This window comes from Hypanus sabinus, chromosome 5, assembly GCF_030144855.1.
Source record: "Hypanus sabinus isolate sHypSab1 chromosome 5, sHypSab1.hap1, whole genome shotgun sequence".
NCBI lineage: Eukaryota > Metazoa > Chordata > Chondrichthyes > Myliobatiformes > Dasyatidae > Hypanus > Hypanus sabinus.
The window spans coordinates 112,750,235-112,894,413 of record NC_082710.1 but is presented as its reverse complement, the minus strand read 5'-3'; the positions used below and the strand labels follow the sequence as shown (position 1 = coordinate 112,894,413).

Sequence of the window (144,179 nt, the reverse complement as noted above, 5' to 3'; positions counted from 1 at the left end):
TACCAGCCCCAAGGGGCAAGAGGAAGAACCCGCAGCAGTCCTGGGCAGACTACGCGAGAGGCTCGGTAACCGGCCCCCATACCCACTTCGCAGCATGGGCAGAACCCGACCTGCGTACCCAAAGACCTGCAAAACTGTAAGTTCGTTTTTGTACGACGGGGCGGACATCGAGCACCGCTACAGAGGCCCTACGAGGGGCCGTTTACGGTGATCAGAAACAACGGGTCCACATTCATGCTGGACATTGGGGGGAAAGAGGAGGTTTTCACGGTGGACCAACTCAAGCTCATATGGACGTGGCACAGCCTGTCGAGATTCCAGCACCGCGGTGCAGAGGCAGACCTCCCAAACAGAGTCCGACCCAGACTGTGGACATTGAGGGGTGTATCGCTGGTTCTTGGGGGGGGGTTATGTGGCGACCCACTTCCCAGCGCACTCGAACTGGCTCACAAAGCGGCGCGCGCCGGCATTGAGGCCGGTCCCAAAAAGGGCGCCAAGCCTGCTTCACCAGCAAGGGGAAAAGCCCGCGCGCGGGACGGGACTGTGAATACATGGCCCCTACAGCATTCCCGCCCGGGGAGGGCGGGATCAGGAAGGCTTTAAAGCGAGGCCGCGAAGTTCGAATAAATCTCTTTTGCAAATGCAGCTCATCGACTATGTGTCGTTATTTCAGCGCTGCGTGTAGCACACCGCTACAGGGGAACGATTTCAGAGATACCCCACAAGCTAGTTAATAATCAACATCCACATAAAACAACATAAAACAAGAATTCAATGCTCATGGACAGACAGTTGGAATGCTGCAAGTCCACTTAGCTACACAGAATCCTGCCACGTAGAATTGTGAAGAAAGAGCACAATGATTAAACAAGTCATCAAAAAAGATGGGGAAGGATAAAGCTGGACATGGACAATTTGATAGATAGGATTCAGTATTGTCCCAGGGATAGGAGTAGAGGCTGATGTGTTGCTTCTGTGATTGGAAACCCATGACCAGTGATGTACAACAGGGATCAATGCTGGGGCCGCTCATGAATGTTAATGATCTGGATCCAAATTAAGAAGACATGATCCTTAGTTTGCAAAGCAGATGAAATTTAGTGCAACACATTGAAGTCTAGAGGAACTCCAATAGGTCAGGCAGCATCTGTGGAGGGAAATGAACAGCCAATGCTTCAGGTCGAGAGTTTTCAGCAGGATTTGAAAGAAAGTGGTATAAAAAGGTCAATAGTGTTGTTGATAAAGTGAATAGTTTTTGGCAACAAAACAACAGTGATCAGTACATCACTGGACCGGTTATTCAGCCCATCGTGTTGTGGCAATCTTGATGCCAATTTATACTAAACGATCTCTTCTTGTGATCACCCATATCCCTCCATTCCCTTCCTGTTCATGCGTCTATCTGAAAACCTCTTAAACTCCACCAAACTGCCTGCTTTCACTACCACCCATGGTAACCCATTGAAGACACTTACCACTCTCTGCAAAAAAATACTTGCCCCTCACAATGTCTTTAAATTTCCCCCTTCTAACATTAAAAGCATACCCTCTGGTATTTTCTAGCAAAAAGATTCTGCCTACCCTATCTATATTACTCTTAATTTTAAAAAACCTCTGACAAGCCCCCCTTGTCGTCCAGCACTCTAGGAAGAACAACCATGTTTGTCCAAACCTTGTTTTACACCTCATACACTTTAATCCAGGCAGCCTCCTGGTAATTCTCTTCTGCATCCCCTCCACTCCACCGTCTCCATATCCTTCCTATAATAAGGCGACCAGATCTGCACACAATATTGTAAGTGTGGCCTGACTGCCTTACTCATACACTCAACACCCTTAACAACGAAGTCAACACCCTTAACAACGAAGGCAAGCATTCCACACACCTTCTTCACCAGTTCATCCACTTACGTAGCTTCTTAAGGGGCTGACTAACAGCAGCAATTCTTGCAGAGTACCACTGGTCACAGACATCTAGCCAGTAAAGCAACCTTCCATCCTACTCTGTCTTCTGTGGGTATGACAGTTCTAAATACAAACTTGCTATTCACCTTGAACCCATTTGTCTTTATCCACTGAATCAATCTGCCATGAGGGACCTTATCAAATGCCTTACTAAAATTCATGTAGATAACGTCTGCTGCCTTACCCTCATCAAGCACTTTAGTCACCTTTTCAAATAACTTGATGAAGTTTGTAAGGCCTGATCTACACTGCACAAAGTCATGCTGATTGTCCCTAAGCAAGAAGTACCTTTCCATATGCTCATAAATCCCATCCCTTGGTATCCTTCCCAATAGCTTCCCTCCCAATGATGTGAGGCTCACTAGCTAACGTTTACCTGGATAATCCATGTGGGAATTTAAACTGGAGGTGGCAGTGTCTTTTTTTTATGAGGTTGAGTTGTGAGCTCAACATTAACAAGGCACAGATGGTACGGGAGTCACTGGATCAACATCAACCCGTCACAGGAGCAGTCTCTCACTGGATCGAGCTCGGGAACCTCCGTTCTCCAGCCCGGCGCTGATCTCACTGTGCCATCAGCAGACCAGAATGGGGGGAGGGGTGGCGGGGCCAGGGTGAATCTTACTAAGAAAAATTTAAGCCAAATACAAAGCTAAACACTCAACATAGTGTCAACGGCAACGACTTAAAATGGCGGGCAATGTCGCGATCCGACTTAAAATGATGGATGGCATTCACCTTCCTCGGTTCGTAAGTACGAATTGTCTGTAAGTCGGACTTTCGTAACTCGGGGACTACCCGTATGCATGTAGTGATCTTCCGATTCTGTTTGTACATTTCCTCTTTAAGAAAACTGTGTATGTCTTCATAAAATTGTGTGCTTAGTATCCTGGGTGTCAGTTAGAAAAAACAGCTGTCCTATATTGTGGCATGCAATGTGCCTGACAAATTAATAACAGATGCAAGGACTACACTGCCATTGGCTACAAGAATTAGAATTCAGAGTTATCATTTTGGTTCCAGAAATAAAGAATGATGGATTAATTTCTCCATTTTTCCTCATGCATCTCATTTATGGAAACAACATCATTTAGTTTTTGAGAGATGTTTAATGAGAACAGAAGCAAGTCTCGGAAGCTGTGCCACTAACCTGAAATTCTCGTTTCTAACTTCATAAGGTCAGCATTTTGAAACATTTCGATTTGTTTAATATTGCAGGTTTTTCAAGGATGTGGGCAGCCCAAGTCAGTGGCAAGTGGACGTATGACCCGTTCCGTTTCAGAAAATTTTAATGCAAGGTTCAGGCCCTACAGCCCAGAGGAACGACCAACCACGGCGGCTGGTACAAGCTTGGACAGACTAGTGAGTATTTACACATTTTTACTAACTCTTCCCCCATGCAGCTTGCATTTTCTAAAAAAAAATATACTATATATATGCATCTCTCGTATAATTTATTTAAAGCAGGTCCATCAAAAAATCTAATTTTAGCAAGTACAAGTTTGAAAATAGACAACATACAAGATGTCATTTCCACACTTGCAATATGAATTTGAACATTAAAACAGTAGGGATTAGAGTAGAATAACACAACGACATGATGTCTTAGTTTTCAACGTTTGCAGGTAGTTCTCAGTTTACTGCTGCTGAGCAGTTATGTTTCATGTATAATTGTTACTCAAATGATATAATCACTTTCATCTGAGCCCCATATCACTAAACAAAAATCACTGCTCTTTGCAACAAACTTGGATGGTTGAAGAGCTTCAGATGCTTATTTCACACAGCATTTTTCAAGACGTTTATGAATCTTGAAGCTTACAAATTTCCTCTTCCATTCACTCTGGCGATTCCACACTAGGTGGCCACCATGCCACCTGATCTTGGTGTTGCTAAGAAAACAATTTAAGGTTGAACTAGAGGTTTTTCAATATCCACCGCACTATAAGAAACATTTTTTTTTGCACTGGCAATTCATTGAATGCAAGTAAACTACAGGCGTAAAAACAAGTCTCCTAGAGGACACTACTCCCAAGACATGGTCTTCACAGTTATGCAGTTTGGGAGAAAATATCAAATGCAGAACTCAGTTTGTCACGACGAATGTGCTTTCTCTGGAAGCAGCTCAAGGATTTGTAAGTTTTTACTGTTATTTATAATATAAATAATCTCAAATATATAGTCTGAACTGTTGGTGATGTAAGCATTCTCCCTACTTAGCAAATTTACAAACTTCATCTCTTCAGTATATTCCCACAGGCATTTTTTTTTTTGATTTTCTTAATGGTACTTTTAAAATAACAGAAGAAGAATGTGATGTTAATTATCTCCCATATATTAATCATCAACATATTAAACTGTCAACTGAGTTAGTCCCTGTATGAACTCAGTTGCCACATATGATATCCATTACCTTCTGTACATGTTATCTTTGCTAAGTTTTGTTCAATAGTTATGTGACCTAGTTTAAGGTAGTTTTGTACTGCAGGTAATTTCTGTCTTACCTGTGGGATCATGGGGCTACATCATCATGTCATTATGTGAAAATCCAGTGGGAGCAGAAGAATTAATCTGGCTAAATTGTAAAAACTATTTTTTACTCATAATGCATGTTAGAGCAAGGTTATGGTGATCATAAAATATTACAAGGATTATTGATTAAAAGAAAAGCATTGACATCTTTGATTTCTAATTATACTTCTATAAGTTAGACTTCTAACTGAATTAAATGATAGTAATTGAACAGTGAATACCTTATGATGTCAAGTGCTTATTGAAAACTTTTGGCAATGCCTGGTGCTTTATTGAAGCCATTTGCTGTGATTATTTCGTCATAATGAATTGTGAAGTAATTTTGAGTATTTTAATGGCACCATCTATTCACATATGTTCATCTATTTGCTTAAGAGTTGAATTGAGTCACTTTGGGTGCACTAAAACATAACTGTGCGTTCAAAGGTTCAAAGGTACAATTTGAAGTCAGAGAAATGTATACAACATACATCCTGAAACGCTTTTTCTGCGCAAACATCCACAAAAACAGAGAAGTGCTCCAAAAATGAATGACAGCCAAACGTGAGAACCCCAAAGTCCCCCCTAGCTTCCCACTCCCACGCGTAAGTGGCAGAAAGCAACAATTCCCCACTCCCCCCACCAGCCAAAAAAAAGCAAGCATCACACTCAAGCAGGAGTAAAGCAATAGCAAAGGCACAGACTTGCAGTTACCCCAAGCCTTCACGTTTCACACTGGCATTCGACATACCATTGGTTCTCTCTTTTCCTAATAAGTGAGAGGGAGTTATCTCCATTTTCCCGGCGAGCGGGCAGACATAACAAACAACTCGCTGGTTTACAATTTTAAAAGTCCATTACGTCGCTTTTCTCAAGCTCTGTGCCTGAAGATCACAAAGATCTCGGGTCTTGGTGATGGAATACACTCCACTTGTCTGAATGAGTTCAACACCTGCAACTTTTAAGAAATTCACTGCTCCAAACAAAAGAACTATCCTGATCATCCGTTCCTTCCAGAAACCGCACAATATTTATGCAGTATGAGCCATACATGAAATGCACAGCAGTTAGTCGTACTGTTTAATTTACTAAGATACATTGAAAAACTTTGTGTGCCATTCAGGCAGATCAAGCCGTTTGTAAATACATTTAGTCAGTAGAAAGAAAGTGGAATACTATTGCAGCTATACAGAAAGTGCAGTCCAGGCAAATTAAATCTGATGGCTGTGGTAAGGTAGATGGGAGAATTTATCTTCAAAATCAGAATGAGGTTTTTTTGGTCATTGACTTATATGATGTGATATCTTGGGGCTGTGTGAATGCCGCATCTTGAACGTCTTTGAATAAAGGTCTGCTCAACGATCTGTTAACAGCGAGATAGAAACTGTCCTTGAGCTTGGCTTGAGAGTATTACCATCAAGAAAGAGAGGGGTATTATCACAGGTTCCCCAGCAAGCTTCACAGCATCTTGATTTGGATACATTGTTCTTCGGTGTTCCTGGGTCTAAACTTGCAACCTGCTATGAAATAGCAGTGTCAGGGTACCTTCACTGGATGACTCATCTTCTTGGGGATAAGCAATAAATGATTGTTTTGCAAACAATGCCTTAAGCTTTGAAAACAATTAAATACAAAAAAAAGTGCCAAGTGGAGTTGCACTACTTTAAGCCCGTCACCCCTTCTTGGGGCAGAGGCTGATGAGAGCAGCTCACCAGAGTCCTATGTCCTGAGCCAGTCTTCCAAGTTGTTCCCAGGTGTAGCACACCTAAGAGAAGATCCTTCCTCTCCCAGGAACAATGTCTTTGGAGCTTCTGTAGCTCCAGGTTTTTACAGGATAGGGTTGCTAGCTCCAGGCCAACCCTCCTCCTTTCGCAGCCATCCATGGCGGAGTGGAGTTGCGCTAAGAGATGCTGAAATTTGTTTAAAGTTAAGTGTTACTATTGTTTCCAGCTCAGAAATACATTGAATTGTATCTTTATGTTCTAATGGCACAAGTCCCTGTGGGAGCCATATCACTGTAACACAAATTCTACCTCTTTGGTGAGGTGTACTGACAAAAAAAATGACGCCCATTGAAGGCATGTTCCCAATGGTGGCCAAATAATAGCATCACACAGTCAATCCTGGGAAAATAAGAGGTTGTAGAAAGAGGGTCTTCATAACTGTTCATTTCTGTGTTACCTCGTTTGGAAAGTTAATAGGTTATTGTACCTACTAGTTAGTAGGTTAATAGGTTATTGTAAATTGTCCCGTGATTAGGTTCCGGTTAAATAGGCCATTTGCTGGGCAGCGCGGCTTGTTGAGCTGGAAGGGTCTGTTCCTCACTTTATCTCTAAATAAAACGAAAACACATAAGTAATTTCTAGGCATTTATATCTTGGCAAGAAAAAGAGATATATTTTTTTGGCAACTTTATAGTTACTTCATGATGCACCATCAATAACTCTCGGAGACGGGAGGCAAACGATAGGCTTTTATTAGCTGCAAGAGACCACGATTAGTAGCAAGAGACCATCACACAACATCCTGGAGACTAAAGGAGGAACAGTGCCCCAATCGCCTTTATACAGGGGTCTGTGGGAGGAGCCACAGGAGCAGTCAGCAGAGGGATGTGTCCAGACAGGTATATGTAGTTCACCACACTTCATTAACACCTAAAATTGGAATGATGGTGAGAGTTTAGATTGACAGGCCTTAGGGTTAGGACATTCCCGTCACTATCTTACTGATTTTAGTTGTGCTTTATTATTCAGCTCTTATTAAGGAAAATGTATAAAACATTTTTTTGTTTTTTTCATCTCAATCTGTATTGTATTTTCATTTATTTGATAGCACATTTGACTTCTATTTGTATAGAATGCTTTCTGAAAATAGGGACTGAGGTAATAATGCCAATGAGCAATGCATGGAGCATGTTGCAAAATGTCAAGTGGAAGCAGAAAGATGGTGAGCCACTAACGTTTTTCATTAGCGGGGTAAAACTGCCAATGCCAGTATTTATTGTCCATCTCCAATTGCCTTTGAGAAAGTGGCGAAGAGCTGCAGTCCTTTGGGTAAGGGTGCTGCCGGAATACCAGTGGGAAGAGTATTCCAGGATTGCAAGTCAGTGAGGATTAAAGAGTGGTGATAAATTTCCAAGTCAGGAGATGGTCAGGGTTTGAGTGAAATCTGCAGGTGGTAAAGTAACAAATGCATATTGCTGATGTTCTTTTTTGTAGAAGTTGTAGTTTGTGTTATGTTGTCAGAATAATCTAGGTTCATAGAAGTAGTGAACTTTGAAATGGGAGGATGGGTACACTGCAGCCACTATACTCTGAGGGTGGGGCCGTTGAGCGTTCAGGGAGGTGGAGAGGAAAATCAGGCAGAACATTATCTTGGTGGGACGACTGAATGGATACAGAGAGGAATCATGGCCATGTAGAATAATGTGGGTAATGGATTCTTTATGGATGATAAACTTGATTCTGGTATGGTATTGTGGACTGAGAGTAGGAAGAAGAAAGGGAGAGGGGAATCATAGTTAAGAAAAGGGGAAGGGGGAAGGGAGAGAGCAGGAACACCAGCAAGGCATTTTGTAATGATCAATAAACCAACTGTTTGTAATTAAATTACCTTGCCTGGTGTCTCAGAGTTGGGTGTGTCTGCACCCACACCACCCCTGCCCCTGCCACTCCTTCTCTGCCACCTCTCCCACAACCTCGTCATTCTCAACATCCTTTGTTCCTGCCAGATTTACAAACTCGCTCCCAAGCCATGTTGACAAATACAGTACTTGACGAAAGATTTAGGCACAGTAGCTATATATATGTGTGTATATATATAATGTGCAAACAAGCAGCAAACAAGCAGTCCCGACACCAACCCCCTGCAGAACACCACTTGTCACTGGCAGTCAACCCGAGGAGGCCCTCATTTTTCCCACTCTTTGCCTCCTGCAAGTCAACCATTCCTCTAGTATCTTTTGTGTAATACCATGGGCACTTACCATATTCAGCAGTCTCGTGCAATACCTTGTGGCGCCTTCTGAAAACTCAAGCAAACAACATCCATTGACCCTCTGTCTATCCTGCCTGTTTTTTCCTCCAAAAGTTCCAACAGATTTGTCGGGCAAGATTTTACCTGAAGGAACCATGCTGATTTTGGCCTGCTTTATCATCTGCCTCTCATCCTTAATAATGGACTCCAATGTCTTCCCAAACCACTGAAGTCGGGCTATATGGCTTACAATTTCCTGTCTTTTTGCTCCATCCCTTTTTAAACAGTGGAGTGACATCTGTAATTATCAAATACTCTGAACTATTCCAGAATCTATTGATTCTTGAGAGAACACTATAAATGGCTCCACAATTTCTTCAGCTACCTCTTTCAGAGCCCTGTGGTATAGTCCATCTGGTCCAGGTGACTCATCTACCTTCAGACCTTTCAGCTTCCCAAGAACGTTCTGCTTAGTAATAGCAACTACACTCACTTCTGTCCCCTGACACTTGAATTTTTGGCATGCTGTTGCTGTCTTCCACTGTGAAGACTGATACTGAATACTTATTTAGTTCATCTGTCATTTCCTTGTCCCCCGTCATAACCTGTCCAGAGCCATTTTCCAGTGATTTGAAGTCCTCTTTCACCTCTCATTTACTCTTTATATATCTGAAATAAACTTCTGGTATCCTCTTTTATATTATTAGCTAGTTTGATCTTTCTTCTCTGGTTGCTTTTTTAGATGCTTTCTGTTGGTTTTTAAAAGCTTCTCACATCTCCAGCTTCCCGCTAGTTTTTACTATATTATGTGTCCTTTCTTATGCTTTTATGCTGTCTTTGACTTCCCTTGTCAGCCACCATCGCCTCAATTTCCCTTTAGAATGCTGCTTCCTGCTTTGGATGAATATACCCTGCGCCTTTCAAAATACGCCCAGAAACTGCAGCCAACAGAGCTACCACACCCACTCTGCCTACCTGCCTGTCTTTTCAATGCAATGTGTATCCTTTGATGTTAAGCTTCCAACTGTGAACTTCTATCGAGCATCACTCAGTAATGTTCACAGTGTCATTACTCCAGTTGTCTACTGCGCTACAAGATCATGTACCTTATTCTGTATAATGCTTGCATTCAATTATTACACTCTCAGTCCTGATTTCATCATCCTTTCAATGTTGCTTCCATATTACTGGAAGTTCAATTCTTACCCCTTTCCAAACATTTTATCTTTTTATTTATTTTGGAGACTTTTGTAACCTCTCCTACACTCTCTTTCCCTTTTACTTCATGCTGCCTTTTCCAGTCTGTTGAAACAACCCTCCCCGCTCTATTATTTAAGTTTAAGGACATATTCCAACCCATCCCATTGACTGCAATTTTGCCCTATTAACCACCAATCCTTCCTTGTAATCCTTCTATCCACTGTATCTACTTGATTCCCACTGCCTCATCCTCCACCTATCACTTTGGTTCCCATCCCTCTGCCAAATTAGTTTAAACTCTCCCCAGCGGCACTAGTAAACCTGTGTTAGACCCTCTCAAGTTCAGGTGTAATACATCGCAACTAATTGAAATAACTAGTTTTATGAGCTAATCTACAGAATTGTTGCATTTGGTGTATAATTAATGAAATTTATGTCCTTATATTTATTGGTTTACATCCTATTTATCATAACTCAGTTGTAATACTAGACTAAATATCAAATCCCGAACAAGAGGAAATCTGCAGATGCTAGAAGTCAAAGCAACACAGACAAAATGCTGGAAGAACTCAGCAGGCCAGGCAGCATCTGTGGAAAAGAGTGAACAGTCAACGTTTGAGACCATGTAGAGAAAAGGTTTAAACCAATGACGTTTCAGCATCAGGATACCAGTAGTATTCCACTGATCTCAACATGTCAGTGTAGTGTGTTAAGCAGCATGGTTTCAACTCCCCTTAGGAAGTTGTCTTACTTTTTAACATGCTAAAATTGCAGAATAGACAAGGATTTTCAATTTTAATGGGTTGTAGAACTTGACAGTGAACTTGTGGTAACAGCAGGTGATGTCAATGAAATATTCCTGTTGGAAACGTATTAACAGTGACTGTCAAAGATGGAGCTCGTCAGCCTGGGAAGGCAGTCCATCTAAGAGAGGGAAAACTCTGATTTCAAACCTCCGCTGCCTTGCGGCCATACCCACTCATGGGAAAGGCTTCGGGAGTAAACCATGAGGACAAATCCGGAGCTGGAGTCCTTAAGGCAGTCCGACGTTGTTTTCAACCTCGTTCTGGCAACTCCTGCGATGATGCTGGTGCCAAGCTGTATTGGCGTTTGCCCTTCCCTTGGACAATATTGGTGTCATGGAGAGGGGAGACTTGCAGCATGGGCAACTGTCGGTCTTCCATACAACCCTGCCCAGGCCTGCGCCCAGGAGACGGCACTCCAGCAGACTTTGCAGGCGCAGATCCATGGTCTCGCGAGACTAATGGATGCCACCACCAAAGATATTACAGCTTCTTGCATCTACATTCTTTTGATGTTGTTGCTTTTGTTAGCAGTTAAATGCATAAACTGAAAACGAACTGCTAGGAGAACACAGTGGGTATTTCCCATTCCAGATCCCAGTATCTGCAGTCTCCAAATGTTTAAGAAAGTTGGTGGAATTTTTCTTTTGCACAACCTACATTAATGTCAGCTTTATCTGCAGCAGTGGTAGTCAAGAGGAATTGAGGCTTGGGTTTCTGAGTCTGGCTGGTTTATGATGAGCGTAGGATATGACTGACTGTGAACTTGTGGCCAAGAGTGCTCATCACAATGAAGATTTCCACTCCATTACTATGTAGCCAGTGTGTGGCCACAGATGAAGAGCCTAAACCATGAATACACAAATGAAGTTCACTGTTAAACAATTAAATATAAAACAAGATAAGCGTGCTTTATGTATACCATTGAATGCCATTGATGCCATATAGATGCCATTGAAATTGTTTCAGTTTATACCAGTCAGGATTTCCAAAATGGATCTTGTATGTTGCGTTCTGTAGAGCTTAACCCAGCAGTGGAACAAAAACATCAGAGTCATTGTCAGAGAGTCAGATAGCATGGGAACAGACTACTCTGCCCACCGTGTTCCCATTGATCAGTTGGGGATCTTTCCATAATGAATCCATCTTCCAACACTTGGCCCATAGCCTTCATTCCTCTGCAGTTCAAGTGCTTGGCTAGGTACTCCTTAAATACTGTCAACAAAATACTCTCAAGTTGTTCATCTCACTGTCTGGGGGGGTAAAAAAGTTCACTCTCAGGTACCAATTGTTACCCTTATCTAAATCTTTGTCCCCTAGCTTTATCTCCCTCTGATACAGGAATAGCCTTGATGACTCCATCACCCCTAGCTGTCATAGGTTTATATGCCTCAATTATGTCACATACCCCCTCCCAATCTACTCTGCTCCAGAGAAATCAGACCCATTGTCCCCAATCCCTCCTCATAACTGAAACCATCCATCCCAAACAACGTACTGTCAGCATCCCCTACACTCACTCTGGCTGTCTTCTGGAGAAAGGGGGAAGAAGAGGAGGACAAGGTGGAAACTTAGAAACATAGAAAACCTACAGCACAATACAGGCCCTTCGGCCCAAGAAGTTGTGCCGAACATGTCCCAACCTTAGAAATTACTAGGCTTACCCAAAGCCCTCTATTTTTCTAAGCTCCATGTACCTATCCAAAAGTCTCTTAAAAGACCCTATCGTATCCGCCTCCACCACCGTTGCCGGCAGCCCATTCCACGCACTCACCACTCTGAGTAAAAACACTTAGCCTTGACATCTCCTCTGTACCTACTCCCCAGCACCTTAAACCTGTGCCCCCTTGTGGCAGCCATTTCAGCCCTGGGAAAAAGCCTCTGACTCTCCTCTGACTTATGCTAATAGTTCTCTGCATGAGTGCTTATTGTTGCTTGAATCTTTAATCAGTTTTAAGGTAACATTGATATACTCATCTACCAACCACATAAAAACCAGTTTTGCCAATCACCAACATCTCATATAAGTCATTAGGCAGCTAAATGCCCAGAGTGGGTATAACTGTGCCAATAGAAAGGGGTGTGTCGCATTTGGCCTTCAGCAGCACAGCTGCAGTATTGGCTCAAGGTCAAAGTCAGGTTTTTGTTTGTCATATGCACAGATGCAATGAAAACCTTATAGCAGCATCAACGGTACATGATATTGTATCAGCAGTACTCACAGAAAAACAGTGGCTAACTTGCACTGTTTAGGATTTTGCCAGTTGGTGCAAGAACGAAATGGATGAAGGGAAATAAGTGTTCATGAATTTAGTTTATGGGACCTCAGGCTTCTGTACCTCCTGCAGGACTAAAGCCTTTATATATTCTGTGTACAGAACTACTTGGTATCACATCAAGGGACCAAGGTTGCTTGGTTTTAAACAAAATATAAGAGACCTCAGAGAATATTGAGTTGACTATTCATTCTGTATTTCAACAAAGGTCGTTGTATATGAAGTTTTTTTCCACCTGTTGTTTGTGTTCATATTTGCTTCAGCTGTGTTTGAGGAAAGGTATGTCATGCAACATCCCACTCTGTTTTGCTCGCATTGTGAAGTAAATGTTGGAATACTGAACAATTTCCCTCCCATTTTTGTAATCATTCAGATAGTGTTACTGCAACTATCTCGTGATAAAGATCTTTTGAGTTTTAGAATGTTTCACAGATTGGAGCAAGTTTTGCTATTTGAAAAGTAATCTTGAAGTTGACTTTCGGATTAATTCTTCAGATGTTCCAGCATGGTCTTGCTGGATGGTGCAGCAATATTGGTTTATATTGAATTGAGTTTACTTTATTTCTTACATCCTTTACATACATGAGGAGTAAAAATCTTTGTGTTACGTCTCCATCTGAATGTCCAATGCACAATTTTTAGTAATTTATAATAAATAGTATATACAACAGGACAGTCAATATAGCATAGAAATACAATTGTGTCAGTGTGAATTAATCAGTCTGACGGCCTGGTGGAAGAAGCTGTCCCAGAGCACGTTGGTCCTGGCTTTAATGCTGCAGTAACACTTCCCAGATGGTAGCAACTGGAAAAGTTTGTGATTGGGGTGACTCGGGTGCACAATGATCCTTCAGGTCATCCAGATTTTTTTCTCCTAATATAAAACCTCTGAATTTAACATTCTCTTGGAGGAAAACACTTGTTCTTGGACCAGAGAATTCAAATAGGTCATAGCACACAGATGAGAGTGCTTAGTAAACTCATATCTGTTGGCAAAGAGATAGAAAATGCCCCAGAATGTCTGCGTTCGAAAATAATGCACATCAGAAAGTAAGACCAGGTTCAGAAGGAACTGCAGGATATTCAGTACAAGAGGCAGCATATTCAGGATATAAATTTACTAATAATGATTCAAAGAGTAACGTTGTTTATCATGTTCACTAATAATATGAAATGTTTAGTAATGAAAGCTGATGAGAGTGCAGAGCATTTGAAAGAGATATAATCACTGAATTCTTTCTATCTTTTAGGGTCAGATGTAAAAAGTTTTATCTTGAAAGAAAAGAAGTACTAGTCAATATTTCAAAAGAGGTTTATTTAAAACATAAACAAGAGAAAATCTGCAGATGCTGAAAATCAAAGTAATGCACACAAAATGCTGGAAGAATTCAGCAGGCCAGGCAGCATCCGTGGAAAAGCGTGAACAGCCGATGTTTTGGGCCGAGATCCTCGATCAGAACTGCAGCAAAAGATGAGGTCAGAGTAAGAAGGTGGGGGAAGTGGAGGAAGAAGTAGGTGACAGGTGAAACTGGGAGAGGGGGAGGGGTGAAGTAAAGAGCCAGGAAGTCAATTGGTGAAAGAGACACAGGACTGGAGAAGAGGGAATGTGCTAGGTGCAGACAAAGCCCATGAAAGAAGGGGACAGGGAGAGCACTTGAGGGAGGTGATAGGCAGGTAAGGAGATAAGGTGAGAAAGGGAAGTGGGAATCGGGAATGGGGTGCAATTACCGGAAGTATTTAATCTAATTTATTACTTGGTGAATTATTTTCTGGAGGTTGATTTGATCTGTGGCACCAAGTGGATCATGTACAGTATATGCATTGCTCAAAGCAAGGCTGGGGGACATGCTGTTGTCAGTCAAATGAGGAAAACTCTCTGCCGAAGTGATATCAGGCAGAAATGGCGAATTTTGATATTGGAAGAAGGAAAGCACAAGTTAGCTGAAGTTAGAGAAATTGATATTGTGTCCTGGAGACAGTAACATGGCTGGATAGCTTGTTCTTGAAGCGTGCATTTAGCCACAGTGCAACAATGCAGAAAGTCATCGACAGAAACGTCAAGCTGAGAGTGGGATGGTGAATTACAGTGACAGACAAACAGAAGCTCAGGCCACCCCTGAGGATTGAACACAATCTATGTTTGGTGTCTCCATTATAGAAAACCGCTACATAGTGAACACTGATTGCCGTACACTAGATTAGAATATTTGCAAGTGAATCGCTGCTTCTCCTGGTAGAATTGTTTAGGTTACTGGACTGTGGGAAGGGAAGTAGCGAAGTGTTGCTTGGGAAAGTGCCACAAGAGAAGCGATAGGTGGGGACAGAACAGTGGACCAGAGAGTCTGACAGGGTGATCCCTCTGAATTGCTGAAATAGGAGGCGAGAGGAATATGTGAGTGAAACATTGATGGAAAGCAGGTGTGAAGGCAAGTGTAAGGGGTTAAGTGGGATCCAGGATCAGCCATGATGGAACGGAAGAGCAGACTCGATGGGCTGAATGCTTAATTGTGCTCCTATGGAACAATAAATGTTTGTCTGCCACCTCCTGAAATACCCCCAGTGAGCTCACTTTCCAGAATCTTTCAAGGTGGAGAATTTCAGACCAATTCCTCTAGACTTCTGTTTTAAATGACTGCCTCTTCTCTTGTGACAGTGTTTCCTTGTTCAGGACTCTCCAAATAATACACATGTAAAAAATAATTTTATGGCTGAAAAGCACGAGATTTGGAAGTAGCTGAGAGTTTAATTCTGAGGCTAGAAATGGAGCAAACAAGTAATTGTTCCCAGTAATTGGGTTGGCACGTTATATATGCTAAATTGTCCAAAAGCCTATGATATAATTTGCAATGCAAATTTTACTGAAAGCAGAAGAGTTTCCAAGGTCTTGACAAAATATGTGTTTATTGCAGGCTGAGAACAACTTCAGAGAGTTGGTAAATGTTTTCACAGCATTCCTTATAGATGAGGAAGAGTGGGAGGGTCTACCTATGATTCCCCAGACACCCCCACCATCACCATATTTGCTACATACATTGCCTCACCCACTCACTAACAATTCTCCCCCATCCTAGAAATGGTCTCCACATCATTCTGTCTTGGAAAGAAGGTCATCCTGCTCCTTGAAGTCAGTGCGTATATTAGACCTACCCAATCCTCTGTCCTCTTTGATTAAAGTGAAGTAAAGACAAATGATGTTTTATTCCAGACAAGGAATTTGGCTGCTCACAAGACACATGCAATAGGTTCGATTAAGCTCCTTATCCTTTGAGATAAACCAACTTAAAGGCTTCATGCCTGAATCTCCATCTGTCCCTCTCCTTCACCTCACTTCTCATTTCAGGAAATACCTTGGGCAATATCTCTGGAAATTGAATGCTGATTACCATAATGTTTTCATTTGGAATTTCATTAATCATTTGAACCAGTCAAGTGATGGGTGATTGTTATTTGGACATTGTGTGTAAGAATCAGATTTCCTGATTAACTCAGGCACAGATTGTCACACAAACACAATCCATCAGCAGAATGCAAACTTGAATGAATATTTTTTCTAGCTTCCTTCCATCATGGATGGTGATTCCTGAGTGTATGTGTCATTACATTCCATTTCTAGCAGAGTCCTCAGCATTGACAAGGGCCACCCCCCAACATCTTCGACCTCCTACAGTCAGGCAGAAGGTACTGCAGTATAAGAACAGGCAGTGTTAGGCTGAGTAACAGTTTCTTTCTCCAGGTTGTGAGGCTTCTGAACATCTTGCTGTCACCCAGTACATAGTATTTATGACAGTTCCAATAGCATTATACAGCTGTATATATAACTATATGTTGTATATGCACTTTTTGTCAACTTGCACATCTACAGAATTTTTTATTATATGTAAAAAGTATTGTGTTAATACCATTTTATGTGCTCTATGTAATTTATGTACTGTGTTGTGCCCCTTGCTCCCGGGGAAATGTTGTTTTATTTAGCTGTATACATGTGTACGGTTCAATGACAATAAAATCAAGCTTGAGAGAAGGTCAGGTAGCTTAAGTACCAGGATTAAGAAAGAAACTTTTCTGTTTCTTTGCTGTTTCACAAATATAATGACTTTGTTTCTTTTTTAAATCCAGAATGACAGAAATATTGGTGCCATAAACTCCAACTAATAATAATGTGTTGCAAAAAAGTTGAGTATACGAGAATAATAATATAACAGAAGTATGATTTTGCTAAGGCACTATGTAGAAATGCCAAAGGAAGTTTTGTACCACTACAATTTATTTTTCTTTCTGTTCCATGCATCTCCTTCATCTGGCCCTCCAGAGGACTGTCTGGAAAAAAACATCCCAATTCATCATTGCCTCTGCATTTATCTTTGAGTTTTGGTGCCAATCTGTGAACTATTGAAATTCCACCTACTCCTCTATGTTCAAGGATCATACATTCCATCTATTTTAAAGCAATGTTATTCATACATATTCATTGCAGATATTTGATGCTGATATATTTTATCCCTTTTATTATTTTGAGTCTTGAATAACTGATTTTAACAATGCTCTGTAATTATCCCATACTCTTGCATCATTTTCTCATAATTCATTCTCTGGTAAGATGAACTAAGGAGCAGAGGAGAGTTTGTTTGGTTTCCATTATCTTCTCTCAGGTTACATGTTGTTTTTATCAACCTTCACTTTGTGAAAAAGGGGATGGAGAATACTAAAATGAGCTTAGAAAATTTTCTTTAACAGATTTTGGGGCAGCATTTTGTGTGTATTACTTTGATTTCCAGCATCTGCAAACTTTCTCTTGTTTGTGACTTAGATGACATTAGAATAAACGATAAGTGGCAGTAAAATTTATGGAGGAAATTTGTTGTTAAATTACATTTTTGCAGCAATTTTGTTGAAGATTCAATTATCCTACAGTGAGCCAATAGATAGGTGCTTATAAAATCATAGGACTTTTTTACTAAATTATCTTCTGCCTTTTGTAGACCCCTGTTGCTGTGGATTGTTATAGATTGTTTTGCCAATCAGTGAATTTTGTACAAACAGCTTTGGAGAGCATTAGCACCACTGACTCACACTAACATCAATGCGTTGCCAGAAACATTGTGAAAATGTCCTGCCAGGGATCAATGTAAAATTACTAATCATTTCAAAGTGAAGATGTTTTTTCAAGAACAATTTAGGCAAGGCTGTAAAATGCATTTTGTGAGTAAATATACTTGCACACGTGTAGCCGGCTGAATTGTATGGGTTTTCCTGCAACAGCACCAAACCTATTTGGTTAGTCTTCAGTATTTTATAGTTCGTGCAGTGGTTGTTGGTTATGCAATTGCTGGAGGTAGATACAATTACAGCTTTTAAGTCATTTAGACAGGTATTTAGGTGGGGAAGAGCAGAGCGTACGGGCCTGTCTAGGCAAATGGGATTTGTATAGATAAGCATCATGGTCACAGAAACATAGAAAACCTACAACACAATACAGACCCTTCGGCCCACAAAGCTGCACCAAACATGTCCCTACCTTAGAAATTATTAGGCTTACCTATAGCTCTCTATTTTACTAAGCTCCATGTACCTATCTAAAAGACTCTTAAAAGACCCTATCGTATTCGCCTCCACCACCGTTGCTGGCAGCCCATTCCACACAATCACCACTCTTTGAGTAAAAAACTTACCCCTGACATTTCCTCTTTACCTACTCCCCAGCACCTTAAACCTGTGTCCTTTTGTGGCAACCATTTCCGCCCTGGGAAACAGTCTTTGACTATCCATACAATCAATACCTCTCATCATCTTGTACACCTCTATCAGGTCACCTCGCATCCTCCGTCGCTCCGAGGAAAAGAGGCCGAGTTCACTCAATCTATTCTCATAAGGCATGCTCCCCAATCCAGGCACACATCCTTGTAAATCTCCGCTGCACCTTTTCTATGGCTTCCACATCTTTCCTGTAGCGAGGTGACCAGAACTGAGCACAGTACTAAGTGGGGTCTGACCATGGTTCTATATAGCTGCAACATTACCACTTGGCTCCTGAATTCAGTTCCATGATTGATGGAGGCCAATACACCATATGCCTTCTTAACCACATGGTCAACCTGCGCAGCTGCTTTGAACGTCCTGTGGACTCGGATCCCAAGATCCCTCTGATCCTCCACACTGCCAAGAGTCTTACCATTAATACTATATTCTGCCATCATCTTTGACCTACCAAAATGAACCACTTCACATTTATCTGGGTTGAACTCCATCTGCCACTTCTCAACTCAGTTTTGCATCCTATCAATATCCCGCTGTAACCTCTGACAGCCCTCCACACTATCCACAACACCTCCAACCTTTGTGTCATCAGCAAACTTGCTAACCCATCCCTCCACTTCCTCATCCAGGTCATTTATAAAAATCACCAAGAGTAAGGGTCCCAGAACAGATCCCTGAGGCTCTCTACAGGTGACCGACCACCATGCAGAATATAACCCATCTCCAACCAGTCTTTGCCTTCTATGGGCAAGCCAGTTCTGGTTCCACAAAGCAATGTCCCCTTGGATCCCATGCCTCCTTAATTTCTCAGTAAGCCTTGCATGGGGTTCCTTAATTAATGCCTTGCTGAAATCCATATACACTACTTCTCTTCCTTCATCAATGTGTTTAGTCACATCCTCAAAAAATTCAATCAGGCTTGTAAGGCACAACCTGCCCTTTCCAAAGCCATGCTGACTACTCCTAATCATATTATACCTCTCCAAATGTTCATTAATCCTGCCTCTCTAGATCTTCTCCATCAACTTACCAACCACTGAGGTAAGACTCACTGGTCTATAATTTCCTGGTCTATCTCTACTCCCTTTCTTGAATAAAGGAACAACATCCACAACCCTCCAATCCTCCAGAACCTCTCCCGTCTCCATTGATGATGCAAAGATCATTGCCAGAGGCTCAGCAATCTCCAACCTCACCTCCCACAGTAGCCCGGGGTACATTTCGTCCGGTCCTGGTGACTTATCCAACCTGATGCATTCCAAAAGCATCTACATGCTCAAGCTTATCAGTCTGCTGCAAGTCATCACTACAATCACTAAGGTCCCTTTCCATAGTGAATACTGAAGTAAAGTATTCTTTAAGTACCTGTCATTATAGACAGGTTGGCCAATGAACCTGTCTTTGAACATATTTTTATGATGTATTCAGCAACTATGACTCAGCTAATAGGCCCTTCAGCAGCAACTCATCCTAACTGAGCTTATCCCATTTGCCATATCTTTGTATTGTCTAAATGTTGTAATTGTACCATCCCCTACCATTTCTTCAGGCAACTCACTCCATATATCCACTGCACATTGTGTGAAAAACTTGCTCATCTTGTCCACCTTATATCCTTCCCATCTCAGCTGAAACCTGTGCTTCTAGTTTTAGACTCACCTACCCTCTGACCATTCACCTTATCTATGCCCCTCATGACCTTGTTGATGTTATAATGTCACCCTTTGCCTCCTGCGCTCCAGGGTGAAAAAGCCATGCTCTAACCAATTTCTCCTTCTAACTCATACCCTCCAGTCCCAGTAACATCCTTGTGAACCTTTCCTGCTCCTTTTACAGCATAATGACATCCTTCCTGTAGCTGGTAACCAGAAATGGACGCACTATGTTCCAGGTGGCCCTACCACTTACTATGTATGTCCTGCCATAGCTTAACTTGCCAAATTGCAACAATTCACAGTTGTCCACTTTAAATTCCTTCTGAAATTCTGTTGTAGTCTTAGATCACATTTTTCACTGTCCACTAGACCATCAAATTTATTATTATCAGCAAACTTAGTAATTGCACTGCCTACATTCTCATCCAAATTGTTAATGTGAATAACAAACAAGAGGGGCCCCAGCATCAATCCCTGCAGTACACCACTGATCAAACACTTCCAACCTGAAAAACAATCTCCCACTACTACATTCTGAATCCTACAGCCAAGCCAATTTTATATGCAATTGGCTAACTCACCCTCGATCCCCCGTGATCTAACTTTACAGATAAACTTATTGTGCCAGCCATTGTCAAAGGTCTTGCTAATGTCCATGACAATTCCATAAAAACACTATTTATGTAGAACCTAGAAATTTACAGCACATTACAGGCCCTTCAGCCCAGAATGTTGTGCCGACCATGTAACCTACCCTAGAAACTGCCTAGAATTTCCCTAATGCATAGCCCTCTATTTTTCTGTACCTATCTACGAGGCTCTTAAAAGACCCTAATGTATCCGCTTCCACCATTGCCGCCGGCAGTGCATTCCATGCACCCAACACTCTCTGTGTGGAAAAACTTACCCCGACAACCCTCGGTACCTATTTCCAAGCACCTTAAAACTATGCCCCCTGGTGTAGCCATTTCAGCCCTGCGAAAAATCCTCTGGCTATCCACTCAATCAATGCCCCTCATTATCTTACACACTTCTGTCAGGTGACCTCTAATCCTCCGTCACTCCAAGGAGAAAAGGCCAAGTACACGCATAAGGTACACCCTCCAATCCAGGCAACATCCTTGTAAATCTCCTCTGCACTCTCTCAATTGTATCCACATCCTTCCTGTAGTAAGGTGACCAGAACTGAACCGTAGTACTCCAAGTGGGGTCTGACCAAGGTCTTATATAACTGCAACATTACCTCATGGCTCTTGAACCCATTCCCACAATTGATGAAGGCCAACACACCATATGCCTTCTTAACAACACTGTCAACCCGCACAGCAGCTTTGAGTGTCCTATGGACACAGTCCCCAAGATCCTCCAAACTGCCAAGAGTCTTACCATTTATATTATATTCTGTCTTCAAATTGGACCTTCCAAAATAAACCACTTCACATTTATCTAGGTTGAAGTCCATCTGCCACTTCTCAGCCCAGTTCTGCATCCTATCAATTTCCGCTGTAATCTCTGACAACCCTCCAGCCTATCCACAACCCCCCCGACCTTTGTTTCATCAGCAAACTTACTAACCCATCCTAATTCCTTATCCAGGTTATTTATAAAAATCACTAACAGGAGGAGTCCCAGAACAGATCCCTGCAGAGTACCACTAGTCACCGACCCCCATGCAGAATACAAACCATAAACATTTTTATTTATGATTTTCCAGTAGTAATTTTTTTTGCAATTGTCTTATGTTCTTTTTTTGGAAATCTTGCAAGCAATTCCTTCCTTGTAATTAATTCAGGCTCTAGTTCCTCAGACAGCCCTCCGGTTGTAATAATTGGTCAATTCATCCTGACCTTTTGTTTTCAGTTTATTGCCGAATCCTCTTTCTATAATATGTACCTACTCTCCCTCAATCTCTGCTCTTGAGGGTGTAGTATTGCCTTGTGTGGTCGCCTTTGGTGTAGTACCTGATTGAATGCCTTTTTTTAACCAATAGTTCCCTTTTATGTTCTCCACTAGTTGCACATTCAAACATTATTTTTATATACAGTAAAACAATTCTTGACTCTGCTTAATAATGTTATGATTTTCTAAATGCTCTGAACTTAGTCCCCTCAAGGATTCCAGCATTTTAGTGACAGCTGATGTGAGGCTAATTGGCCTTTTACTCTGTTCACTCTCTCCCTGGAGGTATTACAAAAGCCATTTTCAATTCACTGGAATGTTTCCAGAACCCAGGGAATTTTAGAAGATAACAACAGATGTCCTACCATTATCTGAAAATAAAATACTGCCGATTATGGGAACCTGAAATCAGAAAGAAAACGTAATTACTCACCAGATCATATAATGTCTGTGAAGAGGGCAAAGAAATTAGCATTTATGATCAATGACCTCATAAATATTCTGGAGCCACCTCTTCTCGTCATATAATGTCAATGTATAATTAGAATATTATATTTTAATTTAACAACGGTCATATTGGTTAGTTTGTTTTTTTCTCTCTTATGAATTTAATAGTTCTATACCCCTTGCTCTATTTGCCCCTAGTTACCTATCACTTCTGTTATACTCTATATGTGATAAGAAGACAAAAACAAAATATTTAACATCTCCAGCTGTTTCTTACCCCATTACTTTGCATCAAAGAGACTAACCTGACTTTCATTGTACGTCCCCTTTTAGTTAACTAGTTGAACCTTCTATAATCTGTGTTGTATTTTCTGCATCCATCGATATCTTTGTTTAAAGACAAGAGATTCTGCAGATGTTGGAAATCCAATGCAACACAAACAAAATGCTCAAGGAGCGCAGCATCAATGGAAATGAATAAACAGTCAATGTTTCAGGCCAAGACCCTTCATCAAGATAAATATTAAGATTACTAATATTTTTAATTGTCCTTGGCTGGTTTCTAAAGTTCTATCGATCCTTAGACCAGCTGCATGTCTTTACAATTTTATCAGCTTTCTGTTTCAATCTTGCTTCCCTCATTTAGTTAGCTAGAGTTGGATTGCTTGTACTATAGTCATTATTTCTTGATTGAGAAATAATGACTGTATGTGATAAGTGATTTCAGTATCAAAGAGAGCTAAGCGCAGAAAAAGGTCCATCAAACAGACCAGCTAGTACATGTCGTCTGTTACGAACATATTTATTTTACAGAAATTCAACCCTAACCAAATTTATTCTCCTGACATTCCCATTAATTCCCTCAAAAGTCTACACTCACCTTCATACTAGGGGCAATTTGTAGTGGCCTGTTAACCACCTGACCTGCGTATTTTTGGGACGTGAGAGGAAACCAGAGAACCTGGAGGACCAGACGGTTATAGGGAGAATGTGCAAATTCCACACAGACTACATCGGAGGTCAGGACTGGCAGCTGGATCTCTGAAGAGGCAGTTTTATTAGCTATGCCTTTCTTTAAAGATCTGTCGTTGCTTATCTACTATCAAATGGTCCCTCATAGCTTACAGTCCAATGCACTAGTTTTAGACTTAAATTTGACACTGGATGTCAAATTCAAATTTGCACCAATTGCCCCAGAAGATCCTTTACCAAGAGATTACTAATTAATCCTCCCTCTTCACATGTGACTAAACTTTAAATACCATAGTGTGGTTAGGTCCAATGTCTATAGGCATCCTCAAGCACAGAAGAAAACAATGCCAGTGCTGCTCCCACTGAATCCTCCAGCTGCATTGACAGGAGAGGTGAACTTATGTCTGTGATTTTACTCAGTCCAGAAACTAGGAGACTTTAATTGCACACAGCCTGTTTGTTGTTCATGTTGTCCACATGCCTGACAGGAGACCCTAGCACTACTGAATAGATAGTTCTGATGAGATGCTGTTGAACTATTATTATCTATTTCTGTCTGTCCAGAGTTGCTGCCCAACTGGCTGAGTATTGCCAACTTTTTCTATTCTTATTTCAGATTTCCAGCAGCTACAGTTTCAAAGTTTTCAATTAGCTGGATGCCATCTGGCAAGAGGTGAAGGAAATCCAATGTCTAGGCCTCCTGAAAGAGTACCCATGTGCAAGCATTGCCCAGAGGACACAGATGAGGAATAATAATAGGAGAGCATGGAGAAGGCTGGTATAGATGGATAGTGAAATGTCTGGCCTATCACACTGAATGATTATTATAATTAGGAAATGGAGATGTCTCTTCGCATCTTTAAGCCAATCCCAAAGAGCAGCACTCCCTCTTTGCAAGGTGTCTGCTTTTCTGTGGAGACCACCATCAAAAATTCCTGGTTACAAGTTCGACATGAATTTCTTTTCAGCTGTCGTGGACACATAAGCAAAAGTTGTTCAAAGTGTATATGTCTCTGGAAACTCAGCCAGCTATTAAACCAAAGTTTCTGGAGTTACTCGGCAGGCAAGGCAGCAGCTGTAGAGACTGAAGCAAAATTAACATGTCATGCCGATGATCTTTCATCAGAATTGAGTGAAATTAGAAGTAATCTTTAAAAGAAAAGAAAGCAGTGAAGAAGAGAACAATGAATATCTGTGTTAATTAAAATGTCTCTTTAATCTGATTACAGATACATTGGCAATTTTCCACTGATGTAATGTATCCATCCACTTTCTGTAGCCTTTATTATTACAGTTCATTTCTTGCATTGTTGTTTTGTTTCCTGTATAGAGTTCAAAATCCTCTATCACATTTTTTTCTTTTACCACTCCTTTTGAAACTTAATCTTTGCTGTGTTTGGACCTTGTCCAGACGCATCTCTTTTTTTCCCTTTTCCTTTTATTTCTTCTGGCCTTCTTGCCTTATCCTCTTCCTTCTTGAGCTCTTCGTCCTCTTCCTTTTGCCAGAGGACTCAGGCAATGGCCTCTTTGTCATTTAGCTTTATTGTATAGGGCGCAGCAGATATTAATGAAATTTGAAATCCCTGAAATATGAAGTATGTTTGGGAGGGCAGACTGCTTAAGAATGTGAACTTCTTAGACACTTGTTATTGCCCATGACATGAATATTGAGGCAATGGCTCTCTTTGCAATTAGTGAAGACCTTTGGTTTGTAAAGGAGAATTTGAAATGCTGTACAAGTGAATCTGTTGTCAGCTGAACATTAGGAAAGCCACATAATACTGAAAGCCTATACATCAGCGCTATTTCGTTGTCACTGCTGAAGGTACAATAAAGACCCTTTCCTCAAATATAGAGCATTAGGAGCTTTTGTAATACTGTCAAGACCAGAACATTTTAAGAGAAGATATGGATCGGTAATTGGGGGTTGTTGTTTAGGAAGATGGAATTGACCTTGATGGGCAGTAATCCAGGTACGGGTGCAGAATAGAAAGTTTACTTACAGAAGAAAATAACACACTCTGTAGCATGAAGTGTGAAAAGTGACCGGGAGCCTATTTTTATCATATCCTACTCCAGGAAACTGCAATTTTTCCGTGCAGGGCACTGAGAGAAGTAAGCAGTGTACTGTATTTTATAGGCCAATGCTGTTATATACTGGGTGAAGAAAAAATATTTTTGCCAAGTACAAACTTAAGTAAGACCTTTCTCCAAACTTGAGGGGTGGCCGTGGGCACGCACATGGGCCCCAGCTATGCCCGCTTCTTCATCAGCTATGTAGAACAATCTGTTCAAAGCCTTCCCAGGTTATACTACCCAACGCTTGCTCTGCTACATTGACATCTGCATTGGTGTTGTTTCATGCATCCATGCTCAGCCCGTCAATTTTGATCAACTTTGCCTTTGAATACTACCCTGCCCTTAAATTCTCCTGGTCCATCTCTGACACCTTCCTCCCCTTTCTTGATCTCTCTGTATCCATCTCTGGAGATAAGCTGTCAACTGACATCTTTTATAAACCTGCTGATTCTCACAGTTATCTTTCCACCCTGTCTCCTGTAAACATGCTATTCCCTTATCTCAGTTTCTTTGCATCTGCTACATCTGTTCCCAGGATGAAACTTTTCATTCCAGGACATCAGAGATGTCCTCCTCCTCTAAAGAATGGGGTTCCCCTCCCTCTACTATTGATGCTGCCCTCACCCACATCTCCTCCATTTCCCATACATCCGCATTCACCCCATTTTCCTACTGCCTTAATAGTGACAGAGCCCTCTTTTCAGAAGTCCAGTGTAAAGAAAGCATGAGTCTCCCCATGGAAACTCATATTGTTTCCTGTCTCATTCACAGGTGTAAAATTTCAACTCCATTCCTAGTAATGTCATTGCAAGCCTTCTCGAGGGTGCCTTATGCACCACTGTAAAAGGAGGATTTCAAGTCCAGTCAAGTCACTTTTTATTGTCATTTTGACTATAACTGCTGGTACAGTACACAGTAAAAACGTGTCAATGTTTTTCAGGACCATGCTGCTACATGAAACAATACAAAAACTACACTGAACTACGTAAAACAACACAAAAACTACACTAGACTACAGATCTACCCAGGACTGCATAAAGAGCACAAAATAGTTCACATTCAGAGACTGGTTGTTGGCTCTGCACCAGTCCGTTAGCTGCTGCACCTCCTCTCTGTAAGCTGACTCGTCGTTCTTGTTGATGAGACCCACCACGGTCGTGTCTACGGCGAACTTGATAATGTGGTTCGTGCTGGGTGCTTGCGAGGCTTTAGGGATTAAAGGGGGTAAAAAAACACATCCCATATTTTAGCTTTGCTTTGCTTTGCTTTCTTTTGCCAGAGAGAATTAAAACCAGACTAAGCTAAAAGATAAAATGCAGCCGATGAGTGTTTGTGATTCAACAGTAAGACAGAGGAATAATTTTAAACAGTTGATCAACAAAACAATGCAGATAAATACAAATGAGGGTGTTTATTTTTAAGAAAAATTGTAAAACATGAAAATGAAGTTTGCCAAAGTCTTTAATAGATCCACAAGAGAGTCATGATTGACATATACCACTCCTGTTACTCCTGCTTGTGCTTCATCCAGTGCTTGGTATTCCATGTACGTCTCTGGTAACCTAACACACACAGGACTCTGATGGTGCCAACCTGGCAGGTTTTCCAGGTTATTACATGTCACTCCTGTTGATATCTCACACATTTGATAGGTGTTGTACTGCAGTGAGTACGGGTGAAAGTGGAGATGCGTCTCCACCAAAGGAGGTGCAAGGCGTGTCTTCGCTCCGCTGTCCTGAAGGTCAAGGTGAAACAGCTGCTTAGTCCCCCGATCGGAGACATGTTAGACCATGGATGATTATATGAGTAGCTGCTGCAAATCACGTCCATAGGACCATAAGGTATCGAGCAGAGTTAGGTCATTTAGCCCATCCGGTCTGTTCCACCATTTCATCATGGCCGATTCACTTTTCCTCTCAGTTCCAATCTCCTGCCTCCCAACCCCATCCCGTCATGCCGAGACCAATCAGGAATCTATCGATTTCTGCTTTAAATATACATTAAGACTTGGCCTCCACAGCTGCCTGCGGCAATAAATTCCATAGTTTCACCACTCTCTCCTCATTTCTGTTCTAAAAGGACTCCCTTCTATTGTGAGGCTGTGTCTTCTAGTCTTAGACTCTCCCGTCATAAGCAACATTCGATAGGTTTCAATAGGGTCACCCATCATTCTTCTGAATACCAATGAATACAGGTCAGAGCTGTCAAATATTTCATATGACAAGCCATTCAATCTGGAATGCAACCATTCACTGACACCAGGAGATGATCCCTGAAGAGTATTGATAATGGCTGGGGTCATCTGTCTTGTAAAGACACTGCCTGGAGGAAGGCAATGGCAAACCATACCTGTAGAAAAATTTGCCATGAGCAAAGATGATGATGGAAGGACCATGATTGCCCATGTCATATGACACAGCACATAATGGCGATTCTGATGACAGTAATGAATATAAAGAAAGTGCAGTAAGCATCAGCCGTGAGCCTGGTGGTGAACTAATGCGATCTCCAAATAATTGATTAGGGGATTGTAAGGACATGCTTAATAATCACTTATTTGAATCCAAGCAAGGATGAATTTCCGATGCTTTTAAGTCATGGAAAATCCGACATCAGTAATGGGCTGGGCCTGAGTCAACACGGCAATGATTCAGTATCCCACTATTGTACACAGGTGACATGTTCTGTTCCCTCACTTTTTCAGTTTGTTCTGTACCCCTCATTTCCCTTTGTCTCACCTCTCAGCTGCTCACATGGGTCCTGCTTCTTTCACTGGGGGATACCGAGGAAGCAGCTCTTTCACTCTCTCTTCACGGCTGATGCCAGAGGTCAATTTAGAGCAGAGAACCCAACAAAATCATGGTGAAAAAGTGCTGTATAATTCTCGTCCTGCTCATATCAATTAAACAAAATTAAATTCTTCTTATACCTTATAGAAATAAACAGTTTATTATGAGTATTGGAATATAATAATTTCTTCTCTGTTGCTGTAAAGAAGGTGCAGAATTCAAACCAAATCCTTTAATACATTTTCAATGCCAATAAAGCTTCGGTAGAGTCATTGTGGCATCCCATGTAATTATTAATATGTCTGTAGCTTTTGACACAGTTTACCACACTGTTGTCCTAATATGCCTGCACCCCCAACATCTGGCTGGAAGGTGTGTCCTTGTTTCTGTTCTTGCCTCTCTAGTCATAGGGTAATCCAGCGTTGGGACAAACCCTTTTGCCCAACTGGTCCTCACCAATCACAACACCCTCCATGCTAGTCCCAGCCCATAACCCTCCAAATCTTTCCTGTCCATGTACTAATTCAAATATCTGTTAAATGTTGCAATTGTACCTACTTCAACCACTTCCTTTGGCAGTTTATTCCAGGTGCTCACTACCCTCTGTGTAAAGGTGTTATCTCTTGGTTCCTTTTAAATCTCTCATCTTTTATCTTGTATCTGGACCCTCTAGTTTTGTACTCCCCAACCCTAGAGTAAAGACAATGACTGCCCTCCTTATCCATCCTCTCAGGATGTTATGAACTTCAATGAGGTCACTCTCTATTCTCCTGCGCCCCAGGGAATGGGGATCCATCTTCTCCCTGTAACACAGGCCGTTTTGTCCAGGCTGTGTCCTCATAAACCTTTCTGCACCATCTCCAGCTTGACAATGCCTCTCCTATAACAGGATGACCAAAAATGTTCACAATACTTCAAGTGCTGTCTCACCAGCAAGTTACAAAACTGCAACGTAATGACACTACTCCTGAGTGAAGATGGCCAACTTCATCACCCTGTCTACTTGTACGACTGCTTACAACGAACTGTGCATTAATGCTCCCAGGTCCCTCTGTTCTGTAATGCTTGCCGGTGCCTTGCCATTCCCTGTATAAGTCCTCCCCTGGGCTGACTGTACAAAATATATCACTTCACACTTATCTAATTTGAAATCCATTTACCACTCCTCAGCCAATCTCCCTAACTGATCAATGTCACTTTGTAATTCATTGTAACCTGCTTCGGTATCAACCAAACCCCCTGTGTAGTATCATCAGAACTTGCTGACTGCTTCATGTACATTCAAATACAAATCATTCACAGAGATAAAGGATAACAGAAGTCCCAACATTGTGCCCGGGATAGCCTGTCAGTTGCAGTCCTGTAGTCAAAGAATTGACCTTCAACCACCACCCCCTTCTTCCTATTATCAAAACAATTCTGAATCATCCTCAGTAGCTCCCCCTGAATCCCATGTGATCTAACCTTTCAGATCAGTCTACCATGTGGACATTTGGACAGCATCCACTGCCTATCTCTTCAGAAAAAGTCCAAAAGAATCATCAGACATCACATCCCACAGACAAAACTATGTTGACTATTCCTTATCAGGCCTTGAATTTCCAAGTGATGATAGACTTTGTCCATGAGAATTCTGCCCAGTAACTTCCCTACAAATGAATTCAGGCTCACCACTCTGTGGTTCCCTGGCCTGTCCTTGCTACCCTTCTTAAGCAGTAGAATATCATAAACCACCCTGCAGTCTTCAGGAACCTTGCCAGTGGCTGACAACAGAGAAAATATCTCGGTAGTGACCTTCATGATGTTATTCTCTGGCCTCCCATAAGATCTAAGGATGTACATGTTGACCAGCTATTGAGCTTTAAGGCTGCGAAGACCTCTTTCCTTATCACTTGCACATGGTCCAGCAGCTCGCAACTTATTGCCTTATTTCATTGGCATCCAGAGAATTAGCCTCAGCTGCTTTGCCTCCCATTCCTGCACTGTTACCTCTGCTTTCCCAAGTGATCTCCCCCTCTCCTAATTGTTATCAATGTTCTGCCATCCAACATCATTTAAAAAACAGTTTCAACATGTACATTAATTATTCTCAACTCAACCTGACTGCATCTCTTCACCTCTGCAACATCTCTCGATTTGTCAGACTGCTCAACCAGCAGCTAAAACTGAATCTGTATTAACTTCCTGCTAATATTGTGGAGATTGAATTTTTAGGTTGCTTGTGTCTGTCAAAATTGAGTACTGTGATGTCAAACCTAAAGTAATAACCTAGAGGAAATAATAACAAGGAGACAATCAATCTGCTAGTGAGAAGTGAATTCATAAATTCTCTTCAACAGTTACTCTCTTTAGTCACAGATTATTGTGTTTCCCCTTAGAATTCCTTCCTCTCACTACTCAGGCCTCACCTCTCATTCCTTTTTTTGAACATTTTCTTTTGGACCTCGGCCTTTCAAGAATTTTTGGTCATCTCTCTGAGGATCTCCTTTCATAGCTTGGTTTTGTTTGATAGTGCACTTGTCAAGGGCAATGGAAAGTTCTGTCAGGTCCCAACTTGAAATGTTGTCAGTCATACATCGCTCCTACTCCCCCTCCCACCCACCCAACCCCTGACAGACATAGACATGAAACTCAGAGACAATGAATTCAACATTGCCATTCTGAGTGTGACCTGGCAGGCTGGAGGCCACAGTTTTGAAGGGGAAAACAGGAAGAGCATTTCTGTCTTTATGGAGTGAGCTTTACCAATAAGAATGAGCTAGACAAACATCTCAGCAACTCACCTTGCAGAAATAGTAAGTGTCTGATGATGAAAGAGAAACAGCACACTGTGGTCATCAGAGTACAAACTGCAACTTAAGAGCAGAGCAAGGAGGATTTGAACCTCACCTTAAAGTATACCCTACTCCACATCCCAAAGATGGATAAACTGATCTTTGCAGGTGTCTTCAACACCAGGTGAAACAAGGTATGATTAGCAAGGAAGGAGTTAGGAAGGCTAACTCCAATGGGATCATTTTCTTGACAACATGCTCAGAAATAACTTCATCTGACTAACAAGCACATGAAGTGATGGCAATACCTTCGGTCCAACACTTGCATCTATTAGATTATATCACTGAATCATGGAAACTGTGACAATATCTGTACCGTCATCGGCACCAATGACTACTGGATTCAATGCCACTTAGTCCTGTTCACTATCTAACCTGGCCCCAGGCAGAAACATTACCTCAGGAAGAATACCATTGAGGCTTTCAAGCACCACGCAAAGTTGCTCTTCCCAGACAGCACCTCAAAAACCCTGTCAATTCCCAGCCTGCTGGAGCCACAGGGTGTTCTCAGCTATAGCAAAAATAACAAAGCTTTGGGTGCTGTTGATATCTCTGCTGAAATGCTGGAATTTGATGGTGAAAAAATTCAGTCGCAAATCCACAGCCTCATCCTCCACATTTGGGAAGAAGAGGATATTCTGAAGGCATCAAAAATACGCCATAATTGTGACCATCTTCACAAAGGGATACAAGTCTAACTTCAGGAAGGGTCTTCCGGCTGTCTGCAGGAAAAACAAATCTATGACAGGGCCCCCACAACTACTTTCTCCCAGGGACCAAAGACCTGCTTCCCAAATCATAATGTGGACTCTATTCATCTGGGGGTACATTTCATCGAACGGCAATGCCAAAAAATTGCAGGAAGCAGGATCAGCCATCTTGAATGACCTTTACTCATCTCACATAGCCTTTGATTTCATCCATCAGAAGGGACTGTGTGTGTGACATTCTCCTCAAATTTTGCTGTAAGCAGAAATTATAGTGGCGTACAAGGCATGAAAGTAACCAAGACATCCACAACAAAACCATAATGTCAAACAAGGCTGTATCGTTGCCCCAAAACTTTTCTTATCTTGCCACAATATTATAGCTCATTTCCAATTGACTTCTCTGTGAAGTGGATCTAATATTTGGAACCAATGAGAAGTTGTTTGACCTACAGCGACTACATTGTAGGCCCAAAGGCTACCTGGTTCTCAACAGTCAATCTGCAGCATTCAGATGTAGTTTACATACAAACATAGAAAATAGGTGCAGGAGTAGGCCATTTGGCCCTTCGAGCCTGCACCGCCATTCAGTATGATCATGGCTGATCATCCAACTCAGAACCCTGTACCTGCTTTCTCTCCATACCCCCAATCCCTTTAGCCACAAGGGCCATATCTAACTCCCTCTTAAATATAGCCAATGAACCAGCCTGAACTGTTTCCTGTGGCAGAGAATACCACAGATTCACCACTCTCTGTGTGAAGAAATTTTTCCTCATCTCAGTCCTAAAAGGCTTCCCTATGTAGTTCACGTTTGGAGGCGAAGCTCTTAACTCCCATTATTGCTTTTACTTAAGTACTCAAGGGCCTTGGATCAGAGCCAGATTGGTAATGAAACTAACCACTCACTTCACTGTGTCTGTACAGACATTCGCCATTGGGAAAGAGGGTATCAAGACCTCAGACCTGGCACAAAACTCATGGTCTACCAGGCAACAGTGATCACTTCCCTCCTCTGAGCTCCAGACTATCTCAGCAGGCAACTCGAGGCACAAGAGAAACAACTCTAACACTGTCTTTACAAGCTTCTCTAGATTCTACTTCCAGGACAAACTTCCAGGCAAACATACCATCACTGAGGCTCTGGTTACACTGAGTCAGCTACGTTGTGCAGAGCATGTCATTTGCATGCACTATACCGACCTTTCAAACCATAGATCAATCTAGGGGATTATTATCAGGCAGACAGAAGAAATGATTCAAGGATGTGCTATGAGCTTTCTTAAAGTAATACAACATCTCCACAGAATCCAGGGAATTTGTGCTGGAAAAGCACGTGGAGTTGTGCTCAGAGTCATGAATCAGGAAGAAGGTGGCCCCATGGATGTGTCCCACCTCACAAGCTATACCCCCATTCTCAACGTGATGTATCAGCCACTGCCTACTTCATCTGCATTTCCACAATCCGTACATCAGATCTATGCAAGTGTCATCTGAGAAGAGGTTATTGTGGGAGAGACAAAATGAATACAGATAAACAGTAGTTCTTATGTACAATTGAGAGGACTGGGGCATTGATAGTTGTGAGCAGATGTTAAAGATTGGGTAATGCTGCCCCCTACTGACTATAATCATAAAATTCTTCGCAACTGGAAACTGAATAGAAAACTGAAGTCATCAAAGTCTTTCTATTGAATTGAATTGACTTTATTTCTTAAATCCTTCACATACATGAGGAGTAAAAATCTTTGTTACGACTCCATCTAAATGTACCACATGCAATCATAGAAATTTATAATAAGTAGAAGAGTCAATGTAATATAGAGTACACGCAAATCAGTGTGAGTTAATCTGTCTGATGGCCTGGTGGAAGAAGCTGTCCCGGACTCTGTTGGTCCTGGCTTTTATGCTGTGGTACCACTTCCCGGATGGTAGCAGCTGGAATAGATTGTGATTGGTATGACTTGGGTCCCAGTGATCCTACTGGCTCTTTTTACATACTTGTCCTTGTAAATGTCCTGAGTCGTGGGAAGTTCACAACTATAGATGCGCTGAACTGTCTCTGCACTCTCTGCAGACTCCTGCGATTAAGGGAGCTGCAGTTCCCATACCAGGCAAGGATACAGCATGTCTGGATGCTCTCAAATGTGCCCCTGTAGAAAGTTCTTAGGATTTGGGGGCCCATACCAAACTTCCTCAGCCATCTGAGGTGAAAGAGGCTGTTGTGCCTCTTTCATGTGTGTACAGACCACATGAGGTCCTCTGTGATGTGGATCCTGAGGAACTTGAAGTTGTTTACCCTCTCAACCCCAGATCCATTGATGTCAATAGGGGTTAGCCCATCTCCATTCCTCCTGTAGTCTACAACCAGCTCCTTTGTTTTTGCAACATTGAGGGAGAGGTTATTTTCTTGACACCACTGTGTCAGAGAGATGACTTCTTCCCTGTAGGACACCTCGTTATCGTTTGAGATAAGGCCAATCAGTGTAGTGTCATCAGCGAATTTAATTAGCAGATTGGAGCTGTGGGTGGCGACACAGTCATGGGTATACAGAGAGTACAGGAGGGGCCTCAGTACGCAGCCTTGAGGGGTGGAGGTGAGGGAGCCCATTCTTACAGCCTGCTGGCAATCTGACAGGAAGTCCAGGATCCAGCTGCACAAGGCATGGTCAAGGCCAAGGTCGAGCCTGGATGGAACTATGGTGTTGAATGCTGAACTGTAGTCCAAGAACAGCATTCTCACATAAGCATCCTTCTTATCCAGATGTGTAAGGACAATATGTAGAGCAGAGGCTATTGCGTCATCTGTCAATCGGGTTGTGTCCCAGGTGAATTGTAGGGGGTCCAGTGTGTGTGATATCAAGCTGCAGATGTAATCCTTGTCCAGCCTCTCAAAGCATTTGCTTATTATTGAGGTGAGTGTGACAGGACGCCAGTCGTTCAGGCATGTTAACTTGGTCTTTTTTGGTACAGGGACAATGGTGGATAATTTATATATTTTATTTAGATATACAACTCAGTAACAGACCCTTCTGGCACAATGGCCCGCACCACCCAATTACAGCCATGTCTTTTTTTACGTTGTAGAGTAACAATCTTTATAAAGATGTATTAAAATGTTTCCTTAGAGAGATAAATTACTCCAGTTGCCAAAGCAAATTTGAAGAGAATTACAGCAGTAGGAAGAATGTGAACCTATCATTCAGTTACACTTCAGACAGGTTTTAGCATCTGCTGTGTACAAGCTGTGAGGCCAGATTGTAATCAAGGGGAATCTTTGGGGTTTTTGATTTGCGTCATGGTGAAGGAATGAATCAGATTAGACATGCATTGGATTGCTGTTGCAGATGGAGATTCCAAGACACAATGGGCAGGAATGCATCTTACAAAATTACCAAATCATTTTAATGCAAAATGGATATCTGAATAATGCATTGCTTGTTGCTATTAACCTCTACGAAGTCTATTTCAAGATGTTTCATTCTGCTTACAAGTACCTTGTTCCCGGTGTTGCATTCAGCTATTCAGTTTCCATGGCAGTTGTCACGTTGTTCTCTCTTGTCACCCATTCAGCTTCATGACACACAAGGTAATAATAATTCATGGGTGGAAACATTTCTGGAAAGGTCAAGTTCTAGACAATACAGTACCCGAGCTTCCTGATAAACTTGATCTTCAGTGTTAAATTAATTGACCTTCTGGGAAAATTTACTTATGTAGTGTTCCCTTCAGAAATCATACCTGCTGATCTGTAACTGTGCTATTAGTTCATCTACCTTATTCTATACACTGTGTACATTCAACTATAACATTTAGATGTAATTGTATCAAGAACGGCAAACTTTGGGGATGGGGCGGGTTAGGCACATGACCAAATCCCTGTTTGAATCTCTGCACTAAGTTTAAGTTAAAGATTTAGCCAGCAACGATTTATTAAGGAATCCCAATATGGGAGGAATTCTCACTACTTTCTACATTTTCAGCTCACAGTCTGTAGTATTAGGGAAGTGAAATGACTACAAATGAAGGTGGTGAAGAAAGCTTTTAGCACACCGATCTTCCTTAGTCAGGGCACTGAATATAGAAGTTGGGAAGCTATGTTGCAGTTGTACAAGACACCAGGGGCCACATTTGGAATAGTGGATTAATTATTTGTCACTGTGCTGTGTAAGAAAGATGGAATTGAACGAGAGAGTATACAGGAAAACTAGAAGGTATGGAGGGCTATGGTCAATGGGAGTAGGCAGTTTAAATGGCTCACCATGGACTAGATGGGCCAAAAGGCCTATTTCTGTGCTGTACTTTTCTATGACTATGAAAGATTTACGGAGGTGTTGTCTGAACTCAAAGGACAGTATTAAAGGTAAAGACTGGACATGGTGGGAGCAATGTTCCCTCTAAGGTGTGCGCGCATATCTTTTGCTGATTTAAACTGTGCACAAAGGCTTGTCACGCTCTACCTCGTTAACATGTTAAGTGTATTTCACGGTCATACACAATCACATTTCCTTTTCCAGTTTCTGATGCGGAAGTTGCTGATAACATGGAGTTTGCAATGATTTATGTACAATACAGAACCTGCATGTATAGTTGCGGTGCAAAAGTTGCTGGAGAATTTGCAAAGGGGAAGAACGTAGAACTTAGAAATTTACAGCACATTACAGGCCTTCGGCCCACAATGTTGGGCCTACCATGTAACCTGCTCTAGACCCTGCCTAGAGTTTCCCTGGCGCATAGCCCTCTATTTTTCTGTACCTATCTAAGAGGCTGTTAAAAAACCATATTGTATTTGCTTCCACCACCGCCACTGGCAGTGCATTCCATGCACAAGAAGTGAAGTGATATTTGGAAACTCAACTTTTTAAATAGTCTATTAGCAAGCAAATCACGTATGGACGGTGAGCGAAAGCTCAAACAAGGAAATCCTTCATTCCCTACTATAGGCCTGCTACGAACGTTTTGTGAAAGTGCAGATGAACTAGAGTGAAAATGATCAAACCCAGAGGAGATCAAAGTTCTTATTGACAGTGTTTTGCTAGCTGTTAAAATGAATACCTCTACATATAAAATTTAGTGCGCACATGTTGTTCTCACCAGGCAGAAAACTGCACGGCACAAGATTTCTGCACACACTGGCCAGTACAAGTTAGAGGGAACATTGGCTAGGAGCATAGGAAACTGAGGTGTGTAACATCTTGATGGACGTCATGGTGAATGTAATCCATTATTTTTTCAGGATTGTTTTAAAATGAAATAAAAAAGATTTAATAGGAACGGCAACTTTTTACACAGAGGATGGTATGTATATGGAGTCAGCTGTCAGAGGAAGCAGTACAACAACAATGCTTAAGTTTAGAAGGAAATGGGTTAAATGGGGCAATCTTGGATGGGTGCCTTGCTTGGCATGGACCAACTGGGTCAAAGGTCATGCCTCCATACTGTGACTCTCTGTCTCTAATTACCAGGAGTATTATTAATGTATCTGTGACTTCACCAGAAACATGGGAAGGTACTTCCTTCTGCCTTTCCTCTCTGTTCTCTTGTTATGATCATGCAGTTTTTGGTCATTTAAGTTATAGTTTTTTATAGTTTAGAAATAATAAAATAACAAGAAATAAAAATGACCCCCCCCCCCAGTATTGGGGAGTGAAACAAAAGGGAATTCTGATGCAGCAGTGGAGTTGATGGTCTATAGTTGATATTCCACTTGGCCAATTAACCCAACTCAGCTAAATATCTATTGAATGTTACTGACGGGGAATTGTAATATTTGGTAATTTGGCAGTAAGCTGCTTGACCTTTAGCAACTATACTGCATTGTTAGCACATGCAAGCCCACTCTGTCTCCTTCAGTGGGCTGAGGGAAAAGTAGTTAAGTCTCTTCCCAGTTATGGTGCCTTTCCTTATATAACAATTAGCAGCATGGTGGCAGGGTTCAGCAGATGCAACTGGACTAATCCTCAATTTAGACAGATGTGAAGGACTGTGAATCTGACCTCCCAGGGCAAAACAAAACAATCAGTTGCCTGAGGAGGTCAGATTCACAGTGCCTCACATCTTTCTAAATTGTCCCAAATCTTGGAGAAAGCAAAGATGCAGTTTGAGTTTTATCCCATTAAGTAGCTGGCTTCAGAAAAAAAATGCATTTGTTAAGGTTGGCTGGTCCATGAATAAATAAGAACTGCCTTTTTTAACACTTCTGAAATTTAAAACCTTTACTGTGGATTAATTTAGAGTGCTGCAATAATCCTGATACCATTTAGGGGAGTATGGTACCTGAGGAAAAAGAAGATACAGAACTCTTACCACGTGGGTGCTCAGGCCCCCAGAAGTGCGCACAGAATTGCTCTGTTCCAGGTTAACCTGTTTTACTACTGCACAATAGCATTGTTTTTGGAGTTGTGTGAAATAATATGCAAATCCTTTGGTGCCATTGGATTTTTTGGTGCATATGTTTCATGTCCTCAACCCAAGCAGCACATGGTGAGAGTAATCAGAAGAGTGATACGTAGGAAAGCGCAAAATGTTTCTGGTGCTTGCTGTGGGTGCCTAACTTTTCATTCAGTGTTTTCTCAGAACAGTGCTGTGCTGCCTAGTTACTGATGTTCTGTACAAGCAGACTCTTCTGGAGTTTCATTTTAAATTGAATAGCATTTGATATATTTAATGCTGCACCCCTAGCATTTTTTTTTACAGTCACATGTGAAGTTAAGTTCAAAGTCTGAAAAGTTTATTCAGGTGTCCGCTGTGATGTTCTCAGTATTTGTTTATTTGCATGGTTTGTCTCCTTGGTTCCTTGTCTGTCTTTGATATGTATTGTTTTTCATACGAATCTGTTGCATTTTTCCTGTAAGTACCTGCAAGAAAATGAATCTCAAGGTAGTATATGGTAACATTTACCTACTTTGATGATAAATTTACCTTGAACTTTGAACATATCTTTAGATCAATTTACCGGTCAAGAGTTGCAAAATTCCAGCACTTGGTAGATGATCATTAAAAGTGATCATTGGAAAAATACTGCAGTTTGAACCTTAGTCTCCCAGATGGATGGTTTTGGTCAGGTCAAAACTTACCTTGCAAAATACCTGGAAAGAAAAAAAAATTCCATGAATATCTCCATGATGGTTGACTGGAGGTAGGTTCTGAAGATAGGAAACTCACAGGAAATAGGATAATTTAACTATTGTATTAATGCTGCCAGCTTTCATTTTTACAGTCATTAGCCAAGCAGCTAAAAGATGCCAGTTTAGGAAAATTGGACATAGGAGTAGGCCTGTCAATCCTAGATAGTGGTAATACCATCATTTCACTGCTCACCCCCACCGCCCCCGATTCAAAAATTTAAATAGCTACCATTCTCAGCTCTATGAACCAGAGAATTATGATGTTTCACATCTCTTGGAGAAGAAATTTCTCTTAATTTCCAATTGAAATGGGTGACCTTTATTCTAAAACTGTATTAAACTGGCATTTTGAGGGTCTGTAGCTTAGTGTTGTTATTTGTGCCTGAACCCAGGTTGGAGGAGTCATGTATAGGAAAGATAGTCATTGAGCAAGGATTAGAATGTTACTGAGGCCAAGGGAAAAGAAAGTCTGGCATCAAAAGATGGCCTTTGTAGAGTCAAAGTGCAGAAAAACTGCTGAGGGTGGAAGTATGTAAGTGTTTGTTTAGGGGGAATGGATAGATGAGAGATTCACTCAGCAAACCAGTGGACAATGAGGATGTGGCCAGCAGATTAACATTAGCTATTGCTGGGGCAGAAGACGCGAACCTGAGGTACTGGAGAATGGTGTTGAGGAAGTGGTGGGGGCACAAAGAATTTTTAACAAAGTAAGCTTTATTTATAATAAAAATTATTTACAAGATTCATCCATTCTGTGCCTTTTCCTTCTCTGCATACATGGACAATGCTTTGCATTCTGTTTTAGCACTACTGCCACTCATGTGGTACTGGGGGGTTTGGGTGCCTAATGAATTATTAGAAAGCTAAGTGAAGATCCTAGGCTAAATTCAATTGTGGGGACATCTTCAGCCAGATCTCCTTTAATATATTTAGGACCACAAATGGTCCACAGATCTTCTTTACTTTGCTAGGAACCGATTCTACACCAATCAGTGTGTCCTTGCTCTTCTGTTTGACAATGCTTTAGATGTTCATGCAGGAGATGTGGTCAGTTTTTCAAAGTTTTTATTGTGCATTAAAATGGAAAGTTATCACACTCTGCACTTGAGCCACAGGCAGTCAGCTCACAGGAGGTAGGGGGCTGCATCGATGATACATGGGTTAGGTGCTTTTACAGTGCCAAGCATGTTTTACCCACCAGCTGAGCAGTAAAATAAAACCCTGCACCATCCCCTCTCTCCCTCCACTATTTCAGAATCAGAATCACATCTATTACCTTGTGAAGTGGTGCTCATGGGATCATCAACTGTTCAGGAATCTGATGTTGGAGGGGAAAAAGCTGTTCCTAAAATGTTAAGTGTGCATCTTCAGGCTCCTGTCCTGGAAGTCGAGGGTCCTTTATGAGGGATGCTGTCTTCCTGAGGTAGCACCTTTTGAAGATGTCCTCAATGGCGGGGAGTCTTGTGCCTGTGAAGGAGCTGGCCGAGTCTGCAATCTTCTGCAGTTTTTTGTCATCCTGTATATTAGCATTTCCAGCCAGACAGAATGCTCTTCGTGGCACATCTGTGGAAGTTTGATCTTCCCACACCACAACCCAACATTCTAGTCCAAAAGTACAACCAGGATGTCCCACTCAAACAGAATATGCTGACGTGCACCACTGGAACAAAGGGAATCCTTTTTCACATGTGACGAGGACCTCAAAATAGAATCAGTTTACCTATTGTAACACTTACCCAACAGGCTGGTATATGTCTAGGGGAAAAAGGAGATCCAGCCACTCACCAACCCACCTCCCGTACACGCAGGTGCTGTGAGAATCGAGTTTTATGCCTCGCGCCCGCCAACAGTATCAAACCCACGACAAATACCGTTATGACATACACTTTAAAGAGTTTACTAAAATTAAAAGAGTAGTAGGCAATACAATATATATATATATACAAGGAAAAAAACAAAAGGCGCCAACTTATCAAAGTTCAGTCTGTTTAGTGCACTCGTTGGAGCTCAATCAACGAACCATTCGACCCCTCGTCGCTTGCCTCCGACCTCCACGTCTTCGCACCTGGGACCACGCCCGGGAGTCTTCCGAGCAGTGCAGCGCACGTCCACCTTCCTCGACGTCTTCCTCCCGCACTCTTCTGCCACCAAAAAACCCGTGAAAACCCCTCTCCCAATTTCCCAGCCTCACAAGACACAATAACATTCCCCATTGATTAACAAATGAATACAATTACCATATCAGCCATTCTAAAGTGAAACAACGGCGAGAGAAACACTTATCCGACAAAGAAGCATTCCTACTTGTAACAAACCAAAGAGGCCATTTTGAGTAACAGACACAGGACATTGTACATTCTCTCCCCACCAGCAAACGTCATGCCCTCATGGCATTACTAGAGTTCCCCAAAGCTTCTTGCAACACACAAAACCCAACCCAGGTGCAGAAAGCAGTGACATAACTACCCAGAGCAGTAGAAATCACACTCGGTTCTCCCGGTACCACATATGTCAACCGCTCCGGGGGGTGCCTAATCCTCTGAGATCTCCATACCCCTTCTGCCCCACTGGGCCCCCTCGTCACCTGCGAACCCACTGTCTCGGACACCCCAGGTCTACCTGACAGACCCGCACCTCCTTCCTCACAGGGTCCTCCCTCACCTGAGATCTCTCCGGCTCATGCTCGGGTGCCACCCTCTCTCCCACCAATGTTGGCTGCCTCTCCATCTGACCCTCAAGACCTTCCCTCCTCTCACCCAATTCAGTATGGGAAGGGACAGGAGCCTCCTCTCCTGGTACTGGAGCACCAACGAATGGGAACAGGGCCCACTCATCTGAGTCGTCCTCCTCTGAATCGGTACCCATTCCCGGGTGAGGGACCCGTCCCCGCTCTTCAGCAGCGGGCTCTTCCCATTCTCCGCACCCTCGCAGAGTCCTTGTACAAGGCGCAACCTCCCTCTTGGGCTCCTTATCCACCTGCACCGCTTGACCCAGTGGCAGCAGGTGATTCCTATGGAGTACCTTGATAGGCCCTTTTCCATCCTCAGGTTTCACCCGGTAAACGGGCAGGTTCGGCATCTGGCTCTCTATTACATAGGGGCTGGCCGCCCATCGATCTGCCAACTTGTGCTTACCAGGGAGTCCCAAATTCCGTAAAAGGACCCGGTCGCCCGGCAATAATTGGACAAATTTCACCTTTCGATCATACCGCATCTTATTCTTCTGATTTTGTTTGGTAGCCGCCGCCTCGGCCAACTCGTACGCCCGCTGTAACTCCCTCTTCATGTCGGACACGTACTTTAGATGGGACTTCCCGGGAAATTCACCCACTCCACCTCCAAAACACACGTCAATGGGCAACCTCGCTTCCCGCCCGAACATCAGATAATAGGGCGAATACTCTGTAGCATCATTGCGAGTACAATTGTAACAGTGAACCAATTGTCCAATATGACGACTCCACCTGCTTTTCTGCCCAATCTCCAGCGTACCGAGCATATCCAACAGGGTTCTGTTGAACCTCTCTGGCTGAGGATCTCCCTGTGGGTGATCAGGGTTAGTCCTGGATTTCTCAACCCCAAGCATAGTCAGTAATTCATGGTACAATACAGAACCCTCTTAAAGGTGATTTCTTTTGCCGTAGTGTCCCCGACACTTACAGCTATACGCCTTGCATGTACCACCCCTGGTCTCTGCACTTCGGGCCTCACCAGCGCCCCGCCGGAAATCGTGTCTCCCCTTCAAGATCGTCCGGGGCGTTTACTAACAGGGCTTCTCCTGTCGGCACCCCTGGGAATCTGGGGGTTCCCATCACTAGTGCTACCTCCCCTGGTCGGATCACCTTGGGCCTCGCCTGCGTACACCACACCGTCCCTCATTTACACTCCGGGTCCAGCCCTTGGGAGGCAACCCCTTCTTCGAACACTGCTCGAAACACTGGATGCACCGAGAGGGTCTCCAGAAAGTCTTCCCACCCTTTCTCCTTACAAGCTCCCAGGAGCCGTCGCACAACTGGGGAGTTAGTCCCCACCAGGAGGGCAGCACCACCGGTTTTCACCAGGTCAGGGCACACCAACACCAACGTCTCAATAGCTTCCGACAATCCCACATCGCCCTCCGAGAACTCCAATCTCACCGATAGGTACCCATCGTACGGGTAGTTACCCTCGCTCACACCCCAAATCTGCAGGGCGTCAAATGGGGTTACGGGCAAATGCTTTAGATATTTGTTGTAGAAAGACTGGTACAATAAGGTCACCTGCGATCCCGTATCAAGAACGGCTTTTGCGTAAATTCCCTCTATCCGTAGACCCTCACTGGCACGTCCTACCAGCCCATCCGGAATAGAGGCGTGGGCACCTGGTGGTCTTCCGGCTGATCTCTGGTAACGTGTTCCTCCAGAGGCTCCAGTCCGTTCCCTCACTGAGCCTCTCCTAAGTTTCCCGACACCTCTCCCTTTTTTAGTCATAGGGGGGCTTGTCCTCCGCGGGACTCCTTGTCTCTCACAATCCCACCTAAAGTGTCCCTCCTCTCCACAGCTACAGCACACCCTCGGCCTTCCACAGTCCCGCCTGAAATGCCCCTCTTTCCCACAGTTAAAGCACACGCTGCCTGCCACCCCTCCTCTCCCAGGATGGCTCCTGCTCCCAATCCACTGCACTGATCGCCCGAGAGTAGGTACCTCCCCTGTCCCTCCCCTCCAAAGGGGGTTCCCTACTCCCCGGGGGATTGTCATTCCTCCACCCAGCCACCACTTCCTGTATCGCTGAGTATCGCTCCCGTAGGCCCGCGCCCCTTTTCCGCCCCAACGCTCTCTCTTCCTCCTACACCTCTCTGACAGTTGCCTGAACGATGGAGGGGGACCTTTCTATAAGCCTGCCGGATAGTCCATGCCACCTTGTCCTCCTTCAGAGAGCCACTGAATAGCTGACTCATCCTCACGCTAGCCACGTCAGTCGCCTTCACTACCCCCCGGCGCCACAGCCCCGAGAGCATCCCCTCCATCCTAAATATGTACTCGGAGAGCTTTTCCCCTCTCCATTGTTCCAGGCGTTGGAACTCTGCTAAAAGCAGCCAGGGTTCCCCTGACAACCCAAACGCTCCCTCCAAAACTTCTAGGCATTCCTCCACTGAGGCTCCAGGCTTCTCAGCTTTCAACTCCCGGACGGTTTTGGTTGCTAAACCCCTCAAACTTCCCACCAATCGCTGCCTCTTCACCTCCTCTGAGCCTGGCCATTCCTCTAACATCAAAGACGTATGCTCGATCCAGGTCTCATAGTCCACCTCCCCATCTGGAGTAGGCTTGGCTCCGGAGAACACCCCCAGCTTCAGCCGTGGCCTTTCGGCCACCTGCACCAGGGAATTAAGTGCGGCTACCAGCTCCGAGGCTTCCACCCTACCTGGGGAGCAGGGCTTAGTCACGACTCCCTCCTCTGACCTCCCTTTACTAGTGCCGGGCACCTCTCTGGGGTCCACCTCTAGCTCTAACTCCCCCTCCGATGTCTCTTCAGCCTCATCCTTGTAGGTGGAGCCCCCACAGCCCCTCCTCCCCCGGTACACTGACCGTCGCCGGCAGTTCCACCGTCCTGACTTCAGCACTCGTACGAACCAACACCCAGCTAGACTCTACCTCTTTACCACACCGTCTAGCTACCAATTCTACCTGCCCAATACCCTTCACCAAACTTAAACCCCTCACTATCGCGTCTCCCGAAACTCGAAAATCCACTCCGCTCACTACGCATGCGTACTGTACTGGTACATCTTCAAACTGGCACCAACAAAAAATCTTATCTCTGTCCATCTCCGCTCTGCTGCCTGCGCGATTCCACGGCCCCTGACAATCCAATCCGGGACGAGCCCCCACAAATGTAACACTTACCCAACAGGCTGGTATATGTCTAGGGGAAAAAGGAGATCCAGCCACTCACCAACCCCACCTCCCGTACACGCAGGTGCTGTGAGAATTGAGTTTTATGCCTCGCGCCCGCCAACAGTATCAAACCCATAACAAATACCATTATGACATACACTTTAAAGAGTTTACTAAAATTAAGAGTAGTAGGCAATACTATATATATATATATATATATATATATATATATATATATATATATATACACACAAGGAAAAAAACAAAAGGCGCCAACTTATCAAAGTTCAGTCTGTTTAGTGCACTCGTTGGAGCTCAATCAACAAACCATTCGACCCCTCGTCGCTTGCCTCCGACCTCCACGTCTTCGCACCTGGGACCATGCCCGGGGGTCTTCCGAGCAGTGCAGCGCACGTCCACCTTCCTCGACGTCTTCCTCCCGCACTCTCCTCCCACCAAAAAACCCGCGAAAACCCCTCTCCCAAGTTCCCAGCATCACAAGACACAATAACATTCCCCATTGATTAACAAATGAATACAATTACCATATCAGCCACTCTAAAGTGAAACAACGGCGAGAGAAACACTTATCCGACAAAGAAGCATTCCTACTTGTAACAAACCAAAGAGGCCATTTTGAGTAACATACACAGGACATTGTACACTATGAGTAACAATTCCAATTAGGTGAGCCCTGTAGTTAAATTTTCTCAGTTGTACAACATCCCTTGTGTTGAGCTCACATCCAGGTTAAGAGGACGGTGCAGTAGTGCAGTGGTTAGTGCCATCTCTTTACAGCGCCAGTGATCACGATCAAGGTTCAATTCCCGCCACTGCCTGTAAGGAGTTTGTATGTTCTCCCCATGACTGTGTGGGTTTCCTCTAGGTGAGGAAGGGTTAATGAGTTGTGGACATGCTATATTGGTGCTGGAAGCGTGGCCACACTTGTGGACTGCCCAGCACAATCCTCACTGATTTGATTTGACACAGATGATGCAATTTCACTGTATGTTTCAATGTACATGTGACAAATAAAGCTAATCTTTCATCTTTAAAATACATCCCTGCATGTTCATTTGTTTCATTTCTACATTCAATGCCAACAAATTTCATGACATAAGCCAGTGATGTTCAACCTGATTCTGGTTCAGATTCACTAGGAAGTGACGTATAACTGGTGTTGTTGGTTAAACTAGTAGTTGGTTTATGGCCATCGCATATACTGTGGTGTAGTGAAAAGCTTTGTCTACGTTCTGTCCAGACAGATCACTTCATACACAAGTACATTGAGAGAAAAGCAAAGGGGAAACAGTAACAGGATACAGGGAAAACTCTGTTCCTGATACAGGGAAAATGCAGTACTTTTGAACCATCTAAATCAAATGGTGATTTTACAATCTCCTGAAGGATTTGATGAACATGACTCTTGAAAACGCTGGTACGACCATCGGCGGGCTGGCCATTGCTGGGACACACTTCGCATCAGATTAAAGCGTGTAGGCCTGAGAGCAGCAGTTGAACCGGTGTTGAACCGCACAACTCAGAGCCAATTAAAGCATCAAGCCAGATTAAAGCGTTGAGGCCCAAGACCAGAAAGCAAACCAATGTTCAGCCCATTCCCCATGGCAGCCAAAACCCCCACCAACTGAGTCCATCCCGTCTGCCTGCATTGTACGTGTCTCCCTCTCTTCTTACTACTCCCAATGAGTGGGAGGTACAAGAGTATAGGGTTCTGTGCTGCCAAGTTGAGGAGCAGGCATCAGGCTCCAGGATTGGCTTCACTCGCCTCGGTGCTGAACTGACCCACAGCCTGTGGACTCGCTTTCAGGTTCAATGTATTATTTGTAAACTTTTTGTATTATTTGTATGATTTGTTCTTATTTTTCTCACATCGGATGTTTGTCAGCCTTTATGGTTTACTCATGGATTCTATTGTGTTCCTTTGTTTTGTGAGATTGTACATGGTTTACTGACTTTGACAATTAATTTATTTTTAACTTTGAGCTAAGATAATGATGGGTGGGCAGTGAGATGATAGATCATATCTTGCTGATGATCACCTTGGCCTTTCTTGAAGCCCACAGTTGATTTACTTCTTTACTTCGTTCAGTTACTATGCAGCATTGCGGAGATTGTGTCAGTCGCATACTTAATGAAAAACTATCCCTAGGAATCAAAAATCTTTTTTCTTTTCTCCTTCAATTTTTGAAATCATCTGGTATTAGTAAAAATGTGAACACTCAGTGGTTTTAGATTAATTGAAGCAATTGACCATGAAATATCAGCCAGCATGTATGTTCATGAGGCAAGCAGAATTAGTATAGATGGTCATTGTGGTCAGCATAGACACTGGGATAGGATTAGTATAGACAGGCATTGTGGTCAGAAATTGTATTGGGTATACTGCATTATGAGATAAATGATTGTTTCCCTGAACAATGTTGATTATTCCCTTGTTTGTAAAGGCAGCTGAATCTTTCACTGAATATCATTATTGAGGTCTAATATAAACAGAAAGGTTGAACTACTTAAGATTATAGTAAAAATTCTTTCTTCGGCTGTCCATCGATTTTCAATGTTGACTGAGGCCTGGGCAAGTTTGTATGGGAGACCTGTAGTTGCCCTCTCTATGCCACTGATGTTATCCAAGGGAAGGGCATTAGGACCGATACAGCTTGGCACCAGTGTCGTCGCAGAGCAATATGTGGTTAAATGCCTTGCTCAGGGACACAACACGCTGCCTCAGCTAAGGCTCGAACTAGCGACCTTCAGATCACTAGACCGATGCCTTATCCATTTGGCCACGCACCAAAAAAAAGTTACATGGAAAGGATATTTTAAACATATTTTCCTGCATATCTTTCATATGATTTGAATGAAATGATACATTACCAAAGGGAATGATTAGCCTTAACATAAAAAGCAAAAATTGTTCAAAGCTTCTATGTGGAAAATTCTCGATTTATTGATGGCTGTTGTAAACTTTACCTTTACTTTTTTGTATTTTCTTTTGTTGACAAAGTCGATTAAAATGCCCTTTATTCTCATTACTTCAAAGGTCACTGACATTAAGGAGAAACTGAAGCTGGCTAAGAAGTTCTGGTCCACTCTGCCGTATGCCATCTGTAATGACGATAAGGTGACAGCTGGTGCGTCTGATGAAGAAGAATGCTGGAATGGACACACCAAAGGCAGGTGAGATACCGTGGATGACACCTTCCCATCTGATTAGCATTAGGAATCAGCATCTGGCATATGATTCCTGCTAATTCACTCACTGGTGGCCATACTGGGTGTTGGCAGCTGCTGAATATAGCTGGTATAATGATGGAGATGAGAATTGTCAGATGTACAATGTCATCACAATAAATCTTACATGAGCCAATTAGTTTCACCTTGAAAGTGCTTGATGATGACAATGTTATTTCAGGATGAATAATTAGATTCAACTCACAACTCAGTGTTTTGCTAAACTATGTGGGGAGTTGTACATTATTTTTTTCAATCACGTGTTCCTGTTAGAGTCAACATAAACTGGAAGTTCATTTGCAATGCACATGAATATATCACAAACTGTCAAGCATTGGTGATATTTGCTTTGCAGGTTTTCACAAAGACTTTTCCAACATTGTCCTGTATTCAGTTGAGACGTCAATGTCTAAGAGTTCAATGGATTCTAACCCGTGTACTCACTTAAATTCCCGTAAAGGCAATAATCAATGTTTAGCGCCATTCACCTTCAGTAGAATGAATCCTCTGCCCTCACAGCCTTCCTCCCGATTTTAGCCTTTCAGCCAAACCTGACAGATTTTATGGGTTTCCAGAGTTTCACCTTGTCGATTTACATTTTGTCTTTCAAATAGTACCTTAATCCTAAATTTGAACAAAATCTACAAGCTCTGATAAATGAAAAAATTAACAAAAGGCTTCCAGGTTGACTCAGAACATAAATGAACAATGTGCTACTGAACCGCATGTTATAACAGGTCTTTCTGCTTTCATCAAAGTCAGAGGTAATGACAGTAAGCTCCACCTCCACCTTACTTGGAAGATATTGGTGGAGAAGCCACCCACCGAACAGCAGTTGTCTGCGGAGGTTACACTGGGATTAGATTTTAATATTTGGGCATCAGATTTCAGGATTAAATTTGAAGCATACACCATAATTAATATTAATGGTCTTCTGCTTCAAATTAACATTATTATGCACCACTATGAATCAGACTCATCATGTACTTTCAGTTTCTATCTGAAAATGGGTTACATTCCATTTCAAATTTAGACTTTCAAATCTATGTGATCAAAACCGGCCAGCTTTGTGATGGCATTGAGTGAGGAGTTCAAACTCAGGCTTTCCCAGATATTAATAAATGTAAACCTGTTGTATCTAGGTAATTTTTGATGTGATTGAATTTTAGTTGGTTTATCATTAGTTGCTTCCTTTTATCTTGCAGAGTCACCACTTTTGTAAAAACAGTTAAAAAGAAATGAACTAGAGTGAAATATTGGAAGTGATTTTGTGGCATTTGGTTGTTATAAATTGTTCTTAATCCACTTCTAAAAGCTCTTCAATTATAATCTTAATGTCCATTGACAAGGTGATGAATGAAGATGTGAATAGTATTTGCTGTTTTTTTTTCTATTTTATGGAGTATTTAAATGTGTTAAATTTATTTAAATATACTATTTTAGCAAAAAAATTGAGGTGTCAATTTTCTGAAGACATTACCATTTTCTTTAACATAATGGGTCTATTGAAAAGGAATTCCAGATGTGCGTCATTGTAAGGTACTTGGTTAAGTAAATGATGTATGAAATACTTTGTTATACGTCTCCAAATTGCAATATTCAATCTAAATTATCTGATAACCAGAGAGAGGTAGAAATTTATTTGATAAAATGTCCACCTATTTTATTGTATGACATACAGAAAGTAACTTGTAATTTTAATTTAAATAAGATTATGCTGTTAGATTACTGGTTCATTCTTTGCTATACCCAGATGAAGACCTTTTATTTGTGTATGCTATTTACAGAAGAGCATTTAAATGTTATTTTCATTATAAAATTAGGTAATCGGCTTTGGAATAAATGCATCATATTAATCAATCACAGTGCTCTGTAATCCCAAGTTATATATTGCAATAATTCAAATCTGCAGGTACTTGCCTGAAATAATGAATGACGGTCTAACTAATCAGATTAACAACCCAGAAGTAGATGTGGACATCACTAGACCGGACACAATGATTCGTCAGCAAATCATGGCACTTCGAGTGATGACAAACAAGCTGAAAAATGCCTATAATGGCAATGATGTAAACTTCCAAGATTCAAGTAAGCACAATCTTCAATCATAGATAACAGTAAATGGGAGGATATATTCTACTGCTCACAATTTTTTCATTTCTTGGGTTCCAAAAACACAGTAATGCACATGTCAAATCAATAGCCAAAGTCACAACTTTTGAATTGGACTGCAGGTTATGATGACAGTCTGTTGAGATCAGATGTTGTTACTTTAGTTATACACCCATGTCTTAATCAATGCCTTTTTAAAATGGCATTTATGTTCTGTGGCGATCTGAATCTGAGAGACTGAGGAATAGCTTGAGATGGGTGGGATTTTTAACAAGTAATTCTCCCAATGTTCACTGAGGAAAAAAAATGATAATTGCTCAAAAGGCTAGGGAAACAAGTAAGGAGATGTTTTGGAGAACATTCGTATTACCAGGGCAGAGATATTTGAAGCATTATAGAGCATTAAGGTGAATTAATCCCCATGGCTTGACCAAGTGCATCGTTGGACTTTGTGGGAGGCTGGAGGAGAAAGAGGGGAGGCCCATGGGGAAATGTTTGCTTCATAATTATCCACTGGTGAAGTTCCCAAAGACCAGAAAGTGTCTAATATAGATCTGTTAAGAAGTGTAATGAAGACAGACTGGAGAACTATAGGCCATTCAGCCTGACATCAACAGTGAGAAAGTTATTTCAGCGAGGGATCTACCAGCATTTGGAAAGACAGAATCTAATTAGGAGGAGACACTATGGCTTTGTGCAGTGAAGTTATGCATAATGAACCTTTTAGAATTTTTTGAAGAGGTAACAAAAATGGTAGATGAGGGTAGGGCAGTGAATGTTGTCTATTTGGACTCTGATAAGGTCCCACATAAAAGATTGGCCTGAAAGTTTATGTCCCATGAAATCCAGAGAGAGCTAGGTGGATTCAAAATTGGCTCAGAGATAGGAAGCAGAGCGTGATGGTTGACGTTGTTTCTGGGAATGGAGGTCAGTGAATTGTGGTGTGCTACATGGGTCAGCTGTAGGGAACATTGTTTATTCATTTTTTATATAAATTACTTAGGTGCACATGCACAAGGCTAGATAGGTGCTGTTGTTAGTGAAGAAGGGGGTCTTGCAAAAATAGTAACTCCTTGGATCAGAAAACTGTGTGCTAACAGAGGTTGACCAAGGAAAAATAACAAGCTCAACTGGTCTTCAATAGAAGGAGGAATGCACTTGCTCATTTTATTCCAATATCTGTAACATTAGCTGGAAGATTTTTCTATTCACAGATCTGACACCTATCCTTATCTGCCCCATATGTTCACTGCTTTCACCATTTCAGTGATGTAAACCAATTGTCTTATTTGACAAAATTTATTTCAAAATTACATTTTGTGGGCAAAATCACAATTTATGCAAAAGTATTCCTATGTTTTCAAATAAACAAGAGACTGAGCACAATACATAATATATCAATTCCTATTACAACTACTCTCCAACTAAAAAGATGAAAGTGACACATTTAATAACGGGGAAGGTTTGTCATCTGCTAGTCATATTTTTCCAGCATTAATACTAATAGGTACTTGTTTCCGCCTACTATCAGTGAAAGTGGGCGGAATGAATCCTCTTCATAACATACCCACATCAAATGTGAATCACCTTCAGTTCACGAGATAATCTTTCTTAAAGTCTGATTGTAACGTATCGTTGTCACAATAAACAGTACTTTTTGGAATTGCATGTGTCCTTCAGCAAGGCTTCCTTTTTAAGTAAGAGCAAGTTTTGAGCATAAATACAGCTGCAGGAAAAGGTAACTTGGCCAATGTAGCCCAGCCTTCAGATAATGAAGCCAGTGTGGAAAGGTGGCCCAGCCATCAGACACTTTACAAGCCGAGAGCAAGCGGTAGAGGTAGTAGCTGTTATTTTCCAAAGGCTTGATAGTACCCCAAAACTGAAGAGGGAGGTAAGTATTTGGATCGATGTTCAAGAAAGAAAGCAGAAAGGGCAATCAGAGAATAGTGATCAGAGATTGCAAGATTTGTCAAGGATTAATTTATTGTGCACATGGAGTGGGGACGTTGCTGGATAGTATTTACATTAATTAAAGTTAAGAAGCTCAAATCTAGAGTTTCCTCGGCAGATGAGTGTTTCTGTTGTTGATATGTATAATATCCTTCACAACATCAAGCTTTCTTGAAGAATTTTACACCCGTAAAGTGTTTTATTACTGTTGTGCCTGTCACAATACAGCATCCATTTTATGCATAGCAAGCTCCCACAAACAGCATTCGGATAGTGACCAGGTAACCAAGTTTTGTGATATTGGTTAAGGAATAAATGCTAGACAGGTTACTGTCTTCCTGTACTTCAAAAGAGTGCTTAGAGATAATCAAATGCATCTGAATGTGTAAATGTAGTTTTGGTTATACCTTCACAGAAAGGCAGCACAATTACCTACTTGCCCTTTTGTCAGGAGTGTTAAGAGAGACATGGGCCGAATGTGGGCAAGTGAGACTAGCTTGGTGGGCATGGAGTTGGGCTGAAATGACTGTCTCCATGCTGCATTGCTCTGTGACTCTTCTAATTATCTTCCCCCCAGGACTGCCGTGCAATATCAGCCATGATGTAATGCTCAAGTATTAGTAAGAAGGCAGAATCTCATAGCCCTTTGATTTGGAGATGAGCCATGGTTGATACTGCTACAACATTGCCAATTCATACTGTATGATTCAATTAGTTAATGTCCATCACCAGTGTTAAAATCAGACTGCAGGTCTGTTCTCCAGTTTGGTGTGCCATTAGAGTTCTGGGAGTATTGAAATAACGAAGGGGGTAAAATCATGACACTCCTTCTATAAAAGGAAAGATCATACTCTTTTAATTTAAAAAATCTCTCTAATTTTACAAGCCCATATCTGGCCCCAATCCAAACTGCCATTGCTATTGTGGTCAAGTGTTCTAATGTTTTTTTCTTGGTAGCTGGCATTAATGACTATCATCAGAACAGCCAAAGTTCCAAAGACTTTCAGGCCAAGCTTGACAGGAAGTTGTTCGGCTCAAGTATTTAATTTTCACTGATACCATTTTTCTTTTCAGTTGACGAGGCAAGTGGCTCAGGCAGTGGTAGTGGCTGCACCGATGAAATGTGTCCTCCAGAATTTGACTTTTCAACCACTGAGGCTCCACCAGGGCCAAAGAAGATTGAGCCATCAAGTTCCACAGCAGTCAGACCCTGCCTGCATTGGCTGGCCACACTTGTCAGCTTTCTGCTCCTGGTACTACAAAGACAGTGGAGATAATCGGTGACATGCAATAGAGACACTAAAAAACAAACACCATTTTACTTTTGGATATATCATCAAACACACAGCTCCATCTTGGAATGGTACCAGTTTTAAAGCAGAAAGAGACACTGCAGCCTGTTGCCATTTTATCCAAAGACCACCAGGTGCCATTCAGGTACAGTCTACAAGTGCAAGATTGCTTTATCCTCACTCAGACCTCACACAGAAAGAAAAACACCCTGAAAGTTTATTGACTGCAGTTGGGACTGTTTTCAGAATAATCATCCTTTCTGCTTATTTTATGCACCGAACAAAAATGAAATTCAATGAAAACTTTTGATTTATACACTAAGTAAGATTTTAATATCTAAGTTTTACTTTTTACAGTTACCACAAAGTGAAAAGAATGCTGCAAAATGGTGTATCTATTGTATCGCTACAGTGACATTGGTGTACAATGAAATTCAGTTACAGCAGTAGTTATATGATATAAGAAGGCTGGTAGTTTAATAGCACAGTTTGCCTCATCCATCCAACAACTTTATTCAGGTTGTCTTTTAGAAAATAAGAAAAAAGTTTGTGGGCAGGAGCATTTAAAATTAGCTATAAAATGAAAATATTGGAGTATTATATAGAGCCTAGAGAACAAGTGACTATACAAGCATTTGAAAGCTACATGATTTCTGGTAGACACTGATGGAATTTATTAATATACAAATGATAAAAAAAATCATGTCAATTTGCCAATCACAGCAGAAGAAAGATCCAGGAAGACTGAGCTCTGACCTTCATGTTGAAGTATATGATTAGCTTCCCTGTCCTGGATTTTTGCTGCTGATTTTGATTGAGTGAGAAAGATCGTACTAGAGCGCCTGATTTTCCCTAATGCTCCTCCGCTTGTTTGTTGCTTCGCTCTTCTACTATAAGCCATTTGAAAATCTCCAAAAAGTGAAATTCTTATTTTATTTTCACATTTTCATCCTAGCACTAACCATCAGTTGCTACAGATAATTTGAGGTATTAGCTCAGGGTTTAAATGTAATTACATTACCTGCATGTTATTGTATCTCCAATGCTCAGCACAATGGTAGTCCTGGAACATTCACACTGTTGAAACACCAGTATTTAATGCAATTGATCAATGTCTCCATCACTTACATCTAAAGAGATTGTCTGACATGAGTATGGGTCTTCCTCCCTGATACATTCTGTGACAGAGGTACAGTAAATCTGTAATAGTGACACAGAGCTTCTGTTCCTGACAAAGGGTCTAGGTGAAAGTCCTAGAGTTTTGTAGTCACAAAATGTACCATTAAAGACAAAATAAAAACCCATGCCCTTCAGCACTTTGAACACATTACGGAGCTTTCAAAATGTGTACTTGTTCCTGATATAATATTGATAACATAGCTTTTAACCATGGGAAAATGTGCTGAACCAAAGATTATTTTGAATGTCAGATGATTTGAACGTAACTGCATCCATCATACTCCAAACAATTACATCAAAGATGAAATGGTGCAATTGAGAGTTATTTTTGTGGGTAAACTATGATCATAAATTGTTTAATGTCTTTCATGCTAGACACATCTAGAGTCATTCTCCTAGAAAATTTCTGAAGAACTTCTGTTCTGATCATTTTATTGTGCTAGAGAATTAAAGAACAAAACAAAACAGAGGGACACTGGCTCATTGTACCTGTGCCGTATATTGAGAGCTTTCCTTTATTTCCAATCCTTTGATCTTTACAAATAGTTCTGCAGATGTTTCTTTTCTAAGCAGAATTCCTTCCAATAGTTACTATTGACATTACTTTCACCACCCATTTAGACAGTCCATTCAGGCCAATAAAACAAATTTGCATTAGTATTGTGAAATCTTTGTTCCCTAGATAGTGACTCTCCTGTAAGTAGTTAGGGTAAATAAGAATTACATTGAAATTAATGGCATCAAATTCCAAAAGCAAGAATACCATATATAACCTACTGTAACATGAATAATATGAGCAGACAATTCATTTAGCACATGGGACCAGGGGTAAATTTCTACCCTCGTTTTGTTATATTTAGTCTGTCAGAATATCTCACAGTATCAATTTATTTTATTTAGTGTTTTTATTTCAGCCAAAGAGCTAACTGATTTAAACATTGTGATGCAAATATTGCTTCTGTTCAGAAATATTAAATGATTCTACTGGCTAAAATACTCAAATGCTGTCAATCACTTTTGCAGTTTAAATACAAATGGCACAATAATTAATTAATTTAACCATGGGTGGATGAGGCTCAGAACATAATTGGTGCTACAACCAATTACAACTTACTTAGTTCCTAAATTCTATCATTAAAACAGCTGAGGAAAGGGAATGAAGCAGAAGATTCCACAGTAAATTCTGTGAGGTAATGAATTTCCTTCTGCTCATTGGATTCAGGAATAGAATAGGATTTATTTAAAGCAATTAAATTCCACAGTTGACAAGTATTTGCTTAATAGTCTGATGTAGTCATGCAGTTTTCTTTTAATTTCAAAGGGTGGGTGAGAAATGGAATTCAAATTGACATTCCAACAAGTTGAAGACCTTCAGTAACAACCAGGGTTATAAAGATTAGTTGCTCCATTGTTATAAAATGATATAGTTTGTGGACTTTGGGATAAAAAATTATCCAGTCTTTAGCATAGGTAACTAGAATGTTAAAAAAACATATCGAGAAAAGAATTGTCAAGTTGTTTCATGAACTGTTTTTCCTGTGCTCTTGGAAATGTAGAAAGGTGGCTAGTCTGAGATGTATTATATGGAATGTAAGGTTAAAAGTACTGGGGATGGAAGGTTGTCTGCAATCATTTACACAAAATGTGCAGTATAGGAGTGACTGCTTGTTGTATTCCATTGCTGAAATTAAATTCCATTGTTACAAGCAAATGAGCTCAAAATTCTACACTCTTATAAGAAAATAATACTGTGGAAATCTTTATGAAATTAAATGAGTTGGATTGCTAATTTATCTGAAAAATGGAATGGAATTACTAAAACAATGAACGTTTCTTATTTCTTGCGTTCTCCAGAGATCTGTGGGAACATCTGTCCATGGTATCTTCATTTAGATTTGGATTTTTAAATACAGTTTTCATATTTTCATGAGCACAGAATATTTTAAATAGTTTTTAATAACATGCTGATTCGTGATTTGCATGGGACAGAATTTTGATGATTCCCTTGTTCTTGTGACTATACATGAAACTGCTGGGCACACCTACTTCACTATAATTAATGTACTTTTTTATTTATATTAAGAGCAAATAATTGTGTTAATGTATCTTTGTGTATGAATGCAAAAAAAAGATGTTTTTCTATAATCTCTAGCAAAGTCAGAGTCACAAATTTGAGTATGATATTGATTTTCAACAAAAAATAATGACACAGCAATCTGTATTCTTTCTATAAAATGTTACTATTTAACATCAAATTAAAGTTCATCGATAGACCTTCATCCATTTAAAATAAATCAACTGCTTTCTGTTCAGATGTGTAGAATATCCAAGACTAAGGTGAATATAAGTCTTAATTATGTATTGAAAAATTAGCCTGATTTTGTAACTTAACATTCAAAAGCAAACAGAAGGATGGGTAAAACAAACAGCCCTGAAGGGATTTGATATTCAAGGTGGAACTGCAGCATTTTTACTGTACATGTTAAATCTTAGGTAACATCTGTTTTGAGAATTCATTAACCACACTGGCTATTCATTGTTTATGGTTAAAAGACTATCTAAACATTAATTGTGAAGGATGTGGTCCAGTGTTTCGCATAAAGGCCATAATGGTAAACATAATTTTCTTCAACTTACAAAGTAATGGAATGCGATGGTTTCAGAGGTCACATGGGTTGAATGGCCTCATGAAGGCTAAGCTATCCTTTGGGATTTATAAAGCTTTCTGCAAGAATAAAATTCTGTTTTGAGACACCAAAGCCTTTGAAGCTTCATCCTACAATATTATCAGGCTCTGGATATAATGTCAAGTGTGTATGTCTTTACTCTCTATGCAGGTAGTGGTATAGTCTGAGAACATAGTGCAATTTTTAGTTATTTCACATTGTCATTAGCGGTGAAATACCTGTCTTCACTTTTCTCATTGATAAAGCTGATATGAGTAGGAAGCTCTTTTCAGTGCATTTTACTCAAATCGGCTTTTTCACTGATTTTGTTTTTAACCAATAAAGTTCTGCCATATTACTAAGTGCAAATGTTTGACATAAACCTACTTGTAATCTCCATTTGGTCACATATTAGCCTTAATTTTCTAAATACTTCCTTGAACACTCAGGAAGAATGATATTTATCAAGATCTGTAATATTTCTAAAATTAAAGTTTAATATGCATTGTATTACATCATCGACTCCGAATCATGATGAAGAAACTAGATCATAAGATCTAAAGTTATTTTATGATGGTGAGTGAACAGCCTTAGGTTGATGATTTTGTTTATTTGTTTACAGTGCACAAACTGTCATATGACCATGTAACATTATGTGATATGATATATTATTTTCTGGTATCAAATAGTCAAATAAAGGTTCCTATCATTTCAATATGTGTCGGCAGTAGATGTGCAATTTTGTTTTGCAGCAGTGTTTAAGCTTTCTGTATATGTTATAGGGAGTGAAGAATGACAGGACTTCATTATCAATAACATTGAAACCACCCATGCAGTTATTTCTGTCATAACCCTTGTTACCTGCACACTCATCTTTCATCTAGTTTCATTCACATCTCAAGTTTATTTCACTATAGAAAGACACCTCCTCCTCTTTTGACCCCATTTCCAACTGCAGGTAAGTAATTGATTTTATAGGAGCTTAGAACAGGTTCAAAAGGTTTAATGGGTTCCTGCTGAACTTAATCTTCTTCAGTACCTGCACGTACAAACGGTTCCCCCTTACTGTCCTCTTCTGAATTTATCAACATATAACTCATTGAAACCCCGCTGGTTTCCTTGGCTGCGTAAGTCTAGGGAAGACACACTCCAGTCCCGCCAAACCCGTGAGATCAAGACGGCCCGCAATTGTATTTGTGAATCTTAACTAATGGGTTAGTAAAGAAAAGAAAGAAAAAAAACAACAGTTGCCCTTTATAATTAAACTGTCAAATATGCGCCAGTTGGAGCTCAATTCATCAATCCTTAGTCAATCTTGGCAGCTGGCTCCATTGAATCACGATCTCCTCTCCGGGTCGTATCCTGTGACAGGTTTTCTTCATCTCCTGCCGATGAAAAGATCCAGCTGACGTTCCAGAGCACTCATTATCTCTAACCATTACCCAAACACAGCTTCTGCAGAAAGACCATTGCATTAGCATTGAAACCCTTCCCAGGACGTTACATCATCCTTAACCATCCCAAGGAGCAGAAGGTAACTGTGCTCAGTGGAGGAAAGGCTTTATCAGTTCCATATCCATGTCCACATAATGGATGAACCAAGCAGCCAAAATGTATCATATCAAGGGAACTAGCCACAAGTAATAGATTTGCCTCAGTAGTAGGGCATGCTCTGTGAGATGCAAACTTCCACCGTTGTAACAACAGGATCTCCACGAGGGAGTACCAGCAACAGAAAGATCTATCATTCCCAGAAATTATAACTTGTTTGTGACCATAGATGGAAAACCATAGTTAAGGACATCTTATTGATTTGTTCAATCTGCTGTGACTGACATTTTTTTGGCAGTTATAGTAAACTTACAGATGGCTTTCAGAAAACAAAGACTTTCAAGGCTTTGTTAGTTCCAATGGAGCCAAGGGTAAAAAAAAACCGTCACACTAGAAAGTTAAAGATTAGCATTACCTCTGGATTCACTAGTCACCAGCTCTTTTCTGGCAGTTGCAGCCACATTGGGCACTATTTGACAAAGAGTCATTGATGCTCTGGAGATTTTTATGCCTTATTAATTTCATTGGCATGGGAGGGTGGTCATACACCCTTGCACCTATGGTGATGTTGTCGCTAGAGGCATCCTCTTTCCCCACCCTTAAAAAAAGTTTTCTCAACATGACCCACAGCATTGATCCCTGAATTTCACTAAAGAGCTGTACAGGAATGTGGGAATTCAAATGCTACTACAAATGGTAATTTCACCACCCTCCCTCCTTCACTGTTTTTCCATTCCCCATTCTGAGTAACCCTCTCACCCCTTCTCTTTTCCTTACCTTCCCATTGCCTCCTCTGGTTCTCCTCTTTCCCTTTCTTCCCCAGTCCACTGTCCTCTCCTACTAGATTCCTTCTTCTTCACCCCTTTACCTCTACCATCTATCTCCTGCCAGCTTCTTAGTTCACCCCTGTGCCCCATCAAACCACCTTCTCCCTCACCTGGGCTCACTTCTCACCTGCCAGCTTGTATTCCTTCCTCTCCCCCCCCCCCCCATTTCATTATTCTGGCTTCTGCCCCCATCTTTTCCAGTCCTGCTGACGGATCTAGGCCCAAAATGGTGACCCCTTAGTCCCTTCTGTGGTTGCTGCCTGAATTGCTGAGTTCCGCAAGCATCTTCTGTGTGTTGCTCAGAATCCCAGCACTGATCCCTGCAATACACCACTAGTTACAAGCTTCCAAGCAGAAAAACAAACTTATACCATCATCCTTCTCCTATTCTTGCCAAGCCTAATCAATGGCTTCCCTTCACTGGTTTATAAATATAATTATTTACAAAGAACCCTCCACAAGGATGTTTTATAGATTTGTGAAGGTAAATTGGATAAAATAGAGGAAAAAGTCACTTATTAGAGAATAATACAGGATATAAAGATTTAAGAAAGAGAACTTGTAATGACATTGGTGTAAATTATGCACTGTATTCATTTCTCTGAAATTACTTTTATTAAAATAATAGATAGAATAATTTAATTAAATAGGACAGTGCTTTTTGTGATTAATATTTTAGATTGTCAGGACATACAACACAGGCACTGTTAAATGATGGAACAATTACAGACCCACAAGTACCTAATAGCTTTTCTCCAAGAATACTATCAGCCACCTTCAATCTATGCTATTAAGCTTCCATTGTACTGAAGGCTGAGAACAAAAGTGAAACCACATTAGGCCATGGCATTCAATCTGAGTTTGCAGTTAGCCTATTAAATGTATTAATTTATTGTGAAATTGGGTAAATGGGTAGAACCTAGTCATTGTTGAATAGATGAAAGCGCTGCCTTTTGTTTTAGCATTTCTTCAGTACCATCAACAAGACCACTACAGTGAGGTGGATATTCCACTGAGTGTGATCCAGCATCATCCACAGCCGCTCCAACATGGGTGACCATGAGCTGACATCGCCTTATGGAGTCCTTGAAGGATGCAAGACTCCACGCGATGTCAATGTGTTGATCCAGATCATGGAGGATTAACTTTGGTATAAGGCTAGAAGGCTATAATGCAATGTCCAATTCAAACATGAAGAAAGTTCACAAATTCGGGCCTCTGGAGGTACATAAAACAAATATTAGCGGTAAAATATTCCATCAAAAATGGCAGAAGCACTTCAACCAGTTGCGCCAATTTTTGTGTAAATTTACTGTTGTGCATTTAATATTTCAATAATATTTGAGTAATCTTGTATATATATTGCTTTTATAAAGTTAACCTTAATATAAATGTCATGGTAAGCATGAGAGATTTTGCAGATCCTGGAAATCCGGAGTACACACACTAAGCTTATCATGCAGCATCTGTGGAAATGAATAGACTGTCAACCTTTTGGGCCAAAGCCTCATGAAGGGTCTCAGCATAAATGCTATGGCCCATTTTCACTATGTAATGTAGCTAAGTATATAGTTTGGGTACCATGATAGCATAGTGGTTAGCACCCCAGGGTTCTGAATGTAGTGGCTGAAGAGATTGTGGAGACATTAGTCATGATCTTTCAAGTATCACTAGATTCTGGAGTGGTTCCAGAGGAATGGAAAATTGCAAGTGTCGCTCCACTCTTCAGGAAGGGAGAGAGGCAAAAGAAAGGAAGCTATCAGCCAATTAGTCTGACATCGGTGCTTGGGAGAATATTAAGAATGTGGTTTCAGGAAACTTGGAGGCAAAAGATAAAATAAGCCATAGTCAGCATGGTTTCCTCAAGTGAACGTCATGCCTAACAAATCTGTTGGAATTCATTGAAGAAATAATAAGCAGGATAGACAAATGAGAGTCAGTGGAGGTGGTGTATGTGGATTTTCAGAAGCCCTTTGACAAGGTGCCACACATGAGGCTGCTTAACAAGTTAAGAGCCCAAGGTATTGCAGGAAAGATACTAGCATGGATAAATCATTGGCTGATTGGCAGGAGGTAAAGAGTGGGTATAAAAGAAGCATTTTTTGGTTGGCTTCCCGTGACTAGTTGTGTTTCACAGGGGTCTGTGTTGGGACCAATTAATTATCTGTTACATGTCAATAATTTGATGATGGAACTGATCGCTGTGTGTCCAAGTTTGTGGATGATTTGAAAATAGGTGGAGGGGCAGATAGTGTGGAGGAAGCTGAGAGGCTGCAAAAGAACTCAAACAGATCAGGAGAATGGGCAAAGGAATGGAAGATGGAATACAATGTCAGGAAGTGTATGGTCATACACTTTGGTAGAAGGAATAAGAGGAAAGACTATTGTCTAAGTGGAGAGATAATTCAAAAATCTGAGGTGCAAAGGAACTTGGGTGACCACTTGAGATTCCCTAAAGGTTAATTTGCAGGTTGAGTCAGTGGTAAGGAAGGGAAACATGATGTTAGCATTCATTTCAAGAGAGCTAGAAAATAAAAGTAAGGATGTAATGTTGAGGTCTTATAAAGTGAGGCCACATGGGGTATTGTGAGCAGTTTTGGGCCCCTTAGAAAGGATGTGTTGATGTTGAAAAGGGTTCAAAGGAGGTTACGAAAATGATTTGGGGATTGGAAGGCTTATGATATGAGGAGCGTTTGGGCCTCTAAACACTGGAATTCGGAAGAATAAGGGGTGATCACATTGAAACCTATCTGATGTTGAAAGGCCTCAGTATAGTGGATATCGAGAGGACATTCCCCACGATGGGGAGTCTAAGAGCAGAGAACAGAGCCTCAGAATAGAGGGCGTCCTTTTAGAATGAAGGTGAAGAATTTCTTTAGCCAGAGAGTGGTGGATCTGTGGAATTCATTGCCACAGGCAGCTGTGGAGGCCAAGTCATTGGGTATATTTCAGGCAGGAGTTGATAGATTCTTAATTAGTCAGGACATGAAGGGATATGGGTATTGCGGCTGAGAGGAAAAAATGAATCAGTCATGATGAAATGGTGAGGCAGACTGGCCTTATTCTGCTCTTATATTTTATGGTCTTATTACATATCAGGATGTTCTAGAGTTAGGAGTTAAATTCTAGTGCTATTTTGTAGGGATTCTCTACACCCTCCCCATGGAATGCACAGATTTTCCCATGTGCTCTGGTTTCCTCCCACGGTCCAAAAGTGTAGCGGGTAAGTTAATTGGTCATTGCAAATTGTCCCGTGATTAGGGTAGGGTTAATTGAGGTTGTGGGGTGGCATGGCTCAAAGGGCCAAAACGGCTGCCACCACACTGAACGCTAAATAAGTAAACACAAAGTGCATTTCAGCTGCTGTGGTCAAATCAGGACGTATAAAAAAGCTGGATGAACTCAGCAGGTCGGGCAGCATCCATTGAAAGAAGCAGTCAATGTTTCCGGTCGAAACCCTTCGTCGGGACTAAAGAAGGAGGGGGCAGGGGCCCTATAAAGAAGGTGGGGAGAGGGTGGAAAACCAATCAGAGGAAAGATCAAGGGGTGGGGGAGGGGAATTCCAGTAATTCCCTCCCTCTTCCTTCCCCATCCCACCTCTACTCTGTCTCCTCTTCTAGCTGCCTATCACCTCTCCTGCCTATCCCCTCCCTGCTTTCCCTCCCCCACCCCTTGATCTTTCCTCTGATTGGTTTTTCACCTGGCACCTTCCACCCTCCCCCCACCTTCTTTATAGGGCCCCTGCTCCCTCCTTCTTTAGTCCCGACGAAGGGTTTCGACCCGAAGCGTTGACTGCTTCTTTCAATGGATGCTGCCTGACCTAAATAAATAAACAAACTCAGACGTACGTAAATACGCAATGAAAGTGAAAGAATGAAAGAATACTTCCACCTGACATCCATGTGAGCACATATGCCTTTTGATACACAGTCTATTGAAATGGCGATTTGATTTCCATCCTGTGATGAGTTATCTGGCTAGGTAGTTGGAGTGATTTTGTATCCACTGAGAAGAGGGAAAACTCAGCTGGTTTTCTACTTCTAATTGTACTTTCTAGGAACAGACTTCAGCTTTATCACTAGAGAGAGGAGATGCCACCATTATAAAACTAATCAATTTTTATCCCATTCAGTTTGGTGAGATAAAACTCTGATGATCTTTCAAAAGGTAACAAAACCCTTTCAGTCTTATTACCATCAAATATTATCAAGTGGATCTGCTTTCGTTATTTTCTCTGTTAAATTTGTGTGTTAGCTGAAATTTAGAGGTGTATTCAATTCTATTTGGCTGTGTGCCTTCCACACTTCTAATCTTTTCGAACATTGCTGAGCTTCAACCATCATAACAAGGAAGAAAAGTGCTACTGCTGTAAACTATTCATAAAGCCCCCCACTAGGCTCAGTTCCCACCACTGCCTGTAAGGAGCTTGTGCGTTCTCCCCGGGACTGTGTGGATTTCCTCTGGGTGCTCTGGTTTCCTCCCACAGTCCAAAGACATATCAGTTGGTAGGGTAATTAGTCATTGTAAATTGTACTGTGATTCGCTAGGATTAGATCAGGGATTACTAGGCACTGTGGCTCTAGTAACCAGATGTTCCAGTATCTCAATAAATCAATAAATAAATCAGGAAGATAGGGCACCTGAATTGCAAAGCCACTGAACCTAATAGTACTTCAGTTAATGCTTCCTACTTATTTGCATGATTGCCATATGTAGTGAGGCAAACTGCTTTGAGAAGTTCCATGTGACAGTAAGGAGTCAATATCATGAATAGCATTTACAACTCCATACTTCCTAAAGAGGAGCTGACAGCTGAAGTAATCTTATAGCATGGGAATGCAGGAGGGCAGGTTCATGATGGAGCTATGGTGAAAGACTCACAGCCAGATGTAAGAAGGATGACAAGTATACGCTATCCTTTGGGTGCTGGGATGTTCTCCGGTCTAATATTCAGTCTCAAAGACAGCTGATTCACCTTGCTTCAAAAATTCTCAAAGCAGCTCTGGGCTGGAGTGAGCCAGTTATGATCAGGAAGCTGCTTCTCTCTGCTGGTTCCCACTAATCAACAAGGAGCCAGCCGACCAGAGGAAGCGGCTGGAAATGCTAGCAGCTGCTTATGCTCATGAGGTCTCTGAAAGCAAAATGAAAAAGAAGTTCTTTTTTGTATATACAGCATTATGAACCTCTCTATTGCCATGATGTAGAGCAAACTAAGAAATACATTAGGCATAGCCATAGTTGAGAATGTATGAGCAGAGTAGTTCAGACAGGCGTATGTAGCTTCAAGTCTCCCCACAAAGTGTCATAGATATATGAGTTAATAGGCTTGGTAACCATGAATAAGCAGGGACATTGCTCTTTCATGAATCAAGCTCAGAGTGTACATTGGTAGTCTCTTGTGGGAATAAAGTTTTAAAACAAGTGCACTTCTGTGTCTCTCTGTGTAGAGCTTGTGATAACTGGCTTGAGACTCCCATACAATGTCACCGTTAAAATACTCCATTTAAGTACTTTCCATGTACCAATTTAAAGCTCAGTCAGAGTGCCTTTGGTGATTAGAGAAACATCACAGCATATGACAGCTCTGCACAGTATTCAAAGAGTTTCCACTTTAATCTGAATGTCCTTTATATACCATTACTATGTACACTAAATACTCCCACTGTTGAAGTAACAGGGCCTCCCACATCTGAAAGTTTAATCATTTTTAGAGATGCCTCTGTCATTAATATGGCTAGCATTTATGATGTATCTCGAATTCCCTCTGAAAAGTTAATCGTGAGCCATGTTCTTAAAGCAGCTCAGTCCTTAGGTTGAAGGTGCTGTTGGATAAGGGAACCTAAGATTAAATCCAATGACAATTGCAGAATGTAATGTACTTTCAAATCAGGATTATGTAAAAGTTAGAGGAACTCGCAGGTTTTCTCGTGTGATTGTTGGTGGAGGTCAGTAGTTTGGAAGATACTGTTGGAGCAGCTAGGGTGAGTAAAAATTAATTTATTGGCAGTATACTTTATGCAAGGTCTGTGAAATCTGGGAGCATGTTTTGTAGCCATTTTGATTCAATTCAATTTATCATATTAGAACTGAAATTCAGTTTCATCTGCTAGATAAGTCATTGAAATGACATTGAAAAGTCTGTGACACTTGTGCCCAGGTTTCTTTTCCACTGCTTCCATGGCAACATATTTCTGGTGTTGTTTGTTTTTGTTCCTTATCTAAACTGAATTTCACCCCATTATCATCAATTACTTTAATTTTATAAAATTATATTTTGAGATTTATTTAGAATGTCTATGCCCTGTTCTGCTGATTTTGTTGGACGAAGCTTGATGCAAAACCTATTTGTTGCCTTTGATGTGGAGTGTAACGAGTTTCCTTCTGGAAGGTTGATGGAAATCACTACTGCAAACACTCAAAAAAACTCAGCAGGTCAGGCAGCATCTGTGAAAAAAGAAACAACTTTGTGTCCCTTTGTCAGAACTGGGAAAGAGAGAGGGGCAGGTTGATTTTCTGTCAGGGAGAACGTGTCAGAGTTTTGTAAAGACAGTGTCTAGGATAGAAATGAGTCAAAATGGGATAATGATCAGCATATTAAACTTCTTGGCCTGTTTAATGGTAAGGTGGTGTAATCTAACCAAAAGGCCAGAGTTCAGCATATAGGATAAGGAAAAGAAAAATTCCAAATAAATATAATATGATCTAAACTGAGCAACTCCCATCAAGCTGATGGACTGAAACCCAAGAATAACTAGAAGGATATATAAAATCAGGGAATGAAAAATGCTGGAAAAACTAAGCAGAATAAGCAGAATGTGAGTGAAACCAAAGGAATTTCTCTGACAGAGCAACTATGGCAGATGGGAGAGTGTACTATGGATATGTATCTTAATGCTTCTGGAATATTTGGACATATTTAACAGTCAGATAAGACCCAATTATTTGAGTGTCCAGGAGATGTGGTACTAAGTGCAGAAGCACAAAAAAATAACTTAAGCCTATTGGAAAATAGAAAGCACAAATCCTGAGCAGCTGCATCACTGTCTGGTACTGGAATTGCACTGTCTCGGATCACAAGACCCTGCAGTGGATAGAGAGGTCAGCTAGGAAGATCATCGAGGTTTCTCTTCCCGCTGTTACAGACTTTTACACCAGACGCTGCACCCGCAAAGATAGCAGCATTGTGAAGGACCCCACACACCCCTCACACAAACTCTTCTCCCTCTTGCCATCTAGGAAAAGGTACTGAAGCATTCAGGTTCTCACAACCAGACTGTGCAACAGTTTCTTCCCCCAGGCTATCAGACTCCTCAATATTCAGAGTCTAGACTGACATCTACATCCTTTTTTATTATATTGTAATTTGTCCTCTACTGTGCCTATTGTCTTGTTTATTAATTGTTGTACTGCCCTGCACTGTTTTGTGCACTTTATGTAGTCCTGTGCAGGTCTGCAGTCTAGTGCAGTTTTTATGTTGTTTTACATAGTCTAGTGTAGCCTTGTGCTGTCTCACGTTGACTAGTGTAGTTTTGTGTTGTTTCATGTAGCACCAGGGTCCTGGAGGAACATTGTTTCATTTTTACTGTGTACGGTACCAGCAGTTTATGGTCAAAATGACAATAAATTTGAACTTGACTTGAAAAACTATATAGCAAGTCACAAAGATTTCTGGGCTGGCTCATGATTCCTAGTCACCATTTGTTTGCTCTCTGGGGAAGTCCGATTCCGACTCGTGAAACCACCCCTTGTCCCAGGCAATGATCGTGATTCCGCTCTGGGCAACGTTCAATGAAGGCTGAGAAGGCAACCTCATAAATACAAGTTTCACAAGCCCAGAGCCATCAAGAGATAGACAAATCCTTTGTTCTTATCCATTAACACAGTCCAGCTTTTTTCATTCATATAACCATATAACCATATAACAATCACAGCACAGAAACAGGCCATCTTGGCCCTCCTAGCCCGTGCCGAACTCTTAATCTCACCTAGTCCCACTTACCCGCACTCAGCCCATAACCCTCCACTCCTTTCCTGTCCATATACCTATCCAATTTTACCTTAAATGACACAACTGAACTGGCCTCTACTACTTCTACAAGAAGCTCATTCCACACAGCTATCACTCTCTTGAGTAAAGAAATACCCCCTCGTGTTTCCCTTAAACTTCTGCCCCCTAACTCTCAAATCATGTCCTCTCATTTGAATCTCCCCTACTCTCAATGGAAACAGCCTATTCATGTCAACTCTATCTATCCCCCTCAAAATTTTAAATACCTCGATCAAATCCCCCCTCAACCTTCTACGCTCCAATGAATAGAGACCTAACTTGTTCAACCTTTCTCTGTAACTTACGTGCTGAAACCCAGGTAACATCCTAGTAAATCGTCTCTGCACTCTCTCTAATTTATTGATATCTTTCCTATAATTCGGTGACCAGAACTGCACACAATATTCTAAATTTGGCCTTAGCAATGCCTTGTACAATTTTAACATTACATCCCAACTTCTGTACTCAATGCTTTGATTTATAAAGGCCAGCGTTCCAAAAGCCTTCTTCACCACCCTATCTACATGAGACTCCACCTTCAGGGAACGATGCACTGTTATTCCTAGATCTCTCTGTTCCTCTGCATTCCTCAATGCCCTACCATTTACCCTGTATGTTCTATTTGGATTATTCCTGCCAAAATGTAGAACCTCACACTTCTCAGCATTAAACTCCATCTGCCAACGTTCAGCCCATTCTTCTAACTGGCATAAATCTCCCTGCAAGCTTTGAAAACCCACCTCATTATCCACAACACCTCCTACCTTAGTATCATCGGCATACTTACTAATCCAATTTACCACCCCATCATCCAGATCATTTATGTATATTACAAACAACATTGGGCCCAAAACAGATCCCTGAGGCACCCCGCTAGTCACCGGCCTCCATCCTGATAAACAATTATCCACCACTACTCTCTGGCATCTCCCATCTAGCCACTGTTGAATCCATTTTATTACTCCAGCATTAATACCTAATGACTAACCTTCCATGTGGAACTTTGTCAAAGGCTTTGCTGAAGTCCATATAGACTACATCCACTACCTTACCCTCGTCAACATTCCTCGTAACTTCTTCAAAAAATTCAATAAGGTTTGTCAAACATGACCTTCCACGCACAAATCCATGCTGGCTACTCCTAATCAGATCCTGTCTATCCAGATAATTATTAATACTATCTCTAAGAATACTTTCCATTAATTTACCCACCACTGATGTCAAACTGACAGGTCTATAATTGCTAGGCTTACTTCTAGAACCCTTTTTAAACAATGGAACCACATGAGCAATACGCCAATCCTCCAGCATAATCCCCGTTTCTAATGACACCTTAAAGATCTCCGTCAGAGCTCCTGCTATCTCTACACAAACTTCCCTCAAGGTCCTGGGGAATATCCTGTCAGGATCCGGAGATTTATCCACTTTTAAATTTCTTAAAAGCGCCAGTACTTCCACCTCTTTAATTGTCATAGGTTCCATCACTTCCTTACTTGTTTCCCACACCTTACACAATTCAATATCCTTCTCCTTAGTGAATACTGAAGAGAAGAAATCGTTCAAAATCTCTCCCATCTCCCTCGGCTCCACACATAGCTGACCACTCTGATTCTCTAAGGGGCCAATTTTATCCCTCACTATCCTCTTGCTTTGAATATAACTGTAGAAACCTTTCAGATTTACTTTCACCTTATTTGCCAAACCAACCTCGTATCTTCTTTTAGCTTTTCTAATCTCTTTCTTAAGATTCCTTTTACATTCTTTATATTCCTCAAGCAATTCTTTTACTCCATGCTGCCTATATCTATTGTAGACATCCCTCTTTTTCCGAACCAAATTTCTAATATCCCTTGAAAACCATGGTGCTTTCAAACCTTTAACCTTTCCTTTCAACCTAACAGGAACATAAAGATTCTGTACCCTCATAATTTCACCCTTAAATGACCTCCATTTCTCTATTACATTCTTCCCATAAAACAACTTGACCCAATCCACTCTCTCTAAATCCCTTCACATCTCCTCAAAGTTAGCCTTTCTCCAATCAAAAATCTCAACCTTAGGTCCTGTCCTGTCCTTTTCCATAATTATATTGAAGCTAATGCTATTGTGATCACTGGACCCGAAGTGCTCCCCAACACATACATCTGTCAGCTGACCTATCGCATTCCCTAACAGGAGATCCAACACTGCCCCATCTCTAGTCGGTACTTCTATGTATTGTTGCAAAAAACTATCCTGCACACATTTCACAAACTCTAAACCATCCAGCCCTTTTACAGAATGAGCTTCCTAGTCTACATGTGGAAAATTAAAATCTCCCACAATCACCACCTTGTGTTTACTACAAATATCTGCTATCTCCTTACACATTTGCTCTTCCAACTCACGCTCCCCATTAGGTGGCCTATAATACACTCCTATCAGTGTTACTACACCTTTCCCATTCCTCAATTCCACCCAAATAGCCTCCCTAGAGGAGCTCTCTAATCTATCCTTCCAAAGCACCGCCATAAGATTTTCTTGGACAAGCAATGCAACACCTCCTCCTCTGGCCCCTCCTACTCTATCACATCTGAAGCAACTAAATCCAGGAATATTTAGTTGCCAATCTCACCCTTCCTGCAACCATGTTTCACTAATAGCTACAACATCATAATTCCAGGTATCAATCCACGCTTTAAGCTCATCCACCTTTCTTACAATGCTCTTAGCATTAAAATAGATACATTTAAGATACTCTCCACCTCCTCCTCTCTTTTCATCCCTAACAATGCATTCAAATTTATTATCCTTTCCTTTCTTCTCCCCTACATCTTCGGGCTGAGCGCATCCCTTCTCCATCACCTGCCTTTCCTCCCTCACACACTGTCTATTTACTTGCTCTACTGGTGAACTAACCTCCCCTCCCATAGTTTCCTCAAATTGATTCCCGCCCCCCCATCTTACTAGTTTAAAGTCTGCCCTGTAGCCCTAGCAAACCTCCCCGCTAGGATATTGGTCCCCCCACGATTCAAGTGTAACCCGTCCTTCTTGAACAGGTCGCGCCTGCCCCAGAAGAGGTCCGAATGATCCAGAAACTTGAATCCCTGCCCCCTGCACCAATCCCACAGCCACGCATTCATCCTCCACCTAATTCTATTCCTACTCTCACTGTCGCGTGGCACAGGCAGTAATCCCGAGATTACTACCTTTGCGGTCCTTCTTCTTAACTGCCTTCCTAACTCCCTATACTCACGTTTCAGGACCTCTTCCCCTTTCCTACCTATGTCATTGGTACCTACATGTACCATGACCTCTGGCTCCTCACCCTTCCACTTCAGGATATCTTGGACGCGATCAGAAACATCCCGAACCCTGGCACCAGGGAGGCAAATTACCATCCGGGACTCCCAATCACCTCCACAGAACCACCTGTCTGAACCCCTGACTATCGAGTCCCCTATTACTATGGTCCTCTTTCTTCTATCCCTACCCTTCTGAGCTACAGGGCCGTCCTCTGTGCCGGAGGCCCGGCCACTGTCACTTCCACCAGGTAGGCTGTCCCCCCCAACAGTACTCAAACATGAGTACTTATTGTCAAGGGGTACAGCCGCTGGGGTACTCTCTAGTACCTGCCTCTTCCCCTTCCTGACCCTGACCCACCTATCTGCCTCCCATGGCCCCGGAGAGACCACCTGCCTGTAACTCCTCTCAATCACCTCCTCACCCTCCCTGACTAGGCGAAGGTCATCGAGCTGCAGCTCCAGTTCCCTAACTCGGTCCCTCAGGAGCTGCAGTTCGGCACACCTGGCGCAGATGTGGACGTCCGGGAGGCTCGGAGACTCCAGGACCTCCCACATCCGACACTGAGAACAACAAGCTGCCCTCACACTCATACTTCCCAAATAACTGAAAATAACAAGAACTAAAAGATAAGCCTACTGCGCCCTCTGAAACAAGCCCTGCACTCTGTTCCCGGCGCACTCCGCTGCCCGCAAACAAAGCTGCCCGCTTCTTAAGGCTGCATTCTTTTTATATCTTCCCACCTTCCTAGGCCTCCTTCACGCGCCTGCACAGTCCCACCTCTCAGAACTCCGATCTGAGACGCAATTGTACAATTTGAAAATGGCCGCCGCCACACTTCCTCTCAAAGCCTCGCTGTCCTCTTCCAAAAGAGGGCAACACATTGTCTCCAACTGCACAGTTTCATAGACCAATTAGACATTTTAATGGTCTCCTCCCTTGTTATCTCCTCCTTTAATCTCACAGTTGACACACAACATTTGTTACAGATCTGTTTACAGATAAGCGATAAGTCTGAATTCCAAAAAATTCAGCTATCAAACCCACTTGACAGACATTTTCTTAACAGACCTAAAGACTCCACATGCTATGAGTTCAGAAAGAGTTAAGCCGCCATCCTAACTGACAGATGTTCAATCATTACTCTACAAATTCCATTTGCTACATACATTGTTAGAAGAAAGAGCATATAATCAAAAGTTAAAGTTCATATTCGTCTAGATCCTAGAGTCCAGAAGGCTGCAAAATGACCAATTGAAAGATGAGGTGTTGTTTCACCCAGCTTGCAGGAGGCCAAAGACAGAAAGATTGGAGTGAGAGTCTGATCATGAATTAAAATGACAGGTGACTGGAAGTTCGGGGTCATTGCTATGGACTGAGGATAGATACTCTACAAAATAATCACCTGATCTGCATTGGGTTGCAGGAATGATATAAGACCACTCGGCGACCTAGCGAGTCTTCTCCTCCATTCATTCATGGCTGATTTGCTTTTCCCCTCAATTCCATTCTCCTGCCCTCTCCCTGTAACACTCTTACTATCAACTTCCACTTTAAATATACCCTTAAATATTGCCCTCTACAGACTTCTGTGGCAATGTATTCCATAGAACGACACTCTGGTTAAAGAAATATCTCCACATCTCTGCGGGTTAGGCAGCATCTGTGGTGAGGAATTATCAATCAATGTTATGGGTCAGAGCCCTTCATCAGGACATAGATGATTGACTCTCCATAGATACTGCCTGACCTGCTGAGTTCTTCCAGCATTTTTTGTGTGTGTTTCTAGCACCTACAGAACCTCGTGTGTTTATGATTTTCTCCTTATCTCTTTTCGGAAGGGGTGCCCTTGTATTCTGAGGCTGTGCCCTCTGGTCTTAGATTTTCACACTACTGGAAGCATTCTATGCCTTTCAATACTCGGTAGGTTTCCAAGAGCTCCCCTCTCATTCTTCTAAACTGTAGCGAACACAGGCCTACAGCTATCAAACATGCCTCATATCCATTCATTCCAGGGATCATTCTCGTAAACCTCTTTTGAACCCTCGCCGATGCTAGCACATCATCCCTCGGATTATGGGGCCCAAAATGATACACAGTAACAAAGGAAACAGGAGTAGTGGGGGTCAGTTCATTCTTCCAGTCTGTTTTGGCTTTCAATATAATCTACAAAAGTTACTTCGGTGTAAGAGGACATTTTTATAGACAGTACAAAATTGCCTCTTCCTGTAACTGTATTTTAACTGGTGTTGCAATGAATTTGAATGAGACATTTCTGGTTCCGCATGTAATAATTTGGGGAGCAACTATATGAGCTGCAGGTATTTTTCCAACTGTATTTCATCCGTAACATTTGACTCGGGATACCAATTAAAATCAACATTCCCACATGCAATGCACTCATTGTTCATTGAGCAAGGTTGAGAGGAAATCATGTAGTGCATGATTTAATATAAATATAGAAAATATAGAAAAGACTAGACAAACTAGTTACAGGGTGGATCCACACCTGGCGTTGCAACCCCTGGATTTACCGATCGGACTGGAGATGAGGAAAGCTCTGAATCTGTGCATTTGCCTTTTGAGTAAGCTGGTGAATGCCATTGTAAAGTATATTCAAGAAGGAAGTAGATATATTTCTTAATACTAAAAGATTGAAACACGGGGTGATGACCACCTGAACTGGGAGTGAGCTTTGATCCATCTAACCGCTGTGCCGATTTGAAAAGGTTGAGTACGGGCTGGAAGCAGCCCAGAATGTATCTCTGCAGCGAGGCCCAAGCCCGAGTTCAGGAGACAACCCAGCACTTGGACAATTTAAATGCCAGGCCAGATCGATCGGAAAGGCAGCGTGTGAGGACCAGAGGCAAGGGCTGAGCCAGTTCTGCTCTGCGATGCTTTACCCTGCTCTCCATGGCGCTGAGGCTGAGGCTGTGAGCTTCTCAACGATCTGCCTCTCAGGGACTGAGGCTATGGGCCCATTCTGCTGCTCCTGGATTCGGGTTTATGGCCTCAATTCCGTTCTGAATACTGATGCTGGCTTTATTGTTTGCATGATTTGATTGGATTTGCTTTTTTCTTCTCTCTGAGCATTGGATGTCGGTCTGTTTTTAAAATTGGGTCTTTTGGGTTTCTTGCTTTGTGGCTGCCTGTAAGCAAACGAATCTCAAGTTTGTATAATTTATACATACTTTGATAATATATGTACTTTGAACTTTGATGGCAGGAACAGGGTACTGAAGTGAGTGAATAACTATAAGTGTATGGCTACAGAATGCATTCCACTTCTGTAGAAATCTGCCTGTGCACATCTGTAATACCTTGTAATAAAGAGTGGGAGAAAATAGGACATGATTTAATTAATCAACCAATTCCTTTGCAGTAGGGTGGTAACATATTTGTTAATTTAGGGTAACAGTGTGAGCGACTGATAAGTAACTGCAGTTGGTGGCAAGGTAGAGCTGTCTCAGCACTTGCAACCTGGTTCAGTCCTGACCTCCAGTGCTCTCTCTCTGGGGCATTATCATTTCCTTTCTGTGACTGCACTCTTACACACCCCAAGGAGGTGCAGTTTGGTAGATTAATTGCCTACTGTACATTACCCTTGGTGTAAAGGTGACTGGTAGGATCTGCAATGAGCTGATGGCAAAATTAATTAGAGGAGAAGTGGGTTTGCTTTATGAGCCTGTGCAGTCTTGATGAGCATTCTATGCTATGGACGGTAATACAAGTTATAATTCAGACCGGGTGACCAACATTCAAAGAAGCTTTTTCAGATCATTCCAGAACTGTTCCCTTGATTAAAAAAAAATCAGTCTAATAATTAAGGGATAATATCTTCTATAGGTATTTAATCTTAAAATACAGACCATGAATTAGAAATGAAAAAGATCCTGTTAACACTTCCTTCATACTGAAGCAAATTCTTGATTTTAAAGCACTTTAAAAATGAAATATCCAACCCATTTACAGATCAGTAAGACAAACCATCCTCTAAATCCCAGCAGTAAAGTGAAAGTTTCCAAGAATGCATTATCATTGATAGATTGTACAATAACCTAAGTATGTGTACAATAGACAGTAAATAGTATTACAGTCATATACATAAGACAATTTTATGTGAACATTATTGAAATTTTTTCTCATTATTTTGAGCAGATCATAATTGTTGAATCCAAAGATTATATAGCACAGCTTAGTTGTGAGTAATTAATTAGTAGTATTGCCAGCAGCTGAATGTTTAATAATGTTCTTGGTCATGCTTTAATACAGTGATTTTATATTGCACAGTGGGGGATAACAGAATATTAGCAATAATAGTTATATCAAGCATGAATTAAGTTTATTCAGTGTACATCCTGTTAGAAAACTTTGAACTTAGCAAATATTCAAAATCTTGATTTTTTCTTTGACATGGAATTATCAGCAACACTGCAGTCAATAAGACAAGACCCACAAAGATCCCACCGAAGGCCACACCAAGGATGGCACCCAAGCCAAATGGAGCTTCTGTGGAATGAGTGAAACAGGTTAATGGTCATTTCAATAGCAATGATGATTGTAAAATCACTGGATTATTTATTAAATAGTCATTCCTTGGACAGGAACAGGTAAGGGTCAGGTTTCATGCTCATGTTATACCATATCCTAAATAGACATAAGTTTAGGCCCTTGAGGCAAATGGTATCTGCTGCAGAATTCCCCATATGACACAGGTAGCGCTGATTACATTCAATGAAACCAGTCCAAAAGGCTCCCCACAAACAATGTGAAGTAGCAACTGTAATTTGTGACTGTCCAGCCATAGAAGCTTAGTCTCATCCTGACTTAACATCCAATTGTCCCTAGCCTTGTTCTAATCTCTCGGTTTCAGCCCTGAACGACAATTAGCCTTCCTCCTTGCAGTCCGCAGAACACCAAGCAGTAGATCTCCCTTCAGATCAGCTGTTATACTGATCCTCAAATACCCTTTGTTTCAATCGTTGCCTTTAAAACAAAGACAACAGTTGGATTCTTAAGACTAGCAGTGAAATAATAGCACCAAACAGCCATCTTCATCCTGTCCATTCACTTCCCTCACCAACTTTTATGTAAAACGTGGAAATCCAAACTCCCAAGAGAGTTGTAGAGTGGCACAATGGTGCAGGTTGTAGAGCTGCTGCCTCTCTGCTCTCAGTGCTCTGGCTTTAACACCAACCTCCGATGCCATCTGTGTGGATGCTTGCACGTTCTCTCTAAGACCCTTTCAGAGTCTGGGTCGTAGTCAATTCCTGCCAGAGTGCTCCCATAACTGCAGATGCAAGTGCCCTGGCTAGACAAAGGGGTGGAATAGCCCACTGAAGAATGAGTGGAAGCCTCGGGCAATGCCATCACAATGAAAGAAACTCAGCAGGTCAGCTAGCATCTATGGAGGGAAATGCACAGTTGGCATTTCAGGTCGAGACCATTCACCTGGACTGAAAGGGAGGAGAGATAACAGCATAAAAAATTGGAGGGAAGGGGTGGAGCAAGAGTTGGCAGGTGGATCCAGGTGAGGGGGCTGATAGGCAGGTGGGGAAAGGGGGAGAAGAGGAATGGCATTGGAATCTGAGAGGTCTGCTGGCTTATGGGACAGCCTTCAGGACCAGGGGTCTGAAGTACACCCCAGTCAGCAGGGATGGCATTTTAATCTGCATGTGTCGTGAACACTGGAAGCTTGCAATAAAGTGACCATGTGGAAGGGCCATGCCTCAGGGGCTAACTATCTCTGTTAAATGTTGTATTAAAACCCCATGGAATATATAAATTGAAAATGAAAACTGACAATACTTTGATGCTAAGCAATGGAATAACATTATTTGTTATGAGAATAATGAGGTGAACTTCCTGTATTTAAATATTTTGGGATTTTTTTAAGTCTGTATGAGTTAGAAATAACAAGAAACATCAAGGATTCTATTGCAGTGTTCAAGAGACTCTCTTTTTGATTAAGGAATCCTAACCAGCACATCCAGACACCGTTTCCCTACAGTGCTGAACAAGATGATCCAGCTCATGCGCTTACAGAGGAATCGCCCCCATGGAGTATTTTCCCCACCCTGTTCCTTCTGGTCACCATCACCATCTCTACACAAAGAGATGCACTGCCAAAGATGGTGGGGAGATAGATAGAATTTCTACATTTGAGAGGCAACTAGGCAGATACTTCAATAGGCAAATCACAGAACAGGGTTCCCCACAGGGGCCAAATTATGCCAAGCATGCCAAGCCAAGGGCCAGAACATCCAGGAGTTTATTCATTGCACCAGTAAGTTGTTTTATGCCTAGATGTTGTTGTTGCTGCTATCACCATTATTATTATTATTAGTAGTCGTAGTAGTGGTGGTAGTAGTAATAATTTAGGCCTGGGATTCTCAAACAAAAGAAGCCCAAAACCAACATTTAATTATGACTCTAGCTATCACAACTGTCAGCTGTCACATTGAGAACTCATCTGGGACTTAAAATACACACACACACACACACATACACACTGCCTTTTCCACTGTTTCTGTTCTCTCATTTAATCTATTTGGATCCGGGAGCAGCATCTCATACACCCCTCATACAATCTCTTCTCCCTCCTGCCGTCTGGGAAAAGGTTCAGAAGCATTCGGGCTCTCACGACCAGACTATGTAACAGTTTCTTCCCCCAAGCTATCAGATTCCTCAATACCTGAAGCCTGGACTGACACCTTGCCCTACTGTCCTGTTCATTATTTATTGTAATGCCTGCACTGTTTTTGTGCACTTTATGTAGTCCAGTGTAGGTCTGTAGTCTAGTGTAGCTTTCTCTGTGTTGTGTAACACCATGGTCCTGAAAAACATTGTCTCATTTTTACTACGCACTGTACCGGCAGTTATGGTCGAAATGACAATAAAAGTGACTTGACTTGACTTGACTTGTTCTTTTTAATTAAGCTGTGTAGCTTTTGAAGTATGAAGTGTAGCTATAAATGAAATTATCAGTATTATTGTTGTTGTAATATTATTATACCACAACAAGATTGGCAAATGGACAAAAATAAATTGATTCACTCAGCAATCAGTGAGAGAAATGTTAGTCGACAATGGCACCATTCTTAATAGCTCCACAACCATTTTCTTGGTTCTCTCATCATGACTTAAAACTTCGCCAACCATATCAATTGCATATGGTTTAATCAAATCGGCATCAGCGAATGGCTTCTTAGCTTTGGCAACATTCCATGACACATGCAATGTTGCAGCTGTTGTGCTCTCTTATGCAGATGTTGACTTACAAATAGTAGAAACAGAGTGCTTGTATGATGTTATCATGTTTGCAACTTTTTGTCTGCATTGATCTGATTTTGCAGGGTAGTTGTCATTAAAACTGACAGCATGCAGAGTGTTGAAGTGCTGCTTTAGATTTTCTGATTTGCAGACAGTTACGGACTGCATGCATATTAAGCATGTTGGTTTAGTATTGGCCTGGTCCGGTAAAATAAAACAAAACTGATCAGTCCAGTCAGATTTGAACTGATGGTTTTCCTGGTTGACTTTGCACTTTTTCGCACAGGCCATGTTGTTCTTGGTTTAGGGTCCGTGACTTACTGCTGGTAACAATTCGCTTAGATGACAGGTGGGTAGCTGGTGCGTGCCACTGTCTAGTCGAGGACCGTAAAGAGCGCGCAGTAGGCTGCATTCTCTATGGGGGCATAAGTCAAGTGTACGGTGTGGGATGAGGTTAAAATAAATTAGAGCAGCGTGTGCTTTATTTACATGTTATGACAGGTGCATTCACCTAAGTGCCAATGGGTCGGCTCGGTCCAGACATTTGTTTCTCACGGTCCGGACCTGGCCTGCAGTCTGCCTATTGGAGTTGTCTGTCATAGAAGAATATTATTCCAGTGTGTGAAAATAGTATTTGTGTAGATGGGCAAAAGCTGTGGTAGATGGAACAGTCCATTTCTGCATTATCTGATTCTATACTCCATAGAATAAATTGTTTCAGCAAAGGTATTAGCGAAGTTATGAAATACAAATGAGGTTACTACCAGTCTCCAATCTGGTTGGGTTTATCATTTGAACATTGTCTACCTCCATGACTTTGGTTGCAGTAATACTCAGTTGGAGTGGTTAAAGTGAGCATAAGTGTTGGAAGTCATAGAGATCTTCTTCAAGGCAGTATTATCGACTAAGGATGTCTGACAAAACAAAAGTGAAGGAGTAGTGCAAGTTCCCAGAAAGTATGCTATGGATGATGAAAAAAAATATATAGTCTTGATCTAAAACTACCTCAACATTGAGGGAAAAGAAGCCCCTTTCTCTGGATGAAGATCTCAAGGTTTTTGCGGGGGGTTCAAATGATCATGTGAATGCCCCAGATCTTTGGAAAAATAGGAATGCTGGAAGTTCCAAGGCTACCTTTTCCTCAATTATATCAAAATATGTAAAGTAGCTCTTCTGAATAAAGAGATATTAAATGATTATTCTAATCCTGCGGTGAACCTCAAATTGTGATATAATGCAGAAACTACTAGTGGTGCCAGGGATGATCTTGAGGTCAGGAAGTCAATATCACTCTGACCTTATTCTCCACAGTGAGAGTAGTCTAGGACAGAGAATATGGCTGCAGATCATGTACTCAATGTTGCATCTTCAAAACCAGGATGTGCTTAGACATTGTTCTTCAGACATGTTGAGGAAGGACCTTGTGCCATTGAGCTATTGAATCATATAGTATGGAAACAGGTCCTTCAGCTCAACTGGTCAGTACAAACAACATGCCCACCTAAGCTAGTTCCACTTTCCCAGATTTGCCCTATATCCCTCAAAACCTTCCCTGTCTCTGCACCTGTCCAAGTATCTTTTAAATGTTGCGAATATACTTGCCTCAACCAATTCATTTGCCATCTCATTCACCCTCTGGGTGAAGAGAAGTTACCCCTCAGGTCTTTAATTCCTCACACCTTAAACCTTTTCCCTCTTATTCTTGATTCCCCAATCCTGGGTAAGAGACTATTTGTATTCACCCTACCTACACACACGCCATGACTTTGTACAACACTAAAACATCACCCCTCCTTCTCTTACACACATAAAGTCTGATCCTGCTCAACTCTCTAACTCTGTCCTGGTAACATAAAGTCCTTAGTTGGCAAAAGAATCAATAAATAATGGAAGAAAACATCTTCTGAGAAAATAATTCAAAAGAGATAATCTTCTTGATAAACTTGGGAACTTGGTTCTCCTTGTAAAATCATGTTACTAGCTTGGGTGTTATGCTTGATTCAGATTGAATTTTACATCCCACATAAAGGAAATGACCAGAGCAGCATTTCTATACTTAATAAATATTGAATGTAATGAAGCTGAAAGACAAATAAACTAGGTTTTCCACAATGCACTTTTCATTGGTCTTCCAAAGCAACCCATTGACAAACTTCAACTCATTTGGAATGCAACTGCTAGACTTTTACCCAAAACCAGGATGAGGGAACATATCATTCCTTAACTAGTTACTCTGCCTTGGCTTCCTGGACCTTTTAGAACTGATTTTATAGTTGTTTTTAAAGCTCTTCATGGTCAGGGAATGGGGTACATCACAGAATCATTTTCGTTTTATAATCCCACTTGAGCTCCCAGATCTTCTTCTGCTCAACTCTTAAAGCTAAACAATCTCTCTCAAAAAATAATTGGCAGGTCAGCTTTTTTGAACTACACTCTTAAACAATGTAATTCAGTACCTAAATCTATATGGGATGAGGACTCAGTTGACACTTTTAAACGCCTGCTCAAAATCTATTTATTTAACCTTGCTTTTAACTAACATCTTTTTGACTTTTGTTTTCATGTTTGTAGTCCTAGCCTATCGTAAAGCACTTTGAAACACCATCGGTATGAAAAATGCTCAATAAATAAAACTATTATTATTGTATTTTTATTTTCTCTCTTCTCAAGCTGGTAAAATCTCAGGTACAGGCACAGCCAAGCACGCTAATTTCTCAATTGCTAGGAACTTTCAAGCTACTCTAGTAGTGTTTAGTATTGTGGCTTTCTGAAGATTTACATAGATATTACTGTGTAGGCCTAATTGTTTAATGCTTTTGTGCAGTGACTTTGGGATGACACCAATCATAGATATTACTATCAGGACAATGTATACCCTGTTCATGGTCGAAAGTCTTTCAATTTCCTCTTTTAATTCAGTGTATTTCTGGTGTTTTTCACTTATTAACTTCTGTAAGTTATGTTTGGAATGACTATATCTATTACATAAGTTGTTCTTGCTTGTTTGTCCTGTGTTGTTATATCCTGATGGTTATTATGGATTGTCCTATCTGTAATAACAAATTGGTTGCAATGAAATTTCTGGGATACTGACTCAAAAACTGGATCAGGCTTATACTTATTGTAAGGCATGATTTCTTTAATGAGTTTGTACTTTAAAGCAAAATTTTGGTGAATAATGTTTACCATTTGATTGTGCCTGTGTAAGTAATCAGATTGAATTAAACTGATGATGATGATGATTATTATTATTATAATCTTTTAAACATACCTGATGATTCAATGTCATATGAATAGCCAAGCTCACTGGAAGATACAAACATTTCCTCATTGGTTACAGGTGGGTAAAATGGCACCATGTTAAATTGCCTGTTGTGTCCAATAGGTGCCATCTCCTCTGGCCACACACTGGTTGAGGGATTGTTCTGTTTCATCCATTCGTCAAAAACGGCATCAGTAAAGGCATGTAGCACCTGGTACAATGTAACACATTGATGTTGGTAAATATATTTTCCCAATTTGTAAGGATGTCTTCACTCCATCTGTCTACTGCCCTTGAATATCTGGCAGGTGGGCAAAAAGTTCAAAAACATGACAAAGAGCATGGATGCTATAATCTCCTTTGTACATTTGGTACAGAATTTAAAATAGCATTGTGCAGCCAACATTTCAGCCCTCAGACCCGCTGCTCAGTCATCGCTGAAAAAGAGTAGTCAGTAAGAATATAAAATGCCAGAAACAATCAACGGCTCAGTCATCTGTAGAAAGAGAGGATATTGTTTCAGGTCCAAGATGTTTCGCCAAAACCAGGAAAAATACTAGTTTGAAGTCCTGTTGAAGTGTCTTGCCCTGAAACATCGACTGTTTATTCCTCCCCATCAGATGCTGCCTGACCTGCTGTGTTCATCCAACATTTTATGTTGTTACTCTCATTTGAAGTACCTTAACTAACTTGGTTTCTCTTTTATTCTCAGTTTGGATGAAAGAACTTCAACCTAAAATGTTAACTGTTTTTCCTTCCATAGATGACAATGACCAGCAGAGTCCTCCCAGCATTTTCTGTTTTTATTTCAGATTGCCAACATCAGCAGGCTTTTGATTTTGATTGCTATTCGATAATGACCAAACTTAGTCGTGTCAATCCAACTACTACTTGCATTGTAATGTTTAGAGTGCAGGGACAGTTTCTACCTATTTTAGCTGCTGGCCAGAAAGTTGCAGCAGATTTCTCTCATTAAGATCCTGGAGGAAACCTGGCATTTTGAACTAACAAGCAATGTAATTATGGAAGAACTTGTGTCAGGAAGTACATATTTCTGTAATGTGTACCACACAGTCAATCAGCTCCTCTGAAGGGGAAAGCAGGATCTATGAAATGTTCTACTTCTCCCTGAAATGTTTTACCGATGCACATTGGAAGCAAATAGTACTGTTTCTGAAGTGGTTCCAGTAGTTCCAGTAGTTCACATGCACCATGCACTTCATGGGCTATTGTGCAGGAATTCTCCAACTTTTGCCTATATGCTGAAGAGAAGAAGAAGGAGCAGGAGATAAATCTAAAATTATGCCCTGCTGTTGAATGCACAGCAGAGCCCACTGGCTGAGCACCGGCCACTGAGAAGAACAGGTTTCTTGCACCAGCTATTCACCTTCATATGGGGAATAGCTGGTGCAAGAAACCTATTCTTTTGAATGGCAGCACTGACCTTGAGGAGAGATAAAGGAAATCTTACTAATTTTAATATCTATGATTTATCTCCATTTTTTCTGAGGTTTTAGTTAAAATATAGGTTCTTATTATTTTAAGCAAATTATTTGGGTGGCATGGTAGTGTAGCAGTGTCAGCAAATTGGGTTCAATTCCACTGCTGTCTGTAAGGAGTTTATACATTCTCCCTGTGATCTTCCAGGTGCTCTGGTTTCCTCCCACATCCCAAGATAAATGTGTTAGTAGGCCTATAGTGTTCTTGCTCAGATGTAAGAGAACTCTGAACTAAACACCGAGGTGAACAGTAGTCAATGAAAACAGGATTGCAGTAAGATTAACCGTTTACTGTTCACTCTTCCACATTAACGTATGGTGAAAACTGTTGATAAAACAATACGAAATATATACAGTATTTATTTCCTTCCTGATATCACATTTACATCGTAAATACTTGCAAAGTAAAACTACAACAACTACGTTACATAAAAGTGCAGCATACAGTCAGAATCTACCTAAGCCATTGACTACTTTAAATACACTTCAACACAAACTATCTGCAACTCTTTAACTAACGAAAACATAAACCTTATCAACCGTCATTACTTTTAACAGAATCAGTGTTAACATTTTAATTCAACATATTGATTATCTCATGAACTTACGGCGTTGCTTCACTATGTTTCTAGTGCGTAGAAAGAAAACTTTTCTCGTGCTGATCCTGCACGTGAATCCCCTCCTTCCTGTTTCTCCAAACTGGTATTTTCCCACCAGATGCGGCGAAACCGGATGTGACGTCATCGCATACCGCAATATATCACAGACAACGAATTTACTTTAAACAATCTTAACTTTAATTAAAAAATGCTAACAAATTAATTACTAAAGTGAAAATATTATAAACTAAACAAATGCCATAAAGGCAACACACTCCCCGCTTGACCTTCATAAGGTCACAATGAACATAATACAAAACTTCAGTCTCTAAATCAGTCCTTAGGTAGAAGTAGAATGACTTCTGTAACTGGCCTTTGGTAAATTTTCACATCACCTTGGTTGGTAGTTTTCAACTCAACCTTCCTGACATGTCCATCCCCACTAGGGAATGTGGCAGTGATTCTGGCCATTGGCCAGCTGTTGCGGGCGATTTGCTTGTCCCTGAGCAGGACTAAATCTTCAACTTGAAGATTCCTGCAGGATTCTGTCCACTTTTGTCTGTGTTGCAACAAAGGTAGATATTCCTGTCTCCAACGAGACCAGAACCGATTTGCCAGAGCCTGGACCTGTCTCCGTTGCTTTGTGTACAAATCCTTATCTGAGAAGTCTCCTGGTGGAGGGGGAGCTCCTGCCTTGTGCGTAAGGAGCATTGATGGCGAGAGTATGAAGGGGTTTTCTGGGTCAGAAGACACAGGTAGGAGTGGTCGTGCATTTATAATGGCTGTGACCTCTACCATTAGTGTGCACAGTACCTCGTGGGTCAATCGGGTGCGTTGCTGCATCTCCGGTTTCCTTTTCAGGGTTTTTGTTCCTCTTCCACAGAATGGCAGACAGGGTGTTGGAATTTGTGAAGACTGTGAAAAATGATTTTCTGACAGAATTTATGTTACTCATACTGGCTGTTGACCACCTTTCTCTAATGAGTTGCAACTCTCTTTGGTTTCCTCATGATGGAACTCATTGTGAAAAGCATTACCCAAGTTCTCTTGTGTGTTTAGATCTATGGTATACTCACCAGAAATTTCACTATCACATTTTGCACTTTTGCCTTTCTTCTTCTTTTTCTTGTTTTTGCCTTTTGTGTTCTCCTTGATACACATGAAACTTGTGCGGGGTTGAAAAATTGAATGGCGGCCACTCTCTAGCACATTGGTCTTGAGTGTGTTAACTGTCGGTTTGTGTACATTGCCAAGTCACACCTCTCCTATCACCACCCAGCCCAGATCCAGGCGTTGCACAAAGGGGGCGTCGTGTGGTCCATTGACCTGCTGCTTAACCTTGTGCACCCGGAGAACATCTCTTCCTAATAGCAGGAGCATTTCTGCTTTTGGATCCAGTTCTGGGATGTGTTTGGCGATGTGGTGGAGATGTGGCTGGTGTAGCACCGCACTTGGCGTCGGGATCTCAGTGCGGTTATTCAAAATTTCATTGCACTCTAAGAGTGGAGGGAGACAGATGACAACTTTACCATTCAGGGACTCGAGCTGGAAGCCTTCTGCCTTCCTTCCATAAGTTTCCACGCTGCCTGAGCAAGTTCTAAGGTAGTATGGGAACTGATTACTCTCAATGTTGAACAAGTCAAAGAACTCTGGACTGACTAGTGAGCGATTGCTCTGATCATCCAAAATTACATAGGCTTTGATGGCCTTGTCTTTGGCTCCCTTAGGGTACACCTTAGTGAGGCAGATCTTTGAACAAGAACGGCTTGACTGAGCTTGACCGCAAACTTCTGTGCAGCTCGAGCTGACAACAGTTGTCCTGGAGTGAGCCTTTCCCTCCCCGCCGTCCTGTTGTGGGGGTGAAGGAGCGTTGTCGGTTTGCAGTAACGGGCCGGGATGCATGGCCCCATCGTGATCAATGCTATTACATTCCGGGCACTTCACGGAGATCGTACACTCTCTAACAAGATGAGAGGTCGAGGAACAGCATTTAAAACATATTTTTTTCTTCTTGAGAAGGGCCATTCTCTCTTCAAGGGGTTTTCCCCTAAACGTTCTGCATTTTTTGAGGAGGTGGGGTTTGTTATGCAATGGACAATTCTTGCTAGGGTCATTGTTAGTTGTAAAGGCTTCAGTCTTAAGCACTGAGACAGGTTTATTAATGTTGAAATTATTCGAAGTGGATTTATCTGGCTTGATGTAAATTGTACTGCTTCCTGGACCCATGAGGCTAGGGTTGTTTCGCTTCTTCGCCTCCTTGCACACAAACCTAGTGAAATACTTGAAGGGAGGAAATCGACCATTGTTCTCTTCCTTGTACTCTGCGCCAATGGACACCCACCTTTCCTGCAGCCCAAATGGAAGTTTGTCCACGATTTGTCTAATCCCTTATGGAGTATCTAGGTATAATAGAACAGTTGAGTAGCCATCTTCTTTGGCGCCTTGAATCTCCATGAGTAAATCTCCGAGCTCTCTTAACTGAGTGTGGTCCTTGGCTGACACCTTAGGAAAATTTTCCAGACGTCAGTATAGTGCCGCTTCAATAATTTCGGGGGCCGCATAGCCCTCCTGAAGTCTCTCCCATGCTTTGCGTAAGGCTAGCTTGGGGTTGTTGATGTACACTGAACGTATGTGGCTCACTTGTTCGCATGATTCTTTTCCCAGCCATTTCACCATAAGATCCAACCCTTGGGTTGCTCCGAGCTGGACTCCGTGGATAGCATTGGCAAATGAGGAGTACCATGCACGGTAATTTTCAGGTTTATCGTCAAACTGGTATAGTCCTGAAGTGACGAGATCTCGTTGTGCTAAATACTGTGCCATGGGTTCAACTGCAAGTGGCATGTGGCCTGGGGGAATATGTCTGCGGGTATATGACTGAGGGCGTACCTCTGTTATGGAATTTGCTGTTCTGAATTCAGCCTTTGCCTCTCTTCTCGCCAAATCTGGTAAGTTTGGTGTCGAGAAGTATTTGTCAGCAGCCCTTTCATTCTTGAATTCATCGCAGAGTTGCAAGGGTAAATTGTCTTCCTCGGATGGATGTGATGCAATTGGGCCTCTCTGAGGCTCCTCATGAAATGGGGCGTTAGCGTATAAGTATGGAGAGGAAGAACGAATTTTCAGGACTATTTGAGATCGGACGTAGTCGCTTGTGCGTTCCAATCTGATCTTTTCTGAAGTTGATTTTACGTCAACCAGATCATGCATTTCTTCAGCATTTTCTATTAACTCTGCTTCCGCCCTGGCAGCTTCTGCTTCTCAGTGTAGCGTCAGCACTTGTAACTCTGATGCTATCCTTACCCTTTCCAACTGGTTTTCGGCTTCTCTGGCAGCCACTTCCATTCCTCTGGCAGACAAACAAGAGTGCCCAACAGACCCATGGTTTCAGTTTATTCTTGCTCCACCAGACTTGTTACTTCTTACCTTGGCTCTATCCTTTGACCTCTGCTCCAGTCCCTTCTCACATGTTAATAGAATGCCCGCTCCCCTCGTGAATTACTGTTTCCAGTTCACTAATCCTAAAAGTTTCATCTTTACTGTGGTTGTAAAATCGTATTACACCTCTAACCCACATCAGGATAGTCTAAGGACCCCCTGTTTCTTCCTATTCTTCTCTGAAGTAATTTACACCATGAACTTCTAAAATTTAAGACAGTAAAAAATTTCTGGGTCTAAAGCTACATCTCAAAAAAACTCAACTGTGTTTTGGGAAAACAGAGACCAAAGAATTTGTTAATCCCAGCAATAAACGACACAATCTAGCAAGGTATTTAGTGCTATTGGCAAAACATTAAACATGGTAACTGGAATTACAGTTGGTTGTGTGGCGAACTACATATACCTGTCTGGACATGCTCCCCCTGCTGACTGCTCCTGTGGCTCCTCCCACTGACCCCGGTATAAAGGCAATTGAGGCCTGAGCCCTGCCCTCAGACTCCAGGATGTAGCATGGTGGTCAATTACTGCTTGTTCTTTCTTCCAGTCAATAAAAGCTGATATCTCACCTCCCGTCTCAGAGAGTTATTGATGGTGCATCAATTTTATTAACTGGAAGTTTTAAAACATAGAAAGTATTTTACATCTGGAAAAATTAGATTTGGACCCCCAAACTCCAGAAGCAGCTCTTGCCTTTGAACTCTGGCTTGCATGCTTCCAATCATACTTGAAGGAGGTTCGTGCGACTGAGCCTGCTATTATGCACAGAATTCTCCTCTCGAGGGTCACCCTACCAGCTTGGCTGACATCCCCAGGGCCAGTGCTGCTCCGGAAACATATGAGGAGCAATAAATACTCCCCGCTGGTCGAGAGGGTTCACCTTCTACATGCAAACCCCCAGTATGCTTAAGTGGTCTTACCTGATGGGCGGGAGGACATGGTCTCCGTCCGCGACCTGGCGCCTGCAGGAGCAGCAGACCACTACCCCGAACACTCCACGGTAACTATGAACCCTGTACCCGAGGCGACACCACACACACCAGGCCCTACACAGACTCCTCATGACACTCATATACCGGGTGTTTCATACGCGTATATACCAGGCACCTCGCACACGCATGAGGGATCACTGACGCCTAGTGGGCTGACACCTCCAGTTAGGCTGGAACCAGCACAACCACCGTCTCCGGTGCGATCACCACCGGCACCTGTGCAATCACAGCCGGTGCTACGTAGATCGCAGTGACAGATTCGACCACCTGATAGAGTTAACCTGTAAATATACTTGTAAGAAACTTCGCCCCCTGGGGACTCTCTTTTAAAACAAAGGGGGGGGGGGTGAATGTGGTGAACTACATATACCTGTCTGGATACGCTCCCCCCCCCCCACCCCCCACCGCTGACTGCTCCTGTGGCTCCTCCCACAGACCCCGGTATAAAGGCGATGAGGTCTGAGCCCTGCCCTCAGTCTCCAGGATGTAGCATGGTGGTCAATTGCTGCTTGTTCTTTCTTCTAGTCAATAAAAGCCGATATCTTGCCTCTCGTCTCAGAGAGTTATTGATGGTGCATCAGGTTGATTGTGTAAAATCATTGCTGTTCAATCATACTAGGTAAGGTAGAGACATACCACAAAAAGTGGATCATTTGCTGCAGAGTGTGCGAGTGCACTTGTTCCATTAAGAAAAGAATGGACCAGGTTATGAAGACCTTGAAGTCCATTAGATTTAATTTCTCCATCTGGTGCAGCGAATCCCTCAAGTGAGTTTCTGAAAGATAAAAGAAACAAGTTATGTCCCTTTAGTGTAAAATTTGGCAAATCTACAGGGAACAAATTCCCATTAATCTGAAATAATTACAGAAACAATTTTAAATTAAATCATGAGTAAACTATCTATTTTATCTCATTATGAAGAGGGAGAGGAGGAAGAAGATTTGTGTAAAGCAAGTGGATTCCATATTCCAAAATTGCAGGTGAACAGTAGTTCTTAGTTTTGCAGATCAAAGCCTTACAAGTTGGTTTTAAATACTCCGCAGCTTTTCATTTATGTCACAACAGATTTTCATAATGGCATTAATTGGCTTCCTACAGTGTACCTAACAGCATATAACTAAGGGCATGAAGTAGATTTTGAAAACGATGATTTTTAATAGTCTCTGAAACTATTCTTATGCCTTCAGTGTTCCCAAACTAAACTGATAATTCTGATCAAAGAAACTAGAAATCATCCCCTCCCCAATGCTTCAACTTCAATTCTTGATCAACTTCTCATCCATGGGAACTTTAATGCTCCTTTGAGATTCATTGCAGAAGAACTGCTTTTTCTGTGTAATATTTATACTTGTTCACTCCAAAAATTATTCTTCTCATGAAACACAAATTTCCAAAGAAGGCATTTTGAAAGCACATTAATAGCTTGGTCATGTCAAAATGTCGGGTGAATGATTTGTTTTTGTTGCACTACAGATATTGGTCTTTCTTGGGGGCTTTGCTATTGTTTGCTTGGTGAATAGAGGGTGCTGATGATTTTTACTTGCACAGTAAGTGGGGAGGGGAGGGCCATTGCTTTGCTGCTGTTTGTACATGGCGGGGGGGAGTTCTAACATTTTCACTGTCACTCATTCTTTGGGGCACTCTTCTGTTTTTGTGGATGTCAGTGAAGAACAAGAATTTCAGATTGTATATTGTATGCATTCTCTGATATTAAATGGAACCATTGAACTATGAAATTTACCTCTCTTAGATCTGCATATGTCAATATTACTAATGCTTCTTGCTGTTTCAAATGATACCAAGCATGTGAAAGTCCATTAAATTCCAGTGAATATTTAGAAATAAATTTGCATAGGTCTCATTCTCACTTCCAGACACATTATAATACACCATACCACTTGCTGCAAGGATTGTCAGGGAGAATTGTTCGCTAAATATAGAAAGCTTTGTTGAAGAGATAGTTGAGAAGTTGTCACTTATGAAGATTTGTCACATTAGTCCTTCTCTCCCATCTCTTTAGTGCATTACAACTTGTTTTAACAAATGTAAAGCCTACCCCTATCGCTGCATGTTGGAGGAAATATAGATACCTATTTTATACAGAACGTGCATTTCAGGAAATATTATTTAGCAATTTCTAAACAGCTGTTGTCAGAAAGTTCAATCAGGATATCTTGATAATCATGGTGATCTTGCATGAATAACAGTGTTTTCTATCAATTGCTATCCCAAATTGCTGATGACCAATATGTAGGCAAAGAGTTACAGAAAGCAGCCATTGGAATAAACTTAGAGTAATTTTCTAACCATTTTAGTGACATTTTCTTCTTCACTAATCTTATTTAGATCTCTTCTAACCTATACTTTGTGAAAGAAGTAAACCATGAAGAACAAAAGATATCTTTTGGTAGGAACATACCATACAGTCCATAGCAGAGAATCATGAAGCTCTTTTTGTTGTTAGAAGAACCAGGTTTCGAGATGATGTGTATTACAGTAGATGCTATATTATCAATAACATATTATAATATAAAGACTCCAATGAGATTTTTCACCAGGACCTATTTATTAGGATAATTAATAGGCTAACAAAGTTCAAAGCCATTGTTGCTTTGAGAGGCAACTGCTGCTGTTAGAGCTGCTACAATTGTTCTTGCAGCTGGGAGACTTTTTATCAATAGGTGGACCTTGCAGCTGAAGGTCTCGTTTGTCTGTTAAGTGACTTTTAAAGACAGTATTAGCCTGGCAATGTTTTTAATTCCATTAAAATGCAGCAAAGCAATTCCCAGACACTTATCTCCCTACAATTTACTAATAATGGTACAAAGTCAAGATTTGCCAAGATGGCATCGGTAAGTGGCGTATCTTTGCATGGGATTCATCAAATATTCCCATTTAGGACTACTACGGCTGAAATCCTTAGTTATAAGTATAGGAACTTCAGTAAGGAAAATCATTTTAAGAAGTTTTAAAAAATCTATTGATAGTCAAAATCGGCAGATCTTGGACTAACAGATTCAGGTTGCAAGTGCAATTTGCCTTTAAGAAAATGGAAGCCTGGAAGACAAACCAGTCTGTACATACAATTGAAACACAGAGACCTTTGACACCCACTCCACCTGTCCTGCTGGCAAATGTACAATCTCTGGAAAATAAAAGTGAAGATCTCAGAGCAAGATTGCAGTACCAGAGGGAGATCATGAACTGTTGTGTACATTGTTTCATGGAATCATGGCTCACACCTGCCATTTTGGATGTAGCATGGCAACCCAAAGCCTTCATAATTCTCTGAAAAGACAGGACAACTGAGTCTTTTAAAGGAAGCGGAGCTAGATTATGCTTTATGCTTAATTTATCATGGTGCACAGACGTAGCGGTTCAGTCTCAATCCTGCTCATCCGACCTTGAACATCTAGCGGTCAATTGTCATGCATTTTATCTGCCAAGGGAGTTTCCTGCCAACATCCTGGTAGTGGTGTATATTCTGGCCAATGTCAGATAGGCACTGGAGGAATCATGCCCCATGATCAGCAGTTATGAAATAGCATACCCTGATGCCTTGCCTATTATTGTGGATGATTTCAACCAGGGTAGTCGAAGAAGTCACTGAGCAGCTACCACCAATGTATCACCTGTGAAAACAGAGCAGCCAATGCACTTGACCACTGTTATACCATTATCAAGAACCTTGCTGTGCCATCTCACGCCTACACTTTGGAAGGTCTAAACAACACACACAAAATGCTGGTGGAACACAGCAGGACAGGCAGCTTCTATAGGAAGAAGCACTGTTGACGTTTTGGGCTGAGACCCTTCGTCAGGACTAACTGAAAGGAGGGATAGTAAGAGATTTGAAAGTAGTGGGGGGAGGGGGAAATGCAAAATGATACGAGAAGACCGGAGGGGGTGGGATGAAGCTAAGAGCTGGAAAGGTGATTGGCGAAGGTGATACAGAGCTGGCGAAGGGAAAGGATCATGGGACGGGAGGCCTCGAGAGAAAGAAAGGGGGAGGGGGGAGCACCAGATAGAGATGGAGAATAGGCAGGGTGATGGGCAAAGAGAAAGAAAAAAAACAAACAACTAGATGTCAGGGATGGTGTGAGAAGGGGAGGAGTGGCATTAATGGAAGTTAGAGAAGTCAATGTTCATGCCATCAGGTTGGAGGCTACCCAGCTGGTATATAAGGTGTTGTTCCTCCAACCTGAGTGTGGATTCATCTTGACAGTAGAGGAGGCCATGGATAGACATATCAGAATGGGAATGGGACGTGGAATTAAAATGTGTGGACACTGGGAGATCCTGCTTTCTCTGGCAAACAGAGTGTAGGTGTTCAGCAAAACGGTCTCCCAGTCTGTGTCAAGTCTCACCAATATATAAAAGGCCACACCGGGAACACTGGACACGGTATACCACACCAGCCGACTCACAGGTGAAGTGTCGCCTCACCTGGAAGGACAGTTTGGGGCCATGAATGGTGGCGAGGGAGGAAGTGTAAAGGCAGGTGTAGCACTTGTTCCACTTACAAGGATAAGTGCCAGGAGGGAGATCGCTGTTTATTGACTACAGCTCAGCATTCAACACAATTATACCCTCAGTTCTAATCAACACCGTCCAAAACCTGGGCCTCTGTGCCTCTATCTGAAACTAGATCCTTGACTTCCTCACAGAGAGACCACAGTCAGTGTGGATCAGAACTAACCTGCTGGCAATCAACACCCCAATGATGTGTGCTAAGCCTACTGTTCTACTCTCTCTACACCCACGACTGTGTGGCTAGACAGAGCTCAAGCGCCTTCTACAAATGTGCCTATAACTCTACTATGTTGGTAGAATTTCAGATTGTGATGAGGAGGTGTACTAATATTGAGGTGGCTACTTTAACTCATGTTTTGGTCTTGTATCAAGGTAGATAAGTTTTGGAAAGGTATCTTTAAAACTTTATCAAAAGTCTTGTATTTGGACCTACAACTGAATTTATTTACAGCAATTTTTGGGATCACTCCACCAGAAGCAGGATATATTCCTGTTTCCGCTCAACGGATGATAGCTTTTACAACTTTATTGGCTAGGAGAGCCATTTTGCTTAAATGGAAGGATTCTAATCCACCTACTGTTATTCGTTGGGTTACTACCATTATGTCCTGTCTAAGTTTAGAGAAAATAAGAAGTCGGACATTTGCTTTAAATTTGAAGAAACCTGGTGACCTTTTATTCAATATTTTCATATGGTTTGATTTATTGCTCTTCCAGTTACTTTCTCAAAATACTGGATTTGATTAGAAGCTTTTTCTTGCTTTTACTCTCAGTTTGGGCTGCCCAGTCCCTTTTTTTCCCCTCTTTTTCTTTTTTTTTGTGGGGGTATTTTTTAAGTATATAAAAATTATAAAAGTTTCTTTATCTTTTTCTTTTCATGGAATGATAAGAGGAGAATTAATTATCTTATTTCTTATTATATAATATTAGACTAATGCTATGTATAATCTTGATAATGTTTATTTTACCTTTTATATGAATTGTTATTGATATAGATATTTGAGATAATTCTCCTCTTGTTTATATATATGTACCTTTTTTTAATTAATAAAACAATTGATAAAGAAAGAAAGGGGAAGTGTACAGACATGACATAAGTCAGTTGTTTGAATGGTGTTGCAACAACCCTGCACTAAGAGTCAAATATACTGAGAAATTGATTGTGAACTCCAGGGAAGGGATGTTGAGGACGTACACACCAGTCCTCATTCAGGGATCAGCAGTGGGAAGGGTGAGTAGTTCCAAGTTCCTGAGTGTCAACACATCTGAAGATCTGGATTGGGGAGCATGCCTCATGAGAATAGGTTGAGTCAACTCAGCCTTTTCTCCTTGGAGCGACAGAGGATAAGAGGTGACTTGACAGAGGTGTAGAGAGATAGATAATGAGAGGCATTGATCGTGTGTAGTCAGAGGCTTTTCCCCAGGGCTGAATAGGCTAGCACGAGAGGGCATAAGTTTAAGGTGCTGGGGAGTAGGTACAGAGTGGAATGGGCTGCTGGCGGCAGCGATGGAGGCAGATACAATAGAAAATAGGTGCAGAAGTAGACCATTCGGCCCCTCGAGTCTGCACCGCCATTCTGAGATCATGGCTGATCATTCACTATCAATACCCAGTCCCTGCCTTGTCCCCATATCCCTTGATTCCCCTATCCATCAGATCTCTATCTAGCTCCTTCTTGAAAGCATCCAGAGAATTGGCCTCCACTGTCTTCCGAGGCAGTGCATTCCACACCTCCACAACTCTCTGGGAGAAGAAGTTTTTCCTCAAATCTGTTTTAAATAACTGACCTCTTATTCTCAATCCATGCCCTCTGGTACTGGACTCTCCCAACATCTGGAACATATTTCCTGCCTCAATCCTATCAAATCCTTTAATTATCTTAAAGGTTTCAATCAGATCCCCTCTCAATCTCCTCAATTCCAGTGTGTACATGCCCAATCTCTCCAATCTCTCTGTGTAAGACAGCCCTGCCATCCCAGGAATCAACCTAGTGAATCTACGCTGCACTTCCTCAATTGCCAGAATGTCCTTCCTTAAACCTGGAGACCAAAACTGTACACAATATTCCAGGTGTGGTCTCACCAGGGCCCTGTACAAATGCAAAAGGACATCCTTGCTCTTGTACTCAATTCCCCTTGTAATAAAGGCCAACATTCCATTTGCCCTCTTCACTGCCTGTTGCACTTGCTCGTTCACCTTCATTGACTGATGAACTAGGACTCCTAGGTCTCTTTGCATTTCTCCCTTACCTAACTCTACACCTTTCAGACAATACTCTGCCCTCTTGTTCTTGCTTCCAAAGTGGATAACTTCACATTTATTCACATTGAATGACAACTGCCAAGTATCTGCCCACTCACCCAGCCTATCCAAGTCTCCCTGTATTCTCCTAACGTCCTCTTCGCATGTCACACTGCCACCCAGTTTAGTATCATCAGCAAACTTGCTGATATAGTTTTCAATGCCCTCATCTAAATCGTTGACATAAATCGTAAAGAGCTGTGGTCCCAATACAGAGCCCTGTGGTACCCCACTAGTCACCTCCAGCCAGTCCAAGAAACACCCATTCACTGCTACCCTTTGCTTTCTATCTGCCAACCAGTTTTCTATCCATGTTGAAACCCTGCCCCCAATGCCATGAGCTCTGATTTTACTCACCAATCTCCTATGTGGCACCTTATCGAATGCCTTCTGAAAATCTAGGTACACTACATCCACTGGCTTACCCTCGTCTAACATCCTTGTTACACCCTCAAAAAACAGATTAGTCAAGCATGATTTGCCCTTGGTAAATTCATGCTGGCTCGGCCTAGTCCTATTACTGCCATCAAGATATGCCAGTATTTCGTCCTTAATAATGGACTCAAGCATCTTCCCCATGACTGACGTTAGGCTAACAGGGCGATAGTTCTCCGTTTTCTCCTTCCCTCCCTTCTTGAAAAGTGGGATAACATTAGCCACTCTCCAATCTTCAGGAACTGATCCTGAATCTAAGGAACATTAGAAAATGATTACCAATGCATCCACAATTTCCTGAGCCACCTCTTTTAGAACCCTCGGATGCAGACCATCTGGACCCGGGGATTTATTAGCCTTCAGTCCTATCAGTCTACTCATCACAGTTTCTTTCCTAATGTCAATCTGTTTCAATTCCTCTGATATCTTATGACCTTGGCCCATCCATACATCTGGGAGATTGCTTGTGTCCTCCCTGGTGAAGACAGATCTAAAGTACACATTAAATTCTGTTGCCATTTCCCTGTTTCCCATAACAATTTCTCCCAATTCATTCTTCAAGGGGCCAACTTTGTTCTTAACTATCTTCTTTCTCTTCACATAGCTAAAAAAGCTTTTGCTATCCCCTTTTATATTCCTGGCTAGACTGAGCTCATACCTGATTTTTTCTCTCTGTATTGCTTTTTTAGTTAAGATCTGCTGTTCCTTAAAACTTTCCCAATCATCTGTATTCCCACTCATCTTAACCCTGTCATACTTCTTTTTCTTTAATGCTATACAATCTCTGACTTCCTTTGTCAACCACTGTGGCCCCTTCCCCCTCTTTGAATCCTTCCTTCTCATTGGAATGAACTGCTTTTGCATCTTTTGTATTATCCCCAAGAATATCTGCCACTGCTGATCCACTGTCTTTCCTGCCAGGGCATCCGCCCATTTAACTTTGGCCAGCTCTTCCCTCATGGCTCCGTAATCTCCTTTATTTAATTGCAACACTGACACCTCTGATCTGCCCTTATCCCTCTCAAATTGTAGATAAAAACTTATCATGTTAAGATCACTACTTCCTAATGGCTCCTTTACTTCAAGATCACTTATCAATTCCTGTTCATTACACATCACCAAGTCCAAAATAGCCTCGTTCCTGATTGGCTCAAGCACAAGCTGTTCCAAAAATACATCCCTTAGACACTCCACAAACTCCCTATCCTGGGGTCCAGCACCTACCTGATTCTCCCAGTTCACCTGCATGTTGAAATCTCCCATAATGACTGCATTGCCTTTAGCACATGCCAATGTTAACTCCCTAATCAACTTGTACCCAATATCCACGTTACTGTTTGGGGGCCTGTACACAACACCCATTAGGGTCTTTTTACCCTTACTGGTCCTCAGCTCAATCCACACAAACTCTACTTCCCCTGTTCCTAAGTCACCCCTTGCTAAGGACTGAATCTCATTCCTCACCAACAGGGCCACCCCACCCCCTCTTCCCATATTTCTGTCTCTACGATAGCACATTTACCTTGGTACACTCAATTCCCAGGCCTGATCCCCTTGCAGCCATGTCTCTGTTATCCCAACAATATCGTAGTTCCCCATTTTCATCTGAGCTTCAAGCTCATCTGTCTTATTTCTGACACTACGCGCATTCAAGTATAGAATTCTTAGCCCATTCCTCCTCTCTTTGCTTAAAACACTGTCTATTGTACCTAACCCAGCTCCTTGAACTTCCATCGGGCTAATTGCACCTTGAGTTTTGATGACCTTCTCAAGATCACCCAAACCTTCTACACATTTAACCCCATGCTCCTTCTGACCAACCCTCTGTACTTGTAACTTTTCCAACACATGTTCTGTCTCACCTTTCTCCTTTACACAATTAATATTTGGGAAACGTGTATTCCCCACCTGTCCCTTATCCTTCATCATATCATCTTCTCTCGTATTCTGGATCGCTGCCACCAGCACATCTAGTTTAAACCCCCCCCCCCGAGCAGCACTGGCAAACATTCCTGCAAGAATGTTAGTACCCCTCCAGTTCAGATGTAGACCGTCCCTTCGAAACAGATCCCAACATCCCTGGAACAAAGACCAATTATCCAAAAACCTGAACCCTTCCTTCCTGCACCATGCTCTCAGCCTCATATTAATGTGCATAATCATTCTATTCTTCGCCTCACTCACACATGGCACAGGTAGCAATCCAGAGATTGTCACCCTGGAGGTCCTGCCTTTCAGCTTCACTCCCTGAACTCTCTAAGCAGGAACCCCTCACTCACCTTACCTACATCGTTGGTCAACATGTATGGACCACTACATCTGGGTTCATGCCCTCGTTCTCAAGAATAGCCTGCACCCGATCTGAGATGTCCCGGACCCTGGCACCAGGGAGGCAACATACCATCCGAGACTCCCGATCTGCCCCACAAAATCTCCTATCTGCCCCCCCGACTGTAGAATCCCCTAAAACTATCGCTCTCTTCTCTTCCCTCCTCCCCTTCCTAGTTGAGGGTTCAACCTCTGTGCCAGAGGCAGGACCACTACAACTCATTCCTGGTAGGTCATCCCCATCAACAGTATCCAGTGCGGTATACTTATTGTTAATGGGAATGGCCGCAAGGGTGCTCTGCTCTCTCTGCCTGCTCCCCCTGCCTCTCTGGACTGTCACCCATCTGCCTACTTCTTGGTTTTTTGGTGTGACTACCTCCTGATAACTCCTATCTATCTCTGCCTCTGCCTCCTGAATGATCCGTAGTTCATCCAGCTCCCGCTCCAACTCCCTAACTTGGGCTGATAGGAGCTGCAGCTGGACGCACCTTTTGCAGGTGTGGTCATCAGGGACAACTGTGTTGACCCTGACTTCCCACATACTGCATACGGAGCACACCACTGCTCTGACTGTCTCCCCCATACCTGAACTGAATTGATAGAATAAGTCTAAAAAGCACCTAGCGACCTTACCTTCTTCCCCTCAGCGAGCAATCACACAGGTTTACTGAAGTCCCCTTACGCCGAAGCCCACTTTGCCAAAGCCCAGGACCCTGCTTCCACGGATGATAGGGCAATAGGGTCTTTTAAAAGACTCCTGGATGGCTACATGGAGCTTAGAAAAATAGAGGGCTATGGGTAAAGCCTAGGTCGTTCTAAGGCAGGGACATGTTTGGCACAGCTTCGTGGGCCGAAGGGCCTGCATTGTGCTGTATGTTTTCTATGTTTCTATGTTGTTTCTATCTATCCTGGGCCCAACATATTGATGCAATTACAAAGAAGTCACAGGAGTGGCTTTTGAGGAGACTTGGCATGTCACCAAAAACTCACAAATTTCTACAGATGAATCGTGGAGAGCATTCTAACTAGTTGCATCAGCATCCAGTGTGAAGAGGCCATGGCACAGGATTGAAATAAGGTGCAAAATAATAGTACCTGAGTCAGCATGGGCACTAGCCTCTCTACCTTCAAAGACACTTTCAAAATACAACACTTCAAAGCAGCAGTATCCATCATGAAGGGCCCCCATCACCCAGGACATGTGTTCTTCTCATTGCTACCATCAAGGGAAAGGTATAGGACCCTAAAGGCACAATGATTCAGGATCAGCTTCTTCTCCACTGCTGTCAGATTTCTGAATGGACATTGAACCCATGAACACCATCTCAGTAGTTTTATTTTGCTCTCTTTTTGCACTATTTATTTTACTTAAATTTTATATATATTTCTTATTGTAATGTATAGTTTTTTCATTATTCTGATTCTGTCAATAGATATACAACCCCTTATTTTGTTCATATCACAGTTCTTAACTACATTTATTACACTTAAATGCTCTCATATAACAATAACTACTTATTAGTAATACACTTCTGGAGAGTATTTTGATTTTTCTTCAATCTCTCTCTAATTTGTATTATTTGCTTTGCTCCATTTTGGTGTAATTAGCGTCTTTCTTGTTATCTCTTTCATTTTGGTAAGTCTTTTCTTTGTGTCATGTTGTTCCTTACCTCTTTAGTTAATGTATTGCTGTATTTTTATTTCCACCTACTGAGTTTGTACAGACCTATTTATATTCATCCTACACCAAATTTATTTTATTCTCCCCACAATGCCAGCAACTCCTTTCCAAGTTCTATGACTCTCCTACACACTCATACAACCTACAGTGGCCAAATAACCCTGAAACCTACACACTCTTGGGTTTTTGGGAGAAGACAAGTAGACACCTGGTAGGATAGCTACAAGAACTGGACCACTGATGTTGGAGATGGAGATGTTGTGTGGACCAGATACTGAATGCTCAACCGAAGAACACTCCTGAGTCGATTGGATCCAACAAGACGGATATATTACAGCCACCTGTCTTAACCCTCAGTGATGATGTGACTGACAGCATTGATGCCTTTTACAAGACATCTGCCAAACCTGATTCCGCTCCACAGATCCAGAGGCACTATCCTGAAAGAAACAAAGTGCCACCCAAAAGACTGAACCTTCAGTCTGTGAAGTTAGTTATGGACTATTATTATGAAAGCATGTTTATTTGGAATATGGGTTTATGAAAGGGAAATTGAATGTTTTGTATGTATGCAGTTTTATGTTGCATTAATCTAAAGGGTGAAAAAGTATAATGTACGGATCTTCTTCTTTTAGAGCACTGACCCCCCCCCCCCCCCCCACCAGCACTGCATATTGATCTGTTGCCTGCGCATGTGCTTGTGTCTATGCATGTACACCATTTAAAGCCATCTCCTGCGTGCTTTTATTTAATTGAAACAAGCTATGCATATCAATGGAGAACATGCAAACTCCACTCAGACAGCACTGACGTCAGAATTGAACCCGGGTCGTGTGCACTGTGAGACAGCAGCTCATGAGTTGTCCCACTTTGGTTCCCCAATGCTACATTACATTTTCACTGTCATAAAACACTTGCTTACAATTTAGTCAGGCACGGACTCCAGAAACATACAACTACACACTCTTTGAGAACAAATAATACAGCAAATGACCACTGAATAGCTCATAATTCCATTGAGCGGGGAAGTCTTTATCATGTCATGTATGATAATGCAAGATACAGACTAGTGTGTGGAAGTGTAAAAAAGACACAGGTGGCATGAAACACGGAATTGCTCTATGATCTAACTGCTCTGCAAGCTGTTACATGGTAGTTAGGTTTACATGTACATGCCTCTTCAAGATTGCATTCAATCATATCTTTCATCCTTGCTGTCAAATATGTGCACAGGTATTTTATACCTCATTTTTTGAATATTAATTTGCACCTGAATAATAAGTATTACATGACCCCATTAACGTTTAGGAATCATGAAATTAGTTGCCAAACATTTACCTCATAAACTTTTGATTTCTTTTCAGTTCTCCCTAAGCATGTCTATTGCATGAAGATCTTTCGTTAATTACCATAAAACCAATTCATACTAATTCTCAATTCTGAGTCAAGTTTGTATATATTACCTGAAGCTGAAGCTGGAATTCTGGAAATAAGGTGGAGTATCAAATGTTTCAATAGACAAACAATGATGGATATCCTCCATGGTTGGCAGCCTTATGTTGTCCTTTTCCATGAACCCTCTTTTGATTGGACCCTCATTTGTTCCATTGCAAAGGATGACAAGGCGATTATAGACATCCAAACTATAAATTTGCATAGAAATCACAACAACTGAATATTAGAACTTTTAATAGTAACAGCATCTTACTGCAACCTGGGGTGTTGTTGCAAGACCGTAATCCAGTGCCCTGGAGTAATGAAATGAACACACAAGTTTAAATCTCACTACACAAACTAAGGAATTTAAATTCAATTTTAACATAAATAAGTTTAAACCAAAAATAGCTGGTGGTGATGGCCATATATGTATTCATTTGTTACAACAATTGCTTCTGTATTTGCCTCAGTATTCACCATGGAAAAAGACCTTGGCAGTTGTGAGGATGACTTATAGTGCATTAAAACATGAGCATATGGACATTAAGAAAGAGGATGTGCTGGAGCTTTTGAAAAGCATTAAGTTAGATAAGTCACTAGGACCGGATGAGATATACCACAAGCTAATGTGGGAAGCGAGGGAAGAGGTTGCTGAGCCTCTTGCGTCATCAATAAGGACAGAAGAAGTACTGGATGATTGGAGGGTTGCAAATGTTGTTCCCTTGTTCAAGAAAGGGAGTAGAGATAACCCAGGAAATTATAGACCAGTGAGTCTGATTTCAAGTTGTTGGAGAGATCCTGTTAGGCAGGATTTAAGAGCATTTGGAGAGACAAAATCTGATTAGGGATAGTCAGCATGGGTTTGTGTCTTATGAGCCTGATTGAATTCTTTGGGGATGTAACAAAACACATTGATGAAGGTAGAGCTGTGGATGGTGTGTATATGGATTTCAGTAAGGCATTTGATAATGCTCCCCATCCAAGGCTCCTTCAGAAAGTGTGGAGGCATGGGATCCAAGGAGACCTTGCTTTGTGGATCCAGAATTGGCTTCCCTACAGAAGGCAAAGAGTGGTTTAGATGGTTCGTATTCTGCATGGAGGTCAGTGACCAGTGGTATTCCACAAGGATCTGTTCTGGGACCCCTCCTCTTTGTGATTTTTATAAATGACCTGGATAAAGAAGTAGAAGGGTGGGTTAGTACGTTTGCTGGTGACACAAAGGTTAGGGGTATTGTGGATAATCTGGAGGGTTGTCAAAGGCTACAGCGGGACATCGATAGAATGCAGAACTAGGCTGAGAAGTGGCAGATAGACTTCAACCCAGATAAGTTTGGTGGTTAATTTTGTTAAGTCAAATTTGAAGACAGAATATAGTATTAATGGTAAGACACTTGGTAGTGTGGAAGATCCGAGAGATCTTGGGGTCCGTGTCAATTGGACACTCAAAGCTGCTGTTCAGGTTGACAGTGTTGTTAACAAGGTGTATGGTGTGTTGGCATTGATCAACCATAGGACTGAGTTCAAGAGTCAAGAGGTAATGTTACAGTTATATAAGACCTTAGTCAGATCCCACTTGGAGTACTGTGTTCAGTTCTGGTCACCTCAGTACAGGAAGGATGTGGATACTATAGAGAAAGTGCAGAGGAGACTTACAAGGATGTTGCCTGGATTGGGGAGCATGTCTTATGAGAATAGGATGAGTGTACTTGGCCTTTTCTCCTTGGAGCGATGGAGGATGAGACCTGACCTGATAAAGGTATATAAGGTGATGCGGGACATTGATCATGTGGATAGTCAGAGGCTTTTTCCCAGGGCTGAAATGGCTAACATGGGGGAGCATATTTTTAAGGTGCTTGGAAACAGGTACTGAGGGGAGGTCAGGGGTAAGTTTTTCCACACAGAGAGTGGTGAGAACATAGAATGCACTGCTGGTGGTGGTGGTGGAAGCAGATACAATAGGGTCTTTTGAGTGTCTCTTAGATAGGTATAGGAAGGTTAGAAAAATAAAGGGCTATGCGCTAGGGAATTTCTAGGCAGTTTCTAGAGGAGGTTACATCACTGGCACAACATTGTGGGCCAAAGGGCCTGCAATGTGCTGTAGCTTTCAATGTTCTATGTTCTAACAACCTATTGATTCAATTACACATCTTAGGAAAGCAGGTCTGCCATTGTTACCTATGTCCGATTGATAAACAGTCAGTCCTCAATGATACGGATCATTTAAAACTGTGCATTGCAATGGCTAACTAAGGTGTTCAGTTACATCAAGATCTAATGCAGCGCAACAGTACCTTCACCACATGGACTGCAGTGATTCAACAATGTGATCCACCAGTTCCCGAGACTCGTACTCGAAAGGAAATAATCTTCCATTTTTTAATATCCCATGAAATAATCAAAATATTACAGTGAAATTCATTTCTTTTGGGGAGATGTGCTTAATAGGGCATGGATCAAGGAATATGTGCCCCAATATTATGGACTAACCTGCAGTAACATTGCAATATTTGCCAATTTACCCTGCAGTAGATGTTTTGTCCAGCTGTTTTGTTTTTATTATGGGCAACTAAATGTACAGAAGAAATAGAGCATTGGAAATTGGCCCATCAGTGTATCCACTTCACAGCAACTATCAAACACAGATTTTATCGCTGATTTTAATTTTGTGTTTTGTGCTTGTGCTCCTCACCTGATCCATGACTGGTGCATCCTTAGACTCCTCTTCTACTCCCTGTACAGTCATGACTACGTGGGTAGTTTCTGCTCCAACTCCATTGATAAGTTTACAGGTGATACCACTGTAGTATCCATATCTCAAATTACAAATCAAAGTACAGGAAGGAGATAAAGAACTAAGTGGTATGTAGTCAAGACAACAACTTTTTCTTCAGTGTCAACAAAACAAAAGAGTCTTCATTGACTTCAGAAAGTGGGGTAGTATTGAGGTTGAAAGGGTAGAGCTTCAAGTTCTTAGGTGTATACTTGGTGGTCAGGATGGACATGGTGAACTGAAGATATTTTCACTGTGTTTTATGACTCCATGACTCAAGCAGAGAAATAGAAAATGTTGGAAACCCTCAACAGGTCAGAAGCATATTTGGAAAGAAACAATTATCATTTAAGGTATGACGATTCAACATGAAACATTAAATCTATTGCATACAAAGCAGATATATATCTTTCTCCCATTCAGTCCACCTTGGCAATTTGTAGTGCAGTGTGGTGTAGTAGTTAAAGAAGGAAAAATGTACTTCCTGCAGCTGACGTAAGTTAAAATGGAGCAACAAACTACCTGCTGGAGGAACTCGGCGGGCGGAGTAGCATCTGTAGGAGGAAAGGAATTGTCAACATTTCAGGCCAAAATGTTGCATCAGGATTGCAATTGGAGAGGTGAGAAAGTCAGCACAAAGAGAAGGGGAGCGGTAAAAAGGGAGTCTGAGGTGATTGACGGATGGTTGGAAGAGAGTGGACAGGAAGTGCCAGGTAGCAGACAAAGTTGAAAGAGAGAGCATGTGAGAATGTGAGAAACAATGTGGGATGAGGGAAGCAGGAACAGTGTGAAGACTGATAAGGAGGTGAGAATGGAAACCATTAGGGGAGAGGCAAATGACATGGGGAGGGGAGGTGCAAGGGGGAAACCTGTGAGAACCATGTATGTGTAGTAGGTGGAAAGAATTAAAATGGAGCTTGTTTTGAGTGGGACTCCATGTGGTGAACTATGTATACCTGTCTGGACACGCCCCCTGCTGACTGCTCCTGTGGCTCCTCCCACAGACCCCGGTATAAAGGCAATTGGAGACACAACCCTGGCCTCAGTCTCCAAGATGCAGTGTGATGGTCACTTGCTGCTTGTTCTTTCTTCCAGCCAATAAAAGCCTGTATCTCGCCTCATGTCTCCGAGAGTTATTGATGCTGCATCATTCCACAAGTTATGACTACTTAGAAATGAGTCTGTTGGTCACGTGCATCTCCATACACTAATGCTTCAGATGGGCGCCATGGTAACATAGCAGTTAGTGCAATGCTATGACAACTCGGGTGTCAGAGTTCGAAGTTCGACATTGGCGTCTTCTGTAAGGAGTCTCTGTATGTCCTCCCCGGGGAATGCGTGGGGTTTCGTTAGGTCTTCCTGTTTCCTCCCACAGCCCAAAGATGTATCTGGTTGGCTGATTGGTCATTGTAAATTGTCCTGTGATTAGGTTTGAGTTAAATCTGGGTTGTCGGGGAGGGGTTGCTGGGCAGTACGGTTTGAAGGGCTGGAGTTGCCTATTCAGTGTATTCAGTGCTCTATCTCTAAATAAATAAAATGCATGCGACAGGCAGGTGGAAAACTCTGGATTTCCCTTTTAACTGATACAAATACTAAGCCCTTGCATCTATAACAACTTCCCTGATTTCAGGATCTTTCACTTTGCAAATAGTGTTTAATGCAGTGCTGTCCTGCAATTTATAGTATTCAATTACCAACCTGTTACATACTATCTCCCATTTTGAGAACCTGGAGCTCCCATTTATTAATGTCGGATCATCAGGATGTTGGGATCCTAACAAAGAATCCGTACACACATCACAGTCATTGCTTCCTGTGGCAAAATTCCAGTATGGAAGTGCAAATGATTCATTTCCTATGAGTTTCTGCAAAAGGAAAAGAGAGATGGAGACACACACACATTGGTACCAATAAATAAGAGATAAAATTTGAGTGACAGAGTAATGCAATTGCTTCACAGTTCCAGTGTGACCCAAATTTATTCATGACCTCCGTGTAACCAAATGGACTGTCTAATGGGTTTTCCAGTTTCCTTGCACGTGTCTAAGATATGCTGACTGATAGGTTAATTGGTTACTACTATTAAGCCCCCAATGTAGATGGGTGGCAGAATCAGGGTGAAGTAGATGGCATGTGAGAAAGAATAGGTTATGTAATACAATCAAAATGCTGGAGGAACTCAGCAAGCCAGGCAGCATCTTTGGAAAAGAGTACACAGTCAGTGTTTCAGGCCGAAACCCTCCAATAGGAATCCTGATGAAGAGTGCCAGCCTGATTTGTCGACTGTACTCTTTGTCACAGATGCTGCCTAATCTGTTGAGTTCCTCCAACTTTTCGTGTGTAACTTTGCTCTCCAGCATCTGCAGATTTTCTCTTGTGTTCAGTATGTTTTGTAACTCCAAATCAAAAGAAAAACACAGGAGCCTGGGTGATAACTCATGCACATTTTGTTTTTCCTTTATAGAGGCACACATTTATGACATGGTGGCATAATCACATATGCCATTCACATATGTATAACCTATAATGAATTATTTACATAAAGATGTTTAATCAAGGAATAGATTAACAATATTGCTCAAATATTACTGAGCCTACAAGAGGAGAGGCTGTATTTGATTTGGTTTTGGGAAATGAACCTAGTCAGGTGTCAGATCTCTCAGTGAGAGCATTTTGGAGATAATGATCATAATTCTATCTCCTTTACAATAGCTTTGGAGAGAGATAGGAACAGACAAGTTAGAAAAGTGTTTAATTGAAGTAAGGGGAATTATGAGGCTATCAGGCAGGAAATTGGAGGCTTAAATTGGAAACAGATGTTCTCAGGGAAAAGTATGGAAGAAATGTGGCAAATATTCAGGGGATATTTGTGTAGAGCTCTGTATAAGTATGTTCCAATGAGACAGGGAAGTTATGGCAGGATACAGGAACCGTGGTGTACAAAGGCTGTCATAAATCTAGTTAAGAAGACAAGAAAAGCTTACAAAAGGTTCAGAGAACTAGGCAATGTTAGAGATCTAGAAGATTATAAGGCTACTAGGAAGGAGCTTAAGAAAGAAATTGGGAGAGCCAGAAGGGGCCATGTGAAGGCCTTGGTGGGCAGAATTAAGGAAAACCCCAAGGCATTCTACAAGTATGTGAAGAGCAAGAGGATAGGACGTGAAAGAATAGGACCTATCAAATGTGACAGTGGGGAAGTGGAATCTGAGGAAATAGCAGAGGTACTTAATGAATACTTTACTTCAGTATTCACTATGGAAAAGGATCTTAATGATTGTAGTGATGACTGGCAGCAGACTGAAAAGCTTGAGCATGTAGATATTAAGAAAGAAGATGTGCTGGAGCTTTTGGAAAGCATCAAGTTGGATAAGTCACTGGGACCAGATGAGATGTACCCCAGGCTATAATGGGAGGCGAGGGAGGAGATTGCTGAGCCCTGGGGGATGATCTTTGCATTATCAATGGGGACAGGAGAGGTTCCGGAGGAATGGAGGGTTGCTGATGTTGTTCTTTTATTCAAGAAAGGGAGTAGCGATAACCCAGGAAATTATAAACCAGTGAGTCTTACCTCAGTGGTTGGTAAGTTGATGGAGAAGATCCTGAGAGGCAGGATTTATGAACATTTGGAGAGGTATAATATGATTAGGAGTAGTCAAGATGGCTTTGTAAAGGGCAGGTTGTGCCTTACGAGCCTGATTGAATTTATTGAGGATGTGAAGGAAGAGCAGTAGATGTAGAGTTTATGGATTTCAGCAATACATTTGATACACCATGCAAGGCTTATTGAGAAAGTAAGGAGGCATGGGATCCAAGGGGACATTACTTTGTGGATCCAGAGCTAGCTTGCCCACAGAAGGCAAAGAGTGGTTGTAGGTGGGTCATATTCTGCATGGATGTCGGTCACCAGTGGAGTGCCTCTGGGACTGTTACTCTTATTGATTTTTATAAATGAAGAAGTGGAGGGATGGATTAGTAAGCTTGCTGATGACACAAAGGTTGGGGGTGTTGTGGATAGTGTGGAGGGCTATCAGAGGTTGCAGTGGGACATTGATAGGATGCAAAACTGGGCTGAGAAGTGGCAGATGGAGTTCAACCTAGGTAAGTGTGAAGTGGTTCATTTTGGTAGGTCAAATATGATGACAGAATATAGAATTAATGGTAAGACTTTTGGCAGTGTGGAGGATCAGAGGGATCTTGTAGTCTGAGTTCATAGGACACTCAAAGCAGCTGCGCAGGTTGACTCTGTGGTTAAGAAGGCGTATGGTGTATTGGCCTTCATCAATCATGGAATTGAGTTTCGGAGCTAAGAGGTAATGTTGCAGCTATATAGGACCCTGGTCAGACCCCACTTGAGAGTACTGTGCTCAGTTCTGTTCACCTCACTACAGGAAGGATGTGGAAACCACAGAAAGGGTGCAGCAGAGATTTACCAGGATGTTGCCTGGATTGGATATATTTTTTGGATATGTTGGCATCCCAGACAATGCATGGCAAGCTGCTTCTTCATCTGTCGATCTGTCCCAGACCACCAGACAAAGCTTCAAGCAATGGCTTTCATTTTGACCTTGACTAGATGACCTGCATGTAGCTCCACCAAGACTTCAGTTCTCAGCTTGGATGGCACAACTGTTCTCAATCCCCATATAAGACAAACCCTTGCATTTGGCTTTTGGAAAGCCACCTCACACTCATTTGTCCATTGCCTTTTCTGCCCAATCTGTAATAATGAGCTCAAGAGGTGGAGCAGAGTAGCCAGGTTTGGCAGGAACCTGTTCTGGTAATTGACAAATCCTTAAAGGACTGGAACTGTAATATGGCAATTGGCCTCGGGGCATCCACCATCACTTGAATTTTTTTTGACTCACTGCTGTAGAGCTTGTGCACCACTGGTGTGATCACTGTAAGTGATGCTTGATTTTAGGAATTCTCACCTGCTGCCTTGTGCTCTGAGCCCATAATCTTCTAACCTTTTTCTCACTGTCTTGAGATTTTGGAGCTGTTCCTTGCCATCCATACTGGTAACAATGGTGTCATCTGGGTAACACTGAGGCTACGTCCACACTAGACCAGATAAATCCGTAGTAACTGAAGCTTTTTCTCTTTGTTTTGACACTCTGTCCACACTGAAACAGTGTTTTCTTCTCCCGAAAACAGAATTTTTCTAAAATGCCCTCCAGAGTGTATAAATTTGAAAACGCTGGATTGGGCAGAGCAGTGTGGATGGAGTAACCGGAGAAATCTAAAAACGCTGTCATGACGTGCCGGAACAGATGGTGACGGCAGCACGCCATTTCATTGTTTCCTTGAACGCAAACTAACAATTTTAGAACAGATGGCAATGAAACTGAAGCCAGAAGAGTTAGAAATGTACTCACCAAATACTTTGACCAATTACTTACTGAATAAATAAGTATACTCACTGTGCCCTGTTTTCTGTCCTTGCTTGTATGAAGATGGTTGACCTATTCATGCAAGTACTTCTCTGACAATAGATCTGTAACAGCCTAATGTAACATTGTATGGAAATACAAGATAATACTGATACAGACATGTTTTATACATTTAACGAGGTGTTTTATTAATGCAACAGAGTTAGTCAGTTTTTCAATGTTCGTCATCAGCTGGGTCATACTGTCTGTGAACTCCCTGTCGGTTGCCTCCATACGTTCAAGTATTTGCTTTTTTTTAGTTTTAAGTCTTTCTGCGCAAGAGCCAACAGCTGTCCGTCATTTGGCAATTAAGTTTTTCTAGTCTGTAACTGGACAAGCGTGCATCAAGTCTTTCATGGTGAGATTCGACACCAAACATGTCGCTTGTTTACGGCAGATGTGTCCTGTGCATGCACAGTAGGAGATTTGCTGAAATACCCATTTTAATGTGGATGGAGGTATTTTCAAAAACACTTGATGTGGACGCCTATCATTTTTACGCGAAACCGGCATTTTCAAAATTATCCAGTCTAGTGTGGACAGAGCCTGAGTGCCTGGGCAGCCTTACAACACCTGGTCCTTAGCTTTAGAACATAGAACAGTACAGCAGAGGAGCAGGCCATTCAGCCCACAATGTTGTGCCGGACCAGCTAAAATGTGAATCAAAAACCCCCAAAAAGTAATTCTTCCTACCTTCACCATGCTCATATCCCTCCATCTTCCTTACACCCATGTGCTTATCCAAACATCTCTTAAAAGCCTCTAACGTATTTGTCTCTACCACGATACCAGGCAGTGCATTCCAGACATCCCTTCACATCCCCCTTAAACCTATCCCCTCTTACCTTCAATACATGCCCTCTGGTATTAGACATTTCAACTCTGGGAAACAGATACTCGCTGTCTACTCTATCTATGCCTTTGATAATCTTGTGAAACTCTGTCAGATCTCCCCTCAGCCTCCGTCAAGTTACAGCATCTAAAGCCCACAAGCTGGTGCAGTTGGGTGCGTGTTGTAACGGGGTCCCCTCCCCTGTGGCCAACTCCTGACGGCCCTGGCTGCTCAGAGTGATGATGATTGTAGTCATGGATGTGAGCTGGATCCAAGATATCACTTTGAAGAATCCAGCACTGTTCCTTGACTCCGGAACCTTCCCAGTCCATGAGGAAATACCAAACAGGCTACGAAACTGATCCCTGTATTCTCTTATTGTTAGCATTCATTTCAGCCTTCTGGGTAGAAGCTAACAGAATCTCCCTTGCTCTAGTCAATTTCTCCCTGCAGCATCAGAAGAGATTTCAGCCACTGGAATACCAAACTCGGGTTTTTGCTCTGGGAAGAATGAAAGAAAATACCCAAACTGGCATTCGAAAGGGGACACTGTGTGTTCCAAATGCCATGAAGTGTTGTGGGAGACCTCTGCCGAGGCCAAATGGTCACTCCACGAATCCAGTCTTTCAGAGGCCAGGCATCTTAGGGTACATTCCATATCTTGGTTCACCCACTCAGCCTGGCCATTGAATGGTGGGTGAAACCCAGCGGAAAGACTCGCAGTTGCCCTAATCAGTTTGCAAAATGTCTTCCAGAAATGAGATGTGAATTGTGGATTGCAATCTGACACAATGTCCATCAGAAAACCATGGATCCTGAAGACCTGGTGCAGGACAATTTCATCCGCATCAGGGGGACGTCACGTGATGACGTAGGATCGAGACATGGAAATCCAGCTCTCCCGTAAAAAACCAGTAAAATAACGTTTAAGTGAAGAAAAGTTAGTAAATACCTTTTAAAAATTACTTATAAACTACTCAGGATTGTCTTAAGATATGTCTCCTAAACAGAAGCAGAAGAAAACTACTACTTTGAAGACAACACAAGTTTGAAAAGAATCAAGGCCGACTGCCATGAAGGAGCCTCGGGCTCAAGTGTATTTTACCTCCGGCGATACAGAACAGGAAACTGTGGCAACATCAACCGTTTCCAAAAAAAAAGAGCAACAGGAATTGCGCATGCATGAAGGAAGGGGTGTGCACAAACACAAGCAACCCAAACTACAAATCCCAGCTATGATCAGAACTGAAAGTGAAAGTGAATTTAAGGTGGAATCAGATTCTCTGGATAAATCAGACAAAGATGAAGAGACAAACAAAGAAGAGCAACAGGAAGAGGTTGGAGGTGATATTGGAGACATAAAAAAATCTTTGGTGCAAATAATGCATAAATTAAAAGCATTACAAGTAATAAAAAAGATATTAAAAATATGAAGATTGTATTTGATAAAATGATGAAAAGACAGGACAAAATGGACAAGAAAATTAAAAACTTGGAAGAAACAATGGGAGACACCATTGATTGAGTGAATAAAATGGAAGATAATATTTCTGCCTGTACATCAGAAAGAAAACGGTTGTTGGAAAAAGTGGAAGTACTTGAAAATTTTAGCAGACAAAATAATATTAAGATTGTTGGACTTAAAGAAGGTATAGAGAGAGAGGATCCAATAATTTTTTTTCAAAAATGGATTCCGGAAATTTTGGAAAAGGAAGAAGGAACCCAGTTAATTGAAATTGAAAGGGCTCACAGAGCCTTAAGATCAAGACCTCAAGTTGTTCAAAACCCATGATCAATCTTGATAAAATGCTTAAGATATCAAGATAAAGAAAAGATCCTGAAGGTGGCTGCCCAATGTGCCAGAAAGAGAAACGGACCATTGATGATAGAAAGGAAAACAGTTCTTTTCTATCCTGATATAAGTTATGACCTTTTGAAGAGAAAGAAGGAGTTTAACCCAGCGGAAAAAGTTTTATGGGAAAAAGGATATAAATTTATATTGCGCCACCCGGCAATCCCGATAATTTTTTTGGATGATGGAAAAAGAAGATCTTTTACTGATTATTGGGATGCGGAAGAATTTGCACAAGAACTCCAAAATATTTGTTAACCACAGCCAAAGCTTTAAAAGCGAAATGGATTAAAGATGAAGACAGGGACAGTGAATGGAGTTGATGGATGTTTAAGGACAGAAGAATATTTAAATATATTCTTAATTATATGATACAGGGGGAGAAAGGTAAAAATTTGAGAAATATTAATCGAGAGTAGTGATATTTTTTTTCTTCTCTTATATATACTTTTTATGTTACGGGGAGCTGGGGGTATTTTGGATTGGTTGCTATGGGATTCACGTGCGTAATCATGGCGATTGCCATGACCCGTACAACGGAGGTGGGTAATGTTGTGTTTTTTTTATTCACAACATTAGTAGGGGGGTATTTTGTTATTTTTTTTCTTTATGATCTATTTTTCTTTAATCTTTCTTTCTTTGCCTGGACAATCGGCGGGGGGGGGGGGGGAGGGGGGGGGAAGACCTATGGCAACACGGAGAATTTTAAAAAGATTCCCCAAGGTACTACGGAAGTTGAAAAGTTAGGTATTACTATAGACTGTTAAAAATAATGACTAATTTACTGACTTTTTGAAGTTTTAATGTTAATGGGCTTAATGGACCGGTGAAAAGAAAAAGAATTTTAACATACATTAAGAAAATGAAAATGAAAATAGATATAGCTCTTAGCTGCATTCCATTTGAAAAAATTACTTGTAATTTAAGAAATAAATATGAAATATTTCTGAAAATTTGGGCGCCCTTATTTACAAAAGATAGGATTAAATATATAGGTGCTCCGAAGGTAAAATTATTGGTTATTTGGGGAAATAAATAAATATATATACTACTGTGGCGACTCATTTCCTAGCGAATCCGAACCGACTCACAATTAGATAGCCTACGGGGGTTTGCGAGCACAGAGCTTTGGAGCCTCTTCGCCATGGGGGGGCCGGTTGACAGAGGCTTAAAAGTGAGGCTGAAGTTTTCGAATAAAGTTTTTTCCTTCGACTGCAGTTACCGACTCCGTGTCGTAATTTTAGCGCTGCGTGTAGCACACCGCTACAATTGGTGACCCCGACGGTCCAAACGATTTTTGGACCAGAAATGACCGACGCCGCCTCTGTTCATGCGGTTTCGTTGAAACTGCCGGGTTTCTGGACACAGCTCCCGGACCTATGGTTCCAGCAAGCCGAAGCCCAATTCCACGTTCGCCGGATCACCTCAGAAGACACCCGCTACTACTACGTGGTGAGCTCCCTCGACCAGGACGCAGCGGCCCAGGTCGCGGAGTTCGTACAGTCGCCCCCGGCAGACGGCAAGTACACGGAATTCAAAGCCCTGCTCCTCAGGACTTTCGGACTCTCACGGCGCGAGCGGGCTGCCCGTTTACTGCACCTGGACGGCTTGGGCGACAGACCTCCATCGGCTTTAATGAATGAGATGTTGTCTCTGGCTGACGGACACACACCCTGCCTCATGTTTGAGCAGGCATTCCTGGAGCAGCTGCCCGAGGACATACGCCTGCTGCTGTCTGACGCGGATTTCAGTGACCCCCGGAAGGTGACAGCCCGGGCGGACTTGCTGTGGAACGCCAAAAAGGTGAGCGGGGCGTCCATCGCACGGATCTCCCAGCCACGCTCCCAGCAGCAAACCAGTCCAGGCCCGGCCGCAGAGCCCGCCAACCCCCGGCCCAATGAACACTGGTGCTTCTACCACCAGCGGTGGGGCGCAGAAGCCCGCCGTTGTCGCCCGCCCTGCAAGTTCCCGGGAAACGCCAGGGCCAGCCGCCGCTGATGGCTACGGCGGCTGGCCATCGGGATAGCCTCCTGTATGTGTGGGATAGGTCGGGACGCCGGTTTTTGGTCGATACTGGGGCTGAGATCAGCGTTTTACCTCCGACGGGTTACGACACCCGCAGCAGGGCACCGGGTCCCCCCCTGAGGGCCGTGAATGGCAGCACCGTAAGGACCTATGGCACCCGCCAGGTGCAGCTACTGTTCGGCTCCAGCCAGTTCACGTGGGACTTCACACTGGCCGCCGTAGCCCAACCGCTTCTGGGTGCGGATTTTTTGCGGGCTCACAGCCTGCTGGTCGACCTGCCCAGGAAGAGACTGGTACACGCCGAGACCTTTCAGACGTTCTCCCTGGGTGCAGCCCAGTTGCCAGCCCCTCACCTCGGCTCTATCACGCTGTCCGACAACGACTTCACCAGGGTCCTGGTGGAGTTCCCATCGGTTCTGGCACCGCAGTTCACAGCAGCCATGCCCAGGCACGGCGTACAGCACCACATCCCGACCCAGGGACCACCCCTCCATGCCCGTGCTCGGCGGCTTCCCCCGGACAAGCTCCGACTGGCGAAGGAGGAGTTCCAGAGAATGGAGGAATTGGGGATCATCCGGCGGTCCGACAGCCCCTGGGCTTCCCCCCTGCACATGGTGCCCAAAGCGACGGGGGGCTGGAGACCGTGCGGCGACTACCGCAGGCTGAACGAGGCTACCACACCGGACCGCTACCCTGTGCCGCACATTCAAGACTTTGCGGCAAACCTGCACGGCGCACGGATCTTCTCCAAGGTCGACCTTGTCCGAGGGTACCATCAAATCCCGATGCATCCTGACGACGTCCCCAAAACGGCTCTCATCACCCCGTTTGGCCTTTTCGAGTTCCTCCGCATGCCGTTCGGCCTGAAGAATGCCGCACAGACGTTCCAGCGGTTAATGGACGCGGACCTGGACTTCGCGTTCATCTATTTGGATGACATCCTCATAGCCAGCGGCAGTCGTCAGGAGCATCTGTCCCACCTCCGTCAACTCTGCGCCCGACTGAGTGAGTACGGTCTTACAATCAACCCTGCCAAATGCCAGTTCGGACTCGATACCATTGACTTCCTGGGCCACAGAATTACTAAAGACGGGGCAACCCCTCTGCCCGCTAAGGTAGATGCGGTCCGCCACTTTCCCCGACCCACCACGATCAAAGGCTTTCAGGAATTCGTAGGTATGGTCAATTTCTACCGCCGCTTCCTCCCTTCAGCTGCCCGGATCATGCGCCCCCTGTTCGCCCTGATGTCAGGTCCGAGCAAGGACATTACCTGGGACGAGGAGTCCGCCGCCGCTTTCGTTCAAACGAAGGAAGCTTTGGCTGACGCCGCAATGCTAGTACATCCCAGAATGGACACCCCTACCGCCCTCACAGTGGACGCATCCAACACGGCAGTCGGTGGGGTGCTGGAGCAACTCATTGCAGGTCACTGGCAACCCCTGGCGTTTTTCAGCAAACACCTGCGACCACCTGAGCTTAAGTACAGTGCTTTCGACCGGGAACTGTTGGCGCTCTACCTGGCAATCCGGCATTTCAGGTACTTCCTAGGTTGGCCCTTCACCGCGTTCACGGACCACAAACCGCTTACCTTTGCGTTTACGAAAGCATCCGACCCCTGGTCATCCCGCCAGCAACACCACCTGTCCTACATCTCTGAATACACAACGGATGTCCGGCACGTCTCGGGTAAGGACAATGTCGTGGCGGATGCGCTCTCTCGCCCTACCGTTCATGCCCTTTCCCAAGGGGTAGACTTTGAGGCGCTGGCAGAGGCACAGCAGGCGGATGAGGAGATTCCGAGTTACAGGACCGCAGTCTCCGGTCTGCAGCTCCAGGACCTCCCCGTGGGCCCAGGTGAGAGGACCCTACTCTGTGACGTCGCCACCGGCCAGCCCCGTCCCGTCGTCCCGACAGCCTGGTGGCGACGTGTTTTCGACTCCATTCATAACTTGCCGCATCCCTCCATCCGGACAACTGTCCGGATGGTTTCCAGCAGGTTCGTTTGGCACGGACTCCGCAAACAGGTCAGTGAATGGGCCAGAACGTGCATGCACTGCCAGACGGCCAAGGTGCAGCGGCACACCAAAGCCCCACCGCAGCAGTTCCATCCTGACCACCGGCGTTTCGACCACGTTCATGTGGATATCGTGGGCCCCCTGCCAGTGTCGCGCGGAGCGCGTTACCTCCTGACTATCGTGGACCGGTTCACAAGATGGCCAGAGGCAGTCCCGCTCACCGACACCACCTCCGAATCTTGCGCCCGAGCCCTGATCGCCACCTGGATATCTCGCTTTGGTGTACCAGCCCACATTACCTCCGACAGAGGCGCCCAGTTCACCTCCAGCCTGTGGTCAGCTATGGCCAGCCTTTTGGGGACTCAGCTGCACCACACAACTGCCTACCACCCACAGTCGAACGGGCTAGTGGAGCGTTTCCACCATCACCTGAAGTCGGCCCTCATGGCCCGCCTGCGAGGAGCCAACTGGGCGGACGAGCTTCCCTGGGTCCTACTCGGCATCCGCACAGCGCCCAAGGACGACCTGCACGCCTCGTCGGCCGAGTTGGTATACGGCGCGCCCCTGGTCATCCCCGGGGAGTTCCTATCAGCCCCAAGGGGGCAAGAGGAAGAACCCGCTGCAGTCCTGGGCAGACTTCGCGAGAAGCTCGGTAACCTGGCCCCCATACCCACTTCACAGCATGGGCGGCACCCGACCTGCGTACCCAAAGACCTACAGAACTGTAAGTTTGTGTTTGTACGAAGGGGTGGGCATCGGCCACCGCTGCAGCGGCCATACGAGGGGCCGTTTATGGTGCTCCGGAACAACGGGTCCACGTTCGTGCTGGACGTTGGGGGGAAGGAGGAGGTTTTCACGGTGGACCGCCTCAAGCCGGCCCATGTGGACCTGGCGCAACCGGCCGAGTTTCCGGCGCCTTGGCGCAGAGGCCGACCACCCAAGCAGGTTCTGGCCCAGACTGTGGACATTGGGGGGTGTATCGCCGGTTCTGGGGGGGGGTTATGTGGCGACTCATTTCCTAGCGTATCCGAACCGACTCACAATTAGATAGCCTACGGGGGTTTGCGAGCACAGAGCTTTGGAGCCTCTTCGCCATGGGGGGGCCGGTTGACAGAGGCTTAAAAGTGAGGCTGAAGTTTTCGAATAAAGTTTTTTCCTTCGATTGCAGTTACCGACTCCGTGTCGTAATTTTAGCGCTGCGTGTAGCACACCGCTACACTACAGCTTTTATGAACTCCATGGAGCATGTGGAGATCTTCCAGTATCCAGGCTTTCTTTCTTTCTTTTTTTTCCTCTTTTTTTTTCTTTCTACAGGGATATGTTAGGGGGGAAGTGGAGGGGTTGATATTTTTTTCCCTTCTGTAACCATTTGAAAATTCAATTAAAAAAAATTATTTAAAAAAATTTCATCTGCTTCCACTGCAGATAGTAGTCTGTCCAAGACAATGAATCTGCAGACCTTCAAAAAACAATCCACAATTACCATGATAATGGTCTTCCTGTTGGAAGGAGGAAGAGTCGTGAGAAAGTATATGGAGGTGTGAGCCCATGGCCTGTCCCAAACAGGCAGAGGGTGAAGGAGCCTTGAAGTTGGGTGCTGAGCTCCATGTTCTGAGCACACATCTCACATGCCTTTACATATTGATGGATCTCCTCTGCCATTCTGGGCAACCAATGATAAACATAAGGCCCCTGGCAATCCCTGGGAGAGCGGTCATTCTTGATGCATGTCCCCATTGAAGAACCTGAGACTAGATGGGACTAAGAATGAATGCCGAATTAGTGGGTTGTTCTGAGGAATCTCCCCTTGCCCCTGGGCCTTGCAAGCAAATGTGTTGATTCCCCAATGAATTGCTGCTATTACCTTGACATGGTAAGCTGCTCCTCTCGTTCAGCTTCGTCAAACCCAAAAATGAAACCGTGGTTATGTGAAATTCAGACTTCTCAAGCTTGATGTAAGGTCCGTGATCAAGAAGCCTCTTTAGGATATCTCTGACATGAGCAACATGTTCCTCTATGGACTTTGAGAAAATTAGGATGTCGTCCAAGTAGATGAAGGTATACTTATGGAGAGCATCTGGGTGTATGTTGTTTATAAAGGCCTGGAAAACTGCTAGCACATTCACAAGACCAAAGGGTATGCCCAGATACTCAGAGATCCCACCTCTCCCGGAAGTTCCGGGAATCTCCCACATATTGATAGTGGCTCCCTGATGCCTGAAAATTATATATAATATCCCAGAAATTGATTTTTTTGAGAGACAGAAAGAGAGAGAGAGACAGACAGACAGAGAGCGAGCGAGACATGGCAAGACATTTCCAAAAAAAGAAAATATAATATGTACTTCACCCCAGACTACACTAAAGTGTACCCCTGCCTAACAGGGGTCAAAAATAATGAGTGTTGCTTGCTGCACTGTCTGCAACAGTGACTTTTCTATTGCCCATGGTGGGTTAAATCACTGTTGAGGTGACTTTAACATGCGTCATTCATTCACTAGCGTAGCTAACGTTATTTAAACTAGCTGCTAAGGAGCTACTCTGTTGCAGACATCCCATCTCTCCCGGGAGCCTCCTGCAAATTGATGGTGCTACCTCCCTGAAATGAGTTTTTGTCTGAGATACTCATAGTGCCCTTCAGATGCCATCTGCCACTCATCTCCTTCCTTTATGTGAACCAGATAGAGGATATCCTGATCTACCATCAGTACTGGGTTGATGGTGACCTTAAGATCTCCACAGATCCTGACAGTCTGTTTGTACATAGTTTTTCCATAAAATTCTATTGTATTTCTTTTTTCCTGTAAATGCTTGCAGGAAAATGAATTATTAGGGTTGTACATGGAAACATATATGCACTTTGACCATAATTTATTTTGAACTTCCAACTTTCAAAATCAGACATTGAGAAGATTCACAAAGGGAACACCATACTCCAGAGTTAATAAACCCATTTCTAACCTAAAGCAATTTACCATAATATTTAATCCAGATTACAGAATACCAACTTGTAAATCTTTCTCCAGTAACATCAGGTGGTATCGATGCCATGTAAGGAACGATGGACCTCGATGAGAAAAATCAATAGCTTTGAATGGTTGGCCAGGTCCTACAGGAATAAAGAATATTGTACAGCATTAAATTTATTAAATGAAAATCTGTGGAAACCATCGAAAGGTTATATAGAACATTAAATATAACTTAGGATCCTTTGCATAATTGATGTAATTTTATTGGAATTTTCCAGCAGTTTGGAAAACTATTCAATTTTCTTAAGAGTATTTGGAAGCAAAAGGCAACAGGAAACCTGTATAGTGTATGCTTGAATATGGTTTCTTTTCCAACAATGTGCTTTTGGTTTGGAATATAGAGAAAAAACAAGAAAATGGAGTTGTATTGATCATTCAAGTTTTAAATGAATGGTAGAACTGATTATTCCTGTAGCAAAAAGTAACAAGCAGCTGGAGGAACTCAATGGGTTACACAGCATCTGTGGAATGAAGATTGTTGACACTTTGGCAATGAGAAGCTTCAGTAGGACTGAGAGTGCAAAGAGGAGATAGGCAGTAGGTGAAGGTGAGGGTATTTGGTCAGAAAGAATGTCTATCTACAAATTAGTGAATTCAAATGAATCAAGGACAGTGGATGCAGACAGACTAATTGTCTTTGTTCTTGACACATGCTTGGGGATGGAGGTGCCATTTTGTGAAAACAGTCCATTCTTCATTTTGTGGGCTTGACATGCTGGGCTTGATTGATGTACTAAAGAAGACACAATGATACTTCAGGTATTCTGCTGGACTGGAGATCATTTCGAAACAAGAAGTTATTTGTGAGATCTTCTTTGGTTGGCTATAACATGCAGGTTTGTGAATGTTGGGGTTGATGCCTGCCTGAAGTGACTTGAGCTCATTGCTGACTTAGAACAAAGAGCCATAAATTATTGACTGTCACTTGATGGGAAGAGGACAATAAATGGATGCTGGCTTGGAGCAGAGCCAATAACAAGGTGTTAAAGGACAGACGTGTGACCTGTGGCCAACGACACTGGAATGCAATATTTGAATTGATAAGGAATGGATATAAAAGTGGATACTTCATGTGTACTAGTAGCGGTAACTTTGAAGAATAACCATTGCAGATACAAGCATGAGCAACCCTGCGTGAAACAAATGGGGAGTGAATCGGGACAACGAGGAATGCCTGGCCAGCGTAAACTCCTTTGCTGGGTAATACTTTTGCTATTCTTCAACCATTCAGAAGAGTCAGGGATACTTGGTCGCCTCACTATAGGAAGGATGTGGAAGCATTGGAAAGGGTACAGAGGAGATTTACCAGGATGCTGCCTGGTTTTGAGAGTATGCATTATGATCAGAGATTAAGGGAGCAAGGGCTTTACTCTCTGGAGAGAAGGAGGATGAGAAGAGACATGATAAAGGTATACAAAATATTATGAGGAATAGATAGAGTGGACAGCCAGTGCCTCTTCCCCAGGGCACCATACAAAAGGACATGGCTTTAAGGTAAGGGGAGGGAAGTTCAAGGGGGATATTAGAAGAAGATTTTTTACTCAAAGAGTGGTTGGTGGGTGGAATCTATTGCCTGAGTCAGTGGTGGAGGCAGATACACTAGTGAAGTTTAAGAGACTACTAGACAGGTATATGGAGGAATTTAAGGTGGAGGGTTATATGGGAGGCAGAGTTTAAGGATCGGCACAACATTGTGGGCCAAATGGCCTGTACTGTGCTGTATTGTTCTTTGTTCTTTGTACTTAGTGGGTGTGCACACAAGGTATTTAGTATATGAATTCACATACTTGTTAGTTTAAACATTAAAGGTATTGTCAGTAAATACAGATCTCTCTCTGCCTCACTAATCATTTTTTATAAGTAGTATTTTTCTAATGTCAGGGTCAAGGGTGAGACAGAAGGGGACAATCAAACGGTAGATCTGGATGTGGAGGGGCTGATTTGCTGTTGGAACCAGGTTTGAGGGGGAGGGTGGGGTGGAGATAGCAACAGAGACTTGGAGGTGATGAATAGAGACAACAGATGTCTGCAGATACTGCAATCAGGTCAGAAATGTGATGAGTAGCAGATCAGGAAGGGACAGTGGGCAGATTTGAGCAGTAGGGGGAAGACTTAGGGGACTGTGTGGGTAGAGGCAATGGCTGATAGGCAAATTTAACTAAGCAGGGAAATGGAAACAAATGACTGATACTTAAGAGTAGGGGTGGATGTGTTTGGAGATTAGGTGTATGTGAAAGGTCCTGGATGGATGGGTGAGGGGTGTGGGGGGCAGGTTATCTAAAATTGGAGAATTCAATGTCCATCCCATATGTTGGAGACTAGCCAGGCAGAATATAAGGTGCTAATCCTCTAGTGCACGTTCTGCCTCACCTGGGCAGAGGAGGAAGCTGAAGACAGGCAGGTCATGTGGGAATGGGAAGGGGACTCAAAATAGCTTGCAACCTGGAGATGTCATAGAGAGAAACAGTTGTCGTGTCTACCCTTCGATTCACCACTATAACGGTCACATTGAGAGCAGCAAGTGTAATAGACAAAGCTGGAGGAGATCTACATGGATCTCCACTTCACCTGGAAGGGCTGTTTAGGTTCCTGAATGGTGGTGAGGAAGGAGATGTAGGGACAGATGTTGCAGGGGAGATGTAGGGACAGATGCTGCAGGGGAGATTCCTGGAGATGGGAGGGATGGACGAAACAAGAAATCACGAATAGAGTGTGGAAAACAGAAAGAAGCAGGGTGTGAATGATGTGCCTGATGGTGAGGTCACGTTGTAGTTAGAGGAGATGACGAAGAATGATGTGTTGGGTGTAGTAGGCTGAAGGGGGAGAGCCAAAGGAACATTTTGGTTCAGATTCCAATATCTGCAGTCTCTTGAAACCCAGTTTGTGTGTGTTGCCAAGATTTCTAGCATCTGTAGAATCTCTTGTGATTATGGTTTCCATAAAATACATCTGACCTGTCACAGGTAAAAAAGAGAAAACCAGATATAGTAATCATTGTATATCCATTGTCACGTGTGTTGAATGTGCTAATATGTTATTATAACTTATAAATGAATTACTTATTCAATGTTGCAGCAAGATTGTTAATTTACTTCAGTATAACATTGGTTATAGAGATACTATCAAGGATACTTTTCTTAAAACAAATATAAAAAGAGTAAACTAACCCAGCAATGTATCCCTTGTTGAGTAATAATGAAGCCACACAAAATAATTGTATATTGTCACATTTGCCATTTGCGGTTGAGTTCCATTAGGCCCCAGTATACTCAGCCAGTGTTGGGTAGTGATGACATAATCTGGATGGATTGTGTTTTTTGCTTGATCTAATGCATCCAAAAACTGCTCTCGCTCTGCAGGAGTTAGTGAAAGAATATTTTTTCTTATCACTGGTGGTTTTCTCACATCACAGTTCAAGCCAGTCCATCCAAATTTACATTCACCACAGTTGTATCCAGCATAGTTTCCTATTTAAGTGAAGAGAAATGATTTGACAAATATGGAAAATTGTTGTCCCCATTGACAACAGCATATAGCTGTTCAGCTGCTAGAATAAAAACTTTATGGACTTCAGAGTTATTAACCCTGCTTAACAACACTCCACCCATTTCAGAGAAGACATTACATTCATTAAGAACAAAACCAGCAGACACTTGAAATATTTGGCTGGTTAGGCAGTATCTGTGAAAGGAAAGAAAGAGAGTCAATGACATTTCATTAGAACTTGGAAAAATCGGTAACTAGACATGTTTTAGATTGCAGAGAAGAGAAAACGCTTAAGGGCAGAAAAGTGAGTATCAGTATAGGATGGAGACCAAAGGAGATGGTCACGAAAGGGAAGCTGAAAGTCTTTTTTATTGTAACTCATTCGAATAAAGTGGAAACAGGACACAGGAAAAAGGGAAAAATTGCATAGAAAACACTCGTTTCCTGTAATCTAAAATTAAAAAGAATGCAGAAATATCTAATTGTTTAGGCAGCATCAGTGGAGGGAGAAAGAGGGGGGCTGTTGACCTTTGATCTTAACTAGCCAATATGGTTATCCAAAATTGTTGATTCACGGTTAAATCCTGACGGCTATAATGAACCTAGATGGAAGATGAAATACTGTTTTAGAGCTTTGATGGGATAACATGACAGCCAAAGACAGCTAACCAGAATGGGACACGGAATTATAGTGATAGGTATCAGGAAACTCAAAGTCACTCTTGGCTGTCACTTCAATTCCCCATCCCATTCCCACTTGGATAGTTCAAGCATTTTATTTAATGTTAGATTTTCAGCAGCTGCAGAACTTGTATGTTCTTCTAACATAGAAACATAGAAGCATTGATTCTATTCCATTGTTATATTTAATATCAGAGAAATGTATACAATATACAACCTGAAGTTCTTGTTCTTTGCAGGCATTCCTGAAAACAGAAGAGTGCCCCAAAGAATGAGTGACAGTTAAAACATTAGAACTCCAAAGCCCCCTACGCTCACTCCCACACACAAGCAACAGCAAAGCAATGAGCCTCTCTCACCCCCACCCATCCATAGAAAAGCATCAGCACCCACCAAGCAAGCAAGCAATAGCAAAGACCCCAAGAAAGACCATGATCTGCAGTAGAACAAAAACTAATCATTTACCCGATAAGTCGACATGTTGCAGGCTCTGTCTCTGTCTCTCGCCCTAATAAAGGGGAAAAGAGGTATCCCCTTTCACTGTGAGAGTGGAGACAGAACAAAACAACTCACTGAGTTATGGTGTTAGAAGCTTGTCACCTTTTTTTTTTCCTGAGTTCTGTGACCCGAGACTCGACAGCAATCTCTCACCCAACAATGAGAAAGAGAGAGAGAGACAGAAAGAGACAGACAGCACAATTCGCCAAGTACAGAGCCTCCAACAGCTGATCCGCCATTCCCTCCCATGACACTTCAGTCGGTGGCACCAGCATAGAATCAGCCCTTCCACAGGGCTGCAAAACTATTGAACTATTCTCACTCTCCTCTCTGTTTTCCTCCATCCTTTTATAATTCATTGAATTACGAAATAGCTTCAGAACAGGAGGAGGTCATATCTATTGTGTGTACTGGCTGTCTAACAGAGAATTCCAATACAAGCCATTGGCTCTTTTCCTGCAGCTTTGCTATTTTTTTTTCTCTGCTTTAAAATCAGTCATCTTATTCCTTAAGGCTGCAATGTAACCTATCTCCACCACAGGGCACTTGATTCTAGATTCCAGTCATCTTTCCTCACATCATTCCCAATTCTCTTCTCCTTTGTTTGATGTCTGTTCTCAATCCCTCCCACTACCAACTTTGTCCAGCTGCCTCATCATTTTACACACCTCTCAATTCTCTTCTCAGTCATTCTATCTGCTTTAAAATTTTTAATCTATCCATCTACTTACAGTTCCTCTTCCAAGGAAACATTCTTATAAAAGTGTTCCTGTTTACAGCCACCCAGCAAAGAGGCTCCACCAGAGTCAGTGTGGCAGGTGTCCAAGCTGGAGTTGGTGCTGCTCTCCAGTGTTCGCTCGGAAGAAAACTAGCTGTATTGTGGTCGACTGCAGATTTCTGCTATTTTTTTGTGTGACTGTATATTGAAGATATCTCATTATCTCACATGTACCTTGTGCTGTGTAAGACTGTTGGTTGCACCTTAGTCCCAGAGCAATGCTGTTTCATTTGGCTGTATTCATAGGTATTCATGCATGGTTATATGATAATTAAACTTGAACTTGATACTCCAGGTAAGCCTGACCAGTGTTTCATAAAGGTTCAGAACAAGTTCTCTGCTTTTATACTCAATGCCTTCATTGTTAAAGCTGTACTTGTCTATGCCTTATTTTGCACTTTGTCAACATAGCCACTTCAATGACTTATGAAAAAATAAATGGCTCTTATCCCATGCATCTCTTTTTAGAAGAGCATATTTGATCCTCTCCTGTCCTCATTCTCACCACCAAAATGCATCACCTAACTTTATTCTGCAGTGCAATTCACCCTAATTGCATTGCCCATTTCACAGGTTGTCCTATCCTACAGATGAATACTGATAGAAATGTGACTTGCATCACCAGACAGATTAACTGTGATTCATAAGCTCTCCTCAAGCCACAACTTTATTTGTATCATTTAATCTCACTTGATTTCCAACCAATCACAAATATTTTCATAATTTTCATCTGTATCCCTGTTTGATATTTCAAAAGGAATCAAGCTGAAGCATTAATTTACTCTCTTTAGAGCCACGGCCGATCTTGCTTAGTATTCCCAGTATTTTCTGTCTTTACTTCAGTTTTCTAGCAACTGCTATGTTTTTTGCTTTTCAGTTATAGTTATATTTTGTATTTGACATTCCTGAACTTTCCTGGCCCATTTCTGATGGTCTATTAGATTCAACTCCTAAATTCCACACAGCATAAGGTAGCAACTTGAGTGATTATTAGAATATCTCATTTAATTTTTGAACCGCAATTAACCCATTCTGATCCTGAACAATCTGGTCAAGATGGTACTGAACTGTGATCTACATCAAGGCTGTGGCTCAGACCTAGTTGCTTTTTAAGTTTGTAGGAATGGTTTTGGGACAGAGAGAAGAGTTTAGGAACAGGGGCTTGGGGGTGTTAGAGGACAGGCAAGCCTCCGCTCCATGCTCTGCATTCTAAGGCCGGTAACGTCAACGTGGGATGAAGGGCATCTGTGGTCAGATGTCAGGCCAGTAGACCAATGAGGATGAGCCCTGGGTCTTCAAGTCCACTGGTGAAATTGAAGCCTCAGTGCCTGTAAACCTGAGTCCTCTGGAGATTGGAGACGATCTATGGTGGGGCTGGAGGAAAATCTGTCTGAGTGCATGGGTGGGTGGCTGGGATGGAGGATATGAACTTGTTTTATTGTTGTTGTTTCATTGCTATTGTTCTGTTGTTGCTATTGCTTGTGTGAAACTTGTGGTCACGGTATGTTGGTGCCAGAATGTGTAGTGACACTTGCGGGCTGCCCCCAGTATATGCTCAGATTTTATTGGTTGTTAATGCAAATGATACATGTCACGGTATGTTTCATGTTCATGTGATAAATAAATAAATGTGAATCTGACTCTGGAGGAAAAAAAAATTGTGAGTCTTACATTGGCTACACTTAGGAGCAATATGCACCTTTGAACTATTTAATTTAAAGAGGATTTAGAGACATTTTTGAAAATGCAAAGCAGATTATATAGTTACTTACAAGGCAGGCACCTCTCTGTCTCTACCCAATGAACGGGAGTCACCTGCTACTCATTTCCAACTCATCACCTGCGGCCTATTTAAACCCAACTCTCATCCGCAGTGTTTGTTTGCACATCGAACCAGTCAGCCTGAACCAGTTGCTCCTAGCCTTCAGTTTGCTTGATACCTGTAGTGTTTAGTATCTGTTCTCTCTTGTTTTGTGGCCTCTGGTGACTTGTTATTGTTGCAGTGTATTATTAAAATTATCGATCATTGCTAATTGTATCAGCTATTCTGGTTTTGGGTCAAGCCCTCTCTACATCTCCTCATAGATGGCAAGGTTTTGAATTAATTTGGCAGTGGAAGGAGACACAAAATAGATGTAGAGCCAGGAGAGAGGCACAATCAAACAGAAGAAAAAATAGATCAGAATAGTAGGCAGAGCAGACATAGGTATGTGGGAGGACAACAAAACTAATTGGCATGTATTTTAATGCATGGAGATTCACTGGTAAAGCAAATAAATTAGGAAGGCGATTGGCATAAAATTATGCTATTGTAGTTATCACAAAGACATCTTTGAAGGACAGGAATGGCATCTCAATGCTTTTAGGTGTGGGAACATCAGGTATGATGGCAGTGGCATTAAAGAGGGCGTGGTACCAGAATGATGATTAAAGAATCTACCTCTGAAATAAGTAGGGAATATATTCTAGAAGACTTCGAATGAGACCTTCGGGATAAAAATTAAAATAAAAAAGAGAGATTACTTTGTTCATATCAAGTTACATGCCTCTCAAGAGTCAGCGTGAGATGGAGAAGCAAATACTGTATGTAGGTGAATCACAATGAGTTGTAATAGCAAATCGGTTATAGTAGTAGGGGGTTTAAAGTTCTTTATTATTAATTGAGATTGATTTGGTGTGAAAGGATTTGGCAGAATTTCTAAAGTGCATTCATGAGCTGCATATGCAATTAGAAACAGAAGAAATTCTGCAGATGCTTGAAATCCAAAGCAACACACACAAAATGCTGGAGGAACTCAGCAGGTCAGGCAGCATCTATGGAAATGAATAAACAGTCTATGTTTCAGGCCATGATTCCTCTTCAGGATGAAAAGGAATGGGGAAGATACCAAGGGGTAAAAAAGTAGGGAGAGGGGACCGACCAGTTCTGATATATTGATTCATGCCTCGTTTTGTGCCAAGATGAGGCCTCCAGTGTGGAGGAGCAACACCTCATATTCCATCTGGGTAACCTCCAACTCCAACTTGATGGCATGAATATTAAATTTCTCCTTCCAATTTAAAATAAACCCCTCCCCCCTTCTGTTCCCCACTCTGGCCTCTTACCTTTTCTTTTCTTCCTACCTCCTCCCCCCTCTTGGGTCCCCTCCTTTCTCTGATACTCCACACTCCCCTCCTATCAGTTTCCTTCCTCTCCAGCCCTTTATCTTTCATACCCACCTGGCATCATCAATCGACTTCTAGCTATCCTCCTTCCCCTCTCCCAGCCTTTTTATTCCGGCGTCTTCCTCCTTCCATTCCAGTCCTGAAGAAGGGTCTTAGTTCGAAACATTTGACTGCTTATTCATTTCCATAGATGCTATCTGACCAGCTGAGTTCCTCCAGCATTTTGTGCATATTGTTATGTATTTAGAGACAGGGCAGAGCTAGATCCACCTCTGGGGAATAAAATCTAGAATTGGGTTGAAGTATAAGGGGGTGAACATTTGGCAGACAGTAACTGTAACTACTTAAGTTTCAAGGTAGCTTTGGAAGGGATAAGGGTAGTCGGGAAATTAAGGTTTTGAATTTGTAGATTGGATTACAAAATGGCTTGTGCATAGAAAGCAGAAGGAGGAGATGGAGGGGTATTATACTGACTGGAGGTATCTGATCAGTGGTATTCTATAAGGATCAGTGCTGGGAGCTCTGTTTATAATATACATAAGTGATCTGAATGCAAATGTAGTTGGGCTGATTAGTAAGTTTGCGAATGGCATCAAAATTAGTGAAGAAGGCTGTCAAAGGATTCAGCAGGGATTTAGACCGGTTGGAAATGGCAGATGGAGTTTAATCCAGACAGATGTAAGGTGTCGCACTTTAGGAGGTCAAATACAAAGTAAATGTTGGGATCCTTCCGAGCATTGATGTACAGGGTGATCTTGAGATGCAAGTCCTTTGCTCACACATTGCAATACAAGTAGATAAAGTTGATAAAGAAAGCATACAGTATACTTGTCTTCATCATTGGGGTATTGAGTGTAAAAGCTGGAAAGTTGCATTCAGTTTGTCTATATTTGGAGTATTGTGCACAGTTAATGGAGGCATTAGAGAGTGTGCAGAAGAGATTTACATGATGTTGCCCAAATTAGAGAGTATTAGCTATAAGGATAGTTTGGACAGAATCAGTGGCTGAGGGTGGGTGGCAAGTATATCAAATTATGAGAGGCATTGGCAGGGTAGATAGATGGCGCTGTTTTCCCAATGTGGACATATTGAATACGAATGGGTATAGTTTGTGGTGAGAGGGGGAAAGTTCAAAGGAGATTTACAAGGCAAGTTTATTTTTTAACTGTGTGGAAGGTGCCTGGAATGTGCCGCAGAAGTAGTGGGGGAAGCTGATACAATGGCAACATTGAAGAGGTGTTTAGGTAGGCACAGAGAATGGAGCGATATATAATAATGGGCAGGCAGACAGGATTAGTTTGGATTGGCATAGATGGTGCAGGCTGAAAGATTGGTGCCTGGTTTAAACTGTTCTATGTTCTAAGAATTGAATCCAGTCACTGCTTTTTGCACTTCTGTTTCTTAGTCTTACTCAAACTGATTCTGCCTTTTCATTTCTGAAATGAGATCCTTTCTCACTCTTGGATTTATTGCACTCTTTATTTTATTATTTTTTATTTAGAGATACAGCACAGTAACAGACCTTTTTGGCCCAACAAACCCCATAAAATCAATTAACCTACCAACTGGAAGGAAATCGGAGCACCTTGACCATGCAGTCAAGGGGAGAACATACAGACTTCCTACAGAGTGGTGGGAAATGAACCCCGATGCTGGCACTGTGATAACATGTTGCTCCAAAGGGTCATCTATCTTCCTTTTCCATAATGTCTCCGTACTATACGTTAGGTGGTGTGGAAAATTTAATAATTCAAATATTTTGTGATGAATCCATTGTGCATTCACATGAGGACCCTTCCAGTTTGTCTTTTTACCATTTTTCCTGCTCTGACTGTCCTGTCCTAACAACCGCTAGCTATCATCACTCATTTTGCTGCTTTGACTCCAAATGAAGGTCTCAACCCAAATCATTAACAGTTAATTTCCCTCCAAAGATGCTGACTGACCTGCTGAGTACCTTCAGTATCTTGTGTGTTGCTCCAGATTCCATCGTCCGCAGTTTGTTGTGTCCCCATTTTGCTACTTTGCAGTATTTCCCTGACCTTTCTTTTTACCTTTCTAAATTTATTTTCACTGAAATGCTCTTCTTAACTATTTAGCTTAGTATTTTATTTGAAGCCCAAATCATTCTGTTTACTAGGACCCTGCTCCCAGCTCATTTAAATTGAAGCTTGTTCCTCTTTGCTCAGTTGTCATGTGGATGGCCCATTTCTATCACACCAATCTTTGAGCCTTACTTTCTAATCTTACTGACCCAAAGCCCACTTATACATGTCAAGTAGTATAACATATGTAGTTTTCCCTTTTAATTTGCATCCTGGCTGTTCACATTGCTTCAGCAGGACCTGCACTCTTGTTTTATCAATGTCCTTGTCTCTGTCCAAAATCTTTAATTTAATGAACATGGACAATAATACCGGACCTTTCTCCACCAATTGAAGAGTGATATCCAAGGCTCTACAACTTATTCGCCTGGCCATTTTGATTGTCAGTAAACTAGGATATGATGAGTTTAGATATTTCATTCAGCGAAGGACCAGCAATAGACCCTTGTGTTGAATTTGCAATATTTCAATAATATTTGAGTAATCACTTAAAGTAAACCTGAATGAATAGGAAGGGTGCAATCACGCTGATGGTATTGTACTTGTGGTGAACTATGTGCCTGTCTGGACATGCCCCCTTCTGACTGCTCTTGTGGCTCCTCCCACAGGCCCCTGTATAAAGGCGATCGAGGTCTGATCCTCTGCCTCATTCTCCAGGATGTAATATGATGGTCACTCACTGCTGGTTCCTTCTTCAGTCAATAAAAGCCGATATCTCACCTTACATCTCAGAGTGAGTTATTGATGGTGCATCAATTTTATTGACTGAAAGTTTTAAAACATGGAAACCATTTTACGTCCGGAAAGGTTGGATTTGGACCCTCAAGACCCTGAAGCAGCTCTTGCTTTTGAACACTGGCTTGCATGCTTCCAATCATACTTGGCGGAGCTTTGTGCGACTGACCCTGCCGTTATGTACAGAATTCTCCTCTCGAGGGTCATCCCAAAAGTTTATTCCATTATCCGGGACCTGCCGACCTACGAAGGGGCACTGGACGCCCTCAAAAGACAGTACCTGCGGCCGGTGAACACCGTCTACGCAAGACATCATTTAGCTACCCGGCGACAGCAGCCTGGAGAATCGAGCGCCGAGTTTCTCCGAGCACTACAGACACTCGTCCGAGCTTGCGACTGCAAGACGCTCACGGCAGAACAACATGTGGAGCTGCTAGTGCGAGACGCCTTTGTGACGGGACTGAGGTCAGTGTATGTGCGCCAGCGACTGCTGGAACACTCCGATCTTACCTTACGCTCAGCGATCGAGACGGCCAATGCTCTGGAAGCTGCGCTGCACTATGCCGACGCTGTCCAGTCGCGCGATTCCCCGCCGGTTCCGTGGACGCCTCAGACCCCACCACCACCGGCTCCCGCGAGCGAAATCGCCGCTGCCAGTCGCGATTCCACGAGCTCCCCGAGCCCGACCACAGCGGCAGCCCGTCAGAAACCTGTGCTTTGTTATTTTTGTGGCCATAAAAAACACCCTCAAAAACGTTGCCCAGCGTGAGAAACGACCTGCTCCAGCTGCGGAAAGCAGGGCCATTTCGCCGAGGTCTGTAAGTCTAAACTGCGAGCGGAGTGCAGCGCTGCGGGTGAAACGTGGGGGCCGCCATCTTGCATGCCCGGATGTGGGCGGCCATCTTTGTCAGCGTCAGTACGCCCCGCCCCTGACCCTCCGATGCCTACCGGGTACTCCGGATGTGGGCGGCCATCTTTGTCGGCGTCAGCACGCCCCACCCCTGACCCTCCGATGCTTACTGGGTATCCCGGATGTGGGCGGCCATCTTTGTCGGTGTCAGCATGCCCCGCCCCCGACCCTCCGATGCCTACCGGGTACCCCGGATGTGGGCGGCCATCTTTGTTGGCGTCAGCACGCCCCACCCCTGACCCACCGATGCTTACTGAGTATCCCGGATGTGGGCGGCCATCTTTGTCGGTGTCAGCATGCCCCGCCCCCGACCCTCCGATGCTTACCGGGTACCCCGACGGCGATTCAACTCTGGCCACTGTAACTCTCGACCAAAGTGCTCCACACCAGCTTGCAAGGTCCATGATGGACATCCGGGTGGAGGGGCACAGGACTAGATGCCTGTTTGACATGGGCAGCACTAAGAGTTTCATTCACCCGGACACAGTGCAACGCTGCGGACTCGCAACACGGCCAGTAAGTCAGAAGATCCATTTGGTTTCTGGGTCACATTCCACAGACATCTGGGGGGGGGGGGGGTTGTGTAGCGACTTTGGTGGTGCAAGGCACAGAGTATCGGAACTTTGCGCTACTGGTCATGCCTAATCTGTGCGCACCTGTGCTATTGGGGCTGGACTTCCAGAGCCACCTCGAAAGTGTGACTATGGTATATGACGGGCCCCTCCCACCACTCACTGTCCGGAATCCTCAGTTTTGTGGGACTTCATCACCACTGACACACACACACAGCGACACACACATCCCATCCAACACGACAGCTGCGCTACCGACACCACTTGCAGTCTCTCCGCTCTCGAGGTCCCTTCCCCGCCGCTGTTCGCCAACCTGACCCCGACTGTAAACCGGTGCAGTGGCTGCTCAGGGAGGGGATCATTGAGCCAAGCACAAGCCCTTGGAGGGCCCAGGTGGTCGGATGGTGGCCCCACCCCCCTCTCACGAACTCCTATTCTCTTTTCCCAGGAAGTCTGTCACTGGGACCGCTCTACCAGTTTGGCTGATGTCCCCGGGACCAGTGCTGCTCCGGAAACATGTGAGGAGCAATAAATACTCCCCGCTGGTCGAGAGGGTTCACCTTCTACATGCGAACCCCCAGTATGCTTACATGGTCTTACCTGATGGGCGGGTGGACACGGTCTCCATCCGCGACCTGGCGCCCGCAGGTGCAGCAGACCACTACCCTGAACACTCTCCGGTAACTATGAACCCTGTACCCGAGGTGACACTGCGCTCACCAGGCCCTACATGGACTCCTCATGACCCTTATATACCAGGTGCCTCGCACATGCATGAGCTGGAACCAGCACAACCTCCGTCTCCTGTGCAATCACCAATGTTGCCGGCATCGGTGCAATCACAGCCGGTGCTACGTAGATCGCAGCGACAGATTCGACCACCTGATAGACTTGACCTGTAAGAAACTTTGCCACATGGGGACTCTTTCAAACAAAGGGGGGGGGGGGATGAATGTGGTGAACTATGTGCCCGTCTGGACACGCCCCCTTCTGACTGCTCCTGTGGCTCCTCCCACAGGCCCCTGTATAAAGGCGATCGAGGTCTGATCCTCTGCCTCATTCTCCAGGATGTAATATGATGGTCGCTCACTGCTGGTTCCTTCTTCAGTCAATAAAAGCCGATATCTCGCCTTACGTCTCAGTGTGAGTTATTGATGGTGCATCAGTACTACAGTGTACTACAGATACTCCCTCAATAGCCATCAGGACATTGAGGAACAGATATAGAAACATATACAGCACAATGCAGGCCCTTTGGCCCACAAAACTGTGACGAACATGTTCTTACCTTAGGAATTACCTAGGGTTACCCAGAGCCTGCTATTTTTCTAAGCTCCATGTACCTATCAAGGAGTCTCTTAAAAGACCCTATCATTTCCGCCTCCACCACTGTCGCCGGCAGCCCATTCCATGCACTCACCACTCTCTGCGTAAAAAAAACTTCCCCCTGACTTCTCCTCTGTACCTACTTCCAGGCACCTTAAAACAGTGTCCTCTCGTGCTAGCCATTTCAGCCCTGGGAAAAAGCCTCTGACTATCCAATCACATAATATGTAATCAAATTAAGGAAATGTGGAAAAATAATAGGGTTGTTATCCTGGGGACTTAAACTTTCTGAATATAAACTAGGACCTTTTTAGTGCAAGGGGTTTAGATGAGGCAGAATTTCTTCAATGTACTCAAGAGGCATTTCTGAAATTAATATGTGGACGATCTAATGAGAAGAGGGCCATACTGGACCTGGTGTTGAGTAATGAGCCTGGCCAGGTTGACTGACCTTTCAGTGGCTGAACAGTTGGGGACCAGTGATCACAACTCCTTAACTTTCAGGATGGCTATAGATAAGGATAGGTATGGTACTTGTGAGAAAATTTTAAATTGGAGTAGGGTAAATTATGGGGCCATTAGGCAGGAACTAAGAAACATTAACTGGGAACACCTTTTCTCAGGTTGACTTTAAGTGAGGCAATCGTATACAAGATTACTCAAATACCAGACATGTGGAAGTGGTTTAAAGATCAACTGCACAGAATATAGGAAAGGTACATTCCTGTTAGAAGGAATGACAGAGGTGGAAAGATAAGAGAACCTTGGATGTCCAGGGAAGTAATAATAAGAAGAAATCAAGAAGAAGAGTGAAAAGTATGCAAAGCTTCAAAGGTCAGGATCAAACGAAGCACATGAGGAGTGTAAAGAAGCCAGAATAGAATGAAAGGAGGAAGTTAGGAAAGCCAGGAGGGGCTGGGAAAACCCTTTGGCAAGTAGGACTAATGTGAATCCCAAGGCATTCTATACGTACATCAAGAGCAAGAGAATAACTAGGTAGAGGGTAGGATGACTCAATGATAAAGGGTGAAACCTCTGCTTGGATGTGGATAATGTGAGTCAGGTACTTAATGAGCATATTGCTTCAGTACTTACCAAGGGAAAGAACATGGAGGACCAGGATATCACTGCTGAGTGTATACATACATTAGGGCATTTAGAGGTCAAGGAAGTGCTGGGCCTCCTAATGAGTATTAAAGTTTATAAGTCCCCCAGGCCTGTTGGGATTTACCCCAGTTTATTGAAGGAGGCAAGAGATGAGATTGCTGGGTCCTTGAACAGTATCTATGTATCCTCTCTAGCCATAGACTAGGACCGGCGAGCTGCTGATGTTGTACCTCTATTTAAGAAGGGAACAAGAGAAAATCCTGGGAACTATAGACCAATGAGTCTTGCATCAGTTGTAGGGAAATTGCTGGAGAAAATTCTTAGGGATAGGATATACGAGCATTTGGAAACCCATGGCCTAATTAGGGAGAGCCTGTATGGCTTTGTGCACGGCAAGTCGTGCCTTACCATCTTGATTGAGTTTTTTGACGAGGTGATGAGAGAGATTGATGAGGGTAGGGTAGTGGATGTTGCTTCCATGGATTTTAGTAAGGCATTTGATGAAATTCCTCATGGGAGGCTAATCCAAAAGATCCCATCCAAAATGCATGGGATCAGCTGCAAATTGACTGTTTGGATTCAGAACTAACTTGCACATAGAAGATAGGGTAGTGGTTGTAGGGACTTATTCAAGCTGGATGTCTGTAATTAATGCTGTTCTACAGAGATCTGTGCTGGGACCTCTGCTGTTAATCATGTATACAAATAATCTGAATGAAAATGTAGATGGGTGGATTAGTAAATTTGTGGATTATACCAATGTTGGTGGCGTTGTGGATAGTATAGAAGGCTGTCAAAGAATACAGCATCATATAGATCATTTACCAATATGGGCAGAGGGATGGCAGATGGAGTTTAACCTAGATAAATCTGAGGTGGTGCACGTTAGTGGGGCAAATGCAAAGAGACAGTACACTGTTAAGGGCAAGATCCTTAACAGTGTTGCTGAGCAGAAAGAGCTTGGGGTCCAAATTCATAGCTCTTTGGAAGTGACTACACAGATCAATAAAGTGGTTAAGAAGACTTATGGAATGCTTGCTTTTATTAGTCGGGGCTTTGAGTTCAAATGTCAAGAGGTTATGTTGCAGCTTTATAAAACTCTGGTTAGGTCCTAAATGGACCATTGCATACAGTTCTGGTCGCCCCTTTATAGGATGGGCATTCAGGCTTTAGAGAGGGTGCTGAAGAGGTTTACCAGGATGCTGCCTGGATTAGAGGGTATATGCTATCACAAGAGGCTAGATAAACATGGTTGCTTTCTCTGGAGTGTCAGAGGCAGAGAGGAGATCAGTTAGAGGTTTACAAGATTATGAGAGGCATAGATAGAGTATACAGGGAGTATCTGTTTCCCAGGTTTGAAATGTCTAATAGCAGGGGACAGGGGACAAATATTGAAGGTGAGAGTGGGTAGGTTCAAAGAGGGATGGGAGGGGTAAGTTTTTTACTCAAAGTGGTGGGTGTGTGGAATGTGCTGCCTGTGATGGTGGTAGAGGCTTTTAAGAGACATTTGGATAGGCACCTGGATGTAAGAAAGTTGGAGGGATAGGGACATGGTGTAGGTAGGAGGGATTAGTGTTTGAGTTATTTGTCTTTTAGCTGGTTCGGCACAACATTGTGGGCTGAATGGCCTGTTTCAGTTCCGTACTGTTCTATGTTCTTAAACTCATATCTCTGACTCCCGTGCCTTCCTTTGAATTAGTTTAATGTTTTGTAGTTACAAAACATAACAGATCTTTTATTCCCTCTGAAGTACCTCCTCCTTGCTTTACATCTGTTATTGATACCTATGTAGGCCATTTCAGCTGTATCTGCTCCCTTGCATTCCAGCCCCAAGGATCTGTTTTAAATCCTAAAGCCTGCCAGGCAATGGATTACAGAGAACATTATCTATGCTCCAAATGTACAGTGTCCCATTCCTACATTTCCTTTTACTTCCCCTGAAATATATGACTTCCTGCACATTATTAATATCAATAATGAAAAACACAATGATCAGACTTCTAACTAGTGGGAGACAGAAATTTAGAAGGAATGAGAGAAGTTCACAACCATTCAATTGGAATAGGAATAAATTATATCACTTTTATCTCAGCCACGCAGGCATCATCAGTGAAAGTCAGCATCAAGTTCCCCATATCAATATGTACCACTCACAGAGTAGAGGCTGATGCCAAATAAAATTATATAAGTTTGAAACAATGGATTGATAAGTCGATGCTTGTCAATTGACATGCATTTTAAAGCAGATAAAGTCACATAGAAAGTTATGCAAGGCTGATACCAGAACTCAGATGATATACGTACTCATCAGGAAATAATGAAAATGTTGAGGATGGCAGAGCTAATCAAAAATTTGCAGCCATGACTAGTATATAAGCAGAAGTGTAAAAAGCCTATTACCTGTGCATCTGCAGGTGCGATTAAAGAACTTCAAAGGCCATCGCTCCCGATCGTCCACGTTTTGTAAGTGATAAGGGCCACTCCAAGGTTTGTTGATGACATGTACATCAGCACACACTCCTCGATTGGATTCAGCTCCACACAGCACCGTCGGATCTGAACCATGGGACGGGCAGCATTGCTTAGAGCGCAGGGCAGAAACTGTGCTACATGCACGTGGAAACTGAGAAGCCACTTCTTGGAAACTGCCCAGCAGCATCCACAGCAACAGAGATACATGCATTGTGAGGATATGCAACCAACACGCTTAATGACTGTAAAAGTTTCACCCGTTACTTTTTGTCTGCTTCAAAGTGGACACAGGAGGTTATCAGTTAAATCTCTCTGGTATGTGCAGGGTCTGCTGATTATGCCTTAATTGCACGGGTCATGAAAAGAAGTACATCTTGTGATTAGCACATGACTTCTGCCCTGTTAACCTGCAAAATATTTTCAGAGCATACAGTATGCATTCTGATTCAGCTAGCAATCCTTTTACCAATAGAAAATAGACAATAGACAGTAGGTGCAGGAGTAGGCCATTCGGCCCTTCTAGCCAGCCCCACCATTCACTGTGATCATGGCTGATCATACACAATCAGTACCCCATTCCTGCCCTCTCCCCATATCCCTTGACCCTGCTATCTATAAGAACTCTATCTAACTCGCTCTTGAATGCATCCAGAGACTTGGCCTCCACTGCCTTCTGAGGCAGAGCATTCCACATATCCACCACTCTCTGGGTGAAAAAGTTTTTCCGCATCTCTGTTCTAAATGGCCTACCCCTTATTCTTAAACTGTGGGCTCTAGTTCTGGACTCACCCATCAGCGGGAACATGCTTTCTGCCTCCAGTGTGTCCAGTCCCTTAATAATCTTATATGTTTCAATCAGATCCCCTGTCATCCTTCTAAATTCCAGTGTATACAAGCCCAGTCGCTCCAATCTTTCAACATATGACAGTCCTGCCATTCTGGGAATTAACCTTGTGAACCTACACTACATTCCCTCAATAGCAAGAATGTCCTTCCTCAAATTTGGAGACCAAAACTGCACACAATACTCCAGGTGGGGTCTCACCAGGGCCCCGTACAGCTGCAGAAGGACCTCTTTACTCCTATACTCAATTCCTCTTGTTATAAAAGCCAGCATGCCATTAGCTTTCTTCACTGCCTGCTGTACCTGCATGCTTGCTTTCATTGACTGATGTACAAGAACACCTAGATCTCGTTGTTCTTCCCCTTTTCCTAACTTGACCCATTTAGATAGTAATCTGCCTTCCTGTTCTTGCCACCAAAGTGGATAACCTCACATTTATCCATATTAAACTGCATCTGCCATACATTTGCCCACTCACCCAACTTGTCCAAGTCACCCTGCATTCTCATAACATCCTCCTGACATTTCACACTGCCACCCAGCTTTGTGTCATCGGCAAATTTGCTAATGTTACTTTTAATCCCTTCATCTAAATTATTAATGTATATTGTAAACAGCTGCGGTCCCAGCACCGAACCTTGCTGGTTACAGCCTGCCATTCCGAAAGGGACCCGTTAATCACTACTCTTTGTTTCCTGTCAGCCAGCCAATTTTCAATCCATGACAGTACTCTGCCCCAATACTATGTGCCCTAATTTTGCCCACTAATCTCCTATGTGGGACTTTATCAAAAGCTTTCTGGAAGTCCAGGTACACTACATCCACTGGCTCTCCCTTGTCCATTTTCATAGTTACATCCTCAAAAAACTCCAGAAGATTAGTCAAGCATGATTTTCCCTTCATAAATCCATGCTGGCTCGGACTGATCCTTCTACTGCTATCCAAATGTGTCGTAATTTCCTCTTTTATAATTGACTCCAGCATCTTTCCCACCACTGACGTCAGGCTAACCAGTCTATAATTCCCTGTTTTCTCTCTCCCTCCTTTCTTGAAAAGTGGGACAACATTAGCCACCCTCCAATCAGCAGGAACTGTTCCTGAATCTATAGAACATTGGAAAATGATTACCAATGTGTCCATGATCTCTAGAGCCATCTCTTTCAGTACCCTGGGATGCAGACCATCAGGTCCCAGGGACTTATCAGCCTTCAGACTCAACTGTCTATCCAACACCATTTCTTGCCTAATATAAATTTCCTTCAGTTCATCCTTTACCCTAGTTCCTTTGGCCACTATTACATCTGGGATATTGTTTGTGTGTTCCCTAGTGAAGACAGATCCAAAGTACCTGTTCAACTCATTTGCCATTTCCTTGTTCCCCAAAATAAATTCACCTGTTTCTGTGTTAAATGGCCCAATTTTGGTCTTAACTATTTTTTTTGCTATTCACATACCTGAAGAAGCTTTTACTGTCCTTTATATTCTTGGCTAGTTTACCTTTGTACCTCATTTTTTCTTGGCGTATTGCCTTTTTTGTTATCTTCTGTTGCTCTTTAAAAGCTTCCCAGTCCTCCGGTTTTCCACTCATCTTTACTATGTTATACTTCTTCTCTTTTATTTTTATACTGCCCTTTACTTCCCTCGTCAGCCACGGCCGCCCGTTACTCCCCTTAGGATCTTTCTTCCTCTTTGGAATGAACCAATCCTGCACTTTCTGCATTATTCCCAGAAATACCTGCGACTGTTGTTCCACTGCTAGGGTATTCTATTGAACTTTGGCCAGCTCCTCCCTCATAGCTCCATAGTTCCCTTTGTTCAACTGTAATTCTGTAATACCAGAACAGACCACTTGTTTTTTTTAGAATCCAGTAAAATTTAACTTTTTATTCAAGTAAATTGATGGAGCTCTTGGTGTCATATTTATTGAGATTCATACTGAAGAATTCACAACTTTCTGCAGCTTATTTTGATCCCCCCACCCCCACCCCCACATCCCAGACAGTGATGAAACCAGTTAGAATTGTCTCCAGGGTACATCTGTAGAGGTTTGTGAGTGTCTTTGGTGAAATACCAAATCTCCTCAAACTCCTAAAGAAGTATAGCCGCTCTCACGACTTCTTTGCAACTGCACCAATATGCTGAGACCAGATTAGATCCTCAGAGATGCTGACAGTCAGGAGCTTGAAATTGTGCACCCTTTCTATTACTGAGCCTTCGATGAGGAGTAGTGTGTGTTCCCTCATTTTACCCTTTCTAAAGTCTATAATCAATTCATTGCTCTTACTAATGTTGAGTGCAAGGTTAATGCTGAAACACCCCTCAACCAGCTGATCTATCTCCCTCAGTTTCTTCCCCTCTGCCATCTGATTCCTAAATGGACATTGAACCCAAGAACGTTGCCTCACTTCTATTATTTCTGTTTTTGCACTATTTCTAATTGAACTACTTAATACAGTATATATACTTACTGTCATTAATTAATTTATTTTCTGTATTATAGAAACATAGAAAACCTACAGCATAATACAGGCCCTTCAGCGCACAATGATGTGCCGAACATGTACTTACTTGAGAAATTACCTCTATTGTTCTGAGCTCTATGTGCCTATCCAGGTGTCTCTTTAAAGACCCTATTGTATCTCCCTCCACCGCAGTTGCTGGCAGTCCATTCTGCTCACTCACCACTCTCTGTGTATAACAACTTACTCCTAACGTCTCTCTGTACCTACTTCCAAGCACCTTAAAACAATGCCCTGTCATGTTAGCCATTTCAACCTTGGGAAAAAGCCTCTGACTATCCACACAATCAATGCCTCTCATCATCTTATATGCCTCTATCAAGTCCCCTCTCATCCTCTGTTGCTCCAAGGAGAAAAGGCAAAGTTCACTCAACCTATTCTTGTATGGCACGCTCCCCAATCCAGGCAACATCCTTGTAAACCTCCTCTGTACCCTTTCTATAGTTCCAACATTTTTCCTGTAGTGACCAGAACTGAGAACAGTACTCCAAGTGGGGTCTTATGAAGGTCATATATAGCTGCAACATTACCCCTCGGCTCTTGAAATTAACCTCACGGTTGATGAAGGCCAATGTACCATATGCCTTCTCAACCACACAGTCAAGATGCGCAGCCCCAAGATCCCACTGATCCTCCACACTGCCAAGACTCTTGCCATTAATAGAATATTCTGCCATCATATTTGACCTACCAAAACGAACCATCTCACACTTATCTGGGTTGAGTTTCATAATGGTGTTAAGAAGTTTGATGACATAATCTAAACCTTTCCAGACTGTAAGGCCATAAGACATAGGACAGAATTAGGCCATTCAGCCCATCGAGTCTGCTCCACCATTTCCATCATGGCTGAGCCTGGATCCCAGTCAACCCCATACATCATATCCTTTAATGCCCTGACCAATCAGGAAACTATCATCTTCTGCTTTAAATATACCCACACCACAGTCTGTGGCCTTGTATTTGACTAAATACGGTCTGTGTATTTGTTTGAGAGATTAAACAAGTAAATAGGAAGAGTAGAAAGTTTCAGGTAACAGTGGGCGGAAAGTAGTGAGATCCCTATCAATCACAGTACCAATAATGATCTCATCTTGATTAACTTTGAAGGTGAAAAAGTCTATGTAACATTCACTCAGGTTAGTTAATCCAGAATCGTAGTTGCAGGTGTCATGGATAAAGAAAATTATCTGAACACTTACACTCAGTGGCCACTTTATTAGATTTGTTAATACAAAAATCTAATCATCTGATTGTGTGGTAGCAATTCAATGCATAAAAGTTTGCATACATGGTCAAGAGATTCAGTTGTTGTTCAGACCAAACATCAGAATGGGGAAGAAATGTGATTTTAGTGACTTTGACTGTTGAATAATTGTTGGTGCCAGACAAGGTGATTTGAAACTGCTGATCTCCTGGGGTTTTCATGCGCAACAGTCTCATGAGTTGATAGAGAATAGCACCAAAACTGAAAAAAAAACATCCAGTGAGTGACAGTACTGTGAACAAAAAAAGCCTTGTTAATGAGAGCGGTCAGAGGAGAATGGCCAGACTGGTTCAAGCTGACAGAATGGTGTCAGTAACTCAAATGATCACGTTACTACAGTGGTGTGCAGAAGAGCATCTCTCAATGTACAATGTGTCAAGCCGTAAAGCGTAAAGCAGAAGACCACACCAGGTTCCACTCCTGAACCTAATAAAGTGGCCACTGAGTGTAGATCAGAAGTCAGTTGTGACAGTTGGGTTAAGCAATGGGCTGCACTAGCCATTGGTTATGGACAGGAGGATCTGATTATGAGTCATATACAGTGGCATGCAAAAGTTTGGGCACTCCTGGTCAAAATTTCTGTTCCTGTGACTAGTTAAGTGAGTAGAAGATGAACTGATCCCCAAAAGTCGTAAAGTTAAAGATGAAACATTCTTTTCAACATTTTAAGCAAGATTAGTTTATTATTTTTGTTTTGTACAATTTTAGAGTGAAGAAAATTAAAGCAGCATCACGCAAAAGTTTGGGCACCCCAAGAGATTTGAGCTCTCAGATAACTTTTACCAAACTCTCAGACCTTAATTAGTTTGTTAGGACTATGGCTTGTTCACAGTCATCGTTAGGAAAGGCCAAGTGATGCAAATGTCAAAGCTTTATAAATACCCTGACTCCTCAAACCTTGTCCCAACAATCAGCAACCTTAGGCTCCTCTAAGCAGCTGCCTAGCACTCTGAAAATTAAAATAAATGATGCCCACAAAGCAGGAGAAGGCTATCGGAAGATAGCAAAGCGTTTTCAGGTAGCCATTTCTTCAGCTCGTTATGTCATTAAGAAATGGCAGTTAACAGGAATGGTGGAGGTCAAGTTGAGGTCTGAAAGATCAAGAAAATTTTCCGAGACAACTGCTCGTAGGATTGCTAGAAAGGGAAATCAAAACTCAGGTTTGACTGCAAAAGACCTTCAGGAAGATTTAGCAGACTGGAGTGGTGATGCACTGTTCTACTGTGCAGCGACATCTGCACAAATATGACCTTCATGGAAGAGTCATCAGAAGAAAACCTTTCCTGTGTTCTCACCACAAAACTCAGCGCCGGAAGTTTGCAAAGGAAACATCTAAACAAGCCTGATGCATTTTGAAAACAAGTCCTGTGGACTGATAAAGTTAAAATTGAACTTTTTGCCCACAATGAACAAAGGTATGTTTGGAGAAAAAAAGGTGCAGAATTTCATGAAAAGAACACCTCTCCAACTGTTAAGCACGGGGGTGGAGCAATCATGTTTTGGGCTTGTGGTGCAGCCAGTGGCCCGGGGAACTTTTCATTGGTAGAGGGAAGAATGAATTCAATTAAATACCAGCAAATTCTGGAAGCAAACATCACACCGACTGTAAAAAAGCTGAAGATGAAAAGAGGATGGCTTCTACAACAGGATAATGATCCTAAACACACCTCAAAATCCACAATGGACAACCTCGAGAGGCACAAGCTGAAGGTTTTGCCGTGGCCCTCACAGTCCCCCGACCTAAACATCATCGAAAATCTGTGGATAGACCTCAAAAGAGCAGTGCATGCAAGACGGCCCAAGAATATCACAGAACTAGAAGCCTTTTGCAAGGAAGAAAGGGTGAAAATCCCCCAAACAAGAATTGAAAGGCTCTTAGCTGGCTACAGAAAGCATTTACAAGCTGTGATACTTGCCAAAGGGGGTGTTACTAAGTGCTGACTATCCAGGGTGTCCCAATTTTGCTTCGGGCCCTTTTCCTTTTTTGTTACTTTGAAACTGTAAAGGATGGAAATAAAAAAGTAATCTTGCTTAAGATAATAAAGGAATGTGTCATCTTTAACCTTATACCTTTTGGAAATCAGGTCATCTTCTACTCACTTAACTACTTACAGTAACAGAAATTTTAACTGGGGTGCGCAAACTTTTGCATACCACTGTAGGTATAAAGACACACTACTAGAAATCGCTCAGACCAAGCATTTCTCCAACAATATAACTTCTTTGTAGTCTGACTGGATCAGAGCAGAGAAACTGGGAGTACAAGAAAATTAACTGAAGCACTGTGGTACAAAAGACAACAGAAGTCCTTTTGAGGGAACAAGAGGTGTGAGATGCTATTATGGGGTGTTGGCAGTTTACAATTTATATTGATGATCTAGTTGAAAGGCCCAAACTTACTGTTTCCATGTTTACTGACAATCAAGAGATAGAAGTTGTACAGTTTTGGATGTACAGTAGCTCCTCAGTAGGAAGTAAATGCTCCAGTGTTGTCTTCCATGTGTAAAGCAAAGCAATAGAAAGGACAAAGGAGAAGGACATAGATAAGACCAAAGAGAATGTACAGTATGAGCAGTCAGGGTACAAATTAAAAAGAACTACAAAAATTACCTCTTGACTATGGGTCGATGAGATCACAGAATATACTGAAAGGCTAAAGGATTGGTTTGAAAGCATTGGAACCTAATGCACGGGCCACCAGTATAACTCCTGGGGAAAGTGGAGGCGGAGAGGATAGATGACCATGAAATATAGGGAAGGAGGAGGGGAACCAGAGGAAGGTGATGTGCCATATATTCCATATATGATAAAAGAATTGCATGAGGGCAGCAGAGGAGAAGAGATAGAGGTAAGAAAGTAACTAAAATGGGGAACGGGAAAAGAGAGAAGGAAGAGGGGAAAGGGGAATAGAGGGGAGTAAAATTGTAATGTCATCAGTGGAAAGAAACAAGGGGTATAAGTCATTTT

The 144,179-nt window shown here is 42.5% G+C and overlaps 3 protein-coding genes across 3 annotated transcripts in view; 2 read left to right on the top strand and 1 right to left on the bottom strand.

Annotated features, from left to right (window-relative positions):
• The window catches only part of LOC132394339 (glypican-6-like), a 763,171-nt gene extending 705,139 nt beyond the window's left edge, over positions 1–58,032 (top strand). Inside the window, exons 6-9 of the mRNA XM_059970365.1 lie at positions 3,184–3,327; positions 47,924–48,060; positions 50,027–50,202; positions 53,251–58,032. Of these exons, the coding sequence (XP_059826348.1) occupies positions 3,184–3,327; positions 47,924–48,060; positions 50,027–50,202; positions 53,251–53,453 (660 nt within the window). The 3' untranslated portion in view covers positions 53,454–58,032. The remainder of the gene's footprint in view (positions 1–3,183; positions 3,328–47,923; positions 48,061–50,026; positions 50,203–53,250) is intronic.
• Positions 58,033–74,864: 16,832 nt separating this feature from the next.
• dct (dopachrome tautomerase) lies at positions 74,865–139,137 on the bottom strand. Its single transcript, XM_059970363.1, has 9 exons — positions 138,881–139,137; positions 136,511–136,755; positions 121,915–122,214; positions 118,727–118,827; positions 105,264–105,430; positions 100,822–101,001; positions 88,716–88,854; positions 81,564–81,765; positions 74,865–75,529 (listed from the first exon to the last, which is right to left on the bottom strand). Exons 1-9 carry the CDS (start codon positions 139,012–139,014, stop codon positions 75,363–75,365), a joined length of 1,635 nt encoding a protein of 544 aa, XP_059826346.1. The 5' UTR covers positions 139,015–139,137; the 3' UTR covers positions 74,865–75,362.
• On the top strand, positions 128,204–131,147 carry LOC132394338 (uncharacterized). The gene is made up of 2 exons (XM_059970364.1): positions 128,204–128,599; positions 130,069–131,147. Exon 2 carries the CDS (start codon positions 130,242–130,244, stop codon positions 130,962–130,964), a length of 723 nt encoding a protein of 240 aa, XP_059826347.1. The 5' UTR covers positions 128,204–128,599; positions 130,069–130,241; the 3' UTR covers positions 130,965–131,147.
• Positions 139,138–144,179: the final 5,042 nt, after the last annotated feature.

Excerpts from the sequence above, each read along its gene's own strand:
- LOC132394338 (XM_059970364.1), top strand. The coding sequence starts at position 130,242 with ATGGAAACCATTTTACGTCCGGAAAGGTTGGATTTGGACCCTCAAGAC.
- dct (XM_059970363.1), bottom strand. The coding sequence starts at position 139,014 with ATGAGTGGAAAACCGGAGGACTGGGAAGCTTTTAAAGAGCAACAGAAG. Across the intron at positions 101,002-105,263 it reads TGGGAGATAGTATGTAACAG|TTTGGATGTCTATAATCGCC; the intron begins GTTGGTAATTGA and ends GCAAATTTATAG. Across the intron at positions 81,766-88,715 it reads CAAATGATCCACTTTTTGTG|GTGCTACATGCCTTTACTGA; the intron begins GTATGTCTCTAC and ends ACATTGTACCAG.